General features: G+C 33.7%; 3 protein-coding genes, 1 long non-coding RNA gene, 1 other non-coding gene and 2 pseudogenes across 12 annotated transcripts; 1 reads left to right on the top strand and 6 right to left on the bottom strand.

Moving 5' to 3' along the window:
- Nucleotides 1–3,669: 3,669 nt before the first annotated feature.
- Nucleotides 3,670–4,502, bottom strand: LOC150038097 (uncharacterized). The gene is made up of 2 exons (XR_016527874.1): nt 4,135–4,502; nt 3,670–3,888 (listed from the first exon to the last, which is right to left on the bottom strand). It is a non-coding gene; the product is annotated as an uncharacterized LOC150038097 (long non-coding RNA).
- Nucleotides 4,503–10,123: 5,621 nt separating this feature from the next.
- Nucleotides 10,124–22,371, top strand: LOC120071346 (xaa-pro aminopeptidase P). The gene is made up of 4 exons (XM_039023566.2): nt 10,124–10,460; nt 11,514–11,621; nt 12,964–13,112; nt 22,081–22,371. Exons 2-4 carry the CDS (start codon nt 11,522–11,524, stop codon nt 22,156–22,158), a joined length of 327 nt encoding a protein of 108 aa, XP_038879494.1. The 5' UTR covers nt 10,124–10,460; nt 11,514–11,521; the 3' UTR covers nt 22,159–22,371.
- Nucleotides 22,372–50,985: 28,614 nt separating this feature from the next.
- Nucleotides 50,986–52,222, bottom strand: LOC120071398 (transcription factor bHLH149 pseudogene; annotated as a pseudogene). Its single transcript, XR_016527499.1, has 2 exons — nt 52,045–52,222; nt 50,986–51,893 (listed from the first exon to the last, which is right to left on the bottom strand). The product of XR_016527499.1 is annotated as a transcription factor bHLH149 pseudogene (transcript).
- Nucleotides 52,223–67,327: 15,105 nt separating this feature from the next.
- Nucleotides 67,328–98,065, bottom strand: LOC120070976 (haloacid dehalogenase-like hydrolase family protein). 2 transcript variants are annotated; one of them, XM_039022946.2, is made up of 28 exons: nt 97,515–98,065; nt 95,831–95,931; nt 95,226–95,282; nt 95,035–95,129; nt 94,454–94,553; nt 92,269–92,327; nt 91,907–92,031; nt 91,455–91,587; nt 90,381–90,468; nt 90,205–90,289; nt 82,977–83,037; nt 82,781–82,856; nt 82,593–82,703; nt 76,557–76,652; nt 75,573–75,695; nt 74,984–75,181; nt 73,092–73,196; nt 72,887–72,951; nt 72,439–72,532; nt 71,827–71,984; nt 70,641–70,690; nt 70,444–70,565; nt 70,239–70,346; nt 69,677–69,769; nt 69,124–69,157; nt 68,260–68,507; nt 67,793–67,942; nt 67,328–67,672 (listed from the first exon to the last, which is right to left on the bottom strand). In XM_039022946.2, the coding sequence occupies exons 1-28, from the start codon at nt 97,885–97,887 to the stop codon at nt 67,520–67,522; spliced, it is 3,261 nt and encodes a 1,086-aa protein (XP_038878874.1). In that variant the 5' UTR covers nt 97,888–98,065; the 3' UTR covers nt 67,328–67,519. The 2 variants fall into 2 exon arrangements, with proteins under 2 accessions (XP_038878874.1, XP_090166827.1); XM_090310701.1 differs by having other exon boundaries at nt 94,337–94,553; nt 97,515–97,970.
- A 1,047-nt stretch (nt 98,066–99,112) lies between these two features.
- LOC120070533 (pentatricopeptide repeat-containing protein At5g48910 pseudogene) lies at nt 99,113–102,741 on the bottom strand (annotated as a pseudogene). Of its 5 annotated transcripts, XR_016527668.1 has the most exons (4): nt 102,328–102,741; nt 100,407–102,223; nt 99,573–99,760; nt 99,113–99,496 (listed from the first exon to the last, which is right to left on the bottom strand). The product of XR_016527668.1 is annotated as a pentatricopeptide repeat-containing protein At5g48910 pseudogene, transcript variant X5 (transcript). The 5 variants fall into 5 exon arrangements; XR_016527667.1 differs by having other exon boundaries at nt 99,113–99,760; XR_016527665.1 differs by having other exon boundaries at nt 100,407–102,703.
- A 5,824-nt stretch (nt 102,742–108,565) lies between these two features.
- LOC120072426 (small nucleolar RNA R71) lies at nt 108,566–108,671 on the bottom strand. The gene has a single exon (XR_005480485.2). It is a non-coding gene; the product is annotated as a small nucleolar RNA R71 (small nucleolar RNA).
- A 16,615-nt stretch (nt 108,672–125,286) lies between these two features.
- On the bottom strand, nt 125,287–128,234 carry LOC120070769 (nicotianamine synthase-like). The gene is made up of 2 exons (XM_039022652.2): nt 127,568–128,234; nt 125,287–126,344 (listed from the first exon to the last, which is right to left on the bottom strand). The coding sequence occupies exons 1-2, from the start codon at nt 128,054–128,056 to the stop codon at nt 125,724–125,726; spliced, it is 1,110 nt and encodes a 369-aa protein (XP_038878580.1). The 5' UTR covers nt 128,057–128,234; the 3' UTR covers nt 125,287–125,723.
- Nucleotides 128,235–144,179: the final 15,945 nt, after the last annotated feature.

Raw genomic sequence — 144,179 nt, forward strand, 5'->3', positions numbered from 1 at the left:
TGGTATTTATACCAACTTAACTCATATTAGTGAGCCAAACACCCCCATAAGGAGTTTGAAATGATTTATTGAAAAAATTCAAAGACGTTGGAGTATAATAGCCAATGAGATTGTGACACATGGGATATAGGTAGGAAGCAAAGTCATTTATTAGGGAGCAATGATTAGGTGTAGCCTAAGATGCATCTAACTCATGTGTTCCCCTTCTCTTTACCACACAAAAAAAAAAAAAAAAGTTAAAATAAAATTGCCACATGATAGTTTTTCGTTGAGTGCAACTTGGGATGCAAAAAAGATGGGTGTAGCCCATTTTTTCCTTTATTAGGAAGAAACAAAGTCGATATATATTTTGTATTCATGCTTTTAATTAAGAAAAATACTTGGGTACACCTAGGTTGCTCGTATCTATAGAAACAAAGCCTAGGCCCTTGAGTTGATTCACCAAATTACAACTTGATCACGAATTCATCAACTTATTCCTATATTATCTAGCTTAGCCACCTCACCTATAGAAGCTAGGTGAGGGTCCTAATTATCAAATTAACAAAATCAATAAATGCAACACATCCTACTAATTTAGCTAATTGCATTAAGATCGAGGAAATTACTAAGTTGAACATTCAATAGGAAAAGAAATCAAATATTCAGTTTAATTCGTCCCTAGGTTAATAAGGATACATTTTAATCACTTGTTTTGAAATTCTTAGAGCATTAATGAAACTTTTAAAATTAAGAAATATTTTTTAAATAAGCAGAAGTTGTATTAAGGGGTTGTTTGAAGTGCTGGGTTGATTAAGTTATATTAATAAGCTATTTGAGACGTGGAATTAGTTATTATAGTCTATGGATTATATTACTGTAACGACCCAGATTTGTACACATACAGGAAATTAAATATCAAATAATAAGCAGAACGAAATTTTATTTAAAGGGGTGAAAATTTAGAAGAAAAAAAATAATAAATAAATAAATTGGAAATTGGAAATTTATTCATTATTCATTATCCAAAAGATAATGAATAAGGGAGCGAGCGGGAGCGAGAAAGTGGGAGAGAGCGAGAGCCACACCAGCGAGAAAACGAGATTCTGAGAAGAGAGCTACGTGATCGAAGGAAGAATTGGAGAGCGAGAAACCCAGCGAGCGATGCTAGCGAGATTGAGGCTGGCGAGAGTAGAGAGAGCAAGATCCCTGGAGAGAGCGAGATTGAAGGAAAATTGGAGAGAGCGAGAATTGAAGCAAGGAAGTTGGAGAGAGCGAGAGTAAAGAGAGCTATTCTTAGCGAGACAGTAGGAAAGAGCGGGAGCGAGAGCGAGAGCGGGAGTGGGAGCGAGAGCGGGAACGAGAACGGGAGCGGGAGTGAGAGCGAGAAAGCTGGAGAGAGCGAGACGGAAGAGAAAAATTGAGAGCGAGAGTGGAGAGAGCGGGATTTCCAGCAAGAAAGCTGGACAGAGTAAATTCCTAGCGAGAAAACGGGAGAGAGCGAGATTTTAAGAGTAGAGTGAGCGAGATTTGGACAGAAGCGCAAATTATGCGTTGAATTTGGCCACGATCTTATAGATTATACATGGAAAAACCCTAAAATTGAATACAAACAAAGAATGATGACGTAAGGGCAAACGTTAGCCAAGATTAGGTGTCTTATTGAGAGGAATCCATAAACCATAAGTAATTTTAAAGAAGTCACCTGTAGGATGATTTGTCACACTGAGAAGAGCTGAAAACTACTATAAATAGGACCCTTTGCTAAAGATTTAACCCATTCTCAAACAAACTCAGTAACAAAGAATCGTGTGAAAGAGTAAGTGTGAGTGAGGAAGTTCTGTGAGGCTAAAAGAGAAAAGCTCGGGTAAGGTGCTGCCCAAATTTCCTTCTAGTTTAAAAAGGGAAAGCTCTACCGATCAAATCATAAAGAATAATAAGGAATAATTATATCACCGGCAAGGTAAGTAGTTTATCTCACCCTCTCTTTAAATGTTCTATGGTAGTGTACCTTTATTATGTTGCATGGTTATGTTAATTGTTATATTGCATTACATGTTTAGAACACGTTTCTCTACAAGAGACCCCATGCATTATGTTTGTTCACGATTACGTTAAAACCAAGTTTTAATTAGGTGTAAGTTATGCTTCCAGTCTAATCTTATGGTTATGCTAATGGTTGATGTTGGATGCGACTCTGGCTCTACTGACTGCATGACCCGCTAATCATCAGATGGGTTAGTTTCCGCTTAAGTCCTCATCTTCCTATCAGGGCAGGAAGATTTATGTTGGAAGCATAACGTTTATGCTAATGGTTGATGTTGGATGCGACTCTGGCCCTACTGACTGCATGACCCGCTAATCATCAGATGAGTTAGTTTCCGCTTAAGTCCTCATCTTCCTATCAGGACGGAAAGATTTATGTTGGAAGCATAACGTTTATGCTAATGGTTGATGTTGGATGCGACTCTGGCCCTATTGACTGCATGACCCGCTAATCATCAGATGGGTTAGTTTCCGCTTAAGTCCTCATCTTCCTATCAGGGGGAAAGATTTATGTTGGAAGCATAACGACCACCAAATGTTATTATACGTTTTCGATCCCAATCATATGTTTTCATGACATGTTGCTTGTGATTGTGCATTTGGTCACTACCCTACGTGAGAACTACTTACTGTGTATATTATGTACTCATCCTATATTTTTACAGACTTTGTAGGTAAGAACACAGCGTAGATGGCAGAGTTGGACGTCGCTCAAATAGCCAACCATCAAACTCACTATTATAGACACATGCATTTTGTACCACCACGCTAATGTTTTATGGATCCTGGTGTTTTGATAAATAAATTTCTATATAGTTTTTTTTATCTAATTAATAAAATTTAGATATGTTCTTTGAAATTTCAACCAAAACTCATCTCATGATAGAAAAATCTAAGTATGCATGTCGTAGCGGTCGGATCATAAGGTGTAAGGATCCGGGCGTTACAAACTCTTACCGTCGTTATCTTAACGAATGCCATAAACACTGAGTGTCTATTATAGTTAAGGGTGTAAAAAATCGGTCCAAACCAACGAATCAGTTGGTTTGGGTTTTTTTTTCAACTTTTTGAGTAATAGAGAAGTATTTTTTCTGTTTAGTATTTTAAAAAGACCCAAACACCTTAGCCTAAAACAAAGAGATTTTTACCTAAAAAATACTCTTCGGACTATATATTTCATAAGTGTCTTTAAATTTGAAAGTTTTTAAAGTTTTTTAGAGATAATTTTAGATAAATCTATCCATGATAGTTCTATTTAAGTCAATGTACTCTCAAATGTTCAATTTTAGTCTCTCTACTTTTTCATAAAGCTTAAAAATGATCCTATCATTAAATTAGTTTAACAAAATTAGTTGAGTTGTCATTGGAAACATAAAAGAATATGTCAAATAGGACAGAAATTGCAAAGTCACGCCGGATTAAAAAGATTGAATTATGTTTTAGGGGTAATTGCAACTTTAATTAAAAAAAATTAAAAATTAGACACATGTCCCTAGGTTTTGCTTTTTCTGCAAACATGTAAAAAAAAAAAAAAACTTCCGCTTGAAAATTTAATTGTTATCTGATTTTTATGTGATTACAATCTGATTTCTATGTGATTGTCACACTTGAAATTACAAAAAAAAAAAAAAAAAAAAAAAAATTAAAATAATAATTTTGATTTATTAGAATGTATTTGTCATATAATGTAATTTCTCTTATTTTTTATTCCCTCTCTCTCCCCTCATCTTCTCCCACCTCTCCCCATCCTCTTCTTCGATAACTTTTTCTCTTCCTATTCCTTCTCTCTGTTTTTTTTTTCCCCTTTTTATTCTTCTTTTTCGGCATGCCCTTCACCACTATGATGTTTGTTGCATCCTCCCTCTAAAAAACATACAACAAAAAATGAAAACACAGAGATATCCATCAAATTCACACACTCCATGTCGCTCTATCCACAAAAAAAAAAAAAAAAAAAAAAACTACTCTGCAAATTTTCAAATTCTCATTTCCACAATGCACTAGAAGCTCTGGTTTTGAAACGAAATTTAATTTCTAAAATCAAATTTACCAAAATGAAAAAAATCCTCTCTACCATTACAGTCGAGAAACAAGAAACTAAACCATTACCTCTTCGATTTCATCATCAACCCAGCACCCTTCATCATAAAAGAATCAAATCCCAACTTCCCACTAAACTCCATGCCCATAAGAAAATCCAATTTGGGGGTTGTTGTCCAAACGAACACCCAACCCTATCGTTCCATACTTGGGTTTTTACGTTCCTGGCTGCGGCCGAACAATAATGCAATAGACTCGACAATGACAACGAGCATATGGTCGAGATAGGAGTAGTTCACTGGTCATGCGACGATGATCATCATGACTGAGGAAATGAGGAGAGAGAGAATGAAGAAGAAGAAGAATAAGAGGAGGCAGAGGAAAGGAGGAAAGGAGGAGTGAGACGAATTTAAAGAATAAAAAATAATTCAATATTTTTAACCAGGCGTGACTTTGCAATTTCCATCTTATTTGGCATATTTTTATTAGTTTCCTTTACCAACTCAATTCATGGTTAGACATAATTTAATGACGTGAACCATTTTTAAACTTTATAGGCGTTAAAATTGAACATTTAAAACTACAAAAACTTAAATAGAACAATTATCAGAGTACATGGATCAAAATGATATTTTAATCTTTATTTTTTTATGATCAGTTTTAGGTAATTAATGAGATAATACACATTTTACGAAATATCCATAATGTTGAAGAGAAAAAATACATTTATTATATAATATTAATTAGTTGTATTTTTAATTAGAGATAGAAAATGAATCTAATATAATTTTATTTTTCGATTCATGTTATTTTAAAATATATCTCTGAACATTGTATTAGATTTTTGTAAATGTTCTAACCAATATATGAAATATATGGGTAAATATATTTGATGTGTTCTTAAATACAATTGCTTTCACGACAACTTGTTGGATCTTCGGGTGGATTCATGGTTATTTTAAAATATACCTTATAATATTGTATTAGATGTTTGCAAATATTTTAACCAATATATGAAATATAAATATACTCAAATATATGGTTGTACCATTCAGAAGTATATATCGTTTAACCAAATTCATTTATCAGTTATACCACAGTGTATATAAAGCTTAGTTTGACTCAATGTTCAATATAAATCACAATATATATCATAAATTTCATTTATGTCACAGTATATATCATAAATCAAAAGTAGTCGAAAATAAACAAAAATATCTACCACGGTATATAAATCATAAATGGACTCAATGTTCAATAAAAACATATATATAATCGTATATATCATTAAATAAAAGTCGAAATAAAAAACTGTCCTTGTTTATATAAAATAAAACTGCCCTAGATCGACGAGATCCTAGCGATCGTTTAGAACCACGCACCACTCAAATCCACCATGCCTCGCACCGTCGATTGCCCTGCACCGGATTTGTTCACCCCACGTTGGATATGTTTACCCGCGCCAGATCTATTCAACGACTACCTAATAATTGTCTGGCATCCATCTCCCATTGCCAGCTGCCTGCAATTCGTGTCGCCATAAAGAAGAAAAAGATAGGGAGGATGAAGAAAATGTTCAACTAGAAGAAAGAAGGAGAAATAATATGGGATTCCAACTTTTTTTTCCCCTTTTTATAAAAGGAACATCAATGGACACATAACTTTAGGCTATGCATGGGAGAGAGATACACAGAACTTTAGTTTTATATATATATATATATATATATATATATATTTGTATTTATAAAAATCACGATAAGGTCTTAATTGTAAGTAGATACCAACAACATTAATGAAAATTTGTAGTATGTTGGGCTATTTCTGAAATAAATAGAAGGTAGAAGACAATAGTGTAATATGGATTACAATTAAGGTTATCTTTGTAAAAAGCCCTTGTTGGAATATAAAGACGACATACATAGCAGAAAGAAAGATCGTTAACATTCGAATTGTTAAAACTAAGTATAAGCATGCAAAAAAAAAAAGGTTAGAAAATACAACCTTTGTAGAATCCATTGTAATCTTCCTCTCCGTGCTCGATCGACATTCCAAAGAAAAATCCTTGCTATTCTCCGGTTGAAGAACATGGTTGCGGGACCGTCTTGTTGGTGAAAGCTAGGGAATTTCACTCTAGTAAAAAGGAGAGCAAAGGAGATTTTGTGGAAGATGTAATTTCAATAAACAAGGAAGCGTTAGTTTTTACACAATTGAAAAATAAAACTATTTAAAGATAAAATACATGCAAAATCTCATCTTGCATGTCTTTCACTCAAACTCCACCAGCATGAAATCTCTAGGTGTCAAACTTTGGAAGAGTCACTTCAAAAACCACTTAGTTAGAGGGAAAATCCAACAATTGGATTTTTTCACTAACTAATTTTTTATTAAAATAAATTTTATAATAAAACAATTTTTGACAAAAATATGAAATACTTTTTTCATATTTTAGAAGTTATGTAACTAAAATAATTTTAAGTAAATAAAATAAATAAATTTAATATCACATGTTAAATTTCCTTTGACACTTAGCTTTTATTAATCACATAAATCAATTTTTAAAACACTTTCATGCTAATATTTTATTTAAAACATATTCTCCAAAATTAATTGTAAATTAAATCTTATATAAAGTACAATTTTTCTTAAAGACCAAATTTGAACATTTCAAATTCTCACTTCATCTAATTCTTCAATTTTGTCCGTAATGAGCTAGCAAGGAGACCCGATGGACCTACATATCATGGGCTCCAACGATCCGAGACTGCCCGTCAAACTCTTTAACCTAGTTAATCAACATTCGTTAACTAACAGGATTGTCCACTATAACCTGTAGTTGCACCCCCTCACTGTAGATATATTATGTGCCCATTATATAACCGTCATCGATAAGTTGATCCTTCACAAGTTGTTTGTAACCTCAACTAGGTCAAATACTGAAATACCTCTGAGTTATATATTTTCTCATTAAGTACCATTGTCTCTCTAATGAACAATTGATTTAGGATTTTAATCACTGAATCCATTCTCTCTCAGGCCAACGAGAGGATGAGGCCCCTTGTTTACGACCCGAGATCAGCCCTTAAGAGAAAAACCTTTCTACTATCCATAAAATGGGTAGGAGTAAATTCCATTTTGCAAATTCTATGTACCCGGTCTTATCACTGAAGCGGGACGCATATTGAGCAGCGTTATTGAGCTTACCCTAACCTATGCAGATCAAGGGATAATCCCAAATAAACAAGAGTTCATAGATAGCTTAGGATTCATATCAAATTATCTAGGTCATCAAGAAATGAAATTAATTGAGTTAACAGTAAATGGTGTTAGTACGTAACGATGATTATTTCATGGTCAGTCTTACACAATCTCATTGTGTAGAACACCTTCACTCACATGTCTCTACATGAACGAATTGATCACATCATTTATGACACTTTACAACATTTGTAACAATCATAAAATAGGTCGTATTCAATAACATATCCAAAAATAGGTACCCAAGCTAATTCAAGTACTATAGACTATTTAGGCTATTTTACTTGAACTTAATCCAATTTATATCTCCACGATGAACTCCATAATTGGATAGAGTTACTTAGGTCCGTTTTCAAATAATTGTTTCTCCTTTGAGAGCTTGTTTGATTCCGATCTATGTAATTCGAAAATGGCGGGTATACACTTACAAAACTCACTAAGTGTTAGTAAAATTATTGACCAAATAAATAGTAACTAAGTACTATAAGAATAAAAGTTATTCTAGTATTAGTATTTAGTCAAGAATGTCTTGATTTAGTGAAGGAGTAGTTGACTGCCCTTCGGTGGGGGCTATTTTGACTCACTAAAGTATCGTAGCAAAATAATAGTGAATTTGGGTACATTATTATTTGCTTAATAAATTGGATTAAAAATTAGAGTTTATTTGTTTACTTTTCAGCAATGATAGCATCAATTATTCTACTGCTAGTTTTAAAAAAACTTAAAGGTGATAATTACGGAACTTGAAAATCGAATATCAACACGATACTAGTAATAGATGATCTCCAATTCCTTTTAACGGAGGAATGTCTTCCCTCCCCTAGTCCCAACGTAAATCGAACAGTTTGGGATGCATATGATAGATGGGCCAAAGCTAATGAGAAGGCTCCAATTTATATTTTAGCCAGTATATATGATATACTGTCTAATAAACATGAAAGGTTAGCTACTGCAAGAGAGATCATGGGTTCTTTGCAGGGCCTATTTGGACAATCGTCCACATCTGCCATGTATGACACAATTAAATTCGTTTGCAACTACATAATGAAGGAAGGAACCTCCGTAAGGGAACATGTTTTGAACATGATGGTTCACTTCAATACTTCAGACGTGAATGCAACCATCATGAATGAGAAGAGTCAAGTTGGATTCATCATGCAGTCTCTTTTAACAAGCTTTTTTCAATTCAAAACAAATGCTATGATGAATGAGATAGAATACAACCTGACGACTCTTCTTAATGAACTCTAGATTTATGAATCTTTGTTGAAAAATAAAGGTCCAGAGGCAAAAGCAAACGTTGCTTCCACCTCAAAGAGGAAACCCCAGAAAGAATCGTCTTTTGGGAGTAAATATGACATTTCTTTCTCCAAGAATAAAGGTATTCAAAAGAAGAAGAAGGAAACTGGGAAGGGGAAGGCTCCAGCTGCACAAAAAGGGAATAAGGTAGTTGCTAAAGGAAAATGTTTCCATTGCAACGAAAATGAGCCTTGGAAAAGAAATTGCCATTAATCATGTTTGTTTTTCTTCTTAGGAAACTAGTTCATGGAGGCAGCTTGAAGAAGATGAGATCACTCTTCGGATTGGATCAGGAGAACGTATCTCAACAAAAGCAGTGGAAGCAGTTAAGTTAACTATTGGGAATAAATATCTGTATTTAGAAAATGTTCTCTATGTATCTTCTTGTAAAAGAAATATGATATCTATTTCCTGTTTGTTGGAATGTTTGTACAATGTAAATTTTGGTCATAATGAAGCGTTCATTACAAAAAGAGGTGTATAAATTTGTTCCGCAAACTTAGAAAGTAACTTATACAAATTAAAATCAAAGTTAAAGCTGTATATAACATAAAAATGTTTAAAACAACGGAAACTCAAAGAAAAAGGCAACGCATTTCTCAAAGTATCTATCTTTGGCACTTGAGATTTGGCTACATTAATCTCAATAGGATTGAGAGATTGGTTAAAAGTGGACTTCTAAACAAGTTAGAAGATAACTCTTTGCCACCGTGTGAGTCATGTATCGAAGAAAAAAATGACAAAAAGATCTTTGAGCCAAAGAAACCTTAGAACTCGTGCATTTGGACCTCTGTGGACTGATGAGTGTTAAAGCACGGGGAGGTTCTGGATATTTCATTAGCTTTATTGATGATTATTCAAGGTATGATTACATTTATATATTCATTATAAGTCTGAAGCTCTTGAAAAGTTCAAGGAATTGAAAACCAAGGTTGAGAACCAATAAGGTCAAAATTCCAGGACTATATGATAAAACACGGGATTCAGTCACAACTCTCTGCACCGATAATACCCCAGAACAATGTATTTGAATGGAGAAACAAAACCTTGTTATTTTTGTGAACTCTCGTTTATTTGGGATTTGCGGAAATTGACCATTATTCACTTTCACCTTTTTCAATCTTTAAGTTCATGTAGGTTTGCAGCGATAATTGACGATAGCACCACGACACCTTCTCCATTCTCAACTTCATGAACACCTACAGTACACAATAGCAACACCAACGATGCACCACATCTCCAACTCCACGACTCCACATTAGCATCACCTCCATGCCTCCACAGTAGGGCAAGAATTTTGCACATCACGCTTTTCTTTCCCTTTAACACGATCTTTTTTTTATTAAAAAAAAGAGATTGTATTTGGGTTGGGTCTGCAAACCCAAAAATATGGTTTTAATTAAACCAAACCAAGGCTGTTTGGTTCAAAAACCGAAATTGAGAAGTTTCGATTTTCCACGATTCAACACGGTTGAAAATCGATCTGTTTGGTTTTATTGATTTTACTCAAAATCCGACTAAATCGAATCGCGAATATCCCTAATTAATAGCCCAGTCAACTGATTACAACTTGTTGCCTGAACACCCATAAAAAGATCATGGTATTTATCATTATTTTGTGTTTTTTTCAAGTAACTTATAACGAAGAATGAAAATTTATTATTATTTTTTACAAGAGTTTAAACCCTACCCATCTTCTTATTTTTTCTCTCTCCCTCTCCCTCTCCCGCCTCTGCCGCTCGCCGGAACGCCCCCACCGCCTTTCTGTTACAACCTAACGCCGTCACGCCAAGCACTGTCTTCTGCCGCAGTCACTTCAACTCTTTTCACTCGCCGTTGAGGTCTGTTCTGTTCTATTTTTCTCTCTTCTTTTTTGTTTCTCCTGCCCAATCAACTTCAAAGTAGGCTACGTTTGTAATGGACTTCAATTTTGAATTAGACATCCTGCTCAATCTGATCGATTCCTTTTTTTTTTTTTTTTTATCCAAACAAGTTTTAAAATCATAATGGAGGGAAAAAGTTTCAATTTAAGGTGAAATCCTCTTAAATCGAAAAAACCTTGCCCCTCGGATAGCATTCAATGGTTCAGCTCGCCTCTCGGTATGGTGGTTTAAGCTGGCTGATGTTTCCATATCTCTTCACTGTCAAATTGTACTGACCCTTCGAGTACTGGTTACGGTTACAGAATTCGTGTATATATTGATTCAACTTAGTCGGCGTCTTTGTTCATGCTATGTTTCCGTGTTGAAGTCAAACTGCTAATTTGTTGAAATGGAAAATCATTTGGGGGTTTGAGCTATGTTGCTGTTCATTTTCTTATTGATATTCCCGTTGGAAAGAACGGAGAGTACAACTGGATTGTGTATTTTATGCAGAAATGAAACTACAACTGAAACAAGAATGAAGGATTGGCATTAGGGAGAAGTTCTCGTTTTCTCTGGGGCTAGCAAAGTTCTTACTCTTTGTGGTGTTATTTTGAAGTTCAGTGAACTAGGCGTTGCTGTTTAGTGTGGGAGGACAAGTATTCTGTTTATTCATAGAGTTCAATGGAGGTTTTATTTTCAGGTGTAGAATTAATAAGAGGTCCGATTACAGTTAGAACTCCATGTTGTGTGGGTATGAAAGGAGAATGCTATAACATATTTGGGCTATTGACCCACATTTGGTTTGTCAACTTCATGAAATATTTTTCTCTTTGCAATTGTATAGGGTAAGGTGTTTTCCCTGATCTGTATAGATTCTTTGTTATATTCATATTACTTATAGCCATTCTGAAGTAAAACTAAAGGGTCGAACCTACAGAACTTTAAAGCTTCCTGTGACTTGCTTCAAAGCTTAAAAACTCTCTTGAAAAGATGAATATGATTTGAGACTGATGGATTTGTTGTCCACAGCAAGAAGGATGGCATGGAGGCAGATTATCTCCAACCATAGGTCTATACTGCAACCATACTCAGCTCCTTCATTTGCTAGATTCTTTTCTAAATCTACCCTGTATGTCGGTAAGTGGTTTTTAAACTTTATTCTCACCTTGTTCCGGGAACTGAGCCTAATGCTTAATTTGGTTTATGGAATATGGAAAGTAGACTTAGTTTGTTCTGTCGGCCAAAAAAGAAGAGCCAAGAAATGTATGGTTTACTGAACGGTTTTGTGAATAGGCACGGAAATATAGTTTATTTCTTCTCTTTTTGTTGAATGAATTTATTGCCGACTTGTTTGGCAATTTTGTGGGGAGTGATCCGAGAGGAATTGCAGTAATCTTAAAGGGGTTCATAGGTCAAGGTGTGTGGGAGGTGAGATTTAATGTGTCACTATGAGCATTAATCAGTTTTTTTTTTTTTTTTTTAAAAAAAAAATTTATGATTATTATTATTATTTTTAAATTTTAATTTTGAGCCTGGTATCATTCTTTTGTTTGGCTTGTAGTTGAGAATCATTTTCATGAGTTTTTTTTTTGGTTTTTTTGTATGCCCTTGTTCATTCCTTCACTTTCCTCAATGAAAATTCGTAAGTGAACTCGTTTCTTATAAAATAATAGTTTTTTTTTTTTTTTGTATGCACTTGTTGATTCCATGTTTATTAAAAGAGGAGTGGGAGAAGAAAATATTATCTAAAATTTCAGAAAACTGAAAAGCATTATTTAACTTTCCGTATGATGTCATATAATGCTCAACTAGTATTGTTATCTCTATCTTATTTGTCTGTCACCATAGGTTACTTGATTTCCTTGCGAGCCTGTGACCAGAATTAAGGTCCCGTTTACGTACTGGGGATCATAATGAAATCAATTGGAATCAGAATGTTATTGCTTTCATGCTGTTTACTAAGAGTTGTTTGGAATAGGAGAATCACTAATCCACCAGTGGTATTTACTTCAAATTATGAATTAGACATAACACAATTACCATAATACCTCCGTCATATTTCTAACTTAATAGTAACCCCAATAATAAATTTTTAATTTGTTTTATTACCAATTTCTTTTATCATAATATCTTTAAATCTAATGATTTAGTTAATATGAACAAGTAGTAATTTTTTTTATTGTCAATATAATGGTATTTAATAATAATAAATTCTATTTGAATAATCTATTTGATATCAATAAATAATTACTAACTAAAGTAAAACTATATCCATTAAAAAACGATTAAAATAAATTTGTTTTAGAAAATTAATGGTGTGTCCCACAATTGATTCCAACCCTACATTCTAGTACACACCATCATTGGAAAATGAAAATTTCTATTCCATTGCCTTGAAGTAAAAGGAGCCCAAACGTTTGAATTTGGAGTCAATAAGTTATAATATTGTGTGCTTGATTTTTTGACGTTTATGTTCTAGTGAAGGTTGGTATACCAGAATTTTTAAATGGTGTTGGGCATGGGGTTGAGTCACATGTGGCTAAACTTGAATCAGAGATTGGTGACTTCCAGAAGCTGCTTGTTACTCGCACACTTAAACTGAAAAAACTTGGAATTCCATGCAAACATGTAAGTATTTCCTTCGTTATTCCTATTATTATTTTTGTAAGGACAAGACTAAGAGCTGTTTGATTACCAAAACGACTAAGAGGATAGGCATATTGGCTTCATTAGCCTGTATTTGATAAGCTTTCTAGATGTAGCAAGTAGCAACAGTAGTAATCAAGAGCTATCCTTCCCTTTTCTGCTTATAACTTCATTTGGTGCTAATTGTTTAATTGCCAGTCTCTCTCTCTCTCTCTATATATATATTTGGAATGATGAAACAATGTATGGTTATGAACTATAAGCGACCTTTTCAAGAAGAAGATATGCTATCAGCAAATAGCCATGTAATTTCTGCCTCCATGAGTCAGAATGATGGCTAGTCTAGTTGTTATAATGTATTATCATCTTATCCATGCATTTAATTATTTCTACTGAACTCTTGTTAGAAGAGTTGGACCAGGTCTATTGTTTGTTTTGCCACAAAGACACGATATTGTCTTCTAGTTCTTCCCAGATATTACTATATATAATATATGTATAAATGGAGTGGGAGAACGATTGTTTCTTTTAAGATCCTCTTAAAGAGTGAACTTACTTCACTGTTTTTAAATATTTATATAAATATAGTATTTATGGATTACTCTCTTTTCAAAGTTGATTTTATCATTTTACTCCTGTAGTCTAGGAAACTGAAATAATTAAGAGGGGTTTAAAATTTCATTTAAAACTGAAATAATTAAGAGGGCTTTAAAATTTCATTTACAAGCTTTTATGAACTTTATACTGATATTTTAATTGGCACAGTAGCCTTAATTAAACTTCAGATCATTGATAAAAAAATGTAATCAATAAGTTTGTTCTTTAGTTTTTTAAGTTTTCGGATGATTAGTTCTATAAGAATTTGTTTTGTAATAACCCTTGTTTTTTTCTTTTTTAATGAGAAACATAATTATAATTTCATTGATGGTATGAAATTACAAGAGGACAAGTAAGCTGTAAGGGATTACGTAATGCTATGCCATTGTGAAATACGTGAAGTAAGGTTGTAATCACAAAAGTAGTGAGTGAATTTACTCCAGGTAAGCGATGTATACAAAAGATGATAAAAAAGTGAGTGAAATCAGACTCCTTTGAAGATATAGTGATTCCGCTCGTTCCATATGAGCCATAGGAAGGCTTTGATGATGAAGCATCGGAAGATCTCTTTTTTGTCTTTAAAAGGAAGGCCGATAAGGAGCATATTCAATAGGGTGAGAGGACCATTCGGGAAGACCACATGATAGTTGAAGTATGAGATAATTTTCTTCCCAAAGGACCGGATATAATCACAAAAAACCAGAAGGCGCATTATAGACTTGCCCCAATGTCGACATATGGAGCTTGTTTAATAAAAACATTCGCAACATTTTTAGAGAAAGAAACGTTTCATTGATGAATGAAATAGAGGGTTACAAGAAATCTCTCCAATGGGAGAGGAAAAAAGATTAAGTATAAGAATTTAATGGAGCCTCAAAATTATACCAGTTATATGCATGAGTAAGCACAAAATCAAAAAAGCGATAAAAGGTAAAAGACATGTCTCAAAAGATTCTCCCATTACATTCCCCCCAAGATTCCAAAAGAAGCTTCGCACAATAGCCAACCAAAGAATTTTCCTAGAACCACCAAAAGGATGCCTCACAAGTAGAGTAGCTAAAAAATCAAAAAATGGAATTAGGTAAAACCAAAAACCATTTGAAAGCATCCAAAACAAGAGTCCAAAAATAGTGCACAAAAGGGCAATGAGCAAACAAATGAGGCTGAGTCTTGGAACTATGGCAACACAGAGAGCACCAGGAGGGGGAGAAAGCATGTATGGCATACAACGTGACAAATGATCAGCTGTATTAATGACACTAAGACTGAGCACCCATAAGAAAATTTTTATCTTCTTTGGGTAAGAGTCTATCCAAATTACACGGTAGAGATCTTTCCGGAGAGGATCGACAGAACCAAGCAATTCAACCATCCATAGGAAATTTGACGGTGTAAGAACCAGAAGAATCTAAAGGCCAGACCCAAATATCAGTAGAGGGGCGGAATCGAACAAATGTGAGAACATGCGATAAAGTAGTCCATTCAGATATTTCTAGATCATTAAGATTATGGTGAAGATGAAGATCCCAAGATTCAGTTTCAACAATCTAGACATCAGCCACCGTATCATTAGGGGGAAGGGCAAGGCGAAACAGACGAGGAAAAGTAGCAGATAAAGTACCACAATTGAGCCAAAGGTCCATCCAAAAAGAGGTAGTAGAACCATTACCAATATGCCAATGGGGACATGACTATCAATCAAACCAACATTTTGACAAATGTATCTCCAAGGGGAAAGATGAGGGCCTCGATGTCTAGAGAAGGCCTACCCTTCCTACTCAAAGAGTGCTTAGCAACAATAACTTTCTGCCATAGTGCATTGGGTTCAGTAACAAAACGCCAGATCCATTTAGCTAGGAGCGCAAAATTACGGTGTTGAAAATTACCAATGTCAAGGCCTCCCATTAATTTTGGACGTTGAGTAGATTTTCAGTTCACATTATGCATAGCACTCTTACCACAAGAGCCTTCACAAAAGAAATCACAAACCAACTTTTCCAACATAGAAATTATAGAGTTAGGAGCACGAAACAAAGATAAGTAGTAAGTGAGTGACAGGGTAACGTGAATAAGGGTATGTCTGCCACCTTTAAAGATATATGCATATTTCCAGTTATGGAGCTTGTGTTTAATCTTCTCAACAATAAGATACCAAAAAGCCATAGACTTAGAATTACCAGCAAGAGGCAAACCCAGATAGGAAGATGGCCAAGAAAACCCCCTTATAGCCAAATTTATGGAACATCCATTGAAAATTAGAATCAACGAGGTGAATACCAAGCAACTCACTTTTCAAACAATTGATATTTAAATCAGAGGCACTTTCAAAGATACCAACCACATCAAATAGATTCTGCAAAGCTGAATGATCTGTTGTAGAAAATAATAAGGTATCATCTGCAAATTGAAGATGGTTTAAATTGAGAGAAGAAATACCAATAGGATGAGAAACAATAAGACCACGAGATGAACTATGCTCCAAGAGGTGGCTTAGACAATCAACAAATAAAGAGAAACGGAGAAAGATGATCTCCTTGCCTAATACCTTGAGAAGGAATGATCTTCCCACGAGGGTGGCCATTAAGAATAATAGAATAGTTTGCGCTAGCAACACAACCTTGAATTCACTGACGCCGGACAACCCCAAAACCTTTAGCCCGTAACATAACATCCAAGAAATCCCAGTCCATCGTATCAAAAGCCTTCTCAAGATCCAATTTAATAACCATACCTTATTAGATGAAAACCAATCGTCAATCAACTCGTTTGCCATTAAAGCGGCATCTAAGATCTGTCTACCAGCCACAAAAGCAAGTTGAGTAGTAGTGATTGTATGAGGGAGGACAAGTTTTAAGCGATTAGAGAGCACCTGAACGATTATTTTGTAAGCAGTTAAGAACATGCAATGAGATTGATAGGCTGATAATTATAAACAATCTTTGAATCAACCTTTTTAAGGATTAAACAAATATAAGTCTCATTCAAAGATGCATTGATGATTCCAGAAGAGTAAAAATCATTGACCATGGACATAATATCAAACTTGATAGTGGACCAGAAGAAATTAAAAAATTCAGCAGTAAAACCATTGGGGCCAAGAGATTTAGAGGAACCCAAAGAAGAGACAACAATAAAAACCTCTTCCTCAGTAAAAGGGCGCTAGAGGTTAGTAGCTTGTGAAGTTCTAATAGGAGACCAATCAAGGTTGGTTGGGATAAAACGTTGAGTCAAATCATTGCTGAACAAATTCGAGTAAAAATCTAAGAATTCTATTTCAATGTCAGTCGTAGAGAGCATACTACGACCATCTCGTGAGAGAATTTCTGAGATCGAACTCTCGTTTACGAGGAGCAACAAAATGGTGGAAAAAACGTGTATTCTCATCCCCCTCTTCGAGCCATTTCAATTTGCAATGCTGATGCCAATAGACAACCGTCTCAAGCTTAGTCGGTTCCCGAAGCAAATGACGCAAGGAAATCTGTTCAGTTGAGAAAGGACCAATATCCTCCAAATTATCCGGAGCTTGCAATTGTGACACAAGGGATGGGATAGATGGGGCCTCCACCTGTTGAGCACAATGGCAATTGCAGAGAAAAGATTTTAGAGCCTTAAGTTTCATCATAAGGCTATGTCCGGGTCTACCAACACAAGGATGAGAAGTCCACCAATCCTCCACCATAGATCAAAAGAAGGGGATTTTAAGCTAGGCATTCTCAAACGAAAAAGGAGTGGAGCTCCATGCAATATTACCTGAAGTCAGAAGCAAAGGATAGTGATTCGGCGTAACTCTATCAAGCCTCTTTGAAATAATCGAACCAAGTTTGGCAAGACACGTATTAATGAGGAGGAATCTATTAAGGAGAGAGGTATTGGGTGGGACTCGAATTGGACCAAGTAAAACGGCCATTGTTGAGAGGTATGTCACGTAAACCGAAGTTCCAATCCATTGGTTGAAGGCACACATACTGGAAAAGGTAGAATTATCATGGGATTTTTCCCATGTCCAATGAGTTACATTAAAATCACCGGCAATAATCCATCGGTCACCACCCAACCCAGCCAAATCATCAAGCTCTTTCCAATAATCAGGTCTAAAATCATCATCAAAGGGACCATAAACCGATGAAAGCCAAAAAGAGAAACCATTAGCCAAAGATAAATGAACAGGTACAATAAATAGACCTCGAATAACCTCATTGACGGTGTAATCAAGTTCACTCCATATGATAAGAATGCCACTGGATGAGTCAATAGCATTAAGAGCTGTCCAGCCAATGAAAGAGGAGCTCCAAATAGATTTAATAAGAAAATAGTCGACCTATGACAATTTTGTTTCCTGAAGAAGAAAGATACTAGGATTGTGTCGTAGGATCAATTTTTTAACTAAAGCCCTTTTTCACCAAGAGCATAAGCTACGAACATTCCAAGAAAGAAATTTATGCCCCTCTTCAAGTGAGTAGGCATGAGATTTATGCCCCTCTTCGATTGGTTTGTTGTTTCCAATCGGTTTGCTGTGGAAAGGTAGCCTCCACATTGATCACCAATAAATCTAAAAATGTTCTCGTTCTAGAGGGTGGGAGAAAGGTTTGTGATCTCAATCCAGCCTCTTACGATGCAGCAGATTGACGATGATAAGCTGTGTGATTAGTTGTTGGCCAAAATTTCAATCTGAAGGAACTAAAAGATGTCCACTCAGCATGACTGCAAAGTTTGGTTGCAATGGCTGGATCATAAATGTGGAGAAGAGCCCCGTCAACATGGATCCATGTTGATGGAGCAAATATTGGAGAAGGAAGCTTGTCTCGTTGTCAGACCAAGAATCATGAAGGTGATAGCGCTCAGCAATGACCATGGATGTCCAAGCATGTTGAGGAAGTATGGGAGGAGGAGCAGGGATTGGGAGCTTATGACTCACGGGAGGATGGCCTTGATGTTCTTTGATCACCTAAATGGAAACTTGTTGCCTATGGTTAGGAAGGATGGGTTCACCAGGAGAATCAGATAACAAAGAGGAGAAGGAGAATCAGTCTCGCTTGTTTTCTTTCGATGGTATGTAAAGCTTTGTTCGACGACCTGTTTGATGAAGATGGGTAAGTTCCACAAAAAAGCCATTCTTATTATTGTGCTTCTCCAACCATATAGTAGAGTTTTCATCAACCAGTTTCCGAAAATATTTTTGATTGTAGGGGTCCTTGTGCAGAAAATCAAAGGTAGAGGAGAGTCGTTTCAGGGTAGTCCAAGAAAGGCAAAGCGAGAAGGTTACATTCTTATCCTGTTCAGTAATCCTAACAGGGGTTCCCCTCGATTTCTCATCAAGATTGATGGTGAAAGTTTTCCTATCAATGAGAAAAGGATGGTATCCGGTTTTTCATATGAGAAAGTAGCGGTTGATCATGGGAGAGGAGAAAATGATGGTGTCATCGGCAAATTGTAGATGGTTAATACTGAGACCCGAGTTCTTCACAGCAAAGCCCTCAATAATATTAGAGTCAAGGCCATGCAGCGTTTTGATCTTGCCTCTAGGTTTTCCATTGATGATAATGGAAAAATTGGTTGATGAAATACAGCCCATAATCCATTTCCTCCAAGTGTCACCAAAACTTTTGGCAATCATGATGTTCAAAAATTCCCCATCAACCATATCAAATGCCTTCTTGGTGGAAAATTTTCTCTTACTTAGTGTGTCGTGGGTCTTTGGGCGTTCGTTTGGCATTAATGTCTCTCAAGTTTTAAGAGGACCCTCTCTCTCACCTAAAGCCCAGCTACTTTGGTCAAATGCATTCAATGCCACGTTGTCAGAAATTTGGTTCGAGCGCAACCAAAGAGTTTTTTAGAACAAGGCTGTAGTTTGGTTACACCGTTTCAATTCAATCCAGCTTCTTGCATCCTCTTGGTTTTCACAAGCCAAGTTATTCGAAGATTATTCCATCCAAGATATTTACCTTAATTGGAATGCTTTTATCTCTGTATCTTAAGTGTGTTTTTTGTATTAAGTTCCAAGTCTTTTGCTGTACTGATGATTTGAATTATATGGCATGTTAGCGGAATTTTTAGTTTCGGGATATGATGAGGGCGCTAGGGCGGTGTCAACCTAACTGAGATGGCCCGGTGCGCCCGCTGATCTTTAGTTACCGTTGCTTTGATTTCAAGCTATTTGTAAGTCTCTTTCTACTTTGAGCATTAGCCTCTTTTTATTAATTCAATGAAAATGTTCGTTTCCGTTTAAAAAAATGTCAAGCTTTATCACCACACCTTTAGTCATTGAGCAGGAGTAGAGATCTATCATTTCATTAGCAATTAAGGAGGCATCAATGATTTGGCGGTTAGTTACAACAGCGAATTGATTCGTGGAGATTGCATGGGGGAGAACTCTCTTCAGTCTTTCTGATAAAACTCGAGCAATAATTTCGTATAAACATGTGGTAAGGGTGATCGGTCTATAATCACCAACCCGCCTGGCATTAATCATTTTAGAAATCAGGCAAATATAAGTCTCATTGAGGTCGACATTAATAATGGCTTTCTCAAAAAAGTCTTGGAACACCCTTTTGATGTCATCTTTAAGGATGTTCCAATGCTTTTTAAAAAATTCATATGTATAACCGTCTGGTCTCAGAGACTTATTATTTCCCAAGTTGGAAATGGCACGCCAAATTTACAGATCAGTGAAAGGGGTTTCTAAAGCATGTGCTTGATCAATAGTAATAGGTTTCCCGTTATCAATGGTAGGAAGAGATCTATTACTGCACCGTTTGGTGTAGAGGTCTCTATAAAAAGTCAAGAAATTCAGCTTCAATATCACAGTTCATCTACTAAGTTGTGTCCCTGTCTAGATAACAGCTCCACGATCGTGTTTTTCCTCTTCCAGAATGATAGGAACCGATGAAAGAATCTCCTGTTCTCATCTCTCTCCTTGATCCACTTCGTCTAACATTTCTGCCTCCATCTTATTTCCTCTGCATAAGATAGATCAATAAGCTTTGTTTTTATAAAGATCCTCATCTGATGTTCAATGTGGTCAAGACCACGAGTTTCTTCGAAGTCGTCTAATCTACCAAGCTCATGAGTGCAACCATATGTGTCTCTGTTCCTTGATTTCGATACCTGTTTAAGATTCTTTAGCCTTTGGGTGAATCCATGATCAAGCCCAGCCAGAGGTTTGGTTTTGTTGTCACCATCTCGAAAGACTATCCCTAAAGGAGTGGTCCATCCACATATTCTCAAACTTCAAGTCCATGTCCCCATTTTGAATGCAAGGGTGAGAAGAATAGAGAAGTGATCAGATGGTCGTGGGAGGTGCCTGACCATACCACTCGATTTATCAATACAAGCATCTAGAGATGAGAAAACGATCAATCAGGGTCACAACTGGGGGAGTTGTAATAACCTTTGTAGTCGCGTTGTTTATAAAAAAAGAGGTTTCTTAATTTTCTTTTGATTAATTTAATCTCTTCAGAGGAGTTTTGATCACTTGTTTGTTTGGTCTCTTGTAGGCTTTGGTTTGTACGGAGTCTTGTTCTTACTCTCTAGGTCTTATTATTTTGGATTGGAGCCCCTTTTTATATAATTAGCTCTGCGACTCCTTTTGCTAGGTTGTCTTTTTGTAGGCCCAGTTTTATTTGTTTTATTTCATTCTCTTAATGAAAGCTTGGTTTCTTCTAAAAGAGAAAAGGATTTAGTATCTAGGAAGTATTTGGCTTGTGACATTGAAGTCATAATCTGATTACAAATGGCTAGTTAAATAACAAGCAAATCTTGGAAGATGAATATTTTTTTTTTTATCACCAAAGTAAATAAACCAAGGAAAGTTTCATGTGCAATTACTAGTTTTAGTCAATGGCACCTACCATTGTCGAAGCTAGATCAGATGGCAACCCCTTTGGGTAAGATCTGTCTAGTATAAAGCTATTTGATAGTCTATAGATATGCCGTTGGATGCATAAAAATTGCTTCCAATACTTTACAAATCTCACTTCATATCCGTAAGTGTACAGAGAAGTACACTTCCACCTTTATATCAGTTATCTTATACAATTATGGATTCACACCCCTTTCCTGCTTACAAGTTTGCTGTTACAAAAAGGGTCCCATGCTTGCATCACACCTGTTACCTGCTACTTTCTGCTTTGCTCTCTTTCTGCTAAATACATCAATAATAGTCTATCACACTTGACACACCTCACTGTTGACTTCGAATCTCAGTCACGAACTAATGCTTATTGAGAATACAAGTTTTGGCTGGAGCAAAGTTCTATAGATACCTTGTATTTGATTTAGAACAATAGTGGCTTGATTGATGTCTGATTGTTTTCATGATAATGCTTGTTGGCCTAAATTTTCACGTCTGTGGCAGAGGAAGCTGATATTGAAGTACACCCATAAGTACAGACTTGGACTATGGAGGCCTAGATCCGATTCCTTGAAGGTCTGAAGGTTTTAACTATGTTAACTCGGTGAAGGAATCGTTAGCTGATCTTCAGTTTGTAAAACTTCGAGGGACAGTATTTCATTTACTAAATTGAAAGCGTATCCTTATTTTACTGCTTTTGAATTGTTTCTATTCATTGTACCAACTATATACCGTTCAGTTTGTTTAAGATGGTGCATGAATCTTAAATTTAAGTGGACTGAAAGTTCAAATTTACATCAACTGCATGACAGGACAAAACGAAATCTGGTAAGTTGGTGTCTGTTCTCCTTAGAATTCTTGTTTTATAGTTCAGTCAAAGTTGTAAAATTAAAACATTCTATAGAGGCATATAATAGATAGAGTGGATGGAACCCAATCAAAAGCTCTTCTTAGCACCCATTTTGGTTTTTGTTCTGAATCTTCTGTCGCTATTTGAAACAGAACCCCCCACCCCCAACAAAAAAAGGCAAGGGCCCACCATTGTGAGTTGTCACAGCAAAGCCACGTGTGAGGCTATGATTGGGACCCATTGAAGAAAATGTGTGATGTTTGATAGTCAACCTCCTGTTTTGTCATTACATGAGGGAAGTGGTGATGTTGGTTGGTTGGATGGATGCACACGATTTCACCATAATTGAGGCCATTAGGTTTGAGCCACCACTTGTGTTTATGTTTCATTCTTTTTTCTCGTTCCCACCACCCACGTAGGCATGTCCATCAATTATTGCTGTTTCTCTCTTATTTCATTATGTGTTCTTAACTAGAAAATTTCCAGGTGCATTGTCAGAATGGACTCTTCTCTTGCTGTCGCATCTTCTCTTCTCCTCTATAACACACACATGGGGATACACTTTCTTTTATGTTAGATTTTATTATTCAAACCCTTGTAGGATTTGTTTGAGATCTCTTAGGTTTGGATAGAGATGAGCCCGGTAGTTTATCCAAAAGAAAAAAAAAAAGCTTGTGAACACACATAAGGGGTGTTTGGCACTCAAATTCAATAGTGTTACTATTAAAGTTTGTACATTTATCGAGTAATTCTATATTCTTTGTTTCTCTTTTTTACAAATTTATCAGGGAACTCCATCTTACAAATCTATACACCAATGACAGACTTCTTAATTCAAATATATTAACTCTAGACTTTAACTCAACCTCCGAACACTCTATAGTGAAATATGGAAAGAACAAATTTCTTAGAATTTTTAAGGATATTTTGCTTATTGGAAGAGCTCTATGGAACTGTGGATTAGGAGCAAGTCTTCATTTGGTTGAGAAAGTAGGCTACCAGTTTGAGATGAATTATTAGTACTTGAAAGTATATCTTAAAGGTCTCTAGTTCTAAGTGAGAGAATGTCTTTATTTGTAAGATATTCATAATAACAAGAAAAAGAGACACTGTAGCTCCTTGAAAGAGAGGATGTAGTTCATAAGAAAATTATCCAAACACGTTTTAATCCGTTGAATCATGTTCAGGTTAGCAAATTGTTGAGAGATACTAAAGGAAAAAGTATTTATTTATTTATTTTTTGTTTTGGGGGAAAAAAGATGTCCTTGGAACATGGTTTGGCCAATCCAAATAGGAAAAATGTTGGTTGGGGGACCTGATAGTGTGTCTAGAGGACTTTTGACAACTCAAAAGCTATACCTTCATTTTGTCAGTTTCCTCACCCTCTTTTTCCTGAACCAAACTCTATTTTCCCAACCCCCTTTTTTTAATTTTAAAAAAAAATAGAAGCTAACAGATTGTCAAAGGCTACACCAAAACTTTGTTCAAAAGGGGATTGCTGGAAGATGATAAGAAGAAATGCTGCAAAGGCTGCAGTATAGGTATTTGCTGTCATTTAAGGACATTCCAAACTGAGTGCTCTTTTTTTCTTTTGCATGCCTTCTTTGTTTTGGTGCCATTCTAAACTATCTGAAAAGGTTAAAAAATAAAAAGTATGACAGAGGGAAGAGAGAGATAAGAGAGATTTCTTGAATATGAGAGAAGATTTGCTTGCATTACTAAGATGTTTGAATTCTCACTCACATTGTTATAATCTGTCTTTACTTACTCTCTAAGCCTTTGGAAGTTTTCAATTGGTTTTAGAATTGATAATGTATGACATAGTTCAAGGAAATAGACCAACTGAATAAAATAAGAGTTGACTGAACAAAATTTTTATTTCGCTCATCCATTTCATTTTTTTTTGGGTGTGCTCATCATCTTATCCAACTTACTCTATTATCACTCATTGTGTCAAATTATTACTAGTTAGTTTAATTCACATGTCGTATATATAAGATTAAATAACCATGTAAAATGTATGAATCTATTAGAATAGAAATAAAAATCTGAGATGTAATTGGAAGGCTTAAATGTTTAAGAACCAAACAAGTCTAGCGTAACACAAAAAACTATGAAAATAGTGTTGATTTACGCCTAGATTGTCTTAAGTTATAATTTACCATTTAGTTTTTAAATTTCTATATATAGGGAGTAAGGATTCAATCATCTAACCTTTAGAACAAATGCATGATGTCTTAATTAGTTGTAGTATGTCTTAGTTAATTCTCAAGCATAATAAATAAATTTTAACTGAGTTAACATCATGTGTGATAGGCAATTATCCCAATGAGTAGGTATGTCACTTGATTAATTTATTAATTACTTAACAAACAAAGATTAAATAAAAACATATTTTAAAGTTCTGATTTAAAGGGGCAATTAATTTTTTTTCCATAAGTTTTAAAACTAGAATATGATATATGGAGTAGATATTTGAATTTATAATTTAATAATAAAATACATTGGTTGACTTGTCATTGGAGCCAAAAGAAAAGTAAAAGGCTTAAAAGAAAAAACTCGTTTAAACGACCAAATTTAATATTCTATAAATCTTCTCAACAACCATCAGTTGTGAAACCCAATAGTATTTTAGTCTGTGTATATATATATTCTCGAGTTTAACATAACAAATGAATACGAGAAATTTGAATATCTAACCTATTGGTCAAGAGGATAAGTTTTGATCAACGGAATTAGGTTGGTTGTATAATTTAAGAATAATTTGGTATTGTTTTTTAGTAGAGAGAGAACATTGAAAATGTGAAAGAGGAAGCACGTGGGCACAGAGAAATCAATGAAAGCAATGCTAAAAGAGCCCACCTTATACCATTTGTTTATCTTACTTACCACACAAGAACACTTAGCAATACACGAGTAAAAAAAAGTGATTTGAAATTGCCCCATTTATAAAAAAAGGTATTAATTATATAATATATGGTAGATTCGAAGTTACTTTATTATTATTTTCTTTCTGTACAATGATTCAAAGTTACTTTATTACCTTCAGCGTTTGATATATGATTTTGCATCTTCAAGATCCCAAATCTATGTTAATAATTGGTTTACATTTCATTTTTCTACCAATAACTTTTTGGTTGCATTATAAAACGTACCTATCAACTTTACCTTTTGTTTTCAAAATATCCTTGTTCTTTTAAACGTTAGTTTCAAACACATTTAGTCCTTCAAAATTTTTTAAAAAAATTAAGAGGTATATCAGTCCGATCATGTTTAAGAACAGACAGTGATCTAAATTTTCATTCTAGGTCAATGATATACAATTTGAGGTCCCAATATTCGTTTAAAATTTCAAAAACTCCGTGTTATATTAATAGATTTGGAACTTGATAAAAGGTCAAAAGTGTTATTACAATTTTTGAAAGATTATGAATATATTTTAAACAAAAGAGAGTTTGTAGGGATTCTTTTATAACTCAACCTAAATTTTTGAGTCCCTTTTTAACTTTTCAAAAATAAACTGTATTATTTTTGTTGTTTACTTCTTTTCTAGTTATGTGATATAAGAGTGGAGATATAAACCTTGATTGAGGAGAAAATCTATTCATCAATTGAACTATGTTTAGATTAACTCATTAATATCAATAAATTGAATACTTACTCAAACTAACTTACGTAACATCAAAGTACAAATTTATGGAGATTCGTCGGTGCACCTACTTTAAATAATTGATGATAGAATAATGATAAGAACTAAAACATTTTTTCTTTTGAAGTAAAGGAACAAAAATGAAATTTTAGCCTTAATCGTGTTTGTCATTTAAATGTTGTGCTAAGTTTAAGAAATCTAACTTTAATTATCACCTAATGATTTCAAGGATGAGGAAGTAAAAATAAGAATCAAGATTGCAGGACTATAAATGTCCACATCTATCCAATCATGTTTCAAAAATCATGTTGTTGAAAAATCAACTCAATTTTTGAAATATTTTAAAAAATGCCCTTTTTTGGAACATTTTATCAATTAAAAGTAGTAAAGTAAACTTTTAGTACTACACTTTTTACCTATGTGTAAATTTCATCTCCATATATTTATTTAAAAGGTACCCACAAAAACACACGTTTTTTTTATATATGGTAATAAGTCTGATTTTTTTTTTTTAATAGCACAATCAAAATCCAACTAGATTCAAAATATTATAAAATAAAATCAATTTTACTCCATATTTGTAATAAAAGAAAAAATTACTAAATGTATATTTTAGTGAAATTTAATAGTTTTACTATGACGAATGTACTTGGAACTAAGACTTTGCAATTTTTTTCAAACTACCTCAATGCATAACAAGGAGGACAAATATAAACAAAAATGTGAACATATATAAATAAATTGTGGAGGCCGAATGTAAACAAAAAAAAAAAAAAAAAATTCAACCATTGCTAATTTTTTCCGATTATCCCACTTGTTAAAATTTGTTTACACGTGTAATATCTTGACCCATGATTCGGATCAGAATTCAGAATTTGAATTTTACACTTAATAGTCCTAACATTCTTGACCCATGATTCGGATCAGAATTCAGAATTTGAATTTTACACTTAATAGTCCTAACATTCTTGACCCATGATTCGGATCAGAATTCAGAATTTGAATTTTACACTTAATAGTCCTAACATTCTTGACCCATGATTTGGATCAGAATTCAGAATTTGAATTTTACACTTAATAGTCCTAACATTATTGCATTCTTATGATTTAACAATGTCATCCTTGTTTATCCTGAATTGCTTCGAAGAGTGGAAACTATTACCACAAGCCATCAAGTGTCCTTTCAACATGCTTTGACCTTAATTCAGTCGGCCACATCTGTTTCTCATGAATTTGTACACACCCTTAATGTTGGTCTAAGTAATAACTATCAATATTTTTACGCTTTTTTTTAACTATACTTTCAAATTCTCAGAACATCTCTCATTCAGATATGATCTCAGTTTGTTCATGTATCTTTTCTAAACCTGGACATTACAACATACCTCTTAAACTAATTTTTGGATCCAAACTTCATACTCAAAACGTATCACATAGATCAGTATCAATGGTGTACATATGCTTAAATACAAATAAAATATAATAATGGTTGTCAAAATATGGGTATTTATGAGAATATACATAAAACCTATGGGATACAGATGGTCAAAATTTAAAAGTAAAAATATAGAGAAGTATATCTAATTCCAACCTCTACTAAAAAACGACAATACCAAAATAATGATGAGTTGCATGAACTCTTTAATGTTCGATGCAACAACTACTTTGAATAACATTAAATGCTCTGCCTTAGTTGTTAATCCCATAAAAAGTATTTGAACCTATTTTTCATATCAATCTCTTATGCCAATGGAGAAAAGCTATTGTAAACATAATTATCTACAAGAACAAATCGAAAACCACAAAGTAGACAAATACATAGAAAAATCTTTTATCAATGAATTTGAGGACAAAGTGGAGATGAGAGTAAATACTATTAGCTAAGCTCCTAATTCTAGGTATATCTACAGATATAATATAATGTATATGTAAGTATATATTCCAACTTTCGTTTCTATGGTATATTATACACACCTATAGCTAATTATACCGAAGGGTTCATATATAATGAATGCGTGAGTATATACCTTAACTCTTATCGTCTGGAATGTTTGACAATTAGTATTGATGAGAAAAATATAGAGAGTTGAAACCCTAAATCCATAAATTAATTAAAACCAACCCCTACATGTTGATTATATTGAGGAAAAAAAAATAGGACATTAATAGGTACTCTTCACCATTTTTTTTTTTTAGAAAATCATAAAATTGAAAGTTTAAGGTTAAAAGTCAACTTAGTTCGTATGGGAAAAAAACAAAATAATAATAATAATAATAATAAAAGTGCTAAAATTTGAAGGAAAAAAAAAGGGAAAGTAAAGGAAAAAGTATAGTGGATAAGTGAGGGATGTGGAGATGGTACGACGTCGTATGCGCACGTGTTGGACTTCAATTTGACATAAATTGGAGCAGCCTCTATGAGATGTTATGTATGACCAATTCATTTATGACTTTCATCCATCCCTTTCATCATCTAACTTTAACATCATCTTCTCTATTTCAATTCTTTCTTTTTTCTCTACTCTATTATTCAAAAACTAAAATAATCTCTAAATCATATTAAGGTTCCGTTTGATAATAATTTTATTTTTTAGTTTCTAATTTTTGAAAATTAAGCATATTTCTCCCCGATTTCTTATCATAATTTTCATCTTTTTGAGTAATAGAGTCAAATTCTTAGCCAAATTTCAGTATTTTAGTTTTCGAACTTTGCCTTAGTTTTTAAACATTGGTAGATATTAGATAACAAAGCAAGAAATTTAGAGGGCGGAATGAGTGTTTATAAGCTTAATTTAAAAAAATATAAAAATAAAAAATGAAATGGTTATCAAACGGGACCTAACTTTTAGGTTTATCTACTTCCAAAAAACCATAGGTGCAACCATATAAAAAGTGGGGGGAGGGGGTAACTCTTGCTACACTTCTAAAAAAAATCCACCTAAAATTAAGCATCAATGTGAATGTGACAAGCATCACATTAATGCTATGTTCTCTATTTTGATTGTAGCCTAATCTTGTTTCTTCGCTGAGTTCATGTACATCCACACCCTTTTCAGATTCGTGCATCAACATGTTGGCATCATTTATGGGAAGCAAGAATATATGTGCAATACCTGAGTTCAAGAGGAGTACATGAAAGAGACGATATCACATCTGAATGAGATAGATCATGAGTATATGAAAATATGGTTAAGAAAGATTTAGTAGAAATAATAGCTACTACTAATATCAATAAAGTGCACATTCCTTCGATGGCTCAATTATATGAACTCCAAAATCAAGCAAACTTGCTTAGCTTGAAATAATTAGATTGAGTGACCTCCCAAAACTTTTCCTACAATAAAGCATGTTGAAAGGACTCATGCATGTTGGTTTATGAGGATAGTTTTCACTCTTAAAAGAAGCTTAAGATAAATAAGGATGACATTGCTAGGTTGTAAAGGATGCAGGGGAATGTCGGGGACATCAAGTACTGAATTTGGATTTTGAATCTTGGGCCTAGGATGTTACACTATGTAATACAAATCACATCGCTAACAAGGAAGATTTTGATTAGGATCATGCAAATGCACAAAAATTGTACCACTAAACCTTATATTATGTTTTAGAAATACCGTTGGACTTCCAAAAGTTTCATCAATATCCATAAAGTATATATAAAAAAAGAAGTTAAAAATACCCTTATCATTAATTCTTGACGAAAACTGTTAGTACTTTGCCAAAAATTAATGGTGAGGGTATTTAATTTTTTTTAATAAAAAGTTCAAGGGTATCGATAAATTTTTTTAACGTTCATGGGTATTTTTGAAACCATGGTGTATAAAATTCAGAGTATTTTTTTTATATATTATTATATCAATTAAAACTCTAAACAAATAATTGTATCAATTTAAATCTTGAACTTTCATAGTCATATCAATTTACACTCTTCTTCATATTTCATTAAAAAAAAACATCGTGTGAAACTTATAATTTATATCCATTTAACTTCTAAATTTTCATAATTGAATCAATCTAGACTATTTTATTATGATTACCTTTGAAAATCACTCCTGAATCATTTCTCACACATGTGTAGACTTCTTCAAATGGTGAACTACAAAACTGGACAATTAGAAATAATACATGTTAGCATAAATTCTTTATATCTATACTGAATAGATAAACTCTAGGATCATTCATGTCAAATTGTCAAGAATAGCATACCGGATTCCATTGCAAAATTGATGATAGCTTCAAGATGATGATGAATGACTATGGTCTTCCTCAACCAAATCTCCGAATGCCCTTAGTGGGATCTCTCTCTAGATGGGATTCAAGAATATCACTCTTTATATTCTAGTTCAATTAGGGTTCCCATTAAACTCTAATGAACTAGGAATGAGCTTCTACCCATTAAGTCCATACTCAATTAGGAATCTAGAGTCTTAATTAATTAGATCACATAATAGGGCCCAATCTAATAAAATAACCCAATGTGATAAATTATTAATCCACATACATAGCCCATACTTTAATTAAACATATTATTATTTAAATATGTTTAACATTCTCCCACTTGGGCTATGTCTATATACCTAATATAATTAAATCATATAAACCTAAAGCGCGCATAAACAGGTTATTTCAATAATAGAATTCCCCTTTAGTTCAATCTGGTCCATCTCCAGTATTAGCATGGAATCAAGGCGGCTTTTATCACTACCCTTATAGCTAAACCTTCATTGATCACTAATTCCAATACATTCAATGACATAGATCAAGTATGGATGGATAACATGGAAACTATATGCAAAGTGATCTGGATCATGCCTGTTTCCAGCTGGTCCAAATTCCTTAATGAGATCATTAAAAAAAAAACTTTATGCTAAACTGCATGCATGATAAACAAGTTCAGATAATAAAATATAAACCATCAACTTTATTTTATATAGAAAATAAACAAAATAAGGTCAAAAAACATCCTCAATAACAAACTCCCACTAAACCATGGAATCAGAAAAGTGACTAACACCCATATGAGCAACATGCTCATGAAAAACTTTAGGTGGTAAACCTTTAGTCAATGGATCTGCCACCATAGAGTTTGTTCCTATGTGTTCTATCGAAATTTGACCATTTTGAACTCTTTCTTTAACAACCAGAAACTTCATGTCTACATGTTTTGACTTCGTATTGCTTCTGTTGTTATTGGAATACATCACAGCCGACTTGTTGTCACAAAATAATTTTAGTAGTCTTTCTATGCCAACCACTATCCACAGCCCAGTGACAAAATTTCGCAACCATATTCCATGATTGGATGCCTTATAATATGCTATAAACTCCGCAGCCATGGTAGAAGAAGCCATAAGTGTTTGTTTGACACTTTTCCAGGATACAGTCCTTCCAGCCAACATGAAGATATAGCTTGAAGTGGATCGCAAAGTGTCTTGACATCCAGCATCTAATCAAAATCAGAATACCCAATGATCTCCAAAACTTCTGATCTCCGATAAATGAGCATATAATCTTTTGTTCTCTGTAAATACCTTATAACCCGTTTGGCCGCTTTCCAATGATCCATCCCCGGGTTACTCAACTATCTACCTATCACTCCAACTATGAACGCAATATCTGGACGCGTATATACTTGAGCATACATTAGACTTCCAATGGCCGATGCATAGGAAATCTTCTACATCTCCTTAGTCTCGAGTGTGGTCTTGGGGCATTGACCTAAATGAAATTTATCACCTTTAGCGATTGGGATATCTCCCGGCACACAGTCTTTTATGCCAAATCTACTCAAGATCTTTTCAATGTAGTTCTTTTGTGACAATCTCAAAATACCTTGAGAACGATCTCGCAGTATTTCAATTCCTAATACAAAAGAAGCATCACCAAGATCCTTCATTTCAAAATTTCTTTTGAGAAATCTCTTAGTGTCATGCAATAAACCTACATCATTACTAGCTATGAGTATGTCATCAACATATAATACCAGAAAGATTGATTCACTCCCACTGAACTTGTGATATACACAATCTTCCACAATGTTCATCTCAAAACCAAATGAGGTTATCACTTCATGGAATTTGTGATACCATTGACGAGAGGCTTGCTTGAGATCGTAGATGGATTTCTTTAATTTACACATCATAGACTTTGAATTATCAGACACAAAGTTTTCTGGTTGTACCATATAAATCGTCTCATCAATGTTCCCATTGAGAAACACAGTTTTTACATCCATTTGGTGTAGCTCTAAATCAAAGTGAGCTACCAGTGCCATGATTACCCTAAAAAAGTTTTTCAATGAAATCGGAGAGAAAGTCTCTTTGTAATCAATGCCTTCCTTTTGAGTAAAACCCTTTGCAACAAGACGAGCCTTATATCTTTTGATATTGCCATGTGAATCCCTTTTGATTTTAAATATTCATTTACAACCTATGGGTTTCACTCCTGATGACAGTTCGACAAGTTCCCAAACGTCATTGTCTTTCATGGATTTTATTTCCTCTTCCATAGCACTTATCCACTTTTGAGAGTTAGAACTTTGTAAAGCTTGTTGGAAGTTGATTGGATCATCTTCCATTACGCCCACATCATCCTGATGTTCTTGAGAAACACAATATAATCATCTGGAATTGTACTTCTTTTCTCTCTAGTAGATCTTCTTAGTGGCACTTCTTGAGGTTGTTGAGTTTGAACTTCAGGTATAACAACGGGGACTTCAATGTTGTCTTGTTCTATAATTGGTTCAATAATGAAGTCAGGAATTGGAGCCTGAACATCATTTATAATCACATGAGGAAAAGAAACCAATTCCTCTTCAAAGATAACTTTCCTTATGTTATCTTCCCCCTAAACTCAACATCCTTAAGGAATCTAGCATTTCATGTCTCAAACAATGATCTAGAAGTGGATTCATAAAACTTGAAACCCTGAGAGTGCTCAGAATACCCAACAAAATAGCAACTAATAGTTCTTGAGTCCAATTTTCTTTCATTAGGCCTATAAGGCCCAGCCTCAGCTGGACAACCCCATATGTGAAGATGCCTAATACTAGGCTTTTTTCCTTTCCACAACTCATAAGGGGTTTTGGCTATTGCTTTACTAGGTACCCTATTAAGGATATATGTTGTAGTCTTTAGTGCCTCATTCCAAAGGGATTCTGGTAGAGAAGAATGACTAATCATACTTCTTACCATATCTTTAAGTGTTCTATTTCCTTTTCCGCTACATCATTCATGCTGGGTTTGCTCGGCATAGTGTATTGCAGGAAAATTCCACATTCCTCTAGGTATTTGCCAAAGGGCCCTGGACGTTGTTCACCTGATCCATCATATCTACTGTAATATTCATCACCATGATCAGATTTGATAGCCTTAATTTTCTTTCCAATTTGAAGTTTAACTTCAGCTTTGAAAGACTTGAAAACGTCCAAGGATTGAGACTTCTCATGAATTAAATATAGGTACCCATATCTTGAATAGTCGTCTATGAACGTAATAAAATATTGTTGTCCATTCTAAGAGACCATAGGGAATGGACCACAAATGTCTGTATGTATTAGTTCTAAGATGTCTGAGCATCTGTTGACACCTAATTTTCTTATGTTTGTCTGTTTTCCCTTAATACATTCCACACAAACGTTGAAGTTACTTAAATCAAGGGAATCAAGAATTCCATCTGACACACATTTCCATAATGTACTCCCTTATGTTTTCCATTGCTCTTATACCTCATAGAAGTTAAAGAAGTCAAAAGACTACTTGCTTCCCTTTTCTTATTTTTAGCAAAATATTTCTCAATTTGAGCAAGGAACTTATTGGCATTTTCACATTCCGTGATAGAGCCATGAAAAGACTCCGGAATGGAGTGCCTAATGATCATAAGACACATGCGATTTGACCGTTCCCACTTCTCTATATTAGCCGTATTTGGCTGTTCCTCAGTAGAAGTAGGTTTATCGGTCCTAATGCAAATCCATACACCCAAGAAGTATCTCTAGGCTTTCTTTCCAAATCTTGAAGTTCGATCCATTCAACTTAGGGATTGAACTTAGATTTCTAGATATTTGAGTAAGACCAACTGAAACAATAAACAACAAAACATATGCTCACAATTAAAACATAACAAAATAATTTCACATATGTGGTGGGCCCTTTTAACAAGATATCTAACACAACATTAATGTCCAGCCTTTGGACAAAAAACACCAACTGTAAATGGTACTCATAGTAATCAAAGTACTGACAATTAACTCTGTAAAAAGAAAAAAATAATCTTTCTTTGGACCGACTACTTTTCACATGAGCAATCCTTATAATTGCCACATACTCATTACCACATGCATACCCACAATTTGGCCAAATAATTATCTTCCTTTGAGCCGATAATTATTCGCATAAATTCATGAATATGCACATCTTATATGTCATAATTAAAACGATATAAATAATAGAGGCTACTTTGGTAACATATTATTTTTTACCAATTCAATCTAAAATATAAGATACAATAATATAATAATATTATTGTACAAAAAATAAAGGAGGAAGAACACCAAATAGTCTTTTACAAAATTCACTTAATAATTGCATACACATAATACAATTAAAGTAACATAAACATGTGAATATCACAAAAACAATCAAATTGTAGATTTTAATTCACAAACTTATCAATCAAGAACTAAGAACCCTTTTCAAGAATTTCACCAAGTTATTAATCAATAAAACTTAGAAACGCGGGCAAGAAGTTCAATCAGCAATTAATCCAAATAGTTGACAAATTCAATATTATCAAACTATTAAAAAATAAATTCACTAAATTCAATCAGTTTTTTTAACCTTAAAAAAAAAAAACCACCAGTGTCCAAAATTATCAATCACAATTTTTTTTTTTTTTTTTTAAACTCATATTCATCAATTAAGTATTAACATAACTTTTCAGTTAAAAAAAAAAAAAAAAATAGCGACAACATTAACTTTTCCATTATTAATCAAATTTAAAACCGAACTCATAAAGTCATCCATTAAGAATTAAAGAAAAAAAAACTGATAATTAAAACCAAGAACCGCGGCAAGACTTTAATCGGTAATTGACCGATACCTTCGCCCAACGGCAACTCCAGTCAGTCATTAACCAAAGTCTTGATGGGTAAAACTTGCAGCAACTAAAGACCTAACTCCTTCGATCGGTCTTTAACTTTTTTCCAGTGGATTTCATCACATTGGTGGACTTTTGTCAAGAATGTTGAACTGAACATCCTTAATTTTGACAATAATAGAACTAAGGTTTTTTTTTCTTAAAAAACAATTTTAGAAACCACGTTCAATCAAAATAATCAACAAAAAAAAAAAAATCACTTTAATCCACCACTAGCACATCATTCATAATCGGTGATGGGTATGCCAAATACCACAGACAAGAATACGGGTTGCAAGAACACATATTGCCAAAGAAAAAAAATGACCGCCGAGATTTTCATCCTACCGTCCATGAGTTTACAACATTACTATAGTAAGCCGACCATTTTTTTTTAAATTCTTTAAATTCTTTACCGAAACCAAAATTTAATCAACAATGCCAATGAAAAATGCATAAACTAACAATCCAACATGAAATTCGTGCTCTAATACCACTTGTTAGCATAAATTCTTTATATCTATATTGAATAGATAAACCCTAGGATCATTCATGTCAAATTGTCAAGAATAACATACCGTATTCTATTGCAAAATTGATGATAGCTTCAAGATGATGATGGATGACCATGATCTTCCTCAACCAAAACTTCGAATGCCCTTAGTGGGATCTCTCTCTAGATGGGATTCAAGAATGAGTGCTTATTGTTTTGGTATATTGGGGACCATAGCTCTAAGGTCTCTCTTTATATACTAGTTCAATTAGGGTTCCCATTAAACCCTAATTACTAAGTCCATACAATCTAGGGTCTTAATTAATTAGATCACAATCCAATCTAATAAAATAACTCAATGTGGATAAATTATTAATCCATATACATAGTCCATACTTTAATTAAACATATTATTATTTAAATATGTCTATAATACATGGACAATTTTGAAAATAAATCTTAATTGAGAGTCAAAATTGATTCATTAATGAAAGTTTAGAGGTTTAATTAATACAATTATAAGTCTCACACGATTTTATTCCAAACAAAATATAATAGAAGGTGTAAATTGATACACTTATACAAATTGAAGATTTAAATTGAATTAATTACTAATTTAGAGTTCTAATTGATAATACGTTCAATGTTAAAGATATTTTTCTTTGAGAACTATGATGTAGACTTTTTAAGAATTCATTAACCAAAATAATTCTTTTTGGTTAAATGTTCATATTTATATAGTAAAAAAAGGAGTTCATATTTATAATAGATATTTTAAGATTTTAATAATAAACTTGAACTAAAGCTGATAATTCAGAAACTAAAAATGAAATTAGCTGTTTTTAAGTACAAAAGGATAATTAAGGAACGATAGATTGGGATTTTTTTGGCCAAATTTGTTGGAAAATGAGTGGTTGGGAAAATGTCAGTTAATCTTGAAAATTTTGAAAGTTGGGATGATTTTTGAATGGGTGGAATAGTAAATACCCATAAATATGGGATGTACCAATCATGTGGGTGTAAGGGCCAAACAGCAAAATAATAATAGAAGGTATCAATGTTTCATTTCATTGTCTTCTCACATTATTGTTTATATTTAATTTAATACTTTTTTTTCTCTCTCTCTCCTACTATTTTGATGCCTCAAGTTTCTAAATTCTTGTTTAAATATTAGTCAGTCAAGATTTTGGTTTTGTTTGGATGTCAGTGAATTAATGCCAAATTAAAATTAAAATATACCATATTTATAAATATATAAATAACTATATAAGTGGTCGTTTGTGCTTTTGGAATATAGATAACCGAAATCTTAGATGTTCAAGATCACATGTGTTCGACATCTTTATATTACCCTATTTGTTTTGTAGAAACACTTTTCCTAATTTTTGGGAATATTTTGATAATTGTGTTTGTTTCGTAGAATTTCTACTAAGAAATGTCTTAAATGTATATAATGTCCTTACGACTATTTATTAATTACTAATTAATTTAACATTTTTTTTTTATCAATTTGAATTTCTTTTAATACAATTTATATTGTTTTTATATGTTACTTTTCTGAACAAAATAATATATCATAATTTAATATCTTTAATAAAATAAATATTGATTTAGATTTAAACTTGAATATCTTACTTAAAATAATAAGAATTACAATATAACGAAAAAATATATGATATATATGGTTGACAACAATTACTTTAATTATATAATGCAAATGAAGATTAATATATATGTAAAATAAAAAAAAATGTAAAATGAGGATACTCTCAACTCGAAAATCTGGAAAACCCATGTTTTATAAGGACATCCAAAACTCTCAAGATGCCCTTCCTAAGGGTATCCTAGGATGGCCGGGAATCTTTAGATGCCAGGGTATCTTATAATACCGCAAAACAAACATGATAATCCAGATGCCCACTCCATGGGAATCTAGGATGCCCACGAAACAAACGACCCATAAAGAAAATTGTAATGGATGGCAAAAAACATAAGATTATTTGCAAATATAACAATAGTTTTCTAAAATGGCAAATGTAGCAAAAAGTTTAAACTAGATTTTTTTTTTAATTTTCACGATTTTACCCTCATTTATGTGTCTACAAGTGTATTTGATATACTTAATATTTTGGTACATCAGTCAATTGATATACATTATATTTAGTATAACAATCAATTGATATACTTTATTTAAAGAATACCATATATACAAGTGATATAACATGATTTTAATTGCGTTATAGCCAACGTTGTTAATTCGATTATGATAAATATTATTTTTATCTTTTTCCATAGTAATGTAGAGTTATTTTCATCAAATTTGTTCAATTTTTTTATATTAATAATATATGTTAAATGCATTAATTGTTTCGAGTGATATATCAAATCTAAATTATATTAGTTAATCTATTTTATTTTTAAACTTTTGATACCATTTCAATGGTATGTAAGTTTTTTTTTGTTTTTTTTAAAGAAGGGTACAGAAGTTATATTTAATTTGATATATCAATTCATATTTCGTATAATAATTAATTGATATACCTAATTTAGAAAGAAAAAAAAATTAATGATATTATTGATATACCAAATATGAAAAATATCATTAACAACGACTTAAAATTTAATATTGGCATTTCAATTCTATATTAGTATACTAATTCAAAATGAATTACAAGTAGATCATTAGTGTATCAATGACATATCATAATCAACTGAAAATATAGTACCAAGTATTTGGTGTATCAATAATTTATCAACATTCATTCAAAATTTATTTGAATGGTAACATACAAGTATCAATGGTATATCAATAGTCATTAAAAATTATTTTCATTTATATTTTTAGTGTATTAATAGTATATCACTTATGATCTAAATTCATTTTAATTATTGTATTGTTGTATCAATATTACTCATTCAAAATTCAATTTCAAGTATATATATATATAAGTGCATTAGTAGTTATAGTTAGGTACTTATTCAAAATTCATCTACAGTATAAACTAGTTTATCAGTATTGCTCATAAAAAAACTAATCTCAAGTATATCACTAGTGTATCAGTAGTATATTAATACTTTTTCTAAATAAAATTTCAAGTACGACATTGGTGTATTAGTATTATGTCAATATTAACTCATAATTCATTTCAAGTATAAACCATTGATATATCATTAGTATATCATTACTTCTATAAAATACATTTGTTCAAGTACATTAATTCAAAATGGTTACTAACATAACAAATTGAACCATTATAAGCTGATTATAATGTACTAGAAAATAAATATTCTATAACAGACGAATAAGGATTGAAATTAAGTTAAATTAATAATAACAAATGAACGAACACTTCTTCATTGGTAAATATGGATTATGATGATAAATTTGGTATATCTATTGTAAAACTTATATACTTATCTTTGGTATATTAGTCAATTGATATACCAAATATAAAGTATTTCAGATGACTGATAAACCAGATATAAAGTATATCAAATATACTACTGATGTACATGTTGATACACCATTAAGGATACATTTGAAATAACAAAAACGAAAATTTGCCTTTATGTTTTTTTTGCTATATTTGCAAAATTTGAAAAATCACTACTACATTTGTAAATTCAAGAATATTCTTTTTACAATTCTTGCAAGTGTTGATGTTGTGTTGACAATCAACAAGCGGAAATAATTTGAATCTTAAGCACTCTAATTCTAATAATTTTAGTAATCAAGCAAGCATGTTCATCAACTTAGAAGTAGGATTTTAGAAATTACGTTTGAAGAATCCTCCTTCAGCTGCAAATCAGTTGAATTTTTCACTCCAATGGTTGAAGACTACCACTTGATCTTCCCTACTATTCTCTAGAACCTTACATTGAAAGGTGGATTCCAAAATGAGGTTGAATCAAGGGTATTGGAGAATTTTTTGGTTTTTGTTTCAAGAACTAGAGAGAAACAATTTCTCCCGAAATTCAGATCTTGCATACATACTCTCATCAGCTCAAGTTTTTGTTTTTGTCTTCCTTCATCATGCAATCCAATTACCCAAGAGAATGACACTCAAGCTTCAACAATTTTGGGTGGAAATGCGAGTGTTGAAAGTAGGAAAAACCCACTTAGAGTTTTTCTTTAATTTAAATTGATTTTTAACCAAAAAATCAATTTCAAATTTTGAAATCCAATTTCAAAAATTATAAAGAAAAACAATTTTATAAAATATTAATTCAATAATTAATATTATATAAAATTCATGAGTTTTTAAAAAAAATTAATTCCATAATTAAATTTGTCAAAATTTAATATTTAATAATTAATTAAATAATTTAATTAATTATATTAATTTAATACAAAATATTAAATTAATTAAATACCAATTCCTCAAACATGAATACTTATTCATGTAATTAACATTTAAATCATATTATATTATCCAATTCTCCAATTTTGTTTAATTCGATAATTATATGTTTAATTATATCACATATAATTAATAATTCCCTTTAATTTGAATTTGAACGTTTCAAATTTTCTCATCACGCTATTCTAAGGTTTAATCAATTTGTGAGCTAGTAGGAGACCTAATGACCTACAAATCATGAGCTCCAATAATCCAAAATTAATTAGTTAAATTCTTTAAATCGAATTAATCAACATTAATTAACTACTGGGTCACTCTACTAAAGCCTAGTAGCTACACTCTACTCACGGTAGATATATTTCTGTCCACTTGATTTAACCATGATCAGTAAGTCGATCTTTCACAGGTCGTTCATATTAACAGTTGTGTCAAAATTACCATTTTATTTATGTAATACATCTTGCTCCTTAAGTCTTCACTTATCCACTGATGAACAATTGGTTTATGATTCTACCATTAAACAGAATCTCTCTCAGTCATAAAGAAGGTGGAACCTCTTTGTTCAAGACTAGGAGTCAGTACTTAAGGGAATAACCTATCTACTATCTCTAAAGCGAGTAGAAGTAAATTCCATCTTACAGGACTATGTCCCCAACTATCTACCTAGTCTTACCCTAAAATGGGAGGTAAATTGAGCGACACTATTGAACCACTCTCATCTATGCAGATTAAAAGATAATCCCGAATAAACATGAGTTCATAATTAACTCAAGATTAAGATCGAATTACCTCAAGTCATCAGATTGAAATAGTCAGTTTTAACAGTAAATGGTAGTCAAAAAGAAAAAAAAAACGACTATTTCGTGGTCCGGTCATATGCAAACATCTTTTGCACAGAATGCCTCCACTCGCATGTCTACACATGAATGATTTCGAGATCACATCGTTTGTATCAAATACAAAGCGGGTCATATTCATAGTGTCCTCAGGATAAGTTACCCAACTCTATCCTTATACTTATATACTGTTTTGGCTATATACCCAAACCTGATCCTCTTTTATGACCTCACATAAAGTTTAAGTATTCATACTATAGCCAGAAGTTCGTTAGTTTATTGGATTTTAGGCTTTACAAATGCAATTTACATATTCAATAACATCTCTATTGTAAATAGAATATATTTAATTTTACAAACATCAAGTTTTAGGACATACAACTCAACAACAAATATCCCAAATTATAATGTATAAAGTATGTAAATTAAAATTGAAATTGGGTTTTTCGTACGAATATCCCAATTTTAAAGAAACACATGCGTGTAAATCCATTTATAAAATGGCAGCACTTCAACTATCAAATCGATCTCAAGGAAACGTTGTGTAACAAAATCTCATTAAAAAGTAAAGACCTCCTTAAAGGTTGTGTAAGGTAACCAAGAAAAACAGATTGTAAGATCATTGTTGTTAGGAAAATAAAAGATATAAGTGATAAAAAAAAAATCATAATTAAGAAAGGATTCGAAGAATTTTCAGACCATAAAAAGAATGTTGCGCATAACAAAGAAAAAGGAGTTTCAACAAATTGCATCCCATTTGTGCCCTTTCGGATAAAGCAATGGTTAGACATATGTTACTTCTTAGCGTTCACAATCTATACCCTTTTCGACACTTTATGCATAGTGAATCTAATCAGTATTTTATTAAACATATATATGTCTATATTTAATTAAAATTTAAATAGTTTGGCATAACTATAATTGATACGAATTAATTAAGTTGTCCTCTCTTTACCTCAACGACTAATCACATATCCAAGAGGACTAAAAAGCTACAATTAGTTTTTAATTCTCACATCCTATAAGAGTAGATGTTATTCAATTTCTCCTAAAATAATAATAACAATGCAATTTGAGGCAATTTAGTGAAAATAAAGATCACTTTGAAATTGTATAGAGTATTAAACAGTAGATGATAGCGGGGATTTACATAGTCAAGTTTCAACCAATAGGCTTTATGACTTGAGCTATGCAACCATATCACGTCGATAGGGACCTAACATGGACAGAAAACTTCTCCTATTCAGTATTGTTCACAAGTTCTTTTAGGAGCTTAAATAGTAGTCTATATTTTCTATGACTTAAATCTTAGATATTTCTAAGTCCTATGGTGTACTTTATGTCTAAGGTTACATGACGACCTATGTCTAGGCTTTTAGTCTAATATTCCTTTGTGAAACCTATTTTTATCTTAACCTTCTTAGTATTAAGACTCCACTAATTTGTTAAGTAGTCAATCCAACTTTACAAGATAACAATAAAATCAACAAAGGAAATGTAAAGATCAAAGCAATATGATGAATTAGCATTGACTCAAGTCATAAAGTCTTAGCGTTACGTAACTGAATCCCTAAGAAATTTAGCTCATAACTAGAAAAGAATGAATAAATTTCTTTAATTCAAAAGCCATGAGTTACAACATCAACTACCAAAGAGTAGAAAATAAAGAAATGAAAAATACAAAGAAAGAACTAAACTAATGTTAGGAAAATAAACAATAACAATAATTCTTAAGGTAAAATCTCACTCTCTCAAAGGCTCTCTAGGTCAAATTACCTTTGTAAATGGGGAATCTTTACTCTACACATGCTCTCATAGGGTAGGGACAACCTAGATCTCTGGTTTTTTGTAGGAATTTTTGTCGTTGAAGAAATTTTGGATGGAAGTAGTGAGCTGATCTCTTCTTCGAAGTAGGGGATTAGGATTCATGATACTTCCAACTCTTTATAAAGGCCAAAAAGGTTGAAGAGTGGCCGAAAATCAAGTCCTGGATGTTATCTAATCAATTTCGACGTTGAAAACTGCTATAGACCAAAAAACCATCGAACATGAGCAACTGGACACATCTTGGAAAATTAGGGTTTCTGATGTGGGTGCATCACTATTGGATTTCTACAAAAGTCAGTTAAAACCACCGTAAAAGCTTATAAAATTGGTCTAAAACAGCTAAAACTAACTTAAAGTGGTTCAAGGATATGTGTTTACTCATTTACTCAGTTAGGCCATTTCGAGATTAAAATATCATATGAAAGTCTTCTTTTACTAAAGAAAAGTATCTAAATATATAATGAAATTACACACTTTTTGACATGTATCAGCCTTATCACCATACTTTGAAATTCTTAACCTAGGGTTGCATTAGAAGTGTACTCGGATTTAGTTAAGTTGAGGGAGATTTTTAGACCAACCTTCAAGTGAGTGACAACTCTTCTTTCGGTGGGTTAGTTAAACTTAAAAATCTTAAGTTATGGAATAAAAAGCACTAGTTTAATGTCGTATTTGATAATATTATTAGTGATTTTATGTAAAAATATGTCAAACATATGTCTTAGCCGAGATTAGTGAAAGAATGAAAAATATGTGCAAAAAGAGTCAAATTTTGAATTATTCTTGTATTTTTATGTCATTTACAAAAAAAGCTATAAAAATTGCATCCAAGATGCAGTCACAAGCCCTTAAATGGCAGAATGCAGTGTAGCTGGTAAGAGCAAAAAATGCGCATAGGATGCACTCAAAATGCAGTCGTAGCCTGAAAAAACAAAAAATTTCTAGATTTTTTTGGGATTCGCAGATTCTTTACCAATTCAACCCAAATCAGATAAAATCTTCATATTGCTATTCAAAATGATAAGGAAAGAGTTTCAAGGTGATTTTCAAAAAACTCTAGCTCGTGGAAGTCTATAAAAGACGTCGTTCTTGTTCACAATTCATCAAAACCTCCTTTCTAGAAGAAACTTTACTATTTTTCTGCACTTCTTCTTTTCTTTTTCTATAAGAACACTCTAGTGAGTTGCCACTTTGATCTTCCATCAGTTTGTATAACCTCTTTCAGGTGCTTGATTTGAAAGAACAAGTGTAGAGACTTTGTTCATCTCGAAATGGATTGAACCTAGTTAGATTGAGGAGCAAATTGGAGAATTTTGCTATTTTCTTTCTTACTTTCTTTCTTATACTTTTCATTCTTGTAGACGTTTAGTTTATGTTTTTAGCTATCGTTTTTCTTTTAGTTACATTGGAACAAGTTTTATATTCTTTTCAATTCTATATTAATATGAATACTTTTATTCTGTACTTTTTTTTGTTTTTTATTTTCTCTTATGAGCTAACATTCTCTTGAGATTCAAAGATATGTGTTAGAGCTTTGGAATTGGCTATATATTTATTTAAGGTTACTTGAATTTGTTTCATGGACAGTTTCGATGATGTCGCAGAAGTTGTCACAGAAGATACCAATCCTGCATATTTATTTTTTCCTTATCTGAAAAATTCTGTAGATTTATTTTTCTGAATTCTTTCATTGTTTATTCTCTGCAGAATTTCAATGGGGTTATTTTTCCATTTTCAGTTATGCATATTTAAGAGCATGTTGTATTCTTTTTAGGGTTGGCCGCTACATCATTTGGTGGAAACCTTTTGATTTTGGTGGTGCCGATTGTTACAACTTTGGTTCTGAATTATCATTAATCTTGAAGTTGTTATGATTCATCGTTGAAGCTTTGGCTAAAAGAAGACTATCTCAGTCTTAGGGGAGCCTAAGACTTTAATATTTGAGAAGAGATTCTCTATCTTAGGGGGATCCTAAGATATCATTGCTCGTGAAGGAGTTTTCAAACTTATGTAGAGCTTAAGTTTTTTAAGTGAAGGTGCATTTACAAGAAGGTGGAAAAATTACGTTTAAGAAGAAGTCTCACAATTAAGGAGCCTAAGCGACCATTCACTAATCTTCTTATATTTAGGGGAAGCCTAAGTATATTTGAGATGAGGGGATCTCACACTTAGGGGAAGCTTAAGTTTCATTGAGAGAAACTCTCACACTTAGGGGGAGCCTAAGTGACCGTTCTCTAAATTGGGCTATTCGAGTGTCATTGAAATTGCGGTCAATTTACAAATAAGTATATCATTGCAATTGCTTGACTTTATATTAGTGATAATATCTTTCCACGGGTACATTTTCCCCCAGACATAGATGATATTATACAAACTAGGTTACCAAAGTTTGTGTTCTATTCTAGTTTTTAGTTTTCTGCATTTATCTATGATGTCTTTGAAAATGTTGTAACATTATGTGTGACAAGTTTTGTCGTGTGCTAGATAACCTAAATTTCAATGTGGATATCCTAAAGATTGAATAAAAGCTCCATATATGTCTCTTAATTACTTTCCCTCAACACTTAGTTTATGTTTGCTTTTATCGATTTTATTGCATATTGTTAACTTAGCTTGATCATCTAAATTTGGAATATAATGTTGAGTCTAATATTGAAGGATTTAGATAATCAACCGTTTTCATAAAAGTAATATAGGGTAAAAACTTAGATAAAGGGTTTCGTTTGATCCTTAGAAATAGGGTAATGCCTATAAAATCACTATAATTGCATGCTTAATTATCTAACTTTCAAATTAGCCATGGAAATATGTGTTTAATTGATTAGTTTCCTAAAGGTAGTTCTCAAATAGAGTTGAATAAGAGATGAGTTTGATTCATGTTACTAAGTGTTAGTTGTTGGGAATACGACCAAAATTTCATATTGGTTAAATAAGGGGATGATCATGGGTTTATAAGTGAGGATGTTGGTGAAAAACTTAAATAAATGAATAATAAACCTTTTGAGAATTCCACATTGCTAAGATTAATATTGAGAACCTCATTTATATATCCCTCATTGAGTTGTGGATACCCATGTTTTAGAGGGGGTGAGGAGATAGGCAAAGGTGAGTTTAGTGGATATCCCTTACGCGTGCCAACGTTGTTCGGTCGAGTGGGCAAGGCACGCGTGCATGTATGGAAATATTTTTATTAAACATCTACTTTTCCTTACCTTTTAAATATTTTATTATTGTTTTATTTCTTACTGCGCTTCTTACGCATGGTCCTCGCGCACGTTCCTTGGCTCTACGCACTTATTTCTCTGTTCATTTTGCATAATAGTTGGCCTCCAAGGCCTATAAATTATCTCAAGTTCCTTCACACTCAACACAACATTTTTCTCATCTTTTCTCTGCTTACAGACGAAAGGCTTCCCTTTACTTTTTCCTCTAATTTACATTTTTTGAGCAATTTATATCTTGAAGGATGTGAGTTTTTCGATTGGTTCCGACGTAGCTCCAGTTGAGACAAATTTTCTTTTTCAGGGTTTGTTTTATCCTTAGAACGACATTGTTTGCATAAAAGGGCAGGGCCGTGAAACGCCTTAAAGAGAGTGAGCTCTGCGACTCAGTCTATAACAGTATTTTATTTTGTAGGTTACTTTCTGACGTCCGACGTTGTTTGCTCATTGTTGTCTTCTGTCCATCGAAGCTTGCCATCCCAACAGAGGACAACTAACTCCAATGGTATGAGTGTTGGGATTGATGCCCTAAATCTCATACGGCCCTATACTTTGTAAACATTATATGAACAAACTTTTATGTGATTAATAATATATGATATTTTATTCAATTTGTCTATAAAATATGTGTTATTTTAGTTGCATTAACCACAAACCAATAAACTAACATCCAAGGTTATCGTTGTAACTTAAACATGTATGCGGAGACATACAGGTGGATCATATTTAAGTGATAACCTAAATGGTCTGTAGTATATGGATAAGGCTGGGTATCTTATCCTGGTGACACTACGAGTATGACCTACTTTGTAGGTGTTACAATTGTTGTAAAGTTCTACAAATGATCTGATCCTGATCATTCATGTATTAGACATGCAAGTGGGGATATTCTATATAAAGGAGTTTGTATAAGACCAGACCACAAAATATTTAGTCTTATTATATAACACCGTTCATAATAGAAACTTTCATTTCACCAGGAGGTAATATGACCTTAATCCTGAGTGAGTCGTGAACTCCTGCCTATGAGGGCGGTCCTTTGATTTGTATAGGTGAGAGTGGCCAGAACGCTGACTCAACAAGCTTATCATTTTGAGGATTCGTCTGATTAGGGAGTTGGGAACACAACTACACAAGATGAAATTCACTCCTTTCCCAAAGCAGGGATAAGTAGATAAATTGATCCCTTAAGGGCTGATTCCGGGTTTTGAACAATGTGGCGCCACACCTACTTCTGACCCGAGAGAGGTTTAGTCATAGTAAGACTATGATCTATTGTTCACTAGAGGGATCAGTGATACTTAAGGAGTTAGATGTAACTACAGGGGCAAGACGGTAATTTGACCTAGTTGTACTTACGAGCAATTTATAAAGGGTCATCATACTGTTGATTGGTTACATCCATGGACACAGAAATATATCTGTAGTGTGAAGAGTGCAACTGTCGGTCTTTAATGGAGTGTCCAACAGTTAATGGATAGTGGATAATGTAATTAAAGAGTTTAATTAATTATTCACGTACCGTTAGAGCTTCAAACTACAGGTCCATAAGGTCCCCTTGGTAACTCAAAAGAATTTAGTTGAGAATAAATTTTTGAGTTAATTTGAATTGTTCAAATTAATAAGAGGGAAATTCAATTATATATGATATAATTGTTATAATGTATTTGATACATTATAGTTTATTTGGAGGAAATAAATATTTGAATGAGATTCAAATATATTTTCTATGAATGTGATTCATAGTTGTTAAATTTAATATAAATATGATTTATATTAAAAGCTATAAAATAGAGAAAAGAAACTATATTTTATATTGTATATGATGCAATATTAAAACTATAGGTTATGTGATATTTGATATAACATATAGTTTAATATAAATATGAAATGATAACTTAGTTATCATATTATTTTATTATTTTGAACAATAAATTCCTATTTTCTCTCCAACCACCTTAGTTGGTGGTTAATTGGTTTTGTGGCAAAAAGAAATAAAAAGAAAAATTAGTTTTCTTCAACAAATGTTTACATGAAGAGATTAACATATGATAGAATTTTCGCAGAATCGTTTTGTGAGTATTCTTCAATCTTCCTCCTCCAAACTCAAACAATCCTTCCTAACCAAAATAGTCAGAGTCCACCACTCCTAGTTTCTCACTCTGAGAATACCAAAGGTTCACTGTGGTAGTGTCTTTGTTTGGTTTGAGAAGTTCTTGAAGAAAGTCTTCAAGAGGTTCTTGTGTTCGAGGCTCGTGACTGTTCGAGGGATTTACACGAAGAAAGGTTCTTCAAAGGTGATATCTCTTGAATCTTTTTTCCTTGTAAAGAGCATGTTGTAATTTGTTTGTGAATGCATATCTTGTATGTTTACTGTAAATTTATTTTTCAATAAAAATGGAATTTGAATGATCCGCTTCTGCTCAAGGATCTCCTTGTAAAACGAGTTCCTTCAATGAGGCCTTTTGGGGTAAAACCAAAAGCAAAACCATGAGAGTTTATGCCCAAAGTGGACAATATCATACCATTGTGGAGATAATTGGAGGGTCGTTGTCCCTATCATTAGTTAGGGTAGATTGCACAATTAAGATAGATTGCAGGTATAATTTGATTGCATGCAGCTTAACCCCTACCTACTTGAGGCTTGGGAGTGTGAAGATCGCAATAGATATCAAAATCATCTTGCAATGATAGTTCTTTCATTTCATTATTCGATCTATTTTTCTAAATAAAACTTTTTCTATCTTTTCTATCTCTTTATCGAGATGCAACAATTGTCTTTTATAAATCTCTAAAGCTAAGGTTTATGCCACGATTAGTGTGATAAACCCTAGCTTTAGAGACTTATACAACAATTATCTTCAAAATTAGAATTGGGTATGAAAGAAAATACTAACATAATTAACCAAATATGTGGATCATGCACAATCTATGATTAAGTTTAATTGCAGCTGCAAAGTGCATTTTAAAATTGCGACCAAAACTTGAGCAATAATAGAATTCTTGTACAAGACCATTAAAATGCATTAAATTCTTTGAAAAAAACATTTTCTTACACCTATCTAATCTTATTTCACTTATGACTAAAGACATTTACTTTTGTTTTCACTTTGATTTTCTCTATTTGACACAACTTAAAATCAACAAACACATAATTTCTCAACAATAAATTTATGTTTTTAGATCTTAATAACTCTAGAAAAAATTAAGAGTTATCAAGTCCATACATCTTTCTCACTTATGGTTTAAAAACTATTCCATTTTTTTTTATAATTCATCTAGTTGTCCAATCACAAATTGATATGTGACAAACTTTTCTCTCTCTCCTTTTTTTTTAATACTAACGTATAATTTGAGTGGACTTGAAAAAATTGAAGACAATCCAAGATGAACTAAATATTGTTCTATTTTATTTTTATTTTTGATCAAATGCTTGACCAATATTGGTTCAAAAGATGATTTAAAAGCTAAGGGTGAGGATATTATTAAATATTGTTCCTATATGGTTTTAAAAGGTCAAAACAATATTGTAGTTAATTGGGGGTGTTTAAAATGCTGAGTTGGTTATTATAATTAAGGGTCATTATAGTTTGTTGGTTATAATAGTCTGTATTTGGGTTGCAGATTATTTTAGTCTGGGTGAAAAATAGTAAACGTTGTAATGAAGAAGGATTTGAAAATAATATATACTATAGTTATTTGTACGTTATAGTAGTTGAAAACACTAACTATTATAATTGAAGCCCCAAAAATATAGAGTGAGCTAATAATCCACTTCACCTACTTGAAGTTTACTTTAAAAATTAAGATCCATTACTCTCATCCAATCCAAACACTCATTTACTCTTATCCGATAATCCATTAGCTATTGCATTTAGCTTAATAGTTCATGTACTTTTTGATAAACCTTAAAATTAGCTATTGCATTTAGCTTAATGTTGATTATTTTTTCTTTAAAAAAATTGAGTATCTTTTAGAATTTTCTTCATCAATTGTGAGAAGAAATTTGTATAAGTTTTGTTTTCAAATATAGCAAAATGAGCCAACTTATTTACACATATAGCAAGTCACTGTCTATAAATGATGGACAGAAATAGATATCTATCAATATCAGTGATAGATAGGAATAGATATCTATTCATGTCTATCACTATGGACACTGATAGAAGATAATAGTAGTCTATCATTATCAGTGATAAACATGAATAGATATATCAGTGTCTATCACTATGGACATTGATAGAAGATAATAGTAGTCTATCATTGTCTATCCACTAATAGATTATAATATTTTTCTATATTTGAAGATATTTTTAGTAGTTTTTCTATATCAAACAATTACCTTTGCATAATGTCTTTTTTTAATTAAAATTATTATTATTTAACCAATTCTAATAAAAAAATATTTTTGAACGATTAAATTTAATATTTATTGAAAATATAAAGGTCAAATTTGAACAATTAAAAATATGAAAAAAGTAAAATGAAACTTAAGATGCATAGATTAGAATGGTAAAAAAAAAAAAAAAAATCAATAGAAAGTAATTTTAAAATAAAGACAAATTGCAAAAACCAACTCTACAGTGTAGTGGTAGTTGCGAATATACCCTTAGACTTTCAATTTAAAAATTGAAACCTCAAAATTGTGTAAATGTTAAAATTGGTTAAAATTGGACTTTCACACTTTTTTTTTTTTTACAATTGTAACATTTGTATAAGTTTATGAATTTAAATTTTATCACCGATAATTTTGTAAGTCCAGTTTCTATAATTATTATATACTTAAAAGGTTCAATTTTAATACTTATAAAAGTTTAGGAACCCAATTTTACAATTAATTGCAACTACCACCATATTTTAGGATAGATTTTGCAATTTGCCCCTAAAACAAATTTGTTCTTTTGGTACATTTATTATTATTATTGATCATATAATCGCGTATATTCTAAAATATATTTAATATTAATCAAAGAATTGTTCAATATAAACAATATTGAATGTAAGTAGAAACAAAATAATAGAGGAAATAAAAAAAAATTAGCAAACCCTAAATTCCTAATTTCATTGGGGCTCATCTTTCTTCTCTTATTATATTAAGAGAATCAACATTAGGTACTACTTTTCAATAAAAAAAATTAAACCCAAAAATAAAAAGAAAAAAAGAAATGGAGATTAAAAATGTGTACAATAAAATATTTCATAACAATACACGAATAATATTCGTGAAAGAAAAATAAAAAGATTAAAAAAAGAAAAAAACACCTGGCATTACAAGCCTTTAGGGTGGCTTCTACGAGTTTGTTCTAAAACTTTGACGATCAGCCGGAGCGCCGGCGAGAAGCTCGGCGACGGCCGTCATGGCGCGGACCTGCATCTGTAGAGCGGCGATGTAATCCGACGCTTCTTCAAGAAGGTTCGGAAATGAGATTTTCCGGCAGCCGGGAACCAGCCGGCCGAGAGTTCGAACTTTCCTCTGCACCGTCGGCAATTTTCTCGTCTCGGACCTAATTTTCAATTTCTTCGGCCGGATACAGTTTCCGACCGGCTTCACCTTCTTGAGTTTGAGTCCGAGTCGATTCGTGAGGATTGCTCTGCTCCAGCGAGTCTTACCTTTAGCCGCGACGGCGAGAACTCGGTCCGCCGTCTCGCGGACTTTGCGGCCGTCAATCGAAGATCTCGGTGGAAGCGATGCGGATTTCTGAGCAGTTATTCGATGAAGAGCATCAACTAATTTGGAAGAGTAAATCCGCTGCTCCGAGTCTGTTGTCCAGCGTGTTGTGAAGTCCGTGCCGCAAATGTCGGCCGCATGATTCTCCGATTCGATTTTTCGGCGTTTACTCGGTCGGTGGTCCATGAAATCAGAACTCCTCAGGTCTTCAGAAATCGCATCCATGTGAAGAAATCAATCGAGCAATACAGAGAGGCAGCGTCAAAGATTAAAGAATCTGCAAAAGAAAGAAAGAAAAGAACAAAAGAAAGATTAGATTTCAGAAATTCAGAAAGTGGAGAATGGAGAAGACAACAGATTTCATGATTTGCAGCAATGCTAAAGCAAAATGAAATAGAAATTGAAGAGAATAGCAGAAGATGAAATACCTTTAGAGGAAGAGAGTGAGAAATGGTGAAGAGACTAAGAATGGATATTAATGGAGGAAGGGAGAGAGGAAGGGTTTAGGTTTTTAGTTGAGAGGAGAATGAAGAAAGGAAGGAAGGCTGATTTTTAAAGCAAGAAGAAGGCAACTACGCGGCCTCTTCTTAATCACATCAATTTCTTGTCCTTTTTCTCTCTCTCTATCTCACCATTATTTATTAATCTTTATCCTTTATTTATATTCCTTTTTCTTAAAAAAGAAAAAAAAATAATCTATTTTTCTAATTAATTTGATCATACATATTACATAATGGTTTAGATAATTCTCATTCCATTCAAAGAAAAATGATGTGTTATAATTGGACACGTGAATATGCCACGTTTGAGACAAGTTGAATTTATTACTTTAAAGCTCAATACTTCCATTCTTTTATCTCACCATTGTTCAACTCAATTTGATTTAATAACGTCATTTTTACATGTTTTGAAATATGGTATTACTCCGGTTAAATACACTCAACTTTGAAATGTTATGATTGAGTCACTAAAAAAGAAGATATATAATTTATTAATTAAACATTAATATATTTTAGTTTGTGAATAATAGAAAAACCATCTTTAACAACCATTTAAGTTTTTTGTTATCAATTTGTGTAATATTGAATAAGGTAGGTCTACATAAATTAATTACTAAATTATAAACTAAATTCTTATAGATTGTCAATCTCAACCTTAACTTAACTGATTTAGGCATATATCATCGACTAATTAGTTATGAGGTTTGAATCTCACTTATACACCATGGTTACTAATTAGTTATAAGGTTCGAATCTCACTTACACACCACATATTGAATCGAGGAAAATATGCGTGTGTGCATATATATATATATATAAATGAAAAATCTTATATCTTAAACATTTACTTGTAATATTCATATAATATCTAAGGGGAAAAAAGTTATAGTTTCTTTTTCTCTCTAATGTAGTGGATAAAGGGTTCAATCAGGTTATTACTTGAAAACTAAGAAATGTGCAAATCAATAATAATCAAAAGATAATTAGTTCAACCAAACAAACCATAATTAAGCTTTGTAGATAAGGGCAACTAATTAATATTATTGGCTTAGTGATTTAATTAATTAGGATTCTTTTTTTTGTTAAATTCTAAACTCATGTTTGTAACAATTTATGTTTTTGATTCTTAGTTTTTCTAATTCACGTTTTTAAAAACATAAATTGTACAAGTTTGATAACTAATTTTTTTCTATTGTTAAAAACATATTTTTCAATTTTATTTTGTTTTCTAAAAAGTTAAAGAAAAAAAGAGTTTGTGCATTAGAAGAAATGGAATATATGGAGGCATAGAGACACAAATAAATCTTTTTAGAGAAGAGTTAAAATAAATAGTAAATTTAGAGAGATAAATAATATTTAGAAGGAAAAAAAGATAGGTTAGAAAGAAAGTATTAATTAGAGTGTTCTTGAATATTAGTCAGAAAAATAAAAAGAAAATTGGAAGGGGAGAGATAAATTTTAGAGAGAAAATGTAAGAAAGGCCAAATTTTAGAGAGGGGGTAAAGTTTGAGAGTAAAAAGATATAGAAAAATTAAGATAAATTAGGAAAATAAAGAAAAGCTGGGAACCGAAGGTTAGAAAATATTTTAGGTTCAGAAAAGTTGAAGGTAAAATTAAAATTAAATGAGAACAAAAAAAGAAGTAAATTTTAGAAATAAATATATTATTAAAATGGATTATAGGGAGAAAAGTTTGGGGGGAAAGAAGTGTGAAACCCGAACCCTATTTTCCCTACTTAATGAGTAATTACTATATTAAACAAGTTAAGGGAAAAGTTTGAGAATAAGAGAGAAGTTCTAAGTGTTGAAATAGGGCTCTCGGGTAGTATGTTAGGAAGCATTTAGTGAACAAAAAATTGGCTAAGTGTGGGAATTATAAGATGTGGCTAAGTATGGAGTTAGACGTGAATATGACCTTGCCTTGGGCATTGATATGGGGGCCATAGGCATTGGTCTTGTCTTTAGAGGTTAGACAAAGTCCATTTAATGGCTAAGTGTTGGCCGTGAAAATGGTGGTTGAGCATAGAAGCAACCAAGGTAAGGATCATACATCGAGTATGCATAAGCGAGGAAAGGAGCGTGCATCGAGTATGCATGAGCGAGGAAAGAATCGTGCATCGAGTATGCCATTGAGCATCGAGTAAATGCCATCGGGCATCGTGTATGCCATTGAGCATCGAGTATGCCATCGAGCATCGAGTTTGCATACACGATCAGCCTTAAGCATCGTTTAGGAAGGCCAACTATGTTGGTTTAGTGGAGTTAACCCACTAAGTGGGTGTTGTGGCAGCCTATTAAGGATGAATGGCTGGCAGGTTCAAGTACAAAAGGGGAAAGTTGACTTCAAAAAGCTGTTTTGAACAAACCACTCGAGCATTTGAAGAGATTCCAAAGTCATCTGAAAGCTAAAGAAGTCTAGTTGATGGTGAGGGTTGTCGGAAGAAGAAACCATCAGGAACTTGCTGAAAATTTGAAGAAAGTATAAGAAGGTCAAGCTCTCGGGTAAACCAGGGCTAGTGCTAGAGTTTTTAAGATTCCGGTCAAACCACAAAAAACTCTAAGCTCAAATTTTGAGGCAGCTGCTTGGGATGAATAAACAGGTAGCTCGATGGTCAATCTGTCTTCATTCAAATTTGATCCTACAACATCTATAGTGGGCTAAGTAGGCGATCATAAGAGGCTTGGACGCCTAAGGACAAGGTTGGACGTTGGTATGCAGCTTGTGGAACACCTAGGACTTGCGATGGACACTTGATGGTAGGCATTGATGAGGTGTGTTGTTGCCTAGCCAAGCCTGATTTCTAAAGTTATTCTAAGTGTTCAACGCTCAGGAGGGTTGACATTAGAAGGTAAGGTCACTATGTGAGGAAGATTATGAGTTTAAGTATAAAAGTTAGTCTCAAAAGTGAGACCATAACTACTAGCTAAAATATGTTGTTATGTGCTCAGGGTTGACATCAATAGGAGAAACTTATCAACCCCAAAAGATTGACCAAGGCTGTGAATGACTATAAAAGTTTTATAAATGTTTTGAATGTTTTAGTTAAAGTTTATTCTCATGCTAGTTTATTCTAAAGTAAGTTTTCCAAGCAAACCAAATTTAGAAAAAATGCCAACACATGTTAGTTTCCAAAAGAGAATTTCTAACATATGTTTAAAATAGTGATGTACTAGGTGAGATGAGGTATTCATTAGTTGTTATGTGCTATGATACATGACTTAAGTAAGCTTGTTAATGGAATTATTTACTAAAAGTTATGAATAGCTCGATGCATGCTAGGTTATAAAGATATAAAGTACGAATTCAGTTAATGAGCATGCATTAGGAGTAAAGTTCTCATGAATGCTATATCTATGACACAATATTTTTAGTAAGTCTTTCTATGAAAGTATTTTCTTATGATGAATGAACAAAGCAATGGTGAAGTACTAGGAAAAGGTATCTGAGCTTAGTTTTAGTTATGATCCTTGATGTCAGGATCCAGGTTAGTTATACGTGCACGTATGTCAGGTATAAAGATTTAGGATAGAGGGCTGAGCAAAATGATCTCTCCCTCAAAAGAAGATTAGCATGGAGGACTGAGCAAAAGGGTTTATCCCTCACATGAAGATCAATGATAAGGTGATGGCAAAAGGGTCTACACCTTAGCCTAGGTTATAATGGGAGTTGGATAAAAGGGCTCCCTCTCTCAACCTAGTATCAGTTTAGTTATGTTTTCAGGTATGATATGTTTTAAAAAGGTTTTATGTAAAGGCTAGGTTTACAGTTGGAAAATCGAACAAAAGGGTTCTTTCTCAACTGAGGATCAGACTAGCTATGTTCCAGAAATATTATGTTTGTAAAGTTATGCACAGATTTTGCTTGGTCAGTTTTCAGTTTCAGTTTTCATTTACCAGTTTCCAGTTCAAGCATGAGATTTATGTTTTAATTTAGTTACTCATTGGGCTTCTTGAAGTTTATTCTTTTCTTCTATGTTTTTCTTTCCAAGTAGCGGAAGAGAGGAGTTCCAGAGTGCTGCTAAGGTCAAGGTCTGCCACACCACAATCACACTTCTAGATTTAAGTTGTTGTTGTAAACAGTTGTAGCTAAAGGTATGGAGATTGTATAAACGTTATACTGTTCATAATAAAATAAGTTAAGTCAACAACTGTTGTTTATTCTCTAATCTCTCAAGAGTGTAGAATTGTCAACCTCACAAATGAAGAGACCATCTCTATGTATAGAATTCTCAGGTGGGCTTTGTGGGCTTGGGCTTGGTCTATGGGCCTGGCCCTCGGACCCAATTATCTAAACTTCAAGAGATGTGAGTCAGAGAGTCTTCTGATTGTAGAAGATTCTCTCTAAGCTCTAAAGAGTGTAGAATTGTCAACCCCACAAATGAAGAGACCTCCTCTATATATAGAATTCTCAAGTGGGCTTTGTGGGCTTGAGCTTGGTCTATGGGCCTGGCCCTCGGGCCCAATTATCTAGACTTGAGCCTACTTTGGCATTTGGGCCAAATTAAGTCTATTTTTTGGGCTTAACTAGACTATCGCCCCAAATTATTATCTCAAATTGGGCTAAATTAATTTTACTCAATCCAACGCTTGTGATGAAAACACGTGGCGTCATCGAAATTTGTCTTCAACTTCACTTTGGGACACATGTCAACTCTTAATTGATCCCAAGTTTGATGATTTGGAATGTCATCATTAATTTAGTAAATGAGATGACAATTAGTAATTGGTCCAAAATTTTCCTTTCAACAGGTACGAGTTCTTTCCTCCTTGCTCTTTTTATCATTTTATCGTTCAATAATTCTTATTTTGTCGTCATATTTTTTCATTTTTTTTACTTAATCTGTTTTGTTTTTCCATTCATGGAGTTTCTTTGTTTTTTTCCTTATTAATAAAGGATTGGTAAAACGAAAATTTAAAAAAATCATGACCTTTGGAAAGAAAATAATCTGTTTTATGAAAAAGAAAAATTTGTTTCTAATTTTTCTTTTATTTTTTTATTTACTTATAATTTTAAAATTTACTTATGATTTTTTTTTTTTTTTTTTTTGCAAAAAAAACGAAGAACTTATGATTTTAGAAAATAGAACCGTGTCCTTGGGAATTTTTACATGAAAAATTATTTGTACACCATATGTGTTATCAATGTCAGGATTTTGAATTAATTTCAGTCAAAGTTTTCGGTTTTTATTTTGGATCAGTTTAATCTTTTCACCATCCTCAAAATATTTAATTCTTTCCACATCATTTTCGAATATCAAATTATTATTTACTTCGTTTCAGTAGATTTTATTTATTTATTTTTTTCTATATTCTTGAAAATGGATCACTTTAATATTGAGATCTCAAGTATATATCGTATATATTGATAATATACTAAAAACATAAATATATATCGTATATAATATGGTTGATTTTCTCTGATATATGCACAAATATACTAGAAAATATAAATATGCATTACATATATTGTTCGGTATATAAGACAATATATTGTACAAATTATTTTGTCCGTACACTTATCATGCATATCATGGTTTTTTCAAGAAAATCCAAATATAATCGAATATATTGTGCGCTATATATCAAATATATCTTGTTTTCTCCTTCGAAACTTTTGATTCTTGCTTCATTTATGAGGGGAATAATTTTCAAATTTTTGAGAAACTTTACTTATTTGTGTAGGTTTTGAAAAGTCTATTTTGATAAATTCATAACCGTGAGAAACTTTTCTACAAACTATTTTGGTAAGTTCATAAGATCTTACCTAGATCTTTTGGTATTAATATTATTATGATATATTTTTTAAAATCTAAATAGTAAAGAAAGATGAAAAAGTAAATTGGATCATACTTTTATATAAAATAATAGTCCATTATTCATGTAAAAAATAGGAAAGTTTAAGACAATAATGTAAGTGAGATTATTTATTTAGGTTATACGTATAGAATGTTTCTTTTATTATTATTATTTAAAAAACCGACCGAATGGGAGAAAAAGCAATTTAAATGTTTGCCACATGTGAAGACTGAGCATTTATTTTATTTTACTTTTTCCTTGTCAAAATCTCTCCAATTTTTAATAGATGTGGACACTTTTGACTATTCAACACAATAATATATATATATGAATTGAAAAGTTATATATAAAAATTTTAGGTTTAAATTACATTTTAGTTTCAAAACTTTTATTATATTTTAGTATTTGAAGTTTAAACTTTTTATAATATTTTTCAAATTTTACAATCGTATAACCATTTTAGTTTTTGATTTTATAAATAAATAGTCTATTTAATGTTATAACTATTTGGTTTTCAATTTTTTTAAAAAATTAAGCTTACAAAAAATAATTTTTAATCCATTTCTTAATAATGATTTCAAAAATCAAACTAAATTTAAAATGATATTAATGACTAAGTATTATTAAAAAAAACTAAAAACCAATATCTCATTCAATAATCATTTGAATTTTTAAAATAAGTTTATAAACACTACTTTATTTATTTCTTTCTTTCTTATTAGTTTACTTCTTACGGATGAAGGATTAAAAGTCAAATAGAATTTTGAAAACTAAAATAAATAGAACTATAAAGTTTATGTACATCATCTGCATTATGGGCTCGTGTTATTAAAAGATAGAAGATATATATCTTCTCGCTTTTACAAACATGTGTGACTCCAACACATGCCCAACATCGATCTGTTGGCCTTTTCGCCTTTATCTCAAATTAATTAATGTTAATTAATAATTAATTAAAGTTTTGATGATAACAAACAATTTGAGAGTTTTAAGTGTCTATTGCGTAGAGTTCAGAACAACGATTCCAACACAATTTGAATAACTCAAATTGGGGCTCAAACGAAGAAAATATGACTGAAACAAACTTAACAGAAAAATCTCGAGTTGATGATGTGGTGAGATTTTTCTCATCAAAGTAAACCAATTGAAAAGTGCCACTTGTAATAATGGAGGAGTGAAACATGATGAGTTTTTTTTTTTTTTACTTTTGCATTGATTTTAAAAAGAAAGTGAATTTAATATTATTTTATATTTATGTCTAATGGCTAGTTTTGGACACAAGGTAGACATTTGCTTTTGGTTGGTTTTAAAGAAATTATTTTAAAAGATATATATTATTAATATTTTTTTTTGTTGTTGTCTAACAACTAGTTGAGTTTAAATTCCCACCCTTCAATTTTCTTTTACCAACATCCAATGATCCAAATTAAACTTGGTTTTCATATTTGCCCTCTATTTTTAAACACTTCATCTTCTTAAATTTCAACAACAATTTCACATCTTTTTACAATCCTTCATAATTCATTAAGCCTCCATTGTTGCTTTCTCCATGCTTCAATTTTTCTTCTTTTCATCTTATTCTTGAGAGATATTTATGTATCATGAGGATTGATTTGTTGTGAGCTAAAATTTGTACATTTAATTTTTTAAGGAGTTTGTCAAGTTGTTATTCATTTCCAAACTATTGTAAGGATTGCTCTTGATCTCGAAACTGTGGAAATGATCAGATTATTCTTGCGCTCGAAAAAAGAACGTCTTACGATTCAACTCTAAGCCGTGGAAATAGTCAAGTTCATAGTGACATACCTAAGAGGAGCTTGGAAAGTGGATGTAGTTCGATGTGTCAACAACTATAAAATTCTCACGGTCAATTTCTCTATCTCTCCTATTTAATTTTGTAATCAATTTGTTATTATATTTTATTGTTTGAAATTAATTGCAATTTTTGTTCTTGAAATTAATTGCTCATATTAGATTATTTTGATTGGTTGTTCTTGAATTTCTATATTCATTATAAATCTTGTTATTAAAATTAAATTGGGGGCTTAAAAACGTTAGTTTTAATTATTTGACTATTTTGGGTTGAATTTATTTGCATGAATTTATGGTTTAAATTACAGCAAAAAGTTTGTTAATTAGTTTAATTGGACTCACATTAGAAAAAAATAATTAATTTTAGGGCTGACAAGAGAAATAATAAATTTTATAATTTCATTTGGAAAAATGGCAAAAAGGATTCAAAACTATAGAAATAGCAAAACGAATTTATATAATAGAAAATACTAATTAGTAAATGACAAAATTACCTTAAAACAACAAAATTAAGTACAAAAGAGAATGCAAAGATACACTACTTCAAAAACAACTCGAATAAAAATCATACAATATGGTCTTTAACGCTTCCAATTGCCTATGGAACGCGTGTATGCGAGGAAAAATGATGGCCAGGCGGTGGGGTTATTAGAAACTTATGGATGTCTACATCGATGGACTTCCTCCAAGGTAAGAAAGAGCAAAGTTGATTGTACCAGTGAAGTTATTATTGACACGTGAGTATTTGAAGGAATTACAACTTCACGACGATGTAACTATTTTTCTATAATTGTGTTTGACATCAAACTAGTTGTAGGGAGTTTCATCGGTTTCATCCACATGACCATTTTGCTCATAGGATCTTGAAAGACAACTTTAAACATTATCAATCCTAGAACGTCATTATTGAAAACAATGTTCAAAGTAGAAACAAAAGTAGAAAACATGTGTGTGAGCAAAAAAGGTCAACGACCTGGCGAGGATGGTCGTCAAAAGCTAGCCATGACGATGGAGTTCAAGAAACGGTTGCTGAACCAACGATCGAAAACATGAGGTTCAAAAGGAGAAAAAGAGATTTTAGGGGGTGGCTAGATGAAGAAGATGAGATTTAAGATTTTTTGTTATCTTAATGATGATGATGATATATATATACTGTCTCAAACATTTAAAGTTTAATTCCCATTTATATGTTTCTTTTTTAGTACAACAAACCATTTTTGTTTCTAAATGAAAATTGAAAACATCGAAAATATGAAAAAAAAAAATTAAATTAATTTGATAGCAATATGTATAAAACAATGAAAAAAAATATTTAGATACAATTGAATTTGTAACAAACATTTTAACAAATCGAAAGTTAGTTAGATAAAATCAAATTTGATAATAAAAGATGAATTCAACTATAACTTGGAGAGAACAATCATAAAGTTTTTGTTTATTGTGATTAATTTGATAAATAGTTAGATAAAATCTAAATTGATAATAAAATATAAATTCAAATATAATTCGGGGGAGAAAAATGAGAGCTCGTTTATTTACAATTACATTGTATTTATAATTCCATTTTCATTGAAGCTTCACACTGTATTTATAACTTCATCAATCACAAAACCTATGAAAAAACCTAACTCATTGTAGAGATATAGCAAAAAACAGCAAGATTGCGAAAGTGAATACTTATTAGTTTGTCAAAAAGATAAATTAATGGTATAATAACATAATAAGATGATAATGAATAAAATTTGATTAAAAAATACAAAAAAAATGATCAAATTTAAATGAAATATCCCGTTTGTTATATGATAATATGTAGAAAATATTGAGTAAAATCTTAATCAGGATAAAAAATTTTAATCGAATTTAAAATAATATAAAACGAATAAAATAATGTAAAATTTAAAGATATATTATAAATTAAAATCAAAATAGTGATAAAAAAAAATTAAAGATTGATTAATTTTGAATATTTTCAAAAAGTGGTTAAATAAAATCAAAACAGATATGAAACCACCAATTCCAACTTTAAAATGAGAGAAAAATCCAACACATTTATCTCTTAAATCCGTTAGATTGAAGTCTCATAGTCAACTATCCATTTACATTATATTTATATTGAGAATTTATATACATTCTCATAACAGACGATTCCATTTACACTGCATTTCTATTGAGAATTTATACACGGTATAACAATTACACAGTGCTCGAAAAAACTGTTAATCGACCAGAGGCAATTTGGGGATTAAAAAAAATATATATCATGTGCGTATCATGCTTTTGCCAAAAATTTATTATTTCATTTTTTGACAAAAATCAAAAGGCACCCCCAATTTAGCTATTTCCTTCCATTCCCCTTAATTTTAAATAAACCCTATTCACCCTTCTTTAGGTTGTCATACCGATCATAAACTTTTAAATAGACATGAAATCACACTATCTATTCAATTAAACAAATAAACGATGAAATAATGGTATAGGGATAAAAATGGAATAAAATAAAATATTTTAAAAATTTAAGATCCAAGAAGTTTAAGGGCAAAATGAAATGTAAAACCAATAATAAAAATAAAAGTCTTTAGATCCATTAAAAAGAAAAAAATGGTCTTGAGCAAAGGCTATTGCAAAAATAGATTTTTCCATTGGAACATGGTTGAAAATTAGACATCAGAAACAAAATTCCAAAAATTTAGAAATGATTAATGGATTGAGGAATCAAACAACAAATGTAAAAGACATAAAAAAAAAAAAAAATAATAAATAAAATAAAGAAACATATTACATTATATGCATGTGATTGTTCTTGATTGGGCATGTTCTAATCTCATTAGAATTCAATGATTTTTGTTCTTTATTTTCCCTCCACAAATTAAGATTTTTGATTGAGACACAATTCCTATTTTTGGGGTGTGGGCATGTTTTTGTTCACATTTTGCATATTAAATTAGTGCAATCTTTTTTCACCCTTTATTCAGCCACCATTTCTTGGTTTATCTTTTTCATATCCTGTATTCTATTTTGTTACATACCCTTTTTCTTTCCACTATAAAACTATACTTTTGTGTGCATGGAACATTCACATGTAATGTTTTTTTTTATTATTATTAATTTTTTAATTTTTATATATATAATAGTAATTGCTTCTCAATTATATATTATCATAGATTTATAATTCCCTTTTATGTTGTTAAAAAATTTAAATAATTGACTTGTGTCCACTTTTGCCCATATTTGATATCACAAAACCAAACCAACATATCTCAGTTGACATATGAGTGTATTAGTAACTATGAGATCTGTGGTACAAATCCCATTTTTACCAATTGTTCTTCAAAAGTTAGACCAAAAATGAGAAAAGGTCCTAAACTATTTTATTTTCTGTTTTCTGTTTTTGAAAACTAAGCTTTTAAATACTACTTTCATTTATCATTTTTCTACCTGTTTGAAAATATTTTAAAAACTCAAGCCAAAAAGTTGAACAAAAATATAAAAGGAGCTTAGGAATGATAATTGTTTGGTTTTTGGCTTTTCGTTTTTTAAAATTGCATTTGTTTTTTCACCATTGTCTATGTTGATTTTCATCTTTTCTAAGAAAACATTTGAATTCATAGTAAAAATTTTCTAAGAAGTTGCACAAATCCTGGATAAACGTACGCGCTGTATTGGAAGACCCAGACGAGAACTGACAGAGTTTTTGGTGAAATGGAAGGATCTCCCCGACGAAGAGATCAGTTGGGAGCGGGCCGAAGATTTGAAGAATGCAGCTCCAGCCATCGCAAATTTTGAACAAGGTCAGTTGACGGGGACGTCAACAATTAAAGTGGGGGAGAATGGCACGGTCATGCTTGTCCAGGGCCTGTTGCCCATGGCCGCATGCCTGATCCAACCCCCTTCTAGCATATTTTCATATCTTGTATTGTATTAGCTTAGTTAGCTTGCTTTCTTTACATTTTTATTGTAAGTGACCACTCGCCCTTTTGCATATGCAAGGGCGCCAATTGGTTTTTTGTTCAGAATGCACTATATGGGGATAAGATTAACCATCACTTCCTCATACCCGGAGTAGTACTCTATAAAGCTGTTGTTGTTGCTTATTGCTTTCTAGTCTACTACAATCTTTCTTTTTTTATTCACACTCATAAAAACATCTTACGAAAACCTTTTCTCCAAACCCGTTTTCTAAAACCGTTTTCCCTAAAACGGGGGTGGAGGTTGCGAGAGGCACTCGGTGTGCCATCGGCAGTCCGTATTCGAGTTGGCTGACTTGTTCGTGAGCGGGAACAAGTACTGCACAATCGCTAAGAGAAGCTTCCGAAAGAGCGATTGTGACACCTAACATCCTTTACTATTTCTATTGTCAAGTTACTCACAAATACGAGACTAACTTGAGTGTCAAATTGTGTGTGATTTGTCACCACACCGATGCTCAATTTATTTTATCTTGCAGGTACTTGAACTATTTTTCTCATAGTACAAATTTACAATGGATGAAATTTAACATATTGTCATTCATATATTAAAAAATCTGAAGGTTGAAGGCACTAAGACGGTGGGTTGGCTAACATATATATGTCGGTTGGTTGTCGATTTTTCTATAAAAATAGGAAAATCGACAATCAGCCAATTAAGAACTATCTTTGACCGATAAATTGTAATACGATCAAATCAATTTTCAATGCCTTTATGTACCCCTTTAGAATATAATAGTAATTAATTTTGCCTTAAAAAAAGCGCAATTAGTCATGGTTTTGAAGCTTGTGATGTCAAGTTTAAATAAATTCTTCGTCATATTTATATTATTATTAATATTTCAAGAAACATTGAATTTGATCACACTTTCTTCTAAAAGTATGCATGCACCAACCATAATCACAATTTGTCAATTAGTTAGACACTATATATATATATATATTCTAATGGTCAAGGTTTAAATGTTGGAATTTTCACTAGCAAATTAAAATAAAAAAAAAAACAGAAATGATTTTTCAATTTTAAGAATTTGAACCCATAATTAAAGGGGGAAAAATAGAAATGTAGGAAGTATGCGATATGAACAGAGACAAGGAGAGATGAGAAGAATTGAAGAATTCAAATCTAAATAAATAAATAAATAATGGAAAATGAAATTAGGGAGAAAATGGGAGAAATTTGGAAATTTGTGGCCTCTCAACCAAATCACTAACTCCATTGCCTCCTTCCCTCAGACAAACTCTCACCTACAGACCATTTGACTCCAATTTTTAATTTCCTCAATAATTTATTATGCGTTTACTTTACTATTTATTTATTTATTCCATTTTTACTTTACTACTAAATTTCAATAACTTGTGGATTCAAACATAGTACAATGGATATAATACTTATTACTTTTCGATCATAATCTTATAATTGTTGAGTTGAGCTAAGACTATATTTATACCAACAGAAAAGTAATAAATGAATGGCAATATGAAAAATAGGCCCCAATAAATTACGTTTGTTGTTATTTACCCTGTGTTCTGTACCACTGACACGTGAAGTCCACTATCCAATCTGTAATAAAAAAACACAAATTGATTGACGAACAGAGGGTTATCAATCTGTCTGCGTTTCGAAATTACATTATCATAACCATTATCGTTACCATGAGTGTATTATTACAATATGAGAAGTATGGATTTGTCACATTTACTGTTATTATTATCGTTTAGGGTCAAATGGTAACGATAAAACAAATGTAATAAAATCATAATTATAAGTAAACTAATCAAATTTGAAATTATCGTGATCGTCGTTGTATTTTTTTTTTCTTTTTTGAGTACGTCATCAATACTTACATTAGAAGGGAATGAATTTGGATAGACATCCAAATATAATATAATGTCTCATCTAATCTGATTCTTTTGCAGATTGTTTTGATCAAAGGAAAAGAGTTGAATAAACAAATCCTATAGAATTAGCAAAAGATTCATTCTTATCCATAAGCAAAAGATTAATAAATCAAACTGATAAAACTCTTGAGGGCTTTAATGAGGTAATTAACAAGGTGGTAGCATAATTAAGAATTTAAGAAAAATGCAATATTTTAATGCTGTGATTGAACAAGACAGTGGAAAACAACAAAATTTTAAGAAAAAGCATATGATTGGTTTGTGTTCCAATGCCCCCTAACATGGGTTTATGAATATTATTAATTTCTTGTCTCACGCACATTCACAATTTAATATACATCTCTCATTGGCTAATAATTGATGTGAAATTGACCACTAAACCATTTTGTTTATTTCATTTGTCACAGATTTCGCTCTAAAATCAAGTGTTTGTTTAAAATGACTTTTCAAAAGCTGAAAAATACATTTTTTTTTTAATGTAAACAAATATTTCTAAACAGTTGAAAAGTCTTTACTATCGTCCTATTTTTCTAGTCCTCATGAACAACTGCTTCGTTTCTTATTGTCGAATGATTTTGGCACAACAAAATGTAACCATTTAATTTCATGTCTTCTAGGTAAAAACACGAGACTTGTTCAGGATGGTCTCAATATTAATTGAAAAGAAACTACAAGAGTTCAAACAGTCTCCAACTCTAATGAATTGCGGTAAATTATCAAAACTTTTAACAGGTCATTGAAAACAACTTTTCAAAGAGTTTTGGATTTGAGAAAAAAAAAAAAAAAAACAATAAATAAATCCACAAGGCCAGCGAAATGGTTCTTTTGAAGAAAATTATGATATAATCATGTGAACAAGAAGATGAACATGGTGTGTCGTGGAAGAAAAGCTGTCAAATTTGTGTACTATCATATCTAATTGGATTATATTGATTAAACAAATGCATTCCTTCCACATGGTCACTCTAAAGATCTGTCTTTTTCATACTAAACAATTAAATGAAGAAGCTAATCTGTCACTTGGGATTTAAACATAATTCCAAACAAATCTGCAATTGATACACAATACAACATTATCAATGTGCAACTAATTAATGTCTAGGTGTGCATTGTACGTGCAAATTTTATAAGAGATTCACCAACTTACTTGGACCAATGAGGTGTTCCCGCTACTTGAGCCACGACGATGACAGATTACCTGACCACAATTAAGAATCATTACTAGAGGGTATCTGATGTGAGTCCTTAGAAGAATCCTGATGTTAAAAAATTTTGATGTAACACATGAATATAAAAGAAAAATAATAATTGCATTGTTCATACCTAACAGGCAATATGTAATTGCTTGAAAAACATGCCATCCTCATGGAATTTCTCAAGCGATTTATGAAAACTTCTACAAACAATACTGAAAGCTCATTGAATTCTCATCTTGATAATAGAATAAAAACTCTAGATCAAGTGCATTTCAACCATTTGAGACAAGATTCGATGAATTTTACCACCAAACCATCTCTCCTTTCTTTTTCTCATCTCCATTATTGAATTTTGATACTTTTGTACAATGAAAATATGTATAGTCTGAGAAATTCTAAAGATTATTTCTTTTTTCTTTTTTAATAAGCTCCACTCCTTCCACTCCTTAAATTATGCTCATTCCTGATGGTGGTAAAGGCTTGAGATGTTTGGGGATGCCCTCCAAATTACTGAGTTCAAATGTCGAAATGAACTATGATATAGAAAAACAAAGTTTTTTCTTCGAATCAATCAAATGTTCACACTAGGGAAATGTAATTTTCAATTGTCAACCGAAGATCACTCTCTTCTTCCAATTTACAAAACTAGTATACACTCTTATTTAATACTAAGTTACTTGCTAACCGGAGGAAAGAAATAAAATGCTTATGCATTCATGTGTTAGTGTGAGTATTATAGTGGCAAGCTGCTTGACGAAGTTTTCGGCTTCACTTCAAAGGCGAGTGTGACTTCGGCCTTGCTCATTTCTGATACTTCCTCACGAAAGGGTACCTCAAATAACAATGATTTATATAGACACACCTCATCTTCCTTGCAATAGTAAACCTGTAATCATAAATTAGATTAACTTTATAACCAGAATAACCATAGGAACATTAATAGACTGTCCTGATAATCTGAAGAATACTGATTCTCATGTTGTCAAACCCTTCATGTAAGAAGTACCTTGCAACTTATTCTTCCAAGTGAAGCTGTAGGAGAGGATCTCTTAAAATGAAGGCTAGCAAATCCTTCTGGACTAAGATATCCATCAGATGGGTCAATAGACAACGCACTCTCAGGCTCAGTTTCAACGTTAAATTTGCTCCGAGCTTCCTGAAATTCAAAGAAGAAGGCAATAGATGAAGTGTATGATTACTGATGAACATGACTGGCCATGCATTACAAGAAGTAATCAATATCTACAAGTGTTAAAATCACCAATTGACCTAAAAGCTTAAGCTGATAGGTGAAGGTAAATTTAATATCATACCAACACTTTAACAGTCACCTCACTTGTGGACTTGGCAATTTGTAGAAGATTCAATAAGTGAAAATCAATATTAATTGGGAAGGAAATAACATTTCAGGGATTAAAAAAAAAGGCTTATCACGTTCATGAAAGAATGTAAAGTATAGGGATGAAAGAAGACCTTAGAGAAATGATACTCTTCTGGTAATGATATTTTCAGAGATAAGTTGCCCTCACTGAATGAGCCCCCATCGACAATGATCGTCTGAGTGTCAGGTGACTGTCTACGAAGCCGTTTAAGAGATCTGGTTTTTGGATTTGGAGGTTGAACTCCTTTCAGTTCCAATGTTAAGAGTTGGGATTGTTCTCTATTGTTCAGGTCTAAATATCTGATAACATTGTTGTTTGTATCAGCAATAAAAAGTCTTCCTGCATGGGCAGAAGAAAAGTATCTAAATGCAAGCTTTTGAAATAAATAGCATACTTGCATAAGGATACATTTCATCGTTTCCTTCTAATTTATTTTCCACATAATCATGCTATATTGTATACAGGTAATACTTGGCAGGGCCAAAATAGCTTCAAAAGAATGAACTTAAAATTTATTGTAGTGACATGCAAATGTTTCAAATTCGAAGATAGAGATGCAGTATATTTCCTTCTTTGAGATTCCATAGATTATCTGATTGTCATGAAATTGCAGAATCTCACTTTTGTGGTGCAGTATAGTCGTACAAAATAATTCTCCACTTCATGAAAGTGAGTATACACAGACAAAATTGTTAAAAGACTGAATTTTTTTCACAATTTGTTTCAATCGATATACTTGCTTGATGATGCGATATAAATTAAGTCAATCTGATCTATGACCGGTGCACTAATAAAAGATCAGGAAAATGATAAATAAAGAAAATAGATGGTTCAGTCTCAGTAAATTCTAAAGGGTCTTGGAACTTAGACGCAGCCAGGATGTTACCAAGTTAAGTAAATGAAAACTTTTCATAATGTTTATAGTAATATGTTCTCAAATGAGTTGAGTTATCACCTCCAGCTTCAGTGATTCCAGATGGCTCTGAAAGCTGCAAAACACAATTGTATGAGAGTTATTTATTTTGTCACATGCGCATACCAAATAAAAGCCTCTAATGATAAAGGCTTATAATTCAGATTTTGAGCTTCTATGAGAAAAACATACTAAGAGATCTCATGTCAAAAACCAATGATAAGTTGATAACTCCAAATACATGGCAGGAATTGATACTCCAAACACAGACATCATTTGATATTAGCAGGCAAAGAAGTTAAAATTATGAAACATTATATATATATAAAAAAAAAAAGAAAAAAAAAAAGAACAAAGGAGTAAGAACTTGGAAGATAAAATTATGTCCCTCCAGACAAAACTTTCAAGCTCTGCCCCTGAATATCAACAGACATGCATCCAGCAATTAGTCATAAAAACCAGAATGTTAGCAGCAGCAAAAAATTAGGTACAACATAATATCTTGAGTTTGCAATTACAACTAATGGATACATTCTGAATTATGTCCCAGTTCTATCCACAATTATAAGTATATAGGGGAAGGATAGTTCCTAACCTGTGCTTCTAAGGCTGTCCCGTCCTTGAAACCAGCTTTCCCTGTTCCTGCTATTGTAAATACCTTTTTACTGACTGGATCTAGCATCTTGATCTGAAGTGATTAGGGATAAAAGAAGACTTAAGCATTACAATCTTGATGATAAAGTAAATAAAGCAGAATAGTAATGTCTTATAAACCATATGGAGACAAGGTAACTCGTATGATGTTCTGAAATATACTTAAACCCCTTGAGGAAAGTTCTTATTCCATTATTGGGTCCACTTCCAGTTTTTTCATCAAATTGTAACCCTCCAATTAGAATTTGAGAAAATTTCTTAAACTGATAGTAACAAATCCAGAAGCCTCAGGTTGAAACTTGTAAATAGAAAAGAGAAATATGCATTCACAAAAATCAGATGGCGAAGTATAGTTTTTTGTCATTAGGTGAAAACATGCGACGCATGGAATATTCAACACTCACAGTAACATAACAGAACCACCGAACCAGCAACCTTAACCAATGATGCTACGATAATACATTCAAATCACAGAAGTAAAACAGTAACTCTTTTCTAAGTACCTTATGATTATAGCTATCTGCTATATATATTTGACCATCTTTTGAACACAATACCCCCAATGGATGTTGAAGTAGTACTTCAGATCCTACACCATCATGATCTCCAAACTGCAAGAGTTAGAAAAGAGCAAGTGATATAGAAGATTTTTCTGCTAAAAATTGTAACAAAAGGGAAAAACTTTAAACATTAATAAAACGAAGTTACCTTAAACAAATTGTCTGAGAAAATTGGGTCACCCCCAGCCAACAATCTTGATCCACCTGTTTTTAGGTCAACTGCTCGGATGGAGCTACTCTCACTGTCAGCAATATAAACCTCCGAAAAATCTACAAATCAACAGATGAAATCATAAGTATTTGGAATACATCTTAAATCAAGTTGAATTCATTAAGTTCTATTACCCGGAGACAAGGAAAGTCCAGAGGGCTGAGCAAATGATGTACTTGTAGCACTATTTCAATGAGAAAAAAGAAAATGATGTCTTAATTTAAAGACTTTAGATAGATGAAATATTTCAGAAACAAAATCAAATGTGAAACATCTGGCAATCAAAATAATGGGTAAAATAGCACAAAATGAGTATTGTAGTGAACTCAGGAAATGTGTTCCAAAGAAAAACTCCACAGTTTATTCAAAAGGATCCATGGCTACTTGAACTCATCTACTCCAACAGCACAATACCTAATCTCACTAATATCGACTGTAAAAATGCAACATCTCACCCTATCAACCTTTACAAACTGTCTTTTCATTCTCCCCCCATATTCCATGGCTTGCAATCAAAATAATCAATGGAGCTTGTCCTGCATTTCTCTACAGTTTTACCTAGCTTTAACTCCCACTCATCACAATGTGCTCTTGGTACCAGATTATTAGGTAGGTACCGCAGTAGGCTCACAAAATTAAGTCCCAAAGTAAGAAGATCTCCACATTTTAAACTATCCTTGTTTATCTATTTAAGGAGAACAAGTTTCCAACCTACCAAGCTCCAAAGCTAGAATATCCGTGCCTCATGGAAATTACTTGCCTAAAAAGGCCATTAACTCATCTTCGTCAACTATCCATTTCTGCTTTTTGGCCTTTTTTCCCATGCTCAAGCTCACTAACAGTTAGAGGCTTAACAATATGAAAGCATGAAAAAAATTTGGCTAAATTATTAAAAATATCCCTAAACTCTTTTCCCTTTGTTTCAAAAGTATTCCGGTTCTTTCAAAAGTTGCAATATCACTTTTGATCATACAAATCCAGGTCTCAATTTCTGATAAATTCTAAAGGATTTTTATTTCAAGTATAGTTTTGAAATATTTACGAAAGGTCAAGCATAATATTGTAACTTTTGAAAGAATAAAAGTTTAGAGCACTTTCTATAATTTAGTAAAAAAATTAGGAGCAAATACAATGTTACATATTTTGATAATTTGTTTCTTTATTAGAAGTGTCCTCAAATTGTAGTCGATTGAGCTCTTAAAAAAATGTTGTTGGAATCATGTCACTTCATTAGCCTTTAACCATTTCATTTGATTCAAGTTGTTACTATAGTAGAGTCCAATTTTCAGTAACAACAAAGAGCTTATTTTTCTGGATTACCTGGATCCATTTAAGTTCCTTTCAAATCCATCACCACTAAATGATTTAGTTACTCCATTTAAAGTATCATGCACCCAGATCTGGTGTTGGCCAGCCATGGCAATGTAGACCTTTTCATTAATGGGCTCAAAACAAACATCCCAAGGAGAGTTGAGAAGCTGAAATATGAGATGCGACTTAAAAGGTTTGTAATAGATATTATAAACAATTTGTTATTTATTTATTTATTTATTTTTTATGGGAATGTAGACCTTTTCATTAATAAGATCAAAACAAACATCTCAAGGAGAGTTGAGAAGCTGAAATATGAGATGAAACTTAAAAAGTTTGTACTTGTAATATCATATACAATTTTATTATTATTATTATTATTATTTTACGTTTCTCCCTCTAAAAATAATTATAACAAATTTAAAAAAATTAACCAACAAAATTCCTTTAGTTTCACGGGCATTTAAATGTGACCTTTTTCCTCTTTAGTGCAGTGCATGCATCAATTAAGAGTGCCAAACCATTTTGTGAAGAATTTTCTCATTGTAGGGAACCATATATTTGGACAAGCATTTTTAAATTTAAACAAAAGGTTGATGTGAAGCTTGTTTTGAATCTTGCCTGAGATGTTCCTTCTCTTCCCCCTTGATAGTCAGAGCCTTTAGTTCCATCTCCTGCAAGTGTACGTACGGTCTCTTTGACAAAGTCGACCTCCCTAAATAATAATATGTTCAGAAAAATTATTGGTAGAGTCCAGCAGAAGGAACAAGGAAATGAGAAAGACAAAATGATCAGGAGGTTGTGCCATTAACTCTTATCATTGTTTTCCTCCTTTTTCATTGGGTAAATACTCATTTTCTTTATTTTGCACATGTATAAAAATAAAACACTCAATAATAAAAAATTCAAAATAAAATAAAAACTAAACGCATATGGACTATTGTTCCTTCAGAGGAATGCATTGCAAACATTATCCACATATTCTTTTAAACTTCTTTAACGACCAGAATATAAGCTATTGATTATAAGATCGTTATGCATTGATGCTGAAACTGAAAGACACCCATACCTCAAGGCATGGTTCTCGGTATCAGCAACATAAAGTAGGTTTTTCTTTGCGTTATAAGCCAAGCCCTAGAGAACCCACATGCAGTAAGTTAAGCAATATACAATTCATTTAAGAGGAAGATATACAGATCTTCATTGAACGCCAATGTTGGTATATAAAAGCCAGACCTCAAACTGCATGTATAGGGCTCTAATGTGATGCTTACCTGAGGGCGATTGAAGGTGGCATCATCAAAGTTGCCATCACGTAAACCATCCTCTCCTGTGCTCCCAATTTGTAAAAGGAAATTCCCACTTAGATCAGTTACCACCTAATATCCAGTATTAAAAAATAGTCAATCCCCTGCAAGGTTTATCGCTGCTTTTTGGTGTTCTCTTTCTAAGTTTTATGTGAATTTTTCTATACAAGTTATTTGTTTAATTGGGGGGCTTTATTTTCTGATTAATCTTTGTTCTAGTGCATGGTTCTCTTAGGATTGTACTCTTTAAGTTCTCTAGCTCTCCATTTTGTTTCCTTATATTTTGAGCGATAGTTTCTTGTCATTTTATCAATGAAAAGTTGTGTTTCCTTTTAAAAAAAAAAAAAAAAAAAAAACATTTAACTTATATAGCTCTATCATGGTATAAATTTTACCCACATATATATATATATATATATTTAAATCTACTGTAACCCATCAGTTTAAGTTTTTTTGGGTTGATCGGTGTCTTAACATGGTATTAAAGTAGGTCTTATGTTCAAACCTCTATAATGCCGTTTTCTCCCTAATCAATATTAATTTCCACTTGTTGAGCCAAACCTCAACAAAATTGCAAGCTCACAAGTGAGGGTGTTAAATTATTGATATAATTAGATTTATCCAAACCCATCAGCTTAAATTTTTTGGTTTAATAGTAATTTAACACGGTACCAAAGCAGGTCCTGTGTTTGAACCCTTGATGCTATTTTGTAAGACCCTAGTTAGGGAAATATTAGGACTATTATAATGGTTATTAGTAGGGGCATATTAGCAAATAGCTAATAAGCTTGTTAGGGATTTATAAATAGAGGAATTGAATTAAGGGGTGATTTAACATTTTAATTCCTACAACCTCACTTCACTTATTCTCCAATTGAATTGTATTTTGTAATTCTTTTGGCACATATTTGTAATTTCATATTTTCAATGATTTTTTTTTTAAAAAAAAAAGGTTTTCATTTGCCCTGAAATCATCAGAAACAGAATGTGCTTTGTTGGCAAATATGGTAATTGGGTCACAGACCACCTATCGCTTTACACTCATCAGATACAAATAATCATCGATCTCTTTATTCCATAGACTTCTCATTTTCTCTTTGATTATATTCCTTTTTGTAAATTAATTAGAAACTAGTCTCGATAATTTAATTAGAAAAGAATAGTTGTAACAAACTATAACCCATTTCTTTTATGTGAGCTTAAGTAACAAGACACCAACCAGGGTAAACAACGTATGCAAGCTACAACTGAAAGGGAAATATGAAAAAGTTTCAGAAGATTGTACCACATTGTAGTTGATTTTCCTATTAAGCAATCTGCATCTTCTAAAGGAAATAGAGGAAAATGCTTAGATTTATGTCCCTCTCTGAAATTATCAATTTGACCCAAAAGCTTAAGCTGATTGGTGAAGGTAAATTTAGTATTATATCATCTAACACTTCCTCACTTATAGGCTTGAAATATGTAGAAGATCCAACAAGTGGAAATCAATACTAAATGGGGAGGAAATAACATTGTAGGGTTTGAACACAGGACTAACCACCTGCTATAATACCAATCTTAAATCACCGATTAACCCAAAAGCTTAAGCTGAAGAGTGAAGGTAAATTTAATATTATATCATCTAGCACCCTCTTTGGTGAGACAATCCTAAATGATCCAGAAAAGAGATAGCCTTCCTTGAAAGGTATAATTCTAGCAACTTTAAACAATGAGGAAGCCATACTAGAAATATTAGGTTCTCTATCTCAGTCAAATTTTTATTATTTTTTTTAATTTTATTTTTGAATACTCTATCTCACAGTCAATTGAAAATAGTGATATGAAGAGAGCATTAAAAGTTAAGAAAGAGAACCTACTATGCGATTATGATTACTGTCTGATATGAAGAGCCTGTTGTTAAGAATATCAGTAGCCAGTTTCCCAGGAAACTTTAATGGAGATGCAATTAAACGGGGATCATTATCTTTTTCCAATCTCAAAGGAAGTGGCCTGCTGTCAAGGATCTTCTTCTCACTGTAAAACAGAAGAGCCGCCTCCACAAAATCATCAAGATCCTTCATGGAAAAAGTTCCTTGTCAGCCCCAGAACGAGTTACTTGAATGTTCTCTCAACCATTCAACATATAAATATATTGTATTTATCGGAAAATGATATAGGATTTGAGAAATGGTATGGGCATGATTGAGTTGAAACAAGATGTTGATTTCCAAACGTTACATCAATATTGCATGGTTAACCATCTTGTACTAATTTTGATCATGCTTATACTGTGGGTGATCTAGTTTTAACAATTCTAATGCCTAAAAGAAAAAAAAGGAAACAACATTTGAAGTTAAAGTTCGATATTTTTGCTCATAGACACATGACAGGATTTGGTACTCTAACACAAGAAATTTCATTTTAACTCTTCCAAAGAACAAGTAAATATTGAAGGTCTTCCAATACCTTTCTACGTCCTTCGCCTGATATCTGTGCAAGAAGCTTTCCATTGGGACCCACAATAGCAAATGTTGGCCATGAATTAATTCCCAACTCCCGCCACAAAAACATGTCTCCATCATTAACAACCTAGTTCAAGAGATAAATTTTAATAACTCATAATTACAAATATTCATTAAAATTCTAGACATGAAATAAATTTTCAGACTAAAACATAAAACAAGATATAAAGAAATCTGTTAACTGACTAAAAACTATCACATGAAAACAATGATACCTTAGAATTGTACCAAATTGTTAGCAATTGTGAAAAACTACCTTTTTTTAATTCTTGATATTTGGTTGAAACTATGGACTAACTTAATATTTTTAACAATAGAAAAATTAAAATTTAAACAGTTATCACTCACATTCTTAACTAATTGTTTTAATCTTTCTCAAATTGACGAGGAGATAGGAGATGCTTGCAATTTTATAGTATTAAAAGAAGGGTGTTTTGGGCTACTCATTTTCTGAGACAGTGCCCTGATTAGGTGAAGACTTTTGAAGTTTGAAGACATTTATCAATCAAGTTCAGTCCATGGGCTATATTTCATATTTTTTGTTGGTTCGTGATCAGACTTTTTAAGAGTCTGGCCTTCATCAAAAGTGCTAAACCTTTCAGACCAAGGTATTTTCTTTAGTTTCTTTGTCAGATCTAGGTTGCCAAGAATAGTTTTAGAAGTAATCCAAATTAATCTTAAATACAATTTATGATGAATACAAATATATAAGTCTAACAATTAGCTTGTCACACTTGTTGGCAGTGAACCAATTACATGACCAAACCACGACAATAATGAAAGATTTTTTGATAAAAAATCCAGGTTCAGATTTTTGTAGCTGCTCAAAATATCTGTACTCCAGTATTTAGAATCCAGGCAATTCAAATAGGTACATAAGCCATAGAACACATTGTACTTTGAAATATCAGCTTCTGATTAAGCTTACTGGATGAGTAATGCCATAGCGTAAGACTGCATTGCGGATAGCTTCCAAATCTTTTTCATTGTCAAACTTTGCAGAATGAACTCCAACCACTGCAAACTGTACGAACACGAGAATTTCTAAGGAACCAATTGCGAAACCAAAATTTTTAAAAATTGGGAAAATAGGCAAATAAATCAACTGTAGTTTTCTGGTATCCAGTAGTCCTAAATGAACCAATCAAATATACATGATAAATCATTCGCAGCGCCCAAAATAAAACAAATGTTTGTTATAATTCTATAGTTAGGGTTTTCCATTCTTGTAAATATTTTGTGATATTTTCCTTTTCTATGCTTTGTACACTTGTATATATTCATATGTTTGGTGAATGAATAGAGCATTTTGATTCTTTCTCAAACCTAAGAGTTTTACATGTTATCAGAGCCCTCTAAACAAACTTAGGGTTTTGTGAACCTTAGGGTTTGAGAATTTAGAACCCATTTGTGATGCATTTAGGGTTTTGTGGAGAGGTGAGTTTACACTTTTGCTCACAGTCGCCGTCTTTGGTTCGTTAGCCGCCGCTGCGGGAAAAAAAAGGACTATTTTTTCAACACCGCCCAGTCCGTCGAGGAGCCTAGCTGGTGATCTACAAAACCCCAAAGTCCAAATCCCATCTGACCAGCGCATGAGGCTCACGCGCCGATTGTTCTTCTTTGTCGTCTATCCACGTGCCAGCGCATGTAGGCGAGTGCGCCATTAATTTTGTTCGTCTTCTGTGGATTTCCTCAGTTTTGTTGTCTCTTCTTGGTGGTGCGTTTGTTTGGGATATATAGATATACTCACTGCTTGTAAAGACATCTCTTCGGTAAATTAGGGTTTGATTCTCTGCTGTCCGGTGTCTATTTTTTGAGGTAATGGCTGATAAGAAACCAGTAGTCATGTCTATGGTATCAAACGTAACTGAACACAAGTTGAATGGATCCAACTACTATTCATGGAGATCAAATGTTCGCCACTTTATTAAGAGCATAGAGATGGATGATCACATCACAGAAAAGCCACCGATTGATGCTAATAAGAAGATTTGGTGGTGGGACGATTCAAGAATGCTTTTACAAATCAAGAATTCTATTGACCGTGAAATTGTTGAACTAGTAAATCACTACAAATCAGTCAAGGAACTATTGGAATATTTGGATTTCCTTTATTCAGGGAAAGAGAATATTAATAGAGTGTTTGATGTTTGTAAAACTCTATATCAACCTGATCAAGGAGAAATCTCTTACAAGCTACTTTATGGAGGTTAAAAATACATGCACGGAATTCAATGCCTTGATGCCAATCAGCACGGATCCAAAAGTTCTAATGGCTTAACGTGAAAAGTTGTTTATCATGAGCTTTTTAATAGGTCTTGCACCTAAATATAAGATGGCCAAAGATCAAGTATTGTCAAGCTCAAATATCTCATCGTTGGAAGAAGCTTACACTCGAATACTTCGTACTGAAAAGACACAAGCAGTTATGTCATCTGATTCTAGTAGTGCTTTGATTGGGGCGCAAAAATGATTATAGAGGTAATAAGGGGGTTGAATCAAATAGCTCCAAAGGTCATCCCAATAACCAAAGATCAAATCCAGGAGGTGTTGTTTGCTATTATTGTCATAAACCTGGCCATACGAAGTGTGAATGCAAAAAATTGTTGAATAAGGGTCAGAGGATGCCATCACCCTCTGCACATGTCGCCTCTACTCCTGATAATCTTGACAAGTCAATTACGATTTCTGTAGAGGAGTTTGCTAAATTTCAGCAGTATCAAGAGTCAATGAGGGCATCATCTACTACTCCCATTATGGCCATCGCAGAGACAGGTAACATTTCTAAATGTCTTCTTTCCTCCACGTCAAAATGGGTCATTGACTCTGGCGCTACAGACCATATGACAGGTAACCCCAGTTTATTCTCTAACCTTTGTACATCTACCTCTTCACCTAATGTCACTATAGCTGATGGAACCTCCACTTCTGTTTTAGGATCAGAAACCGTCCATCTTACTGAATCAATTTCTTTGTCATCAGTTTTAAATTTACCACATTCTCGTTTAATTTGATTTCGGTCAGTAAACTCACTCGTGATCTTCATTGTTGTGTCTCCTTTTTTCCTGGTTATTGCTTATTTCAGGATCTTACGACGAAACAGACTATTGGTAAAGGGCGTGAATTTGGAGGTCTTTACATCTTTGAACCACAAATACCTATGGCCATCACATGCTCAAGTGTGTCATCTCCCTTTGAAGAGCATTGTCGTTTGAGCCATCCATCTATCTCTGTGTTGAAGAGTCTTCGTCCACAACTTCAACATTTGTCTTCTTTAGATTGTGAGTCATGTCAGTTTGCTAAATTTCATCGTTTGAGTTTGTATCCTCGAGTCAATAAACGAGCTAGTACTCCTTTTGAATTAGTCCATTCTGATGTTTAGGGTCCATGTCTTGTTGAGTCCAAAGGAGGGTTTAGGTATTTTTTTACATTTGTTGATGACTATTCTCGTGTTACGTGGTTATATTTAATGAAAAGTCGTTCTGAATTACTCTCTCATTTTCGTAACTTCCATGCTGAAATTCAAACTCAATTTAGTGGTGCTCTTAAAATCCTACAGAGTGATAATGCTAAGGAATATTTCTCTCATACACTCAAGTCTTATTTAGATGCTCATGGCATTCTTCATCAATCTTCTCGTGTCGATACTCCATCTCAAAATGGGGTTGTAGAACGAAAGAATCGTCATCTCCTTGAGATAGCCAGAGCTTTGATGTTTCAGATGCATGTTCCAAAATCCTTTTGGGTTGATGCTATTTCCACAACTTGTTTCTTAATAAATCGCATGCCCTCTTCCATTCTTAAGGGTGAGATACCTTTTCGTACTTTATGCCCCAAGCAACATTTGTTTCCCATTCTACCCAAAATATTTGGTTGTACTTGCTTTGTTCGGGATGTTCGGCCTCAGCATACCAAGCTGGATCCAAAGTTCTTAAAATATATTTTCCTTGGTTATTCCCATGTCCAAAAGGGGTATCGGTGTTATTGTCCAAGTCTACTAAATATTTCGTCTCTCCTGATATCACGTTTTTTGAACATACCCCATTTTTTTCATCACTGTTTTTCTCTTCGAATAAGAGTCAGGGGGAGCATAAGGAATTAGAGGATGATTTCCTTGTCTACACAGTTATTTCTCCTTCCAATCCTCTTCCTGATTCATCTCTACTTGTGGCTACCTCTACTCTTCCACCCATCATTAAGGTCTATACTCGACGACAACCTCCTTCAGTTCCATGCCCTGTACCAGAGTATTCTTTGTCATTGGATCCAGAAACAAGTGATGATCTTCCTATTGCTCTTCGTAAAGGTAAACGTACATGTGCTCATCCTATTTCCTCTTTTGTTTCATATAACCATTTGCCGCCTTCCCCATGTTCATTCATTGCATCCTTAGAGTCTATATCCATCCTTAAACCTGTTCATGAGGCTTTGTCTCATCCTGGTTGGAGTGCCACAATGGAGGAGATGACAGCCTTAGATGATAATTGTACTTGGGATTTAGTTTCTCTCCCTGCAAGAAAGAAAGCTATCGGTTGCAAATGGGTGTTTGCAGTTAAAGTCAATCCTGATGGTTCTATTGCTCGGTTAAAAGCACGCCTTGTAGCAAAAGGCTACGCACAAACTTATGGCATTGACTATGCTGATACTTTTTCTCCTGTAGCAAAAATGGCATCTGTGAGGTTGTTTATTTCATCAGCTTCAATCAATCATTGGCCTTTACATCAGCTTGATATTAAAAATACATTTCTTCATGGTGATCTTCAATGGAGCAACCACCAGGGTTTGTTGCTCAGGGGAGAATGGAATGGTGTGTCGCCTTCGTAAATCCTTGTATGGATTAAAGCAGAGCCCATGAGCTTGGTTTGGGAAATTTAGTCAGGTGATTGAAAGCTTTGGAATGCGGAAGAGCACGTCAGATCATTCGGTCTTTTTTAAGAGATCTGAGGGTGGTGTCATCTTGTTAGTCATATATGTGGATGATATTGTGATTACTGGTGATGGTGCTTTAGGTATCCAGTCTCTAAAGACCTTTCCTCATAGTCAATTCCATATAAAAGATTTGGGCATGTTGAAATACTTCTGAGGAATTGAGGTAATAAGAAGCAAGAAAGGAATTCTATTATCACAGAGAAAATATGTACTTGACTTGTTAAGCTAAGGGCTAAGCCATGTAGTACCCCAATGATGCCCAACTTACAGCTCACAAAAGATGGAGAATTGCTAAAAGATCCTGAAAGATATAGGAGGTTAGTGGGAAAACTTAATTACCTTACAGTGACTCGACCCGACATAACCTATTCAGTAAGTATTGTGAATCAGTACATGTCATGCCCTACCGTTGATCATTGGGTTACATTGGAATAGATTCTTTGTTATCTGAAAGTTGCTCCCGGGCGTAGTTTATTATAAGGATTATGGTCATACTAATATTGAATGTTTCTCAGACACCGATTGGGCAGGATCTAAAGAAGACAGAAGATCAACTTCAGGGTATCGTGTTTTTGTTGGTGGTAATTTGATTTCTTGGAAGAGTAAGAAGCAAAATGTGGTGTCATGTTCAAGTGCAGAATCAAAATATAGAGCAATGACACAATCTGTGTGTGGATTGATTTGGATATATGAACTTCTTGTTGAGTTGGGATTTGAAATCACCACACCGACAAAGTTGTGGTGTGATAATCAAGCAGCACTTCATATTGCGTCTAATCCAGTATTTCATGAAAGGACTAAACATATTGAAGTTGATTGCCATTTTGTACGTGAGAAAATTCAACAAAGGTTGGTATCTACAGGATATGTGAAGACTGGAGAACAATTAGGAGATATCTTCACGAAAGCATTGGATGGAAGACGTATAGATTATCTACGTAACAAGTTGGGCATGATTAACATATATGCTCCAACTTGAGGGGGAGTGTTATAATTCTATAGTTAGGGTTTTCCATTCTTGTAAATATTTTGTGATATTTTTCTTTTCTATACTTTGTACACTTATATATATTCATATCTTTGGTGAATGAATAGAGCATTCTGATTCTTTCTCAAACCTAAAAATTTTACAATGTTCAATCTTAACTTGAGGAGGCAGTGTTTGTCATCAATCCTTTTATCTACAAAATATTGGCTCTTTAATACATGTCGATTCGGGTTCTTTTTTGTTGTTCTTTTCAAGAGGATTTCCAAGTTCCATATTGTCTATTACTGATTGGATGCCAAAGCCAACTCCATTTCAGGGGCTAACAAGAAGTTTTGTTACTTGTCAAAAAAAAATGGAAAAAGGTACTTTATTCACAGGGTCACATATCCCCCCAGGTACATTCTTTCTTTTTGCAGGAACTTAACTTTTCTCCGGAAAAGCATACACTGGTACCATCTAACCAGTATTTCCCTTTCTAGCTATCCAGGAATGCATATACACCACTGAAGGCCTAATACCTTGCTCACTACCTTGCTCACTTAAACGGTCGAAGGGACTAAATAGTTGGGGTGCCTTGAATTTGTTATCTGGCGATTGCCCTTGAAACTTAAGTTATTTACGTATTTGCCATCTTTCATTATTTACTATGACCCAAGGTTTAGAGAAATGCGATATATAAACTCTCTAACCTTAGAGGCACCTCTATTTTGTAATTATGAATTATTCTCTCTAATAAAATTATTCTCCCTCTACTTCATGGACGTAGATAACACACTTAGTGAACTACATAAATCTTTGTGCCGATTCTCTATTTTTACGTCTTTTCTATTTTCTTTATTTGTCGATTTCATAACAAGGCGAGTGATTTTTCTTCTTTTTTTCAAGCTGCTAGACTGATAACAATTGATGACATAAAGCTCTTGGAAAACTTCTCTTGCATTAACAAATTTAGGAATAGCTCAGCCGTATGTATAGGCAGAAACAGCAGAGGTTACAAAGTAATGTCTTTCTTAATCAACTGGAAGAGATAAATGAATAGGAAGTTACCGCGTTATCGCTGTACTTCTTTTCCAAATACTCCAGGTCTGGCAAAACGTGCATGCAATTTATACAACAATAGGTCCAAAAATCCAGGAGAACAACTTTTCCTTTCAAATCCTACCAAAAATTTTAACAATTTTAAACAGCATATACATTGCTTGGATATTTTGGTTCACAGTGAAGTAACAATTTACCTTGCTGAACTGAAGGGGAGAAGTATTTAGCCAATCAAGTTTTGATGGAAATTCTGGCACAACTGGAGCAGTTCCCCTTATATAGTTTGAGATAAATAAAAATTAACAGACTTAATATTAACTAATTTATTAAATGAAGGGACAAAGAAACTTCTAATGCAATTTACATTGGAAAAGTTCGGCGCAAAGCAATTACCTGCTTTCTATTTCTGATATATATTCCATAAATCGTTGGATTCTGTCACGTACTGGACCACCTATACCCAGACAAAGGAGATAAGTCTGATTTCCTTTCCTTGTTCTGATGACAAGGATGTAAAACCATGAAATGAACAAAGGAGTCATATTAAAGACAATAAAATCCCATAAAGCACTGTTAAAGTACCAAGATAAGAAGTACAAAAGTTGATGAACAGAAAAACAAAAGAGTTTTAAATAATAATCCCTCTCACTTGCTGATGATACAGTTACTCTCCTTACTTAATCCAATCCTGATAAATCTTTTCAAATGTTTTTGAGCTTATATCCCTCCACAGTTAAGCTCTCTATGTCTACATGTGGGTATTAACATGACAGACAATGCAATTTCTTTCCGGTTTCCAACATTCCTCTTTCTTATTTCTCTTTCCAAAGTCCCAATTAAAATTGTTAGCTCATTGAAAATTATAGTAGAGACTTCATCTGTCATGGTGCTTGTGCTTGGGCTGATAAAGGCAGTTGCCACCTGCAAGGATTCTCCTTCGCAGTTCAATATTCAGAATCTCAGATATATCGACAAGCCAAAACACGGGAAATGAGTTTGATTACACAGAAATAAAGAACAGAACAACAATACAGCCAAATAAGAGGGTTGCTCTCTCCTCGGTGAACCATTGTTCATACACAAAACACAAGATAACTGACCCTAACACAAAACATAAGATAATTGGATGGGTGGTTCTTTAGATAATTCATTGTTGGAAATAGGGTTTTTAACCTAGGAACATTTATGTAATTGTGTAAGACCCCTAGGGCTTCCTACTGTCTATTTATACAGTGAGTCCCTATGTATTTAGTGTATCAGTTTTAATAAGAAAAGACTTTATATCGTGGTTTTTCTCCCTGCACTAGGGTTTCCACGTAATCCTGTTGTTTTCTCTTCCCTCTTCTCTTTTTAAACATGGTATCAGAGCACGGTGACGAAAACCTAGTTGTTACGGAAGAGAATCAACCTCAATCCTCCTTTATTGATGGATCTTCAAGTTTCGACATGAGAACGGCAATCCGGGCAGCGGTAAAGAAATGTTTTCAGGACGCCCTACCGGAATTAATATCTGCCATTCAGGTACAATCTTTGGAAAATTGTCCTCAGCCAACTGGGTATCACTATTCCGGAACAAGTCAGAATCCGATCGGAGCTGGAGTCGGCCGCGAGGAACCTTCGATTCACGATTGGAGCTATCATGATCAGGGCAGAGTCGGCGGCGGTCACGGCAGATTCGGCAGTCTCGGACATGAGGAACAAGCTGGCCGCGAGGAGGTGTTGACCATCGATCAGAATTATCAGGGCAGAGGAAGCAGTATCGGGGGCGAGGAGCAAAGGGGGGAGGATCAGATTAGGGTTAGTATCGGTCTAGAGCAAACCGGACCGGTTCGGGTTGAACCAAGGCAGACCAGCCACCGGTATTTTGATTTTCATTCCGACCCAAGGCAGAATGTTGTGTTTTAGTTCGACCCGCGATCCCTTCATTTTAACCCGCGATCCGACCCACGACCTGAGAGCTCATCTGTCCGACCCGAAAGCTCTTCTACCCAGTTTTTTGCACCAGCCGATCCACTTTCAGCCCATCCAACCCGACCCGGTGATCCGGTTTCCTTCAATAGCCGAACCGATGGTTTTTTCACATCCAACAACCGAGGTCTCGAGCAACCAGTACCTATTCCGATAAATTGTGGTTCAGCTCGTTACCCAGACGATGTAAGACAACGGTTGGCTTACCTGCAACAGCAGATTTCTGATCTGGATACGATGTTCGGATTTATCGTCGGAGAAAAGTTAAATGGCCAGAACTATTTTTCTTGGTCTCAATCAATCTAGATGGCCTTGGAAGGGCACCACAAGTTTGGATATTTGACAAGTGAAATTCCAAAGTCGGCCCCAGGTGATCCACAAAAACGAATTTGGAAAGGAGAAGATTCGTTGCTACGTTCTCTCTGGTGAACAGTATAGAGCACCAGATAGGAAGACCGTTACTGTATGCTGCCACAGCCAAGGATATTTGGGAGGCGGCGTAAGATCTATATTCTAAACGACAGAATGCCTCTCGGCTATATACACTCCATAAACAAGTTCATGAATCCAAACAAGGGTCTATGGATGTTACCTCTTATTTTAACAAATTGTCGATACTGTGGCAGGAAATGGACTTGTGTAGAGAAATTGTCTGGAATTCTCCACAAGATGGGGACCAATATTTGAAGATTGAGGAAGCAGATTATGTTTGTGTTTTTTGGCTGGATTAAATTCAAAGTTTGATGGGGTTCGTAGTCGAATCTTGGGCCAGCGTCCGATTCCTTCACTTCGAGAAGTCTGTTCTGAAATACGGCTGGAAGAAGATCGGTCGTGTGCCATGAATAATACCACCTCAACTACTAATGCAGCTACTTTTGTTGCCAAGCCGTCCGGTACTGATGGTGATAAGAAACCTCCTCCCATTTGTGAACATTGTAAAAAGCTTTTGCATACGAAGGATCAATGTTGGAAATTACACGGGAAGCCCCCAAATAGCAGACGACAACAATCTCACGAAAAATCTAATACTAGTCGTACCCTGGCAAGTGATTCAATAGATGACCAAACTCAGAAGAAATCTCCTGGTGACGGTAAACACAGTTCAAGTACCGTTGGGGTTAGTGCAATTGCATAGTCAGGTAATTTTCCTTCTTTTGGCCTAATTAGTGTGAATGGTAAGAAACCATGGATTGTGGATTCAGGGGCTACTGATCATCTTACGAGTTCCTCAGAGTTATTTATGTCATATAATTCGTGTGCTGGTAATGAGAGGCTTCAAATTGCAGACGGGTCTTTTGCCCCTGTTGCAGGAAAGGGCAATATCTCTCCATTTCATGGTTTAATTCTACGTGATACCTTACATGTGCCTAAAATATCATATAATCTGTTATCTGTCAGTAAACTAACAAGAGATTTGAGGTGTAAGGCGATTTTCTCACCTGATTCGGTTTTATTTTAGGACCTGAAATCGGGGATGACGATTGGCACTGCCCGGCACAATAGGGGACTCTACTTCCTTTCTGACGAGGCTTCCTCTAGGAATGATCACCAATCGGGGTTTATGTCTTTAAATTTCTCTGTTTCTGAAAATGATGTGATGTTATGGCATTTTCACTTAGGACATCCGAATTTTCAATATATGAAATACTTATTTCCTCATTTATTTCGTAATGCTAGTACTTAACTTCTTTTAATTGTGATGTTTGTATTCGTGCCAAGCAACATTGTGTTTCTTTTTAGTCTCAGCCTTATAAACCCTCGAATCCTTTTTCTCTTGTTCATAGTGATGTATGGGGTCCCTCACCGGTTACTACTTCCACGGGAAAACGGTGGTTTGTCACGTTTATAGATGATCACACCCGTCTCACCTGGGTTTTCCTGCTCACTGATAAATCTGAAGCGTCCTCTGTTTTCCAACAGTTTTACACAACTGTCGAAACTCAATTTAAAACAAAGATTGGGATTTTAAGAAGTGATAATGGGCGAGAGTTCTTTAATGCCTCTTTCAGAGAATTTCTCGACTCTAAAGGTATTGTTCATCAGAGTTCGTGTGCTTACACTCCACAACAAAATGGAGTAGCTGAGCGTAAAAATCGGCATCTGGTTGAAGTAACCCGATCTCTTATGTTATCCGCCACCCTTCTGTCACACCTTCGGGGAGATGCAGTTCTTACTGCTGCTCATCTCATTAATCGGATGCCCTCTCGTATTCTTAATCTTCATACCCCTTTAGAGTTGTTTAAAGAGTCTTTTCCTACTACTCGGTTGATCTCTGATGTTTCTCTTAGGGTTTTTGGTTGTGTTGTGTTTGTTCACTCCCATGGTCCAAACCGCACGAAATTTTCTCCTCGTGCTCAAAAGTGTGTCTTTGTTGGATATCCACTCCATCAACATGGATATAAGTGCTATCATCCGTCATCTCGAAAGTACTATGTCTCTATGGATGTCACCTTTCTTGAGGATCAGTCGTTCTTTCCCGTTAGTCATCTTCAGAGGGAGAACATAAATGAAGAAGAGATTAACTGGTCCTCTTATGCTATTCCTTTAGAGTCAGCGCCTATTCGAACCTTGTCTAAACCTAATCCTGATCATGATAGTCTGGTTCTTCCTACCAATCAAGTTCCTTGGAAAACGTACTACAGGAAGAATCTCAGGAAGGAAGCAGTGTCACCTGTTGAACCAGAACTGTCGACTCCAATGCAAGAGTCAAACCTGTCATCAGGTTCAGGTACGTGTATTCCTAATGATGTTGATTTATGTATGGAGGATGATGAAGGTAGGCATGACAAGGGGGAAGGAAGCAGTGATACTAAGAGAGTAATAGAAAGGGAAACTATAGAGGATGGAATGATCGAAGTTACGGAGGATGAAATAGTCCGTGCGAATGATGATGTGGAAGTTACTACTGAAGTTTCTGATACACAGATAGTAAATCATGGTGAGAAACCTGAAGAGGTGAAAGAACGTGATGTGTCACTTGATCTTCCTATAGCCCTGAGGAAAGGTACCCGTTCATGTACTAAATATCCTATGCATAGTTACATGACGTATAGTAATCTGACATCCGAGTTCAAGGCTTTTACTACTAGCTTGGACACTGAAGTGATTCCAGATAACATAAGTGTTGTAATGAAAAAACCAGAATGGCGGTCTGCTGTTATGGAAGAAATAAGAGCTCTGGAAAAGAATAAAAACTGGGAACCGGTGACTTTGCCTGAAGGGCACAAAACAGTAGGATGTAAATGGGTGTTTACTATAAAGTACAAGTCAGATGGGACGATTGACCGATACAAGGCTAGACTTGTTGCAAGAGGTTTCACCCAAACATATGGAATGGATTATTCTGAGACGTTTTCACCTGTGGTTAAACTTAACACGATCCGAGTGCTTCTGTCAGTAGCTGTGAATAAAGATTGGCCCCTACACCAACTTGATGTTAAAAATGCTTTTTTGAACGAGGAACTTGAGGAGGAAGTCTATATGAGTCCCCCTCCCGGGTTCGAGAGTCAATTTAAAAATAAAGTGTGTAGATTGAGGAAAATCACTATACGGACTGAAACATTCTCCAAGGGCCTGGTTTGACAGATTCACGAAGTTTGTGAAAGCACAGGGATATGTTCAAGGACATTCCGATCACACTCTTTTTATAAGAAGATCAACATCAGGGAAAATTGTTGTTCTTATTATCTATGTTGATGATATTGTTTTATCTGGAGATGATGATGTAGAAGTCACAAGACTAAAAACAGAGATGGCTAAAGAATTTGAAATTAAAGACCTCGGGAAGCTAAGATACTTTCTGGGAATGGAAGTGGCTCGCTCAAAAGAGGGTATATCAGTTTCTCAACGAAAATATATACTGGACTTGCTAAAGGAAACAAGTATGACTGGGTGTAAACTTGTTGACACGCCAGTAGAATACAATGCAAAAATTGGTGATAAGAATGATGGAATTCCTGTTAATAAAGAAAGGTATCAGCGGTTAGTTGGGAAGTTGATATATTTGTCTCACACAAGACCAAATATTTCTTATGCAGTAAGTGTTGTGAGTCAGTTCATGCAAGCTCCTTGTGAAGACCATATGATAGCAGTTGAACGTATTCTTCGGTATCTGAAAGGAACTCCTGGTAAAGGTCTAATGTTCAGGAAAACTAATAAACGATCTGTTGAAGCTTACACTGATTCTGACTGGGCAGGGTCTGTTGTTGACAGAAGATCTATGTCTGGATATTGTACGTTTGTCTGGAAAAATCTAGTCACCTGGAGAAGTAAAAAACAAGGAGTTGTTGCTAGAAGTAGTGCTGAGGCAGAGTATCGGGCCATGAGTCTAGGAATTTGTGAAGAAATCTGGTTGAAGAAAGTATTATCAGATCTCCAGCAAGATAATGAGCTTCCAATGAAATTATTTTGTGATAATAAAGCTGCCATCAGTACTGCAAACAACCCAGTTCAACATGATAGAACTAAACACGTGGAGATAGACAGACACTATATTAAGGAGAGGTTGGACAGTGGAAACATAAGCATCCCTTATATTCCTTCAAATCAACAAGTTGTTAATGTTCTTACAAAAGGGTTATTGAGACAAAATTTTAATTATTAAGCAAGTTGGGGCTTGTTGATATCTATGCACCAACTTGAGGGGGAGTGTTGGAAATAGGGTTTTTAACCTAGGGGCATTTATGTAATTGTGTAAGACCCCTAGGACTTCCTACTATCTATTTATACAACGAGTCCCTGTGTATTTAGTGTATCAGTTTTAATAAGAAAAGACTTTATATCGTGATTTTTCTTCCTGCACTAGGGTTTCTACGTAATCCTGTTGTTTTCTCTTCCCTCTTCTCTTTTTTAACATTCATGAATCTCAAAGTATCCCTTAACTCGGAATAATTAGAACCTAGAGTTTTCACAGGAGAAGATCAGCATTTTCACCCACTTCTTCCAACCTTGACCATAGTTTGCACTAGGTCGTCCACCTTTCACTCTTAGTACCAATTCCCAATCCGGTAATGTCTGGTTATTCCACCCATTCCCCACATGTTTCCTCACCCACAATTGTCTCCCCATCTTTCAGGTCAGCCTCCTTTTGCACCAAATCTTCAACTGACTTGAATATTTCCTTTTGTGTTAGTTAATTTAATTTAACTTTTTCTGTTTGGAATGGATACCACACTTTTCATTAAGGGAATGAAAAGAGTCTAATGCTCCAATATACAAAATCCAAAAGGAAACACAAAACAAAAGTTACAAAAAGATACCAGACAACAAATGTAAACATAGCAATGCCAACAGGAGTAACTGGATAGAAACAATAAAACTCTCCCAGCTCCGATTAACATCTTGAATTGGAAAATCATTTTGTGCTAATTTATTCTTTTGTATTTTTGTATTACATTTGCTGGCTTTTATCCAATTCATGTCAAAGAAAATAAGACGGAAAATATTATTTTCAGCATGGAATCAGAGCTGACAAGCCTGATTAAATATGTTAGAAAACTAAGAAGTATTAAAGTATCCTATTTAAGCATCCATACCCTCTTTCTTTCATGTAATTTTCTCCTGAATAATTTTCCTTAACTTTCTATAAATAAAACTAAGAAGTATTAATTAAGGAACGGATATGCAGCAGGCAAATTAAATATGTTATATTTACCTGAATTTCCATTATTTTGGAAAGAAGGCTGGTTTACTCCAAATAACAAATTCCAAATAGCTTTGGGAGATGCATATTGCATTGCCTGGGGAATTGATGCACAAGTTTAAGTAAGAAAAAAACTTAGAAAGTTGGATCATGTCATGTACTCTCATGTTGGTTAAAAGAAACTGCACCTTCCAGTTTGTAATGGTAAATAGGAGACAAGAAAAAGCAATTCCCAAGCTTCCATATCTCACTATATCACGCCTAGTACCCTGCAACCTGTCCATAATTCACCAAAGCATCTAACAAATTCCGGAAAGATGTATATTTCTCAAGTATTTTGATAATATAGCCACTCCATCACAATTTTCTTTCTTTTTTTTTTTTTTTTTAGAAAAAGGAATGATATTCCAAGCTCCAATCCTTGTCAATTGGGAAATAACTATGAAGTATGGACGCTCAAATCTTGGCAAATTATCGGTGTTGGACACATGTCTCACATGTAAGAAAGAAGTGCAATTGTTAATTATCTTCTAACTTCCTATAATATAGGCGACATGTTATGCATATACATGGGATACTTTTTTATTTTCTTAAAAAAAAAAAATTAGACCATTCCTTCGATTAAAAGTCCTATCTCCTCCCGGTAAATGACAGTAATATAAAACCCACTTACAAAAAGAAACATATTTAAGAGGAAAGAGGACAAACACTTGTTTAATTCTGTTTTCTATGTTCGTTTCGTGAATCTGCTGGACACAGTTGGCGACCACACACCTGTTCAATGGATAGTATTGTTCTTTGGCATATACATAACGTGTCCCCAAAATGTTGTGCCCTACTTTTTTAGAAATTGATATGCCACAATGTTCATGTTGTGCTGGTGCTTGTGCTTCTTAACGACTTACAAAACAGGAAACAGAAAAATTCATGGTAAGTCGAGGCCTATCATTTCTGTATGATATGCAGACAACCGAGCAGCCAAGTCAAAATAGGCCGAAGATTCAAAAAAAATTTCTTCCATTCAACACTCTCCCTCAAGTTAGTGAGTTAGTATTTTCTATCTGCAATTTGCTAATGATTCTGAAAAGTAGAGGTACTTATCCCAAGGGTTTCAATGGGGCACAGGCTGGAAAAAAGGAATTCTATTACCCACTAAAGGCAGTTCTATTTGAATGAAAATAGCGGTACGACATTTCAATATGAACAGCATAGTCTTCTTGGGTCATATTCGTAGAAGATGTAGAAGTTCTATTGAGTTCTACCTTCCAATTGGCAACGAACCATCATTGGCAGCATCCAAGTCCTGTACAGCAGCAGCATCAATGCCTGCAGTGTATTTTTGTGGGGGAAGTTGTGCAGAGGTTTGAAGAAATGGAGGTTCCTGTATCTTCTCATCTGCAATGATATATGCCAGATACTAACTTCAACTATTAGATAGAAACAGATTAACTTGTGTGTACCGTTATACACACAAAAATACTATTTTTTCATGAAACAGAAATGACTAAGGACGACCAATCAGATAATGTAAATTTGTTTATTCAAAAGTGGTCTCCTGATACATAGTATTTCGATTGCTAGAAATTGATCTTACTTCCGATCAAAGAAAAATGAATTGCTGTTATAATTCATGTAACAAGGCACAGATATAGCTTCTCTCTGTTCAACATTTTGGTACAAAATGACATCACAGTGTATTCTCAGGGCTACATACTATAGACATCAGAACCACCAGAGAGAATATCATGAATTGTGATATTTCCTATATCATTTCGAATAAGTGATGGACCAGCGGTCTTTAGAGTTTCGTCCGATAATGTAGTTTTAACAGCAATGCATCTGCAAGCAGTATATAACAATATGTAACCAAAAAAATAAAAATAAAAAAATAAAATACATATTTATTTTTATTTACATAGAGAGAGAAGCAGATGAAATGGAGCAATAACTGGACAACATATTAAAGACCAACGATCTCCATTAACAATACAAAGGAAGTCTAGTGTTGATAGATCAAACCGTGCTTATTATCCATCACTTCTTCTAATAGAGAGAGAACGTGAAAATTTTCAGTACCTCATTTTTGCAGCTTGGGCAGCTTGCACTCCAGCTAGTGCATCTTCGATGACAATGCACTGGAGAAATATAGAAAACATTCAAACAATTACAACAGCACAATTAACATTTAATGTTCAGGAGAAAGAGATAGATCTGATTATATGTAAAAAAATGATTTCAAGTTTCACGTAAAAATGGACAAGAGGCATTCTTCCACAGAGAATTGAGGAGACCAATAAGGACGAGCTAATAAACCAGCCAGCGATCTTAGCCTAAAGAACAGGGATAATTATGTGCAAGATGAGGAATGAAGTTGATAGAAACCATATAGAATTATATTAATAATGAAGAAGATATATATACCTACCATGTAATTCGAGGTAGTTGGAACCTCCCCTCTTCAGTCTACCTAAATCAACTAAGTCCATATATACCACTATCCTTTCGTATCCACTCTACTTATAACAAATCACCATAACAATTTTCCTAACTAACTACTAATATACCCTTAATACTCTAATAATATTTCTAATTCTATCCTAATAGAATTTCTGTTAAATGTATCTACAAAGCTAAACCGAAGCTAACTCAATATGTTATTAAACCGAGACTATATTTGTGATCCATTAGACTCTTTTTTTCTTTTTTTACTTTTTTTAGTTAAAAATAAAATTATTGAACAAAAGAGTAATCTCTTTGTTTATATTGATCTTCACTAAAGTAAGTTATGTTGCAGGCCTTGAAACTCCTAATCCTGATCATTTGATCAGTAAAACAATACTGTGTGTGTGTGAGAGAGAGAGAGAGAGAATTATTAGCTCTTGTGGATATTATGGTGCAGAGTGTAATATTACAAAATTGCTATCCAAAATTAATAGCATGTTAGGATACCACCTAACATGGACACTCAAGAACAAATTCACCCATTTTTTTGTGATTACAATCTTACTTCTGTTATAGTACAAAGGAATAGCATCATGTAATCTTTTATGGCTTGTTTGCCGTTTTGAAATTTCATATTATCAATGAAATTATGACCAAAAGTTTCTCATAAAAATAGGATACTCAAGAACAACAAAGAACACTAAATATAGAAATATATATTGCAACATCAATGAAGAAACTACAATATACCATAGCCTTTCGAGAGGGCTACTCTCCCCAAATTCCCCAAAGGAAATCACACAAAATTCTTCACTACTTGCTCTCAACCCCTACTCCCTTTATTTATAACTAAAAGTCCTAACAAACTTACTACCTATTTATTAATATACCCCTTCTAATAACCATATTAATATTCTACTAATAATCCTACTATATCTCTAACTAGGGCTCTCACTCAGCGATTCATAAAAATAAAGATAAAAAATAAAAAAATAATCTGTACTTGGGTAGCCTTCATAAGGAAACATCTAACAGAATTCTCGTCGTCATATATATTTATTATTCGCATACTCCAATAATTGACATGGATAGATCTTTTTTATTTTTTTTTCGCTGAAACAAAAATGAGACTATTCATTGATATAATGAAAGAGTCTAATGCTCAAAGTACATGAGAGGAAACAAAGAAAAAACTTCAAGCATGTCAATACAAAGCTAGAACCAAATTACATCATAAAGACTAAAACTCTAGAGAAAAAGTAAAACAATCCAATTAAACACATAACTCAATAGAAACCCAAAATGAATAAAAGATCTGGATAGATCTTTTACCAAAATGAATAAAATAGATTGACAATGGTGCCACAGAAATAAATAAATAAAGACAATGATGAAGAAAATTTTACGTTCAAGGCAAAGGCCACTTTACTAGGGTGTCCTGAAAGAGACCACCTGGGTAAGCAAACTTTTAAAGATAGACATATGGTTTGGTTTTAACACTAGCATACAAAATCACTGAATAAAGCATAGTGATACAATGGAAATCCTGCACGCCTAGGAGCATTCTACAAGCAACTTACAGCAAATCTTTAATGCCAAAAAGGAGAATGAAATGAAATTGAATGGCTTTACACATTGGAGGCTCAGGAAGAAGAGAAAGAGAGAAATCAGAAAAGAAGAAAGAGGTGGTGAATCTTTGTACCTCATCAGAGGGCACATTCAACAATTTTGATGCAGCTATGAATATGTCGGGTGCAGGTTTTAGATTCTCAAAAGCATCGAAATCAGAAAAGAAGAAAGAGGTGGTGAATCTTTGTACCTCATCAGAGGGCACATTCAACAATTTTGATGCAGCTATGAATATGTCGGGTGCAGGTTTTAGATTCTCAAAAGCATCAGCTGATACTATGGCATCAAACCTATATGAGAGAGTCGTAAATGCATAATTAAAAATCTTAAACAAGTCACAGAGAAAAATTATATTGAAAGTTTCAAGGGCCCAAACCCAAAAACATTAGAAAGTCATCGGCTAAAATATTTTCAACTAGTTTCAAGATTATTCTCTTCATGACTACTTTCTGAACCAAATTTGAAATCATTTATGGTCAAAGATTTGAGAAGAATGCCATTACGCTTAGTATGTTCTAAATTTTCCTTGTAAATGATATTTGGCCACGACAAGAATTCCTTTCTAGCAAAAAATCTAAACCATGTTTCACCTATGCACTATGAATTGATTATGGTTCTCTAATTGAATCATCATAGAGCTTCAATTTACTGAGTGTGAAACCATTCTATTTTAACTTTGTAGCTCTGATGCACGTAATTAGAAAGTCACTTTCTTAAGAAATATTAAATTCGACCCAAAGACTATTAAGTGTAGCATGCAATCAAACTTACATTGACAATGGTAACCCTGCAGCAGCTAAATTTGCATCAACCTTGATACGATCAGCACTAGATGCAACAGCAACTTTAAGGCCCTTGCTTTTACACTATCGGTGATAGTCAAAACTCAAATAGTAAGTTTCATGATGATCATCATGATCATAATGATAAGTACAAGCAGCTTATATTCCACAAATACACACCTCAATAATGAGTTCCAGTGCACCAGGGAAGCCTATTCCAGAATTGGGCTTTGCATACTATTATGCGGAAAACATCAATTACAGTCGGATGTTAGCAAATGATATAGCAAAGATATTACTGAAATTTCAGATGAACAAAATAGGCTAAATATATATTTTAGTCTCTAAATAGGTGTTTTTTCAATTTAATTCATATTGTTTACAAAGCTTCAATTTATTCTCTTATGCTTTTAACATTTTTCAATTATACTGTTTCTGTCGGTGAATGTTACATGTGACTTATGGTAAAATTACAGACCAAGCTACTTTCTAAGTTAGCTACTAAGCAGGAAAAAAAAGGAGGAATTTTTGCTAACTTTATACAATTTTGGAGGGGTTGGGTGCCTTGTTCCTCTTCTAAAGTTTTGCTAATATTCTAAGTATAATTTCACACAAGTTTTCACAATCAACTACATTTAACCTCCACTTACAGAATTGGTTTCATTGAAAAATGTAAATACATAAAGAACTGAATTAACACTTTTAAAATAATAAGAACTAAATAAGAAAAACATATGCTTAGTCAACAAAAGAAGGGAAAATGTTGCAAACTGATTAGTGATTACCTTCTCTAGATATATCTCAAAAAACCTATTTTTTGCTGCCTCAGGACTAAATCCTGCTACCCCTTTCACTGATGCAACTCCACCTAAAAAGTTCGCTTCACCTGGTATAATAAACATAGAATTTATGAGCATTAGAGTCAGTAGTTACTAAATTGTATCATATGCAGTTCATTAAGTGATGCAGAATGAGAAAACTTCTGGTTGAATATTACGTTTTGGAAACTGAATGTGCAATAATGATCCATGAGGTTCTCACTTTTTCTTATTTTCTCTTTTTGTTCTTTTTTTTTTTTCCATAAAAATCAACCTTTTATTGAGGAAAAAAAAGGAATGAATACAAGGAGCATATAAAACTTTTTTTTTTTTAAATTACACTCTTACTCTTATATTACTTGACTAGAGGCTAGAGCCACAAAAACACAGAGAAAGAAAGGAAACACAGCTGAAAGAAGGGAGAATAGTATCCATTGCATAGTTCCTCTTAAAAGTAAGAGATCATAACTGAGGAAATAAAGTGCAGAGAGCTTGGCTCTCTTTTGTTAGTTTTGTGGAGAGGGGTAATCTCTAACCCCTTGTGCTTAGGATGTTCTTAATTTCTTTGGAGGAGTATACGTCCTTAGTTTCTTATCTAAAAAGGAACGGAGAGATCTATCCCCAATCACTAGCCCTGCCAAAGCATCCACAAGATTAAGATCCTTTTACCCTGTTGGCACCTCCATTTTTTGTTGATGACCATGTGTACCAGTAAACTTGAGACCTTAGACTTGAAATTTACGCACCAAATTCTTAGGCTCAACCAACGAGTAATCCCACAATTACACTAATTCTTGACAAACGACATTACTTTATTACTCCCCCACCATTCATTTGATGCGACTTTGGAGCTTAGTGACTCTGATCGAAGGCAATAGCACTCTTCCTAAGGAATCAACCCAACTCTAGTAATTTGTTACGAAATTAAAACCCGTAATTTCCCACAATCTAGAATTCGGCATAGTGATATAACAGTTGATTTCTAGGCTGTTGATGAATAGATTATAAACAACTATTTTAAAGTACTTGTTGGAATGTTTTGAATATTTTATCCGGGACTTCAAACGACCTGGTACGAGGGTCTTGATGTCCCATGGATGTAGCTAACACACTATTAGTGAACCAAGTAAATCTGTGTGTCGATATTCTCTCTTCTTTTACGTTTTTTTGTATTCTTTACTTGTCAATTTCATGATATTACTGATGTATTACGTACCGATATTCTGAGTATCCAAAAAAAACTTACATACATCTAAACTAATCTCATGAACAATTATCTAACTCTACGCAATTTGATTATAAGAAGAAGAAGAAAAAGTTCAGTAGCATTTGAATGTATATGTAGGATACACCCCAGGTTCATGCCAAAATTCCTTTTACTTTCTTTCCCTTATCTCAATAACCACCACTGCCAACCCATTGTTATCGTGTGTAGTAAAATAACAAAACAGTAGAACTTTCCGCAATCTCCAGTATTATATTCAAACTTACATCCCCACATCATAACGCTACTTACAAATTTAGCATAACAATTTTCATACTACAGTTCACAATTAAAATAGTATTACTGGTAAACATAATTATCAACCAAGTAAGTTTCGAAAAGAAAAACAAAAACAAAAACAGAAAAAACCTGTTCATCTTAACTTACCAGTCCCCATAAATGGCACAAAGTCTTCAGGGGTGACTTCAACACCCAACTCCCTGAAAACATCGACCGCAGCCCTTCGAGATAGGTCCTCGCTGTTACAAAGCACTCCATCCATGTCAAACAACACTGCCGAAACCTTCCCCCACTCGCTCTTATAAGCACTTTCCTTAGCACTGCTCTCCTCCACCTTCACGCATGCTTTAACCGCCATTTTTCGCGAAAACACAGAGCGTTTCGACCTCCATTCGAGAAGATAGTAAGGAACTGATGTGGGTTTTGTTCCTCTTAGCTTACTCGAGAAGAAGAATAATCTGGCTGAAGACGTAAGCGGAGGAGAAGGGGAAAGATACTTCAAGGCCATAGAGCTTTCCATGGAACTCTTTCTCGTCTGTGAGTGGCAGAGAGGGGAGTTTCGTTAAAAACGCCATTGAATTTCGTTAAAATGGATTGGTTTTAATGTCATTTTACGGATCGCATGCATTGTAAGGTAGGGATTTCCTTCTGTCCCTGTCTGTCACTGTCTCTCTGTTTCTCTCTCTCCTCTGTTTTCCAAATTTTTTTTTCTTTTTTAGAAATTTACGCTCTTTTCGGTTTCAGTGGTGGAGAAATGGGCTTGCCTTATTTTTTTCTCTTTCATTTGCATTATCCACTTCGTAAGCTAACGATACCATTCACTTCTATTTCTCAGGCTCATATCTCTCCAAATTAATTACTGTTTGGACTGCCTCCCTTCAATAGGACTTCCGAAATGAAACATATAACGACCCAAATTTAGGAGGGATACATGAATGAACCGGTATCACATTCGAATGAGAGATCTTGAAAACGTGAAAGTATGGTTAAGAAAGACTTAAAAGAATTTAAAGTTAATACCTATACCAACAAGGCATGCTTAGCTTGGAGCAATCCTATGTTGGGTAACCTCCTAAGAATTTTCCTAAGATACATGTGAGTGAGGACAAAACATGCTGAAATGACCCGTGTTAATTTGTGAAGATAACTTTCACTTCTAGAAGCATTCAAGGCAAGTGAGGATGACATAGCTAGGTTGCAGGGGTCGCAGGGGAATCGGGGCCATCAGGTGCCGAATCCGAATTCCAAGTCCTGGTCCGAATCTTGGACCTGGGGCATTACAAAACATGTTGGAATGTCTTCAATCATGTTAGATTGCCTTGAATCTGATATTTGTATTTGTATTTGTCTATTTGCATTACTTATGTTTTTTACTCTAGGATCTAGAGTCCTTCGCTATATAAACTTTTTATCCCTAGAATCGTCATATGTATTCTGAATTGTCCTCTCTAATAGTAATTGTTCTCCCTCTGTCGTAGAGATAGTTAACATACTGTTGGTGAACCATGGAAATTTGTATGTCGATTCTCTATTTAGACTTTTCTATTTATTTTTATTTGTCGATTTCATATCAACACAAATAATGGTATACAAGTTCTGAATCTTAACTCAGTTGAAAAGAGGGAGGGGGGAATCATTTGGTGAGAGTAAACTGAATTAGTTACACAGGAAGAACGTGTTAAACCCATTAGAAATGGTGAATAAATTTTTGACTATGATGATATTACAAGAGAAACAGAAGCAGATTTAATAGATGTAGAAGCTTTTGCATTGATTTCATAAACTTCATTCACAAGCGCCCATACACTGCTTCAGTTGTGTAAAATAAAATCTTCCATCATGTATGAATTTCTCATGGTGAAGACTGAAGAGCAAGGTACGATGAAGTGAAGAAACATGTTTGCGTATCATTAATACATAAATTTATTGACATTACAGGCATTGTAATTCCTTCATTCTAGGATTTAATTGTGAAGTACAGGTTGAGAAGGCTGAATTGGTGCTTCTTTCTACTTCATACAAAGTTGGGATTGGAAATGGTGCAACTATGTTGCTGAAGCCAAATGATCAACCTGAAAATGAAAAGGCTTCTAGTAAATATGGGAAGCTAGTTGTGGCTTGGTTCAGTCCTGGCAACATAGGCAGCAAAACCTTCAATTAACAGTTACAGTAATGAAGATCAAAATAGTGAAAGTTATTAGCAACCTGGAAAGCCTTCACCTTCTCTTTGCTTTGGACTGGAGGGATAGAGGCCTAGAGGACAAGAGGAGCAGGTGAAGCATGTTATTTGTCCCTATCTCTCAAGTTCATAGACAGAACTCACTCCATATTTTACTTATGAGCACGTGTAGTACTCTCCCCCTATCTCTAACGAGACTTGCGCACTTCGGTCACTGTAATAAATGAGTGTTAGAATAAATTTTGAACCGTCGGCTGGATAAGTCCTGTTTTCAATGATATGTTTAAGTAAATTTCTCATTACTCCAATGGTTTGAGGTAACAAAAGCAGTGATGAGCAGTAAGACTTTAGAATAAGGTTAGATGTGATAGGGCTCAGCGCTTAGTGTACAGGTGTTAATGGATGAAGACATCTCTTAATGGATGTAATAGGGCTATTAATGGATGTAACAGGTGTTAATGGATGAAGAAATCAATTTTGAACTTTACAAAGAAATGGAACGATTAGTTTCAGACAGCAAAATTAAGTTAATTAGTTTAGCCATCCAAAACAGTCGGTGACTTCTCAAGCAGCTCAAAAATGTTTGATTAGAGAAAATTTCGAGAAATATGCTATAACAGTACATATCTACATGATAATGATCGCTTTGTGCTAGCTACTTTCTGATGAAATGAAAAGATATGATATGAAAAACGATTTTAACCAATCCATACTTTGCTTAAGCTTTATGAATCACACATTGAAATTTGGAAAACATTTCACTTTTCCTTATGAAGATGAAATTAAACTTGTACATTTACTTTAATTTAGAACATAACAAGTAAATTATTTCAAGGTTACAGATATATGAGCATGTGTACCTTATCTTTCGAAGCTTGATTGCACTGGGTCTCGATATTCGAATTGTATACTTTAAACGGACTGTAAAAATGTTAATCCAAAACCTTGACTAGGTTCTCATTTTTAGTTGTCAACTATAGCATTCCGTTGCTTTAGATGCTTACTCAGTATAATTGCGTATGCACACTTTTTGGGGAGCATAGATCACCAAAAATCTTTACATGAACAAGTTCCATTTCTGAAATGGTGATAACGAACACGGTCCCTCACAATTATTTCTCGATCATAAATTTGAGAAATGAGCTTGGTAGCCGAATGGCAATCATTACAAACCCTCAAATTCTTCATTATGTGTATGGGTTTACCTGGCAAGGTATTAATCAATCCAAAAGCAATTGCAAGCCTTTCACTGTGGTAACGAGCTGCAGTTTCCTTCTCTTCCTCATCAATATCAAATAAAACTTGAGATGTACCTGGTGAATGGCCTGCCATCTGCAGCCTCTCCTTTATTATTTTTAGCTTTCTATAAATTTCTTTCATTTGTGGATGTGATCCATCGCCCATTTTGAATTCATGAACTGTACCATTTAAATCAACTACGCTGACACCAGGCAATGTTTTTATCCCCCTATCCTTCATCATCTTTCTTATTTTAGCAACATCATCAAACCTCCCTGCTTTTGCATATATATTTGACAGTAACACATACCGGCCACTGTTGTGCGGCTCTAATTCGAGCAAAATCTTCCCCACTCTTTCAGCCAATTCGAAATTTCCATGAATCCTGCAGGCACCCAAGAGTGCTCCCCAAACAGCTGCATTGGGTTTCATGGGCATTGAGCTTATCAAATCCTCTGCTTCAGAAAACAACCCTGACCTCCCTAGCAAATCAACCATACATCCATAATGTTCAATATCAGGCTCCACACCATAAAACTCTCTCATCGTTTTGAAAATTCTCAGGCCTTTGTCAACAAAACCTGCACGAGCACAAGCAGTTAGGACACTGACCAGTGTGACTCCATTTGGTTTCAGCCTCCCCTTCTGCATCTTAGAGAAAAGCTCAAGTGCATCCTCTGCTCTTCCATGCATAGCAAGCCCACCAATCATAGCATTCCAAGTGAAGATCTCTCTTTCTTTCATTTCTTCAAATACCTCCCATGCCATGTCCAGCCTACCACATTTTGCGTACATATCCAATAAGGCAGTCCCCAACACTGCATCCAATTTAATGGAGTTCCTCTTCAGATAAACATGAACCCACCTCCCTTGATCAATGGCTCCAATATTGGAACAAGCAGCTAGGACACTGGACAAAATGAACTTTCCAGGCCTGATCTCCTCTTTTTGCATTTGCTGAAAAATTTCCAATGCTTCCTTGTAATAACCTGCTGATATGTAACCATCTACCATAGAACTCCAAGAAATTTCATCTCTTTCACTCATTTCATCGAACACCTTCCTTGCATCTCCCAACTTTCCACCCTTAGCTAAACCATTGATCATCACATTCCACGAGCCAATGTTTCTGATAGGCATTTGAGCAAACAACCCTTTAGCAGCTTCCAGATCCCCACATTTCAAGTACCCATCAATCATTGTATTCCAACAGACAATATCAGATTCCCCACTATCAAACAGTTTCTTTGCATCCTCTAAGCCACCAAAAGAGGCATACATTTGAATTCCAGCACTTTTGATATGCATATCACTACAAATGCCATGTTTCACCACATGGCCATGAATTTGCCTCCCTTCTTGAACAGCTTGTGCCACAGAACAAGCCTTGAACAGAGTTGGGTATGTGAATTTATTGGGCCTAGCATCAATAACCATCCTACCATAGAAGTAAATAGCTTCAAACGGTTTGTTGTTCTCTAAACACCCTTTAATCACAATATTCCAAATGAAAACGTTGGGATTTGGGATTGAGGAGAATACCTTCAAAGCAAAGTCGAAATTGCTGAAATGGGGACTTGCATAACACTTCACCAACGCGCCAGAGACATAGTGGTCTTGGAAATGGCCACTACGCAACACAAGTCCATGAACTTGGCTGAGATAATGCAAAGAAGCGATGGATTTTGAGTCGAAAAGCTTCAAAACTGTTTTTTGCGAAAGTTTTGATGGGGGAATCTCCTTCTCTATCGAGAAATCTACTGGTTTGAAGGGAGAAGGGAGGTGTGAGGTGGAGATTGAGCTCATCTTTTGATGCCTTTTTCCTTAGCTGATGAAAATCAAGCCACAATCATTTATATAAACTGTTGGGAAGTTCGTTGGGAATATGGAACTTTTGGATCATTGTCAACAAACGGTACGTTTTTTACTTAGAAAAAGCCTTAGTCAAGTTTTTTCAAAAAAAGAAATTGCGAGTAAAAGAAATGAAAAGTATGGAAAAATGGGTCACCTAGTCTGTATCTAATCATTTCTCTTTCATGAGTAACATTTTTTTTTCATTATTTGGACGAGACGATATCATCTTTAGTCACTACCAACATAAAACTTTTTAACTCATTTTTGCATTCGAAGTCCAAAAATTAATAATCTCTTATTTTCTTTATAGCCATCAATAATTAAAGTCAATCCATCATTTACTATCATTTTAAAATATGTGCACAACAATGCATGCGAAACAAACTTCCTTGCAACAACAATGTTCTCTAACTTATTAACAAATGTTGTTTGTATGTTTATTTGCTATAATTCTCAATAGAATAAAAAATGTATATAAGTAATATTTTACCTAATTTTCTGCCAAATGTTTTTTGTATACTTGTGGTATGTAAATAATGAAACTTATTTTGAAAATTCAATAAGGTGTTATTGAATAGATCTATTGCTTGAATAGAAATCCAATAAACCTAAAAGTCCCTTGACTATTGAATGAGTACTTGAACTTTATGTGTAGACATAAAGGTGGATCAAGTTCGAGTAAATAGTCAAAATGATCTATAATATATGGATAAGGTTGGGTATTTTATTTTGGTAACACTATTGGATGTAGCCTACTCTGTAGTTGTTACAAGGAGTTGTAAAGTGCTACAAACGAAGTGATCCTAATTCGTTCATGTTGGACATGAGGAGTGGGGGTGTCCTTGTGCAAAAGAGTTTGTACAAGATCGGACCACGAAATGAGTCAGTCTTACTTTATAACGCTGTTTACTGAATAAGACTGATTATTTCAAAGCAATGACCTAGGTAACTTGAATTTAATCCTGAGTTAACTATGAACTCCTATTTATTCGGGATTGCCCTTAGATTTGCATAGGTGAGGGTTGGCTCAACAACGCCGGCTCAATAAGACTGCCATTTCAGGGGCAAGACTGGATAGATAGCTGAGGACATAAGGTGCAAGAGGGAATTCACTCCTACCCGTTTTAAGGATAATAGAGAGGTTGTTCCCTTAAGTGTTGATTCTGGAGCTTGAACAAGGGGTCCCACCCTCTCATTTGGCATGAGAGGGGCTCGATTTTGCGATTAGATCACAAAACAATTGTTCGTTAGGGGATCAGTGGGGACTTAAGGAACCAAAGATAATTTTGGGAGTAAACAGAAATTTGACCCCGCCGTTATTACAAATAACCTGTGAAGGATTAACTTACTAATCATGGTTATATCGTGTGGACATAATATATCTGAGGAGTTCAACTATGGGCTTTAGTGGAGTGACCCATTAGTTAATGAATGGGGTTAGATCGGTCTAATGAGTTTAGTCGATTAATCTCAGATCGTGGGAGCCTATGATCTGTAGGTCCATGAGGTCCCCTAATAGCTCATAAATGAATTAGCTCTAGAGTAGCGTGATAAGTTAATTTGAAACATTCAAATTAGAATCAAACTCGAAAATATATTTAAATATGATTTAAATATATAAAGATGAATTTGTGTAAAAATTAATTTAATATTAGATATTAAATTAATTAGAATTATTTAAATTGTTTAAATAATTATTTATTAATTTTATTAGAAAATTAATTTATGAAATTAATTTATAAAATTAATAAATTTTGATTTTAGAAATAAAATATGATTTAAAAATCAATTTTGGATTTTTGAAAATTGAAAAATTACACAAACTTGAAAAATGATTTTTCAAGTTTATCTTCAACTTGCTCACTAGGAACCCACCACCTCTTCCTTAATTTACTCCAAGCATGAGCTGCATCCCATGCAGCACAGATTGAGGTGAAGAATTGATTGATGAACCGATTGAATTTTTGCAGAAAAATTCAGATGAATAAGGTGTTCTTCAATGGGTTGGTTCAGTGAGTTTTCTCCATATTCCCTTTGATTCTAACTTATTTTGAGTCTCACAACTCAATCTAGAGCACCAAGAGAATAGTAGAAAAGATCTTGTGGTGGTTTACACAAGGATTCAGAGGATTTAGTAGCTGAAAATAGAGATTTCGATGGTTTGGCCAAGGTATGTTCTTGAAACCTATTATACTCTTTTTTAGCATGTTTCTTTTCTGCCAAAATTAATCAATTAAAATGCTTATGGATCCTGAACTCTTTCACTGCATGATGCTGTCAATTCAACATATTGAAGCCTAGAATCTATGTCCGTTTTTTCAATTATTGTCCTTTTTTTAAAATTCCATTGTCGAATCCATTTTTAATATCGGTCAAAAAGTTAAAAATGACATTATATGTCTCGTGTTGGGTCAGAAAATGTCTGTCATTGTTTTTTATTAAAAATATAAAAAAAAATTACATGGCAAGCCATCAATATTTGTTTTCCACCTATGAATTCATGAACTCAAACTTGAAATATAACAATAGACAGAACAATACACTCTACCACAAAAATAAATACAAAGTTACCTGCAATAAAACACATTTCTATAATAATTTATCCATAAACAAGGATTAATATTTCCAATCCATTACATATACTCATCAAATATGAAATAAACACACTAATTACCAACATTTGTATATCGATAACAAACTTTCATAGAACAATAATTATATTTATCAGCCACCTCTATAATAATCATTTCTCTTATTCACAAATATCAATTAATACTTCCATAAATACTTACACCAAATACCCCATAAACACAAAAATATTATATGTAAATCTTCCAATAAACAGATCATGGTTAGATAAATTTGCATTCATTATAAGCTAGCATTTACATTCTATTGAGACAAAAACAAGAAGTACATCCTTACACAAATCGACCAATAAAACTTGCCCATTAGGTTTGAATTACGTCAATATCTCCTTGGGTATGTGCATTTTTTGTATTGAACTACAAAGAGAGAGAGAAAAAAAGGATAAACTCAACATAACTTTACATCCATTTATTAAATTAAAGCTAGTATATAAAAAATAAATAATTTATGTACGAGGCTAGTAATGGGAATAGTAGGATTATGCACTATTTCGTGTATATACTTTTGCACATAGTACCCGCATCCTACAAAATTTAATTGACGAGGGCACTGCATATAAAGAAGTTGAAAACAATTATTCTTATGTTTGAATGAACATAAATTGTTAAAAAATGAATGCAAATTTACCTTTATAGGTTTCCATTTTGGAGAAGACCAATGGTGGTGGAGATCGTGCTTGGCTTGCTATGTTTTCAATCAATTAAATAGTTTGAAAACATTAGTTAAACATAAATACTTCAATTAAGAGTTAAGAAAGTTCAATTACACTTACATATTTATGACTCCATGAAAATCCTCTTGAACCTTACTTCGAATAGAGTCCAAAACATAAACACAATTTTCTTGTAGATTGATTACAATCAATATCCAATGGTAACTATAATAAGCAACAATTTTGAAATATTAGTATGCGTATAATGAAAATTAAAAATAACTAAAGAACTTGTATTTACTTACCATGTGTTATATGAAATAAGGACTAATTGGTCCAAATTAGCCAATTCTAGTTACACATACATTCTTTCAATGGGCATCATGTCTAAACAATATCGTACGTCAAGATACTTCCAGTATTCTAACTAAAAAAGAATATATTTTTTCTTCCAATAAGTTGAAAGGGCTATCTGATAACTTGTAGAAATACAAGTTATTGTGGTTCAAAAGTTGGAACAATTAGGGTCTTTAATGATAAAATCTCATCATTTTTAGAGAAAATGCATGGAATTACTCGAACACTATCAAACTCATGCAAAAGAATGTTTATTGCTAAAATACTGCGGCACTAACGCATGATATTCCAGGATCTCAATAAATATTCTAAGTGTTGCAGGCAAAGTCTAACGCATGGGGCATGCGTCGGAGGGATTCAACGTAGGGAAGATTCATTGATTGAGGCTGTTTGTGTCAAATCACCACTTGCAAGCATGAGCATCTGTAGCGGACGGCGTCTGAAAAGCATATGAGTGTCAGGTGGCTGACCAGGGTATGGAATTTAATGTTGCCCATCATCAAGTTGGAGAAGACCGACGCTTATAAATAGAACAAATCCCACCAGATGAATGGATCTTTTAGCTCATTGCATATTCTGAAATTTTGAGACCTTAGAGTTGTGTTGTGGGATGAGAAGAACAAGAAGGAAGAGAACCATCACCATCGCCAATCAAGGAGCGGAGAAAACTGGGCTCGAGAGAGAACTTTCTTCCAATTCTTCCACAAGTGGTTGTACACGAACTAGAATTGAGCTAAAGAGGACAAGAGATTGTACTCTGCAGCTTGACTCCTTTCATTTCATCTTACTTATCGTTTTCATCATCTCATTTGATTAAGTATTGGTTTTATAAAGACAATCAGTTTCTTTATAAATTCACATATTTGATCAATCATACTTCGCCACTGTTTATTTCTTGTTTTATGTTGGATGCATCTATAGATACAAAATTCCATTTCGAATCGCTTAAGCCAACTAAATCAATTGGTAAAAGTAGCTTTAGCTTAAATTATTCGAGAGAATAAGCAAGCCAACATCAAGCTAGAAATGCTTAGTACATCTAGAGATAGATACACTGGTGTTTTATTGTATCCTGTGACTGACGCATAAATCCTAGAGATAGGTATTGTATGACATTCGCATTGAGAAGTGTCTAATAGAAGTCTAACGCATAAACGGAGATAAACAAGTCATCTCATTTGCATCATATTCTTGTTCGTGTACATCTAACTTAGATTGACGCATATCACTTGCCTCAAACTCCATTTTCACACGACCCTTTATTCTCCCATTGACCCTTTTGTATCTTCTTGCACGCACACAGTAGCTTAGTGTAAATAACTCATTTCTACATTCACTTAGGATATTTCTACAACAGTTACAATGCAAGGTCTGCGTTAGCTTTAATCTGAATCCCTGAGTTCGACCCTGGACTTACCAGGAACCCGAGTTGGATTTATACTTGGATCTGATTCAGGAAAATTTGAACGCCTATAGAGGAGTGTCATGTGTCCTGTTGCACATCATTAACGCATCAACGTGCCACTAATGCATCAACGCATCATTCACATTTACACTTATTTTTCCAATTACTTTATACAATACACTTCTAAGCTCGAATCACGAAATCAACGAACAAGTTTTTAGCGTCGTTGCCGGGGATTCAACAACAAAACTAACCAAAAATTTTGCTTGTATCTTTTGTAGGAAAACTACAGTTGAGGGAGTATTACGAGCTAAGCCGAAGCTTGTAAACATTTATGAGCAGGGAAAGCACTCCTGAACTTGTATACGACCCCGAAGTTGAAAGGACCTTCCGACGAAGAAATCGATCTAATCGTCGTTGTAGGTTAAGGCAACAACTATCAGACAACAAACCAGGCAACAACAAATGGCGAACGAACAAGCGAATCATAACTTAGCATCCCATGCAGGAGTATGCGTCTCTTGTGTTGTATGATTTCTCACCAGGGATCATATATCCAATGCCAGATGGGACAAGATTTGAGATGAAATCTGTGATGTTACAAATGCTCCAAAAAGCTGGACAATTTGGGGGTGTTCGGGGAGAAGACCCTTACGCCCACATGGAACGTTTCCTGGAGACGTGCAACTCGTTTGTGATTCTTGGAATCACTCCAGAAGCTATCAGGCTATCCTTATTCCCATATTCTCTGTCTGACAATGCAAAGCAATGGGTAAGTTCTTTAGAGCCTGGAGAAATCACGACCTGGGAAAAGTTGGTGAAGAAATTCATGCAGAAATACTTCCCACCCACCACAAACGTAAGGAGGCGGAGAGAGATCATGAACTTCGAGCAGGAAGAATTTGAAACCTTGAGTGCCGCATGGGAGCGCTTTAAAGGATTAGTCAAGAATTTCCCCAATCACGGATTACTGTTAACCATCTAGATGGAGACCTTTTATGGCGGATTAAACAGAGCGTCTCAAATGGCAGTCGACGCAGCTGTAGCTGGCGGTATCATGGATAAATCTTTAATGAAGCTAAGGAAATATTGATCCGCATAGTCAAGCATAATATGGAATGGGTGGATGACACTTACGATGCAAGAGCAGATAGGAAGAGGAATGTGAATTCTATTGACTCTAACACAATAGCCACGCTCTCTGCACAAGTGGCTACTATGATAAAGCTTTTGCAGAATATGGTACTAGGGAACGCATCAAACCAACAAAAGGTAAATCAAGTAGAAACATTCGTACAACCCATGGTTAGCTGTATGGGCTGTGGAGATCCCCATTCCTACTCTGATTGCCCACAAAATCCGCAATCGGTATGCTTTATTAAAAATAACCCATTCTAAAACACCTATAATCCCAGATGGAGGAACCACCCAAATTTCTCTTAGGCAGGTCATCAACAGGAGCAACACCAACCAGGTTAAACCAGCAGCAAAGGCAAGGACCGCCGTCTAGATTCCAGCCAATGCAGTAGCCGCACCAACAATCCTTTAATAGAGGAGGTCATTGTCGAGTTCAACATCTCCGCTTGAAAACCTCTTAAAAGAATATATCGCCCAAGACGACGCATTGCTAAAAAGCCAGGAGTCTTCCATCAGAAATCTAGAGATACAAATGGGGCAGATTGCCAGTGAGTTGAAAAATCGGTAGCCAGAAGCCTTGCCCAGCAACACGGAAACCCCAAGGAATAACAACGAAAAAGAGCAATGTCATACGGAGACATTGCGAAGTGGCAAAGCTCTTGTAGAAAGAACCATGAACCCAAGAACCAACAATCCTTCAAAAGAGCTCAACACGCCTAAGGGCATTGAAAGATCAAGAAGAACGAACGCCTGAATCCACAAGCCATTCGAAGCCAAGTACGTCTAACGTGGGAGAACCTGTAGTGCAGCTGAATGCACCATTTCCTAGATGCTTGATGAAGAAGAATGATGAACAACAATTTAAGCGTTTTCTTAAACTCCTGAGGCAACTGCACATTAATATTCCACTTGAAGAAGCCTTAGAACAAATGCTAAAATACGTCAAAGAAGTAATTACGAGACGGAAGTAATTGCGTTAACGTAGGAGTGCAATATGTTAGTCAGCAATAGATTACCCAAGAAACAAAATGACCCAGGAAGCTTCACAGTTCCATGCTCAATCGGAGGGTTGGATGTACATGCGTTGTGTGATCTGGGAGCAAGCATTAACCTCATGCCACTCTCAATCTTCAAGAAATTGGGAATTGGTGAAGCACAACCCACTTCTATAACACTTCAACTCGCTGATAGGACGATCACATACCCTGAAGGAAAGATTTAAGATGTTTTGGTAAAAGTTGACAAATTCATATTCCCAGCGGATTTCATCATTCTAGACTATGAAGCAAACAGGGATGTACCAATCATTCTTGGACGACCCTTTCTAGCCACTGGGAAAGTATTAATAGACATGCACAAGGGAGAACTAACCATGCACGTGGACAATCAGGAAGTGAAGTTTAATATGTTAAACGCATTAAAGTTCCCGGATAATGAAAAATGTCAACTGAACAAAATAGAGTTGCCTGAAGAAGAAGCAGCCCAAAATTGTGAGGTCCTCACGTTGGAAGAAAACATGAAGGAACTCGATCCGCCAAGTCTGAGTGAGTGGCAGACGAAACCAACGCGTCCATCATTAGAAGAACCACCAAAACTAGAACTGAAACCATTACCTAACCACCTTAAATATGCTTTTCTTGGATCAAACAACACCTTACCCGTAATTATTTCAGCAAATCTTTTCGAGCCTAACGAATATTCTCTTTTGCAAATGTTGCAAAAGCACATACAGGAAATAGGATGGACGCTGGCTGACATCCGTGGCATCAGCCCATCTTATTGAATGCAAAAATTAAGGCTAGAAGAAGGGAAGATTGAATCAATCAAGCCTCAACGAAGGCTGAATCCCATAATGAAGGAAGTAGTCAAGAAAGAAATCTTAAAGTGGTTGGACGCAGGAGTAATCTACCTTATATCCGATAGCAGATGGGTAAGCCTAGTTCAATACGTCCCCAAAAAAAGGAGGAACAACAGTGATAGTCAAAAGTAACAATGAGCTCATCCCTTCAAGGACTATCACGGGTTGGCACATCTGCATCGCAGGAGTAATCTACCTTATATCCGATAGCATATGGGTAAGCCTAGTTCAATACGTCCCCAAAAAAAGGAGGAACAACAGTGATAGTCAAAAGTAACAATGAGCTCATCCCTTCAAGGACTATCACGGGTTGGCACATCTGCATGGACTATAGGAAACTCAACACGGCAACCAAGAAGGACTACTTCCCTCTTCCCTTTATTGACCAAATGCTTGATAGACTAACTGGAAATTTTTTTTATTGTTTCCTTGATGGATACTCCGGCTATAACCAGATTTTAATCAACCCAAAAGATCGAAGACGACATTCACTTGCCCCTTTGGAACGTTCGCATTCAGACGCATGCCCTTTGGACTATGCAACGCACCTGAAACATTCCAAAGGTGCATGATGGCAATTTTTTCTGACTTCTTAGAAAAGACCGTTGAAGTTTTTATGGATGATTTTTCAGTTTTTGGAGACTCCTTTCAATCACGCTTAGATAACTTAGAGGTCGTTCTCGCTCGATGCGAGGAAACAAATCTTGTGTTGAATTGAAAAAAAGTCACTTTATGGTGACTGAAGGCATTGTTCTGGGCCACAAGGTATCTAAAGCTAGGTTGGAAGTTGATGAGGCCAAGGTAGATGTCATAGCAAAACTTCCTCCGCCATCAAATGTAAAAGCTCTATGAAGTTTTTTAGGACACTTTGGCTTCTATCGAAGGTTCGTAAAAGGCTTTTCTCAAATTGCGCGACCTCTGAGCGCATTATTAGAAGCAAACCGGCCCTACGAATTCAATGATGATTGTTGCGGCGCATTTGAAACACTGAAATATGCGTTGACTACAGCTCTGGTACTAATAGCACCGGATTGGACGGAACGTTTCATTCTAATGTTCGACGCAAGTGATGTTGCAGTAGGCACCATGTTGGGGCAGAAAAAAAGGAATTTGATACACCCCATCTCTTATGCGTCCAAGATACTAAACGACTCTCAGGAACACTATTGGTGTGTTATTTTATTAAGTGTGGAATATGGATGATATGTGTTGATGGATAGCGTTGTTCATTCAAGTTTCCCCAGTGGAATCCAAGTGTAAATTCCTCTGAGTTTCCTAGTAAGTCCAGGGTCGATCATAGAGACTTGTGAAAATAGTTTGCGTTGATAATTTTCTTATGAAAACTTTGCGGTAACCGGTAAAATAAATAAGGTGGTTGGTTTGTTGTTGCATTAATAAAAATAATAATAAATGCGGCAGAGTTCGAAAAGAGTTGGCAACGGGAAATATGATGAATATGCGGTGAACGGGTTGAGAAGAGTTTCGGCTAACACTCCCTAGGTTGCGTTCATGCCTTGCGATCATGCAACATGCATACAATAGTAAACCACCTCTTGGCGTGAATGCCACGGCTTATAAGGCTAAAACGCATGCGATAAATATGTAATAAGTCTATAGGGTTTACACATAAACCTCTATTTCTATTTATGCAATGACAACATGACATTCACACAAATATGTGATCGCATAATATCATTCCTATTACTAGGATGCATGCGATGCAAGTTGACAAATAGAGCTTATCTCTAAGTCCCTATTTCTTGTTTATGCAGGCCTAATCTTGCTCTTTCAAGTCAGATTCTAACCTAGCTCTCTCGAGACATTAGGTTCTTTCTTTAGATTCTCTCTCGAGCAACTCTAAAGGGATGTTTTGCATAGCATAAAACAAGACAATTACAAACAATGAACTTCCTAGATCATGTTAGCTTAGTTCCTCTCAACCCATTCAACTAGTTTAGCTACTCATGCGTATTAAGAGAGTGAGCAGATGTAGAAATATAATTTCCATCGAATAGATAAAAGATGAAATACAGAATAACAATGCACGTATAGTAAAGAGCCTGAAGCAATTTCTTGCCACCAGGTGTGACACTGTTCTACTCGTGCTCTAAAGATATTCTCGCTTTCGCGAGAGTCAACCTACCCTCTGCTCTTTTGCCCCAAGGTTCTCTCTCGAGCCACCTTGGACGATCTCCAACGTCACCACTCTTCTCTAGCTCCGCCGTGAAATGGAAAAGAAAACTATGAACAGAGGTGTGAACTTGTAAAGTGATGAAGTAATCGACTACTTAACCCCTTCTCTGAAGAATGCACTTGGTATTTATAGGGCATCAAAGGTGAAAGGAGACTTCTCTCTCCCGGTTGTACAGATGGGATAGCTTTACTTCCTGAATGATGCGCCGGATAGTTGTCACCGATAAAGCTGGATGTACTTTGTTACCGTTATCGGCTGTCAACTTAATTTGAATCCGACTGCTGTCAGCTTTCTGTCCCATCGATCTTTATTGTCCTTTCGTCCGGATGCGTCTACCATGTTGCGGTGATTCTTCTTGGGTGGATGTTTGCGAGCACAATCAACACAAAGTCTTGCGGTGAAGTTGCGCTCGACCGATGTATTCCTACGATCGCATTCTTTGCATTGCATTAACGTATTATTCTGCACAAAAATATAGAGATCATCTGCCCTAATGCGTTGGACGCGCGACCGCAATATTGTAGAATTTATGCTTAATGGACGTAATTTAACATATTCTATCAACGCAATCCAACATTATTTAAGAACTTAGTATTATGATAACGTGCATTTCTGCCCGATATCACACCCCCAAATTTAAACAATGCTTGTCCTCAAGCATAAACTAAAGATTCCTTTAGCTAGTTAACCACAAAGTTCTTTTCCTAATTTCTCAAGGATACTTCATTCAAATCCTATATACTAGAATTTTCTTAAGTCTTATTCAAGTCTACTCTTAAAATATTTCTAAGACCTAGGGACTGCAAGTTTAACTTTCAAAAGGACTTTACTAAATTCTGGAACATCGCATGATTTATTTCAAAAAGAAAATTTCTACCGGGGTGACAAAAGATTTATCCTTGCACAAAAATTTTCTTTATTGCTATGTTTTTCTGACCTTACGCTGATCTGGATGCCTTGCCTTCGTTTTGGCTTACCCCCACAGGTGTCATGCGGACATCCAACTACGAGCAATGAACTCTTCTCAGACTAAACTCATACCGATTTGGCATTGGAGTTGCGGTCATTGATTTATGCGTTGATCCTGATAACTTACTTTCGTTTTGGCTTGCCCCCACGTATGTCATGCGGACATCCAACTACGGGTAAGTGCCTTTCACAACTTAACTCTTATCAACATGAGTTTCCCCTTTGCGTTGATAGTGGAGTTGTTATTCTAAAAAAAAAATGTTTTTTTAATAGAACCGAAAATAGCAAGGTCGAAAATAAATACCTCACCCTCAAATTTAAAATGCGGCAATGTCCCCATTGCCAAAAGATTAAAATAAGTTATGTGATGTTCTAGAATGTGTTATAAAGAGAGTTTGAAAGAAAGCTAGTACACCTCTAACTTCCAGAAATATTTTATGAGGTGACTATCTTAAGATTAAGTTAACTCTAATATATACGAAGGAAATAGAAGCATATTTTTCATCATTGAAATCTTACTTGGTAAAGAAACAGAATGCGGTAAACTACTAAATTTATCTACTTGTTAAATGATTGCGATAATCAAGAAGGATGCGGTGATAAAGCTTTGAAAAGCGAAATGCAATGTGATAGCGCAAAATTTGAAATAAAGATAAAGAAGAGTACACCCCCAAATTTTGTGTTGTCGCCTGCATTGTGTTGACGCATCCATCCTTGCGGCGATCTTTCTTCTGTGGGTTGTGGTGATGGAATAAGATGATGCTTCTTTGCGTAACATCGCCGCAATCCAACGCCTTGATCGTTGTAAGAAAAACAAAGAGAGGGTTAAATTATTTTAAACAAAAGAAAAATTGTAAAGAAAATTAATTATTATTTTTTTTTTATAGAAATAGTACTGAAAAATGAAAAGATAGCTGAAAGATAGTGAAGATTCTGAGTAGTGGAGAAAAGAGTTGAAGACTTGAAGTTTTCCCAAACTTGCGTCCCTAAGAAATTGCAATCATGTGACAACGCAGGGACCACCTACTCCCTTCTTTATTCGAAGTTTCTTAGTTCCATGGAGTCAACTTGGCAATGCCAGTCTTCTCCATGATATACCATTACTCGCTACCCATTGATTTTGAATATGTTGGTACCACCGTCATTTGTTCCACCGCGCCATGCAGAAGTACTTGTCGAATTATGAACGATCCGAACCAACGAGACTTTAGCTTTCTCGAGAAGAGTCGCAGATGTGAATTGAAAAGCAAGACTTTCTGTCTGACTTGGAGGTTCTTGCCGCATATGCGTTGATCATGCCAGTGCTTGGTGCGCTCCTTATAAATTTTCGCATTTTCATATGCGTTTTTCCTCCATTCTTCTAGCTCGACCAATTGCAATTTTCGCGCTTCCCCTGCTTCCTTTAAATCAAAATTCTGTTTCTTGACTGCCCACAATGCTTTATATTTCAGCTCCAAGGGCAAGTGACACGCTTTTCCGAATACCAACGCATAGGGGGCATACCTATAGGTATTTTAAATACAGTTTGGTATGCCCATAACGCATCATCAAGCTTCATTGCTCAATCTTTTCGTGAAGGTTTGACTACCTTCTCAAGTATCGATTTAATTTCCCAATTGGACACTTCAACTTGGCCATTTATTTGCGAATGGTATGCGGTGGCCACTTTGTTGAGGATGTTGTACTTACGCAGCAGCTCCTTTATACTGTGGTTGACAAAGTGTGACCCTTCATCACTTATGATGGCACGGGGAGTGCCAAAAGGCATGAAAATATTTTTCTTCAGGAATTGGAAGACTATTGCAGCATCACTTGCGGCGCATGCAATTGCCTCAACCCACTTGGAGACATAGTCAACGACTAATAAAATATAGTGTTTACCATTTGAAGGAGGGAATGGTCCCATGAAATCAATCCCCCATACGTCGAATAGTTCCAGCTCTAAGATAGTATTCATCGGTATTGCATTCTTCCATGAAATGTTGTCAGTGCACTGGCACCGATCACATTTCATTGTGTAGTCAGCAGCATCCTTAAATAACGAAGGCCAGAAGAATCCACTTTATAAAACTTTGGCTGCAGTACGTTGTCCTCCAAGTGCCCTTCATAAGATGAATCATGGCACTGTGACAATATGCGTTGTTGAGCAGCATCTGGTACGCATAATCGAATGATTTGGTCTGCACCTCTTTTATACAGATTCAGCTCATCCCAATAGTAGTGTTTGCATTCATTCTTGAGCTTCTTCCATTGATGGTAGGTATAATCTTCAGGGAATTGTTCATAGAACAAATAATTAACGATGTTCTCATACCATGGAAGTTCTTTTATGCGAAACAGCTGCTCGTCCGGGAACACGACACTTACTTCAAATTCATTGTGGTCAACCTCAGGATTTTCCAGTCTAGACTAGTGATCCGCAACTTGATTCTCTGTCCCCTTTCGATCAATTATCTCGATATCAAATTCTTGAAGGAGGAGAACCCATCTGATCAATTTCGGCTTTGCGTCCTTCTTTGTCATCAAATATTTGATTACCAAGTGATCAGTATGAATGAGTACCTTGGTTCCCAACAAGTATGCCCGAAATTTTTTCAACGTAAAAATCACAGCCAGGAGCTCTTTTTCGGTGGTGGTATAATTAAGTTGAGCAGGATTCAGGGTTTTAATCGCATATGCGATGGGGTGCAAAATTGTTTTCTTCTTTTGTGCTAATGCAACTCCCATTGCACACCCGCTTATGTCGCACATGATTTCGAATGGCAGTGTCCAATCTGGCGTAATTAAGACGGGTGCGGTAATCAGCACATCCTTTAAAATTTGAAATGCATCGAGGCAATTGTTGTCAAATTCAAACTTTCTGTCTGCCTCTAGTAACGCACTCAATGGCCTTGCTATCTTAGAAAAGTCTTTAACGAATCGTTTGTAGAATCCAGCATGCCCCAGGAAGCTTTGTACTGCCTTCACGTTGGTTGGAGGTGGAAGCTTTTCAATTGCGTCAATCTTCGCCTTGTCCACCTCCAACTCTTCTCAAGAGACCTTGTGCCCCAACACTATACCCTCTGTCACCATGAAGTGACGTTTTTCCCAGTTAAACACCAAGTTCGTCTCTTCACATATTCTCAGAATTTTCTCCAAATTGGCTAGACAGACTTCATAAGTGTTCCCATAAACGGAGAAGTCATCCATAAATATTTCTACTGGGTCCTTGAGATAATCTGAAAAGATTGCCATCATGCATCTCTGGAACGTGCTTGGCGCATTTCAGAGGCCGAATAGCATGCGGCGGAAAGCGAATGTCCCATATGGGCAGGTGAATGTGGTATTGTCTTGGTCTTCAGAAGCTATCATGATCTGGTTGTACCCAACATATCCATCCAAAAAACAGTAAAAATCATTCTCTGCCAATCTATCCAGCATTTGATCGATGAATGGCCGAGGGAAGTGATCCTTCTTTGTGGCCGCATTCAATTTGCGATAGTCCCATACAGATGCACAATCTAGTGATGGTCCTCTGCGGTATTATTCATTGTTCTCATTGGGGACTACCGTCATTCCGCCCTTCTTCGGCACACATTGCACGGGGTTGACCTACGTGTTATCTGCAATGGGATAGATAATGCTCGCATCCAGCCATTTGAGAATCTCCTTTTTGACGACCTCTTTCATCGCAGGATTAAGTCTGTGTTGATTCTCATTGGTTGCTTTGTGGTCGTCCTCAAGACGAATGTGGTGTATGCAGTACGCGGGGCTAATTCCTCTGATATCAGCGAGCGTCCAGTCGATTGCTCGCACATGCTTTTTTAGAATGCTCATCGATACATTCTCTTGATCTGCATTGAGCGCAGAGGAAATTATTACTGACAGCTTCTTATTCTGCCCCAGAAATGCGTACTTCAGATGTGTTGGTAGGGTTTTTAGTTCAAGGGTTGGTGGCTCCATGAGAGAAGGTTGCGTTATTTTTCTTTCTTCCTTCGGCTCTTCTTCTTGTGTTGTAATCGATCCTTCTTCTTTGTTTATTTTTGCTACGATCGCATTGCAGACAGCTACGGATGCGTCAACATCCTTTTCTTCATACTCTTCATCAGACTTTTCTTCTTCAATCAAATTCAAGTCATCTTTCGAATCTTGCAGGTCTTCCTCATCAGGAAATTTCATGGCACGAATTATATTAAATTTGAGCTTCTGTCCGTTTATGCTCAAAGTGATCTCGCCTTTGTGCACATCAATTTGAGCACGACCTGTTGATAGGAAAGGTCGCCTCAAAATGATGGGCACATCTTTATCAGCCTCATAATCCAGGATGATGAAGTCAGCTAGCAACATAAATTTATCAATTTGAGCACGGCCAGTTGGAGAGTCACGGATGTGGGAACAAGTTGCCCCACACTTAGTTGTCGAAAGATTGACAGCGGCATCAAATTTATGTTGGCCCCTAAGTCAGAGGGCTTGCCCAATATAGAGTCCTTCTATAGAGCAAGGAATAGTGAAGCTCCCAGGATCACTCATCTTCGGTGGGATAATAGATTTGGAACTTTGCGTTAATGCCACCGTGGAAAATTTTCCAGTGCCTCTTTTCTTGGTTACCATGTCCTTCAGAAACTTGGCATAGGCAAGCATTTCCTCAACCACTTCACTGAAAGGAATGTTAACATGTAATTGTTTTAACATAGATAGAAAGCATTGGTATTGTACCTCTTCATTTTTCTTCTTCTTTAGCTCTGAGGGAAAGGTGGTAACTAGACTTTCACGGTTCTTGTTTCATTTGACTTTGAGGTTGACGCAACCTCAGGTTCTACTACTTCATTTTCTTTTTCTTCTTTTTGCGTTGTCGCAATTGCAGGTTCAACTGCGATGGAGGTTGATCTGTTCTGCTTCTTCTTTTCTTCCTCCACAGTCTTTCCACTGTGCAATGTCACAACCTAACATTGCTTCTTTCCTGAAGCCCTTAGGTTGCATGGAAGCTCGGTTGAACTTGGCAGCGCCCTTTGCAGTCTATTTTTAAGCTCATTTGCAATTTGGCCCATTTGCAATTCAAGGTTGCGGATGGACGTAGTCTGACTTTGAAGCACCGTCTCATTTTTCTCTATATATTGCTTCAATAGGCCTTCTAGGGAAGAAGATTGCGGTGGTGGTTGTGAGCTACTTGTTTGGTTGCTTTGTTGACCGTTGTTGTGTTGAAAGAACCCTAGTGGCTTTTTTTTATTGTGCCACAGATTGAAAGTTTTTTTGTGGATTCTTCCAAACAAAGTTTGGGTGGTTTTTCCACCCGGGGTTGTAGGTATTGGAAAAGGGGTTGTTCTTTACAAAATATACAGACTGTGGGTTTTCTGGATCATCCTCCATCGCATGCCCATCACCGCAAGTCGCACACCTTGAGGTGTTTTGACTTATTGCGTTGATTTGCCCACCTTGCAGTGTTGGGCTACTGATTGTCATTCCTTGAATCAAATTCATCATTGCGGTCATTTGATTTTGCAATGAAACAATAGCATCGTTGTTTGCGTCAGAATCTTTGAGTCTTATTCTCTGGTCACTCTCCTTCCAGTCTTCATGATTCTTGGAGATGCGAACTAGGATATTCTTTGCCTCATCATAAGTCTTGTCAAGCAGACCACCAGCTGCTGCCGCATTGGCAGCGGTCTGCGAAGCAGGATTCAAACCGTGGTAGAAAATTTCCATTTGAAGGCAGTATGGCAACCCATTATGCGGACAATCTCGGACTAACCTTTTAAACCTCACCCAGGAATTGCTGAGCGATATGTCCATGCCTTGTTCAAAATTAGTAATAAGCTTTCTTCGTCTCGCGTACTCTGTAGATAGGAAATACTTCTTCATAAACTTGTCCACCACCTGCTCCTAAGAAGTGATCTCTCCTGGTTCAAGCGAATAAGCCCATTTCCTAGCTTGATCACAGAGAGAAAATGGAAATAGCGTTAGTCGAACCTCATCAGCAGAGATATTCGGGAACACAAAAGTATTGCAGATTTCAATAAAACTTCGGAGGTGGACGTGCGGATCTTCGCCACGCCTTCGTCTGATTTGACCTACAGCCTGGATCATTTACAACATCACCAGTTTCATTTCAAATCTACTTCCGTCTAAGGCATGCCTCATGATTCCTGGAGAGAAATCATAGAGGTTTGGCGATGCATAGTCTCTAATGGGCCTATTGCGATCGTTGGCCAACAGAACTAGATTTGCAATGGCATTGTTATTGTTTGGTGCTGCATTCCTAGGTTACTCCGCCATCTCTTCTTTATCGGATTGTGGTTGCTGTTGGCGGTTCCTTAGTCTCCTTCGAAATGTTCTCTCAATCTCCGAGTCATAGTTCGCCAAAGATTGAGAGTTCTGCAAAGAATTCACAAAAATTACCGTTAACAACTATTTTGCCAAAGTCCCTAGCAACAACGCCAAAAACTTGGTGCGTTATTTTATTAAGTGTGGAATATGGATGATATGTGTTGATGGATAACGTTGTGCTCTCAAGTTTCCCCAGCGGAATCCAAGTGTAAATTCCTCTGAGTTTCCTGGTAAGTCTAGGGATGATCACAGGGACTTGTGAAAATAGTTTGCGTTGATAATTTTCTTATGAAAACTTTACGGTAACCGGTAAAATAAATAAGGTGGTTAGTTTGTTGTTGCATAAATGAAAATAATAATAAATGCGGTAGAGTTCGAAAAGAGTTGGCAACGGGAAATACGATGAATATGCGGTGAACGGGTTGAGAAGAGTTTCGGCTAACACTCCCTAGGTTGCGTTCATGCAATATGCATACAATAGTAAACCACCTCTCGGCGTGAATGCCATGGCTTCTAAGGCTAGAACGCATGCGATAAATATGCGATAAGTCTACAGGGTTTACACATAAACCTCTATTTCTATTTATGCAATGACAACATGACATTCACACAAATATGCGATCACATAATATCATTTCTATTCCTAGGATGCATGCGATGCAAGTTGACAAACAGAGCTTATCTCTAAGTCCCCATTTCTTGTTTATGCAGGTCTAATCTTGCTTTTTCAAGTCAGATTCTAACTTAGTTCTCTCGAGACATTAGGTTCTTTCTTTAGATTCTTTCTCGAGCAACTCTAAAGTGATGTTTCGCACAATATAAAACAAGAAAATTGCAAGCAATGAACTTCTTAGATCATGTTAGCTTAGTTCCTCTCAACCTATTCAACTAGCTTAGCTACTCATGTGTATTATGAGAGTGAGCAGATGTAGAAATATAATTTCCATTGAATAGATAAAAGATGAAGTACAGAATAACAATGTAAGTATAGTAAAGAGCCTGGAGCAATTTCTTGCCACCAGGTGTTACATTGTTCTACTCGTGCTCTAAAGATATTCTCGCTTTCGTGAAAGTCAACCTACTCTCTGCTCTTATGCCCCAAGGTTCTCTCTCAAGCCATCTTGGACAATCTCCAACGCCACCACTCTTCTCTAGCTCCTCCATTAAATGGAAAAGAAAACTATGAACAGAGGTGTGAACTTGTAAAGTGATGAAGTAATCGACTACTTAACCCCTTCTCTGAAGAATGCACTTGGTATTTATAGGGCATCAAAGGTGAAAGGCGATTTCTCTCTCCCGATTGTACAGATGGGATAGCTTTACTTCCTGACTGATGCGCCGGATAGTTGTCACCGATAAAGCTGGATGTACTTTGTTACCGTTATCGGCTGTCAACTTAATTTGGATCCGACTGTTGTCAGCTTTCTGTCTCATCGATCTTTATTATCCTTTCGTCCGGATGCGTCCACCATGTTGCGGTGATTCTTCTTGGGTGGATGTTTGCGAGCACGATCAACGCATAGAACTTCTTCAAAGCTCCTTCACCAGCTACTATCTTCTCCAAATCTTGTTATAGATCATCTCAAGATCTTCCTCACTATTCTCGTGGTACTTTAGATTGAGTTGTGGAACTCAAAACAAGCTTGAATCAAGGGTAGAAGGAGAAATGCTCACTGTAGAAAAATAGCTGAAGAACTCTTTCTTCAAACCTGTTTTTCTCTCAAAATCTCTATAGATTGCATGCTCGATTTTCACTCCAATCTTTTCATTATATTGTAGATCAACATACAAAGAAAAGAGTTGCATGAGTTGCAGCTCATGCTTGGAGAAGACAAGGCAAAGATATTGCTTCTTGTGTGAGCTACTTCAAAAGATGGATAATGGAAAATCCTCATTTTCCATTTAAGCATTTTGTTTTATTTTCCTTTTTCAATTTTATCTCAAAAATCAAAATTTGATTTTATTAAATCTATTTTGATTTTAAAAAGAAAAATTTAATTAATTTCATAAATTAATTATTAAATAAAACTTAATTAATTTAATATAAAAAATTAAATTAATTTTAATACATATCCATCTTTATATATTTAAATCATATTTAAATATATAAATTCTCCTATTCCGTTTAATTCTAAAATTAAACATATAATTATATCTTATATCATTACTAATTTCCTTAATTCTAATTTGAACGTTTCAAATTAACTTATCACGCTATTCTAGAGCTAGTCTGTTATGGGCTAGTAGAGGGACCTCGCAGACCTATAGATCATGGGCTCCAACAATCCGAGATTAATTGGCTAAACTCATTAGACCAAGTTAATTCTCATTTGTTAACTAATGGGTCACTCCACTAAAGTCTATAGTTGCACTCCCCTCACGGTAGATATATTATGTCCACATGATTTAACCATAATTAGCAAGTGGATCCTTCACAGGTTGTTCGTAATAATGGATGGGTCAAATATATGTTTTACCCCCGAGATTATATCTTATTCCTCAAGTCTCTACTGATCCTCTAATGAACAACTGGTTTGTGATCCAATCACTAAACCAAACTCTCTTAGCCTAGTGAGAAGGTGGGACCCCTTGTTCAAGACCTGGATTCAGTACTTGAGAGAATAACCTTTCTCCTATTCTTAAATCGAATAGGTGTGAATTACGTCTTGCACCCTATGTCCCCAGCCATTTATCCGATCTTACCTTTGAAATGGGAGTCTTATTGAGTCGATGCTGTTGAGCCACCCTCAACTATGCAAATCTAAGGGCAATCCCAAATAAACAAGAGTTCATAATTAGCTTAGGATTAAGATTGAGTTACCTAGGTCATCTAGGTGAAATAGTCAGTCTTAAATAGTAAACAACGTTATAAAGTAAGAGTGACTTATTTCTTGGTCCTGATCTTATGCAAACTCATTGCATAGGATGCCCCTACTTCTCATGTCATAACATGTACGAATTAGGATCACATCGTATGTAGCACTTTACAACTCTTTGTAACAACTACAGAGTAGGCTGCATCCAATGATGTTACCAGAATAAGGTACCCAACCTCATTCATGTACCATAGATCATTTTGACTATTTACTCGAACCTGATTCACTCTTATGTCTCCACATAAAGTTCAAGTACTCATACAATAGTCATGAGTCTTAGTTTATTGGATTTAGACTTTTATACAATTTATGAGATCAATAACAAGTACATTGATAATAGAAAATGTTTATTATTTTACAAACTGCGAGTTTTTAGGACTTAAAACCCAACATAAACTTATTGTTTCTTTACTTCGAAATATTCTTTCAAATCTTGGAATTGGAGAGAAATACCACATGACTTTTGTTGGGATATTCTTAGACATTTCCTTTAAATTTTTATGAAGCTTCCATTTTGACGTACCACAAATGGGGCATACATTTGCATTAGAGAGTTCTTTTTTAAACAAGCAACAATCGTTGCTACATGTATGAATCTTCTCGTACTTCATTCCAAGAGTACCCAACATCTTTTTTTTTTTTTTTTTTGATAAGTAGAAGTTGGAATTTTATTAGTACAAAGGAAGAAATTTAGAGGTGGAAGTAGTGTTTATATGCTTAATTTTCATATACAAAAAACCAAAAACCAAATGGTTACCAAACATGACCTCAAAATAGTTTTAAAAACTTGTTTTTATTTTTGAAATTTAGCTAAGAATTTAACTCTTTTTGCTTTAAGAAAGATGCAAACTATTGTAAAAATTTGAGAGGAAATATACTTACTTTTCCAAAACAAAAAACTAAGACCTTGTTTGGTAACCATTCCATTTTTTGTTTTTGGTTTTTGAAAATCAAGTCTACTTCTTTTCCATTTCTTACAAAATGATTTGCAACTTAAATTCTAAAAACAAAAATAATTTTTTAAAAGCTATCTTTTTAGTTTTCAAAATTTGGCTTAGTTTTTAAAATTATTTGTATAAAAAATAGATAACAAAGAAAGAAATTTAGAGATAGAAGTAATGTCTATAGACTTAGTTTTCAAAAACAAAAGTTTAAAACTAATTGGTTACCAAATGAACCTTAAACATTTATCAAATGAGCTTAGAACTGAAGTTTAGATTTTAAAAGCATTCTAATGTAGACAACAAACAAATAGTGTACTGAGATGTAGTAGTGTTTATAAGCTTAATTTCAAAAATCAAAAACTAAAAACCAAATGGTTCTTATACTCAGTAAAATTACATATTACAATAGTTAAATTCCAACCCTAGTTTTTTTTTTTTTTTTTTACTCTCTCCCCATTTATTTTGTTATGTTAAATGATCTTACATATGCCATATGCAATGACTTTTTCTTTTTCTTCTTCTCTAAGTTCAATATATATGGAGTTCTAAACTTCTTCAAATGCTAAGAAAGCTACTCATTAAGTTATGCTACTTCTAATAATAAATGAATAAATAAATAAAACTTCTATACTTAGAGCCTATTCAAAATAATTGAATCATTATTAACAACCAAATAAAATTTGAAGAAATTACCCCAATAATTTTCTCAGTTTCATGAAGTAAAAGAGAATCAGAAGCGAACTTAGGTTGTTTGATCAACAAGGCAAAATAAAAGTTAAAAAAGAATATATTATTTTGATGCAAAACCCTAACTATATTCATTTAATATTTGGGCTCTCGCATGTGTGAACTTTTATCAAATGAAAATTAATTCAGTTTGAGTTTCATAATAATTTTGTTTTCTTAAAAATATTATATTAGTTTATTGATCATTTTATTTATTTAAAAAACTACCAAAAATGTAATTTTCTTTTTCAATATTTTGTCTTTAAAGAGTGAATATATATATTTGAAAATTTAGCTTAGTTAGAAAGTAGATAATGAAATAAAGAAACCTAGAGATGGAATGAATGCGTATAGACTTAATTTTGAAAAATAAGTTAATAAACAATATTCTTCATTTTCTACTGTTGTTTTAAAAAATTAAGCCATAAATTTAGAAAGAAAAAAATAGTTTTAATTCTTTTTTTTATTAAGAAATTCACTAAGAATTCAAGCCTTTCTTCCAGAAATATGAAAATATAATATAGAACTTATGAAAAACAGAAAACTAAAAACAAAATCACAAACTAAAAACACACCGTAGCCAAACGAAACAACCATCTTATAAGATTCTCATCCAAAAGTGAGAACATAAAAATTATTACAAAACACATCAACCAACATAAAACTGAAAGGGTCCATTTGCAAGAGAATATGACCCAATGAACTCTAGAACAACATTAATTAAAAAAAAAAAAAAACAAAAATATAACATAAAACCTTATAACCTTTGTTATGCTCCTTTCCCATGAATGTGTTCCTCAATAAAATCAAAATTATTTCCCATATTGAAAAAAAGAAGGAACACATAATATTTTTTGAAGCCTCAAAACCAGAATTTTCAGAATCAGAATCAGAAACCCCCACTTAAACAAAATTAAAGAGAAGAATAATAACTCAAGTGGTGAATTATTATTACTACTCAGCTGCTTCCATTACAAATTCCTCAATCTTACCTCCATGATTATTATTGAAGCTTTAAATCTCAGAACATTTGTTATTATGCACAACTCCATTATTATTCTTATGATCAATTCCACCACTAAGCATCACCTTCTCATTTTCATCTTTCTCTTGTTTACTTGAATTAACAGATAAACAACCGTCATCGTCGTCGCTGTCTTTATCGTTATGCATAACACCGTTATTCTTACGATCAAAACCACTAATCATCACCTTCTCATTTTCATCTTCCTCTAATTTATCTGAATTTACAGATAAATAATCTCGATTGTCATCGTTATCATTGTTGTCATCGAAAATCATCTTTTTTTGTGCAATTATTACTGAGTTTATAACTTCATCAGTGGGATGAAACACAGATAAAACCTCAAACCCTACCAAATCACAATCTTCAACCACAGGATATAGAAAAGCTCTTCCTCCATGTGCACTTCTCACCATCAAATAAGCTCCTTCTGACATGAACTCTGACAAATGCTTAATCACCCTTAATTTCTCCTCCTTCTCCATTCCTACTAGAGCTGCCAAAAACACAACCTCGTACTGTTTCAGCTCCTCTGTCACTTTCATGATGTCGCACGTGTGAAATACCATCCTAGTCTTCAGGTCCGGGTCGAGCGACACCAAGTTCGATGCCTGTTCGAAGAAAATATGAGTTTAGTATTTCAGGCTCCATTTGGTATACATTTAGTTTTTGAAATGAAAAAAAAAATCCTCGTAAACACTAGTTTCGTCTATCCATAAGTTTTTATGTTTTATTATCTCTTTTCTACCCGTATTTTTAGTTTGATTAAATTTGGTTTTTAGCTTTTAGTTTTTGAAAATTAAGCTTATGAATGTCCCTTCCATCTCTAAATTTCTTGATTTGTTACCAACTTTTAATTTGTATTAATATTTTTAAAATTCATTTCAAATTTTGAAAACTAAAAAAGAGTACTAGTTTTTAAAAATTCTTTGATATTTTTGCAATTTAGTTAAGAACTCAATTTTTTTACTTAAGAAAAATGTAAGTCATGGTAAGAAATTAAAAGAAAATATACCTAAAATTAAATGATTACCTAAGGTGATCTAGAAAAACAGTTTCCAAAAAGTTTTTTCCTTCAACTTTAGCCATGATTTCAAGTGCCCTTTTTAAGAAGTTTGAAAACTATAATTGAAATATTGAGAAGAAACAAGAATATAAATTTCTAAAACCAAAATCATTACCAAACATCTGATTTTCAATATTAAGTAGAAAGTCAAATACTTGTCTGGATATATCCATGTTAAATCACTGCTAAATTCAAAAGTTGAGAAATATATAATGAAAATTGCAACAAATTAATTAACCAGACTAACAAACTCATATTTTTTTCTAGGAAAGACAATATATAACCTTCGAATTAGCAAGAAACTAGAAAAACTTGCTCAGAAAGCTAGATAATGGTAACCTTGGGGCTGCAAAAGACAACATATGAGTAGAAAAACCTTGCTTAGAAAGACAAACTAAAAAAGAAAAACAGTTTTTTGAGTTTCAAAACTTGACCTTGGTTTTTTTTTTAAAATATTGGTTAAAAAAAAAAGATAACAAAGCTGAAAAATTAGAGATGGAAATGATGTTTGAAGACTTAATTTTTAAAAATTGAAAAAATAAAATCAAATGATTATCAAATGAGATTAAAAAATAATTTTCAAAAACCTGTTTTGGTTCTTAAAATATATTCACAAAGCATGTAAATTTCTAAACCAGAAAGTTATACCAAACATGTGGTTATCAAAATTAATTGGAGACTTAAAAAACATATTAGTAAATCACTACTAAATTCAAAAGCTCGAAAAGAAGGAAAATTACAAGAAATGAATGAACCAACATATATAACCTTGGAATTAGCGAGCAAGTCGAGATCGTAGTTGTGAAAGACGGTGGAGGTGAGGTGGCGGGTGGCGAGAACGATGGAGGTAAGAGGAAGAGGGCCAGAGCCAACGAAGGCGACGGCGGAGGGAAGGACGGGGCAGTGGCGGCGAAGGATGGAGAATTCAAGGAGGCTAAGTTTTAGGTAATTAGAGAAGTAAGGGAAGACATGAAGATGATGAATAGGGGAATCAAATTTGGCTAAGAGATCAGAAAAATGGAACTCTAAAAGAGACTCAGCTTGACCACAAAGACGAATGAGATTTGATCTCATTTGTTGAAGTGATTTTGAAAGTGAATTGATATGGAAATGAGGGGAGGTGGGTGACATGCACGTGACCACCAACTTAGTGAAGAGAGTGTCGACATGGTTACAAGGTTTGAGGCTTTCAAGGCTTGAGATTTCATCATATAATTCACTAACCTTTTGAATTAGAGCTTCTTCTTCACAAACCATGTCGACACTATGAGCAAAAAAGAAAGATACAAACAGAGAGTTTTAAAAGAAAGTTTTTTTCTTTATTTTTTTTTCCCTTAAGGGGGTTCTTCAATGAGTGGCTTTATTTATTGACATTTGAGCCAAAGTTCTTGTGGGGTCCATTGGAACTATATATATTCTATTTTGATGGTTTTAACTTAGGGTTCTTAAAGATTGGTTCTAGTTTAAGAGGTCGAATCTACATATAAATTTATAAGTTTTGACGACGATACTTTTTCAAACATATAATTTTAACTAGTTTTTATTAGGGTAACCGTAATGGGTAGTGCTTTTTAGGGCAAATAATTAAGTGTATAATAAGATTTTTAAATAATTGTCAAATATCGAAAAATCTATGAGTGATAGACTCTTATTAACAATATGGTTTATCACTGACAGAATCTAGGAGTTCAATCTAAATTTTGGTATATTTGAAATTCTTTTTGTATTGTGTTATATTTAGTAATAATTTGGACATAATTGCTATATTTGCAAGTGCCCTAATAAGATAGATTCGTATACTTATAGTATATGTAAAGTTGAAAAATAGTAAATTGATCTAGTTTTGATAAATCTTATTGAACACTTTATATTTGAGTTAGACTTTTAGGCCCTTTTGGTGAACATTTGGTTTTTTGTTTTAGTTTTTGAAAATTAAACCTATTTCATCCACATTTTTCTTACTTAAGTACAATGGTTAAATTCTTAGTCAAATTCTAAGAACAAAAACTACTTTTTGAAAATTGCTTTTTTAGTTCTCAAAATTTAGTTTGAATTTTTAAACCACGGGTAAAATGTGGTTAACAAAAAAAAATATTTGGAGATGGATGTAGTGTCCATAGGTTTAATTTTTCAAAACAAAAACCATAATAAAAATGGTTACCAAACGAGATCTTAATTTTTTGTTTGATTTAGTTGATTTTTGTTGTTTTTGTTAGATTGTCTGGTTAGTCGATGATTTTGTTTTAAAAATCAGTTTTTCTTTTTTTCTTTTTCTTTTTTTTTTTTTTTTTTGTCAATTTTTATATGTATATTGGTATATAGTTTTGGTTTTGAAAAAAAGTTGAGTTATTGTATTGTAACTTTCTATTTTTAGTCTTTGAACATAGCCTTTTACGTATTAGATATAGAATTTTAGGTCAAACCTTTTTGAACTAGCTCTGGAATATAGTTTAAAATATAAGTCCAAGCTCTTATATAATTTTTTTTGTGTAATAATTGAAAACCCTAAAAGACAAAAAAAAGTTAGGTTTGTATGCAAAAGCTTAGGAGTTAAAAAAAAAAAAAAATCTTGAAAGCATAAGAATTAGATTAGAATAAATAATGCAAAAGTTTAAGATCTAGAATAGAATTGTTTTGTTCAATCCTTTTTTCTATAAGCTAGAATGAAGCAATTTGAATGTCTTTTCTTTCCAAACATTCACCCTATTTGGTATGTTTGTTCTTAACTTCAATTTCAAGTGATTCTTCTAATAATCAAAACACATTAGTTATAATAAATATTAAATTAGAAATTACTTAATATTAATAAAACAGATGCAAAAACTTTTTTTTAATACAATACTAAAGAGAATTCTAATTACCATATACATTGCATCTAACTCAAAGAAAATATTTTTTTAAAAAAATGGTTGTAAAGTTTGAAGATGAATCAAATTTAAGCAATTTATGTGGCCAAAATCAAATTTCTCTAGCACAATCAAGTGCATTAATTTCAAGAGTCTATTATTTCTCCATTGTAGCTAATACAGATATATTTCAAATACCATAATCATAAATATAACTTTTCCTTTTAGAACAGCAAATTATAATTGGAAAAAGAAAGAAAGAAAGAAAAGGAAGCTAGAGATTTATATTGCCAAACTAACCTCTCATGTTTATCAATATATTCATTATAATTAATAAGTTTTTTATTTTTTTTTTATTTTTTTCTTAAGTACAATGGAGGGTACGAGGATTTAAACCACAAACCTCGTGATTACTAACACATTCATATATCAATCAACCTATGCTCGGTTTGACATTTTTTACTTGATATATATATATATATATATATAGTTCAACTTTTCCATTTAAATTAGGAAAAATGTTAAAAAAAAATTATTATATTATACAATTCTCTTGTAAACCTTTGATCATCCCCGTATATCTCCATGATGTACTTTTGGTTAAACAACCTTTGATCATCTCCCATATAACAAAAACCTTATAAAAGATTAACAACAATATTGCAACCTTTGAACGATGAGAATATACTTTAAATGACTATTTCTTTTAACCATGGGAGAATGTAAAGTGTTTTTTCTTTTTTATTGTTTTAGCAAAAAAATATTAATAATAATTTAACACGAGCCCTTTTCATATTTTTTATGGATAAACTTTAAATGATGAATGTATTTAAGTAGTATAGTTACTGATATTTTTTTAGTACAATAGGATAGGAGGATTCAAATCACGAGCCTCTAATTGATCGCTAATACATTTATATGTCAGTTGAGCTATGTTCTTTAGAATTTAGTGGTAATTAACAAAAAAAAAAATATATATATATATATATATATATATATATATATATATATATTAGAAAATCGGCATTTGTTTTCTATCATAAAAATATGACATTATTATTATTATGATGATTATTATTATATGGAATAGCCTTTAAATGATGAGCACACTTGGGTATCAAGCACACACCCGAGTGGGAGCACTATTCATTGTGGCTTTGTAAATACTCGAATGGGTGTCACAAATTGACATTGTTAATGCCATATATGTAAGAATGACCTCATTTCCATATTCTAAATTTCCAATCATCTTTTTATTTCTGACGTCATTGGTCATTCCATTTAATTAATGGTAAATTTTATTTAATTTTTGGAACTTATGCCATTGCCATATACGTGTCATAACCTACGTTTTTGCTTTTTATTTTATGACTTTTACTTATCTAATCCTTTGTTTCCTTACTCAAAAGAATTAATGATAATAAATAAATAAATTAATTGATCGATAATCTTTGTTTTCTTCTATATTTGATAAAAACAACCTCAAGTTCATTAAAAAAAAACCTCTAGCTAATTGTCAAAATAATGTAACTTAATTTGAGGTTCGATCCCGAATCTACATGTTGCAAAAAATGAAAAACGAAAATAACTTCTAATTTTTCTCAAATTTAAAAAAAAAACCCAAACTAGAAACGTGTTTTTAAGTCTACCATTCATCTACTAAATAGACAAGTTAAAAGTAATATGCATATATCTTGTCAAGTTTAGTATTTACTATTATGGAATATATCAATTTATAAATTTTAGGAATTGTGTAAATTTAAATCCTAAACTAATGACTGTATCAATTTAAATAATGAACTTTCATATATATAGGATTTAAATGATATAATGATTAGTATAGAGCTTAAATTGATACATACAATTCTTAAAGTTTAGAGTGCAAATTGAAAAATTTTCCTTCTTATTATTATTGTGATGGTTTGAATACTCGTTTGCGTTATTATATATATGTCTATTATCAACGTGTCATATTTCTTCCATAATAAAAAATAGAAAATTATTTTAGATGATAAAATTGCTGAAAATATTTACCAATAATAACAAAATATCACTATCTATCTGCAATAGATCACGATAGACTACTGTTTGTATCTATCATGATACAAATAGACGTAGATAGTAGTCCATCGTAGTCTATCACAAATATAAAGTGAAATTTGTTATATTTATAAATATTTTTGTTCATTTTCTTATATTTAAATACAATCTATGAAAAAATGGTATGTAAGTGGAAAATTTATTTTCTTTATTTTGTATTTATAAAAATAATTGTTTACATGCTCATTTACTATTAGGTTTAGCATCGATATCTATGAAGAACAGACACAGATACGACTACACAATATGGATACAATCGGATACGGCGATTCGCCAATTTCTAAAAAACTAAGATACTGATACGTCTAAGGATGCACCATTTTTTTATATATTTTTTTTAATATATATCTATGAAAAACGAGGATACTTGATACGTTGAAAAGACATTTTTTTCTTTAAAAAAATCTAGGATATAGATAAATTTAGCATACAAGTTAATAACAATAGCATAAAATAGAATATAAACACTGAAATACAATACAAAAAAAAGCAACATCTACGATGTTGAAGTACAATAGTTAATAAAATGTAATAGAAAAGTGACTTATATTGCAAAGAAGAAGAAGAAGAATATTAGAGAGAGAAGTATGAAGATCAACGAAGAACTTATTGTTGAAGATATCAAATGGTTTATATTTTGGTGGACATTGTGGGGACTCAAATGTGAAGATGGAGATTAGATTATTCTAGTCTAGGGTTTGGCCCATTATTTATTTATTTTCTTTTAGTTTCGGACTCGAGTAGTGAGCTTTTTAAATAGGTTGCCTAATTTTAGATTGGAAAAGATTAGATGAGTTACTTGTCTTTTTTCTTTAGAAAAAAATTATGCATGAAAATAGATACGTCAAATCGCATGTCAGATACGTATTTAGAAAGTATCTGAAAGTATAGATACGTTAAACCGCGTGTCAGATACGTATTTGAAAAGTATCTAGAAGTATTGATATCCGATACGTATTTGATACTGATTCTTTGTATCACATGAAGTATCTGTGCTTTATAGATCGATATACTACATTGGTAGAATAAAAACAGGTATGTAAGTGCTATTAGGTTTTGTATTGCATCAATAATTGTTGGTTTGCATTGAACATTTAGGTTTTTTTTTTTTTTTTTTTTTTTTTTTCAAAAACCATAATCTTGTTGCGATGCCAATGAGGCCACCAATTAAAAATTTCTTTACATTTGTTATGAAATCTATAAATAAGGAAAATAGAAAAAAAAATGTAAAGCAATAAGCAATCAACATACATATTTACATGGTTTATTAACAACATATTAGTTATGTTTGCGGGTAGGGAGAGTGAATGATTTTATTTGAGAGAAACTTTAAAATACATGTCAAATACACCTCTAGGGTTACGAAAGTTTATATAGTGTACTTATCTAAACTCTAGAGTCAAAATCGTAAATAATATAAATTTGTCAAATACGAATTCAATTCAGCAAGATCCCATACTTAGTCGTTCGGAGTGCCAAATACCAGATTCAAGGCAATCTAACAAGATTTTGTTTTCTATGCATTCAAGAACAATTTAAAAACATATGAGATTAGGACAGTAAACCCTAAACCCTAAGCTTACTAAAAAAAAAGATGAACAAAAAGAAAACGTCTTTAATTCTATGTATTACATTGTTAGATACAATTTTATTAGTGAATAATAACATCTAAGAAACAACTTACTTAGAATTATCTCTATTATAAATTTATAAGATGAATTTTCTATGTATCTAAATTTATTTTGAAATTCCTTTTATAAAGGAACCCTGAAATTTGCAAAAGAAATACCCAAATTCACAAACAGAAGTGACCCACATGGGGAACATAATCATGCTTTAAAAGCATATATAACCAAACTAATCAAGGTTTATCAAAGTTCACTAATTTTATATAATTTAGACTAAAAACAATAAAAGGTTGCAAGGAAGATGAACATAGTAATCTCCAAAAAGAGAAATGTTATTAACTTCATGCAATCTCATTGGTTTTTCTTTCCTTGAAATAACAAATTGATTGGTTTCTAATTGTGTATCATTCCACATCTAAATAAAAAACCAATTCTTTAGGTCATTGAGTAGTAATTTTATTTTTATTTTTAGTTTTTGAAAATTAAGTCTATTTCCTCTCATTTTCTTATTATGGTTTGTATCCATCTTAAATAGAATAGTTTAGATCTCATTTGATAACCATTTCATTTTTTGTTTTTAGTTTTTGAAAATTAAACCTATTTTTTCTCAATTTCTTACAATGATTTACATTTTTCTAAAGCATAATGGTTAAATTCTTAACTAAATTACAAAAACAAAAGCAAAACTTTAAAAGCTATTTTTTTTTTTTTTTAATTTTCAAAATTTGGCTTGGTAGGTTAAACAATTGATAAAAAGTATATAATAAACGAAGAAATTTGGAGGGTTTAAGTAGTGTTTATAAATTTAATTTTCAAAAACAAGAAATAAAAAACCAACGAGATTTGGAATATTGATTTTATGGATTGGGATATTCAACCTAAAAGACCAATTTGACAGTGGTATGAACGTAGCAATTTGGAAGCTAAGCAACAATGGCGTTTTTAAGGTATGGACAATTAAGGAGGTTATGCACACACAAGATACAAATAGCAGCACCCTGATGAATAGTAGGTCATATAAGAATTTATGGAAATCCAACCTCCCAAAAAAGTTTTCTTTTCAAAGAAAGCCGCCAAAGCATATGCTTAATCCAAATCGGTGCCCTCTATGTAAGAACCATAGGGAAAATATGCAACATCTCTTCATTTCTTAGTGAAGTTGCCAAAAATCCATGGGATTTGGTGACTACTCTGTCGGGATGGCCAAACAGAAGCAATACCATCAAGGATCTTTGTAAAGCTTGTTAGAAAAAAACGTGGAGGACAAATATGAAAAATGAGAGATATATCTTTTCCATTCAATTAAGCATGCTTTTATATAGGCTTACAAACATAACCATAAGAATGTCAATGGTTTAAAACTATAAATATCATCAAATGCTCATAACTCACATAACTCTTATAACTTAAAATCACTATTAGTTACAAAAAACTAAAAGTCACAAAACCCAAAAGTCACACTAAATGCCACAAATAAAGTTTAATAATGACAAACTTTTCAACAAAGCCCTCTGTCAGAACAAATCTTCTTCCAGAAAAGGGATTATCATCTTCAACATGGTGGTTGCGGTTCTATCGGGTGTTTGGTCTCACAGAAACAAGCTCTTCAAAGACTACATCACAATGCCATCAATCTTCATGTTTTTTTGTAAAATTTAATTTTGTTGCTTGCTTTTCGGGCTTATCTCTAGTTCTATTGGACTGCTTCTATGCACTCTCATTTGTGTTTAATGATATATCTATAATGGAAAATGATGAGGATGCTAAAATTGTGTCTACTTAGTGGAGACGTTCAGATGCACCTACTGACTCTATGTATCCATTTCAAAAAAAAAAAAAAAAAAAAAAAAAAAAAAAAAACCAAAAACCAAATTACTATAAATGGGGCCTAAATTCTTAACCAAAAACAAGTTTTTTAAAACTACTATTTTTTAGTTCTCAGAATTTGACTTGGTTTTTTAAAAACATATAAAAAGTAGGTATCAAAGCAAGGAATTTAGAGGTGGTATATATGAGTGTTTATAAGCTTAATTTTCAAAAACGAAAAACAAAAAATCAAATGGTTTCCAAACGTGCTCTTAGTTTCGTTCAGTAACAATTTCGTTTTTGTTTTTAGTTTTTGAAATTTATGTTTCTTTCCTCTCATATTTTTAATTATGGTACTCACAAGTATATTAAAGGAACACTTGATCCAACAAGTGGAAATCAATTTTAATTGGGGAGGAAATAACATTACAAAAGTTTAAACACATGACCTCTTATACCACTCGCTCTAATATCATCTTAAATTAACGATTAACCTAAAAGCTTAAGCTAAACACCTAGTAAACTCTAAAAACAAAATCGAGTTTTTTAGTAGTAATATATATATATATATATATATATATTTCAAGACTTGGACTTAGTTTTTAAAAATATTAGGAGAATAAGAGGATAACAAAATATACAAACTTATGGATAGAATTAGTGTTTATAAATCTAATTTTTAAAAATTAAAAAACAACAAACTAAATCATTATCGAATGACCCTCAATTAATTATCAAGCTAAGTAATATCTTATTGTATAATTACAATTTTAAAATTGAATTTAATCATCAACATAGCTGAAGTCGTCGCAAAGTACAAATTGATGGACACCTCACTTTGTCGTATAGATCATAACTTATATCAAATGTATAAATATATGTGCAAAAGAGTACAATAGCTCCAACAAAATTAAATAATTATTTATTATGTTTTTTATGCGATGCATCTTTACTTTTATAAGGGTTTACTAAGAAACGTTATTGTTCTTTGTTTCTTGTTTGGTTTTGGTTTTTTTAGAGGAAATGGAACAAATCCAATAATCAGTTTGTTTCCATTCTCTTTGTTTTTCTAAACAAATTTAGGGTATCGTTCTTATTTTTGTGAAAATTATGATCGTTTTTATAGATTTCGAATATATGAAAGTGGTTAAAGAAAACATATAAATATTGATATCTATTACCTATATTAACAATGTAGATCTAACTTTGCAGTAGATCAACCATAGAAACTTCTAAGTTAATTGTACTTATAATTTGAAGTAATCATATATCGGGTGACTTCTTAAGAATTTTTTTAGGAAGTATGTAAATAATGACAAAACATAGAAAGAACTCATATTGATTTATGGGGTCTTCAGGTCATTTAATCTACCAACGTCTTAAGTTAGCGTAAAACAAATACTATTGAAGTTGACGCGTTTATCGAGTAACTCAATTTTCCCATCTTTTCTGTTTTTTTATATTTATCGAGTAACTTTATTTTCTCTCAATTTCTTCTTTTTACATTTATCGAGCATCTTCATCTTTTCCTTTTAATTTACTTTTCATAATTATGAAGGAACTTTATCTTATAACTCTAAACCTCAAAACCCAAACATAAACTTACTAATTAACTCTAACATATTAAACTCCGACCAATTAACTTCATTCAATGTGCCAAAGGGTTCAAGACATGTAAGAATGATGTTACCAAGATGCAAGGATATAAGAGAATATCAGAGCACCGGAATCCGAATTCCAAGTCTTAAGTCTTATATATGTGTGTAATTTTTTCTAGATTAACAATTGTAAAGTTGGAAGGGATCACACTATTGACTTTTAGAATCGTATTTGGTGTCTTTTATCATTTAAGTTATACTCAAGTTTAATAATTTAGGGACATGGTGATATATATATGTATATGTATTTAAAGTAATAAATGTAAGAGAGCATGTATACCGATGTAAAAGAAAGTTTTAGATTTTTTTTAATGATTAATGAAAAAGGTAAGGCCAAACAGTAAATCAAATTCTAATGAAAAGTTTTGATACAGAAGAGATTATATATAATTTTTTTATACAGTGAAAAGTTTAAGAGAAAAATGTCTGTAAATCTACTAAAATTTTAAGTAAAAATTTTAAAACATTGAGTTGACTTTCATATGTCAAAAATTTATATGTCTGTGAAGTTTATATGTTTGTTGAGTTCATATGTCTGTATTTTAAGTGTTTGAGGTGTTGATTTCATATTAAAGATATATGATGTAGATTTTTTACATGAATAATCTTACTTTATGATAATTGTTTTTGTTTAAAAACTTTTTTATTCAATAACTATACTTTTTTTTTAATAAACTATAGATTGCACTTTATTTCATTATTTTTTTAGCAGACATGTATTATTGGGAGTTTTGGAAAATGAGATTTAAGATTTACTTTTGGATCATGCATTTCAATTTTTTTTTTTTAATTTAAGTAATCATTTTACAAATTTGTGCATATGACGTTTCTGGTTAAGTCATTCTTATTTTTACACTTTTGATTAAAAAAAATTAAATAAAAACACTCATATGTTTGACAATTTTTTCTCAAAAGCGTTTTTAATTACATAAGCGTTTGTTTGATTTCTTACATAATAAAAGTGATTTTATTAATGGTAAATTACTATAAAAAACGATTATAAAATACTATTGAACAAATAAAAAAAATGGAAAATTCAATGTTTTGACGAAACTTACATACTTTTGTGTCAATAAATGCGTTTTTATTGACAATTTTATGCGTCAATTTAAATATAAACATTTATTGATATTTTATATGTTTTTTTTATATATATTAATAGTTATTTTTAAGTTTTAAATTAAGGTTTTATTGATAGTTTTATGTCATGAGAGTCAACAAAATAAAAAAACTCATGTGCTAATAAAAACCAAATTTGTAGTAGTCATAATTTAAAATAATGGTCGCCGAAGTTGGTGGAATGGCCATTATCAGAGATCACCAGAGTTGGCCATCAATAGTAGTGGTTAGATGTTGCCGGAGTTGGCCATAGGCGGTGGTTGTCTGAGTTGGCTCTCGGAGGTGGTAGCCTGAGTTAGCCATCAGAGGTAGTCATTAGAGTTGGTTATTGGAGGTAGTTGCTAGAGTTGTTTGTTAGAGGTAGTCACAAGAGTTGGTCATCAAAAGTGGTTGCCAATGTTTGTTGTCGAAGGTAGTCACTGGAATTGAGCAAAGAGGCATCAATGGTGAGAAGGACTGAATGCATTGTGATGGACATGATATAAAATGACAGTGACATACAAAACTAGCCTCCCAAACAATGAGTTGAATTCATATCTCAATTCAATTCATCTCATCTCCTCTTTCCAAACGCCCCTAAATACAAATAAAAGAAGCTAATACTCTCTAAGAATCTCAAGTGTTGGAAACAGAAAAGGACAAGGACTTGAATAAAATTTAGCTTCTGTTCCTTTTCTCTTAAAGAATAAAAACAATTTGTAAGACCCTAAGCTTTTGTAGATTTGTGGTCATTATAATATTTTTGTTTCTATGTGACAGAAGTATGTTCTATTTAAAGTAGTACTAGTTGCAAATTTTTTGCATATGTTCTGTCTATCAATTTTGCAAATTGATGATTTCAAATTTCAATATTCATAATTTGAAACCATCAATGTCATCTTTTCATAAAGTCTCCCTTCATTCGGGTAATTGACTTTTTCATAAATTGTATGAAACTTAGGTTGATTGTTTTCTATTCAAAGTTGATCTTCTATATGGTTCACAACTCCTATAGGATTTTAATTATTATAAGAGTTTTTTAATTTTTTAATTTATTTTTTTAATGTTTTGTATAGCAAAATCCAGGTAAAGAAAACTCCCTTGACATTCACGTGTGGTAGAGCGTAATTTTGTTATTTAGAGAAGAAAAGATCAGTAAAATAAGAAAATTAAACACCATTGTAGGGATTGACCACATACACTTTGATGTTTAAGTTACTTTTAGTGATGGAGTGAGCAAGCTTTTAAGGAGGAAAATAAGCACTTACTTTATAGCTATAATGATGTATTTATAAGCGGTAAATCTAGAATTTTTCTTAATCCTTTTTCGAACGGAACTCAAGAAGTTGGGGACAACCTAATCAGAGAGGAAGAAAGAGTCAGTGACTTACAAGAAGTATGCCCTGCATAAATGTGGGTTTATCTCGATATTTGAGGCCAAGGTATAAGCTTGTGTCGATTGGCTCAACTACTTTTTCTATGGACTTCCTTGGAATTTTATTTGGGTCTCTCAGGTCTGCCTCTTGTGTATTCCTAGCTTGGATAGATTTTGAATATATACTTGTTACAATTTACCTAATGCTATTTTCTTTTTTGGGATTTTCTTCTTACGTTCAAAATCACCTATAACCTTAATTCTCATGTCCTATTTGGGATTTAAAATTCAACCTTCTATGTTTGGACATTCAAGATCCAATTTGGGAGTTAACTTTTTATTTATTCTATTTCTCAACTTGGTCCATCTTTTGGCTTGTTTAAGGAAATTTTGTGGCCTTACAACCCTTCAAGCACTTCTAAGTTTTGGTTCATTCTTCATCATTGAAAAGACATTTTTAAATTCTAGAGTTCCAAATTACTTTTAGAATGACCTATCAAACCTTCTGAGTTGATTTTAAACCTTCCTTAATTTTTAGATCTTCAAGGTAGTTGTCATATTACTTTTGAAGTGACTCATCAAACCCTTCTTAGGCTGATTATAGGCTTTTCATAATTAAGAAGGCTTTAGGGTGTAATCTTTAGATTAATCTAGGAATGACTTATCAAACCCAACCAATTGATTTTCAACTTGTCATGGTTTACAAGGATCTAAGGCGTAATCTCTCGATTATTCTGAAAATGATCCATTAAATCTAACCAACTGATTTTGGATTTTTCTTGGTTCAAAAGGCTTCGAGGTATAATACCAAGATTACTTTGAGATTTAACTTATTGGGTTTTGTCCCCTAAAAGCTCGTAATTATTAATATTTTTCGAGATTATCATATATGACTCAATCTTAATCGTGAGTAAATTATGAACTCTTGCCTATAAGAACTTGTCCTTTGATTTGTATGGACAATGACTCATATAGTAGTCAATTCAATAAGTCTACCTTTTTAGAGACTTGACCAAGTATGGAGTTGGGAGCATAAAATCTCACAAGAGGGATTTGATTAATTTCCTATATAAGATAAGTAGATGAGTAGTTCCCTTTAGTGCTGATTTAAGGATTTGAACAAAAAAGTCTCATTCTCTCACTATCTCAAAAGAACCTTAGTTTATCGTTGGATCATAAAAAAAGTTATATTTTAGAGGATTAGTGGTACTAATGATAGGAATTAATTTTGTTTTGTACCTATGCAGTGTTTGAAATGTTTCATTAAGATCAATTTCATATTGATCCACTTTGATGCTTTCACCATATCGTCCACGTACAATTCTATGTTCTTTCCAATGAGAGAAACAAATGTATAATCTACCATTCTCTAATTAATAGCTCTTGCATTCTTAAGATTAAATGACATGACTATATGTATAGTAGTACAAATCTTTACACATGATGGAATAAGTTTTCTCTCGCTCAAGTCATGTATCTTAATCTAGATGTATCCATAATATTCATCTAAAAACTCAACACCTCATGTCCAATTATTGCATCTACCAAAACATTGATCATTGGGAAGAGAAAAGTTGTCATTAGAACAAACTTTGTTAAGATTACTGAAGTTAATACACATTTGCCATTTTTCATTTGCCTTCTTTACCAACATTATATTATATAGCCATTGAGGGTGATGAATTTTTCTAATGAACTTGGCTTAAAGTAAGTTATCTGCCTACGTAGCTATGATCTCATTCTGCTCTTGATTGAATTCTTATGTCTTTGGCTTTATTGGATTGAAATCTCTATCAACATTCAAGCGATATACTATTATACTAGGATCAATTTCTAGCATATCCTTATGTAACCAAGCAAATATATTTTCATTGACCTAATGGAATTTAGTTAGATTTCCTGCTTTCTCTCTTATATTAGTCTTAATGTTATTCTCATCTATCTTCTAATATGAGTGGAATGGATTCCAGCTCCTCTACTGGTTGACTTCCTTAATCCACCTCGACCTTATCTTCTTGATTGGAGGACTGGTTGTCCTTCTCCTTCTTTGTGACATTGGAGGCTTGCTTCAATTTGAGAAGGCTTGACCTTAGCTAAAGGAAGGTTAGCCTATGCTAGATGATTCTTCTCTATTATAATTTTTTTCCTTACGTTTTCTCTCCATTGGTGGCTTCTATTTCCATCTTTAGAATCTTTAATTCTTCCAACTTTTGGTTGTGGGGATTTGATTCACCCACTCGATTTTTTCTGGGACCCTCTTATGGAGATGAGGAAATACTTTATTTGAATCGATATATTTATCATTTCTTTGCTCATCCTCAATGAACCCAATATGCAAATCTTGCACAAAATGATTTTCAAGAAAACCATTTAAAGATAAATATGTTCGAGTTTAAAGCGTATTTCTTCCTGTTGAGAAATCGAAAATTAAAAAACACAAAAAAGAACGTAGAGTAGGGAAAAATCGACACATAGATATACGTGATTCACTAACAGTGTGTTAGTTATGTCCACGGGTAGAGGGAGAACAATATTATTTCGAGAGAATGTTTTCATAATCACATCCAGAACGACGCTTCTAGGTTATAGAGTTTATATATCGCACTGCTCTAAACCCTAGGGTCAAAAATGTAAATAACTGTAAAAAAAAAAATATGCTTAATACAAAAATCTGAATAGGTTTCAGGGGCGTTGCCCCCGAACCCCCATCAAGGCACGCCGCCCTTGGATCCGTACTAGGTTGTTCGAAGTGCCAGCAAACAGATTCAAGGCATTTCAACAAGTCTCCACCATGATTTGAATTCCCTCCCAGATAACAGATGTACCAAATACAACATAAATCAATATCGCCAGATGTACCCAGACTTCTCCCTCATGCCTCAAAGTGTCCCATAAAGGACAATTCAAAACATTCAGTAAGTCTAAATAATGTTGGAACTTGCCTTGTGGAATCGGTTTGGTGAACATATCAGCAGGGTTATCAGCAGTACCAATTTCATCACTTTAACTCTCTACTCACCTCTTAAGAAGTGATATCTTACATCTATGTGCTTAGTTCTCTCATGATGAACTTGATCCTTAGCTAGGCATATTACACTCAAACTGTCACAATATACAATAGCTTGGTCATGATGCAAACCAAGATCACCAACTAACCCCTTCAGTCATATTCCCTCTTTAGCAGCTTCTGTCAAGGCCATGTACTCTGCTTCAGTAGTAGACAAAGTAACTGTAGGCTGTAAGGTTTCTTTCCAACTAACAACAGAACCACCTAGAGTGAACACATAGCCAGTCATAGACCTCCTACTGTCAACATCTCCAACATAGTCAGAATCAGAATAACCAGTCATCAAACACTCTGTGCAATTCCCATAAAAAAGACCAACATCAGATGTACCTCTAAGGTAAAGAAAAATCCTCTTAATGGCTTGCCAATGCTCCTTCCCAGGTTGACCCATGTACCTGCTGACAACACTAACAACATAGGCAAGATCAGGCCTAGTATAGACCATAGCATACATCAAACTTCCCACTACACTAGCATAAGGAACTTGAGATATGTACTCCTTCTCAGCTTCAAACTGTGGTGAAAACTCAGATGACAAACGAGCATTTACAGCACTAGGAGTATCTATAGGCTTAGCTGATGACATACCAAACCTGAACAATATTTTCTGAATATATCCTTTCTATGACAAGAAGAGTTTTCTCTTACCTCTGTCCCTATAAATCTCCATATCCAGAATTTTCTGAGCAGCACCCAAATCCTTCATATCAAACTCAGCATTGAGAAAATTCTTCAATTTTAGAATATCAGACTTGGACTTTGCAGCTATGAGCATATCATCTACATATAAAAGTAGATAGATCATCGAACCATCATCAGCTTTGTTGTGATATACACAACAATCATATGGACTCCTGTTATAGCCAAGTCCAATCATATAGCTGTCAAAATGTTTGTACTACTGCCTTGAAGACTGCTTTAACCCATACAAATATTTCTTCAACTTGCAAACATAATCTTCTTTACCTGAATACTGGAACCCATCTGGTTGGGTCATATAAATCTCTTCCTCTAACTCTCCACGTAAGAAAGCTATCTTCATATCTAGTTGTTCAAGTTCCAAATTCTGATGTGCTACTATAGCTAGAAACACCCTGATAGAAGTATGTCTGACTACTGGTGAGAAGATCTCATTATAATCAACTCCTTCCCTTTGTGTGACTTCTAGCAACAACTCGAGCTTTATATTTAATGCCCCCTGAAAGTGATATTCCCTCATTTTCTTGAAGATCCATTTACAAGTGACAATTTTTCTCTCCTTTGGTCGCTTAACTAATTCCCAAGTCTGATTTTTTCAAGAGATTCCATCTCATCCCCCATAGCAGCAAGCCATTTAGCAGACTCACCATATGACACAGCTTCTCTATAGGTGGATGGTTCATGAGGATTCACCTCTTCAACAACCTGCAATGCAAAAGTAACCATATCTTCAATACCATACCTCACAGAAGGTCCAACACCAACTCTTCTAGTTCTATCACGAGCTATACTCGGTTGATCTCTTTGTGATCTAGAATTCTCATGCAAATCAACTTCTGACGTTCTAGGCACATTAATTTCTGGTTGCATATCAGTTTCTGTAGTAACGTGTTGATCTTCTCCACCTTGATGTTGTAATTCATTCACAGCTGAAGTGAATTGCATCTCCACTTGTTTATCAACACTACTACTTTCTCCCACATCAGTAGACGTCACAAAAGGCTTTACAGTTGAGTTAAACATGGAATTTTCATCAAATATCACAGTCCTACTAAGTATGATCTATTCTCAGAAGGTGACCAAACTCTATATCCCTTAACTCC

Source organism: Benincasa hispida, chromosome 2 (assembly GCF_027475165.1).
Source record: "Benincasa hispida cultivar pf3 chromosome 2, pf3_genome.v1.1, whole genome shotgun sequence".
In the NCBI taxonomy this organism is placed as follows: domain Eukaryota; kingdom Viridiplantae; phylum Streptophyta; class Magnoliopsida; order Cucurbitales; family Cucurbitaceae; genus Benincasa; species Benincasa hispida.

Excerpts from the sequence above, each read along its gene's own strand:
- LOC120070769 (XM_039022652.2), bottom strand. The coding sequence starts at position 128,056 with ATGGTTTGTGAAGAAGAAGCTCTAATTCAAAAGGTTAGTGAATTATAT. Across the intron at positions 126,345-127,567 it reads ACTTGCTCGCTAATTCCAAG|GCATCGAACTTGGTGTCGCT; the intron begins GTTATATATGTT and ends TTCTTCGAACAG.
- LOC120070976 (XM_090310701.1), bottom strand. The coding sequence starts at position 97,887 with ATGGAAAGCTCTATGGCCTTGAAGTATCTTTCCCCTTCTCCTCCGCTT. Across the intron at positions 95,283-95,830 it reads TTGAGATATATCTAGAGAAG|TATGCAAAGCCCAATTCTGG; the intron begins GTAATCACTAAT and ends TCCGCATAATAG. Across the intron at positions 73,197-74,983 it reads ACAGTAATCATAATCGCATA|GTGGTAACTGATCTAAGTGG; the intron begins GTAGGTTCTCTT and ends ACTGGATATTAG.
- LOC120071346 (XM_039023566.2), top strand. The coding sequence starts at position 11,522 with ATGGCATGGAGGCAGATTATCTCCAACCATAGGTCTATACTGCAACCA. Across the intron at positions 11,622-12,963 it reads TAAATCTACCCTGTATGTCG|TGAAGGTTGGTATACCAGAA; the intron begins GTAAGTGGTTTT and ends TTTATGTTCTAG. Across the intron at positions 13,113-22,080 it reads TTGGAATTCCATGCAAACAT|AGGAAGCTGATATTGAAGTA; the intron begins GTAAGTATTTCC and ends CGTCTGTGGCAG.